Raw genomic sequence first — 144,179 nt, 5'->3', positions numbered from 1 at the left:
CATTAAACATTTCAGTATTCTTAATGGCTTAAAAAGGAAAATTCTGGTATAAGCACATATTGAGCTGATGTGGATCCATATCTTATGATAAAAATATCTAGGAATGCTGGATAAACTGTAATACCCAAATAAATTTAAGTATATAGCCTAGCTTAAAAGGAAAGTAAATTTCCAGGGGTCATGAGGGAAGAAAGAAATCAGAACCAGAACTAGAGTGACTATCTCAGGTTTAGCATGGAAAGTCCCGCATCCAGGGAAACCCCTCAGTCCTAGAAAACCAAGACAGAGGCCATTCTTGCCCAGAGAAATAAGTAAGAGGAAGCTGACATACAATCCATTTGCAGGCATTTCAGGCCTGATACGGACTCTAGGGACTGGATCCAATGCTCTTAAGACTCTCCAATTCCAATTGTTCCAATTGTTTGTTGACCTCCTTGGATTTTCTGTGTAAATGATAGTATTTGTATATGCAAATAACAGAGGTTGCCTTTTAGTCATTACAAGTCATTTGTTTTTCTTAAATGATTTATTTGGCTAGACCCTCTCGTATTGTTAAATAGCAGCTGTGATATCAGGCATCATTGCCTTGTTCTTGACCTCAGAGGGAATGCTTCTAACCTTTCTCCATTAGTATGTTTAGTTTACTTTTATAAGGTTAGGGGAGTTCCCTTCTAGTCCTAGTTTGCTAAGATTTTAAAAAACCTTAAATGAGTGATATTTGTCAATTGCTTTCTTCTGCACCTTTGTAGAAAATCCTATTTTTATCCTTCAGCCTGTTAAGGTAATTATATTCCTCTGCATTCCAGCACTGAAACATCCCTGCACTCCTGGAACAAAGCCTACTTAATACATTGTTGGATTCAGTACACAGACACACACACACACACACACTTTTAGGATTTTTGTATCCATGTCCTTAAGTTAAACTGACCTCTAGTATTCTTTCCTTGCACTGTCTTCTTCTGGCTGTGGTATCTGTATTACATACTAGCTTCATAAAACTAATAGGCAGCTTTTTCTGTTACTCTACTTTCTGGGACAATTTGTATAAGATTGGAGTTATCTGTTCTTGAAATTTCATAATATTCACCTAAAAAATTAGGGTCTGACTTGGGGAGCAATGAAGGGAAAGTAAAGAGTGCAACTAGAAGCTAAAGTCTAATCACTCTGGCATTTGTAGGCCCTGGCCATATCCTACATTTGCTTTCATATACTGACCCTGCCCAAAGGCCTTTGATAGATTTTTAGTTGTTAAGTTGAACATTGAATTCCACCAACTTTCCAATCACCTTTTTGGCAGTGACAGGGGTGAATATGAGGGAGGGATCCATATACGATAACTTGGTTTGCCAACTATGACAACTATTTCCCAAGGCATGCACGGGCGTGCAACCTGTGTAGTCACATAGGGCCCAGCTCTTAGAAAGGCCTTGTGCTTGGTTTAATGTTCTGCTGTCACCATCTTGAAATCCTTAATAATTCTGAACATAAAGTCCTGCATTTTCATTTTGCAGTAGGCCTCACACATTCTATAGACAGTTCTGCTATTCCTGAATAGACTTTCATTTTAGTTTCACCTCCCTCTGCTCTATCTTCATCCCTGAAGTTATAACTCATGTACATTTTCTTGGCAAGCCTCTGAGATCTGGGGCAGGCAGCAGCTAAGTAGGATGGTCCACATATTGCAGCTTGGTCTGAGGCTCTAAATTCAGCCTGGCAAACCAGTAGTAGGTATTATCAGTTTCCCAGTCTCCCCAAGGGAAAGTTGTGCATCATTTAGATCACCAGTAGACGAGAAACATTCAGAAAATGCTGTAATGAATCAAATGTGCCTTTATTACACCAAAGAGAAGCTCTTATTTTATGGAGAGCTTCCATTGTTCATGATGGTGATATTAAAGAGAGAGCTTGTCCTCATTTTCCAAGTGACTGAACTTTACATCTATCCAGATTCTCTACCAATGTCTCATTGGCAAGGGATTAAGGTATAAGGATCTTTGTTTCTGACCTTTTGGTGATTCTTGGTTTAAAGTCTCAATGCCCACAGAATTTGGAAGAATGTCCATCACCTCTAGTTTTAGAGCAGTCACCCTAATCAGTTTAAGTTCAGTTTCTGCATCAGAGGTACTTCTCACTTAGCTAGTTATCTTTTCATTTGGAACAGATATGATAATGGCTTGAGGGAAATGACTCTGTGACTGTTAAGGTTTGCATGTTAATGACACGCTTATGATCTACCCATCTATCTCTTCCAGGGCTTCATCATCTGTATCAGACACAACTTCGTAGTACATTAGGCATTGGTGTTGGAGACAGCACTCTGAGCAAACTTATTTCCTTCCTACACTTGTGAAGGTGACTTTGGCTTTTAATCTTTAATAAATAACAACCCTCAATTGCTTCAACTTTTCATCTCTGGTCCAGCCTGTATCTTTAATTATTCGACTGTCACTCTGTGCTCACATTCCTTCCCATTACATTACCCATTTAGCGGTAATCTCTGTCAGTATATCCTGCAACCCAGCTTGTAATCTTTAAACAGGGAACAGTTGCAGATGTTCCCCTCTATTGCTTTCAGAGTACTGTTTGTTTCAGATTATGCTTATATTCTTCATAGAATGTAGCAGATTCTGCTAACATCTCAATCTTATAAAGTTTTTGTTTCCTTATGGAGTTGTCTTATTACTTATTTCTACCCAGAGAACTTTCTTCGGTTGTTCTTTTTCATTTAGTTTTCCCTGAATGCAGTTCTTAAAATTTAGATAAGCAGTATCAGATTCTTGGAGGAACAGCTTTAAAAGCAACCACTTGTTTTACTGAACTCGTGATCATTTGTTGTACAGTTTGACTTTTTTCCTAATATTTCAGTTCTCCTTGGAAGTGCTTGTTTGTTCATCATAGCAAAAGTGAAGAACACCACAAAACATCTTTGTTTCTAATCCAATCATTCAATAGGTATTTTATTTGTTGAGCACTTACTATGTGCTAGACACTGTCCAAGGCCCTTGGGATGCATCATTGGACAAAACACATAAAAATCTCTGCCCTCAGAGAGCTTCCGGGAGGGAAAGGCAAATAATAAACACTACGCATAATAAATAACTATATAGGATGTTTACAGGTGATAAGTGTTATGGGAAAAAACGAAGCGGGTAAAGTGGACCAAGAAGGCAAGCTGAAACTTCCCTACGTCCTTAGCCTTTATACTCAGTGTTCCATCTATTCTCCTGTCTTGAAAAAATTATTCTCCCCATTCTGTACTGCCAATCAATTACTGTACCATTATTTCTGATTCCCTTCACAGACAAATGTCTTCAACAAGTTGTCTACTCTCTGCTTTCACTTTCTCACTTCCCAGTTATCCTGCAACTTAAAATTATCTAGTTTCTGCTCCTATCTCTTCACTGAAACTGTGATTGCCAAATTCACCAATGACTTCCATGTTACCAAATCCAGTGGAAATGAATCTGAATTTTGATACTGTTGATCACTCATTCCTCCTTAAACATGCCATCCTCTTGAATTTCATTATATTGCTCTCTCCTGCTTATCCTCCTGCTTCTCAGTCTCCGACAGCTCACTACTTCTGACTGTCCCTTAAATGCTTGTGTTCCTCTGGATTCTATTCCAGGCCCTTCTCATTTTTCTTATTCTTTCTAATTGGAATCAATCATTTACTGTGATTTCAAATACCATCTATATATCAATGACTCTAAACTTTTATATCAAGCCAGACCCTTCTCCTGAGCTCTGGACCCATATATCTAACTGCCTACTAGTCATATCCACCTGGATGGCCCACAGGCACTTAAAACAGTCCATCCAAAAATGACTCATCTTCCCCTGCCAAACCTGCCCTTCTTCTCATTGTCCCAGCTCAGTGAATAGCTCCACCATCTTTCCAGTTAGCCTATCATTTAGAAACCTGAAATTCATACTCTCTTTTTAGCACCCTCATTTCTTCCCACATGCACATTACTCACTAAGTCCTATTGATGCTACAAGCTAAGCAGCTCTGTAATCTTTCTACTTTTATCTACAAGTGCCACTATTCTAGCCCAGGATTCCATATTTTCTCATCCACATTAATACAACAGCCTCACAACTGGTTCCCTTGACCCCAGTGATGCTCACTCCCAGTTCTCCACACAACAGTCAGAGTGACCTCTAAGGATATAGATCTAATGATACCATTCATCTGCTTGAAACCCTTCATTGGTTCCCTTCTGTCCACAGGATAAAACCTGACTCTTTAACTTGGGTTGTAAGTTCTTCTGATTTAACATCTAAGTCGAAGTTGCTGCCATCCTGAACTATTTGTAGTGCTCCAAATACTCCATGCACTTGGGCCTTCATACCTGAAACACTCCTTTCACCACACAGTGATTGCATGGCAAACGCCTATTGATCCTTCTTACCTTTCATTTTGTCTCTTCCTAAAGTCTGGGCTAGTGCTCCTGCCATCTTCTCCCATAGAACTTGGTCCTCCTCCTATCACAGCCCTGTGATTACTTCTTCCTAGCTTCCTCCCCAGCTGGATGGATGAAGGAAATGCCAAGTCTACCTTCTTCATGACTATATCCCCAGTATATATCCCATAGCAGGGGCTAAATCAATGTTTGTTGAACAAATGAGCAATGAGCCCAGGTAAACCTGAGCCCCACACATTTCAAAGAGGAAAGTGACTCTTAAAAATGTATTTTTTTAAAAAAAAATCAATTTTATGTCACAAAACACAACTGTTTTCTTTAAAAAATAAACAAGGTAATAACAGTGTTTAGCTCTGAGCAATGGATTATGGCTGATTTTTTTCTTCTTTTATATAATCTTTTAACTAAATTTTCTATAATGAGTGTGTCTTACTTTTGTGGTGAAAAAATGTTATAAATTATAAACTACAAAGAACTCTAACACAAAATATTTTTACCTCTTTTCCTCAAAATAGAGTGTCATATTTAGTGAAATATCACTGGGTTTTTCTGCCACTTTGCTGGAAGGTGAATAACAACATGAAATCTCTGCCTTACTTAACACCAACAGAAGTATATGTTGATAACATAACCCAAGTTGCAAAAATCATATCACCACCTAGGACCTGAAATGCCAGCAGTGCTTTTCATATAGTTTTATAAATTCTGTACTATTTTTAATAAGAAGAATTCGGATTCTGGTTTGATGCACCAAAACTGAACTATAACTTTATTTTATATCTGGAAGTAAACATAAAAATAAGAACTAATCCTTATCCTTCTAAAATGCTCCATCAGGTTTAGATGACTGGTACAGTCTCCTCTGAAAGATTTGTGTTCTTCTCAGTGGGAAAATAATGCTACAGGAGAAAAGTGAAGTAGAGTTAAACAACTTGAAAAAAACTAGCATAAACATCACACTTCGTTATAAAAGGACTGCAACAAAGTTCTCAAACTCTATACATTGAATGCTATGATTAACTTAGTTATTTTCAGTTTGCCAACGTATCGTCTTATGGTGAGGCATACAAGCAAAATAAACTAGAGCAAATACCATTACAATGACAATTTCTAAATAACATAGTTAACTTCCACGTCCCAGAGAATGGGCCACAGAAATCAAGTTTTGTTAGTCTAGTTATAACATCATATGTGTGTGCATACAGGTATGTGTGTGCATACATATGTGCATGCATGTATTACATTAATCTTATACAAAGTAATATATAAGTATGTACAATAATATACATGCAATATTATTATATATCTTACATATTATCTTATATAAATAATGTAACAACTACACACACATATATAATACCTTGCATAAGGATTTTCTTTGTTTCTTCTGAGATAGGTCACTTTTCCTATTCATCTAGTCCAAATTTATATTTTGCAGCTTCATGAATTGAGCCCAGGAAAGTTAAGGGACTTGCCCAAGCTCCCACTGTAAATAACAGCAGAACTGGGACTTAAAGCCAGAGTCTCCTGATGCTGTTTAATGGTCTGTTATTCTACTCTTCTCCTTCTCTATAACTGAAGCTAGAAATTCATACCTTAAATTTGAGTAATGAACTGCAATTTTCAAAGAATTTTCACCTATGTTATATTATTTAAGCTACAGAAAAAAAAAAATCTCAGCTGATGGTATCAGGGAGCTGAAAAGGTTAAGCCTGAGTCTCCTGACTCCCAGTCTAGTACTCTACTCCTTGAAGTATACCTCTTTTCTCATAAACCATTTTATTCTTACTTGGCCCTTCACAATTACTTTGGGAGGAAGAGACCCAGGTCAAGGCTAGGGGATCTGTAAGCCTGTGCAAGTGAGGCCCAGGTAATCCCTGGTGTATGATTCTGGGATCGCCTCTCTGAACCTCTTGTAATACTGCATTGTGTATGTCTGGGGAGCAGGTAGCTGAAACCACAGCTAGGATCCAGGATTTGAGCTAAGACCTGTTAGACTCCCGAGGCTATGCTCCTTCCCCTGGGTGTGTCATACGGTCAACAATCATGGAGGACCATGGCCGCTATTATTTAGTAAGGGTGTCTATCATGGAGCTTTAGAGTCGGAGCAGGCAGACTCCATTTCTTTGTTTACCTGAAGGGCTGAACTATGCATATCAAATTATATGGCACCCAAACAACTTGGTACATCTCTTGTCCACCTTCCTCCCATCCAAATATCCCTAGTGATTATATTTGTTTCAGAAGTTGATACTCCTGTGGTCCAAACATTTATGGGATAAAAACATAAACATCAACTGAATCAAGATGGTGAGAATAAGAGTCAAATATTAAATACTTCAACTTTATATGCTATTGTCATTACCTTTGGTCTCCTCCTTTTCATCATCTAATCCTTCCTCATCCATTTCTGCCCCTAACATTTCAGCATCCCTCTTTAGTTTGCTTCTTTGTTTCTTCAAACCCTTTAAAAGTCTGCTGACTTTCCTTCGTAAAGGATTGGCCCATCTGCTGTAATATTAAAAGTTCAAAGTGAAACCTTATTTCTCAACAGTGATAGAACAATAACAATGGCGGGTTATAAAGAAAAGGCTATTTGCTCACATAACTCTTTATACATTCCCACCTGATTGTTTAATTCACCATATTTAATAATTCTGATAGAAATTACTACATTTGGCTCACTGATATTTATCACTATAACCATAATTATTACTCTGTATAGTGTCATTTTGATCACTGGATTCTGTACAACAAGAATGCCACCCTACTTCCCTGTGCTGACATCAATGTTACCCACCCTTCAAGACACAGCTTACATATTATTGGTCTAGAAAGCCTTCCCTGTCACTCCTAGCCTATAGGAAATCCTCCCTCCTATGAACTTAAGAACTAAATAGTAATAGTTTACACTACACGATCATCTACAATCTTACAATTTTGCACTTACATTCACTATTGCTATCATTTGAAACAAATGGAAGCACACGTTTTGCTTGTATTGTTTGTTTGCTGAGGAGGAGGTAATTAGGTTTCTTCACTGATTTCCACTTGGAGGAGGCAGCAGGGATTGAACCCGGGACCTCTTGGGTGCTCAACGTGTGCTCTACCACTTGAGCTATACCCTTTCCCGCACTATTGCTATAATTTGGTATTCAATCTTGTACTTTCGTGCATTTGTGTGGATAGTGGACAGAGGTAGGCACTTGAGAGCCTCTCACAGGCCAAGAACTTGGCCAGGTACTTTACATGCTTTATCTCATTTAATCCTCACAACAACCCTATATGGTGCAAATGATAAGAATGGGGTTTAAGGAGGTAAGATAACTCACCCAAGGTCATACATAGCCAGTAAATGGAGATGCTACTAGTATTTGAATCCTGGTCTGTCAGACTCTAAATTACAGACTCTTTCTATTAGACAACACTGCAGCATTAGCGAGTAATGACTAATAACAGCAAGCAGGATGACTTCCTACATGCTAAGGCCTGTGTATAAGCACTTCATGTGCATGATATTATTTAATCTTCATGTTAAGTTGATGAGGAAAGTATTATTTCTACCATTTCCATTTTTCAGGCAGAGAAACTGAGGCACTGAGAAGGAAGGTAATTTGCCCAAGGTCACCAGACCAGTCAGTAATGAAGCCAGGATTCAAATCCAGACCTGCCTAAATCTAAAGTGCAATCTCTCACCCACTGTATCAGCCTGTCTCTTTTTTCCCCTCAGAGCTTGGAAATAACTTCAGGCTAGTGCTTTACCTTGTAACTTTATATACCCCACAGAGCCTGTTAACCCAATGAGGGCTCAGGAAATGTTAGTTGACTTTTATGTTTACGGAGCTTTCACTTTCTAAAGACCTAAAAACAATCCAAGGAAAAGAAATAGGAATGCTCAAAGCTCAAAGAGTTAAGGACAGAAACCCAAAAAAGAAAGAAAGAGAAAGATTTGCATATAATATTATGAAGAGGTAATGACAGATACATATTCCTATCCTCAGCTCAATGCCAGGTACACAAGAGGATACCGGGCCCCTGATAGTACTACTTAGCTATACAGAGCAATGGGTTCTGAGCATGTGGAGCCCAGAGATAAATAAACCTGCCTTTGACATGATGACTCTGAAGGTAATACTCACTTTTCTCCCCTAAAACTACATTACTAGGTTGTCACTGAGCTCCTCTAGGTGAGACAGATATGGAACAAATAAACATCTTTTTCTCAATTAATCATAAAAAAGTCTCCGGACATAAATGAAACAGTGAAGGCCAAAATATATTTATATGATTTACCTAAGGCCTCTTTACATTGCAGTGCTGTTAACTGTAGTCTCAAACAATAATAATAACTGAAACAACTACATAGTTCTCAGTCCCTTGGGGCTAGATGTGTTTCAGAACGCAGAACATTTTGGATTTTAGAAAGGTAGTATGACATGATATACTGTATATTACATGACACTCTCATGGGGTTTCGGGCAGCATCCCTTGATCAAATACAGTAATATTTCTATAACAAAATATATGACTAGTCACTCTAAGCATTAAATAATGACTAGAATGTGTCTCAGGTCAGGTCAGAAAAGGTTTTGCTGTCAAATGAGTTAGGAAAAAGGGCTTTAGGTTTGCAGAACTTTATGAATTTCAGAATTTTAGATAAGAAATTGGAGACTTACACTTTTTTTTCTAATGCTGTGACTTCAATATATCTTACTTCACATAATTAAAATGACTATGTTATCTTTATCCATAGATTTTACTTTAAATTTAATGATGTACATTTCACTTTAATTAACAAAGAAAAATGCAACACAGCCTTACTATTTTAAAACCCATTGCACTGGTTTAGGTTGCAGAGGACGTGGTTTTAGGTTCAGCCTTCTAACATTCACTACTGAGATCCAAAGTTACATATCCTACCCAATATCTAATGAGAATATCCAAGGGGGAAGGTAGGGGTGAGATAATCTGTTCAGTGTCCTAGAGGTAGTTTTCTTCTTTTCATATAAAATGTCATATATTGTGGCCAGCATACTCATATTTGAAATATACAGATCCTATGCTCATTCACTCACTGATATATTTGCTCATTTATGAAATAAACATTATTCTAAATAGTGAGACATAAAGATGAGTAAGACATGGGATCTGCCCTCAAGGAGGTTAAAATTCAGAAGGGAAGGCAGGTTATACAGGCTGATAATTATATCACACTGAGATAATTCAAGTAGAGGTAAGCAGAGGTTAGGAGGAGGCAAACAGGAAGAAGCCTGACCCAATCTGGGCAGGAGGTTGGGTTAAGCTTCCCAGAGGAGGTGACATCTAATTTGAGGTCTGCATTCTTAGTGGAGTGAGCCAGATAAAGAAGAGTGGAGATGGGGAGATATATAAGAGCATTTCAATCAGTGGGTAGGTACACTGTGTGCAAAGCTCAGGGTTGTGAGTCAGCATGTTGTCTATAAGCATCAAGTAGAGTGGTGTGGCTGGAAACACTAAGTAGGCCCACTGGGAATTTCTAGTGATACAGATTTATACAGTTGTGAGACTATTTTCCCTCTAGGAATTCCCAGGAACCTAGATCTAGGGGCAGAGAAGTGGTATGGATTCAATTTCAATGAAACAAAGGAGCTGGAATGAATGGATATCAGGCAATAGGGTCCAGGGAAGATAAAGAAATCAGATGATGCTAAAAAGACAGAAGACCAGGGAAAAAGAGAGTTAATGGGTTTGGAGATCTCAGTGAAAACAGGAGTAGTAAAGAAAGGAAAAACCTAGAGGACAAGGCACCTATGGTCAAAGATTAAGGTTTTGAAGTTTAAGATTTCAGAGACTCATAGGTTCAGTTTTCGATGAATGACAAGGTTCAGGACATGGGCATAAAAATGGGTGGCCAATGCAAAGTGCAGGTGAGATTCCTCAGAATTGAGCACTCTGAGGCTATGGGCTTAGATGGCTTATAACATGGACAGTGAGGCTGTCTAGGAAGACGACCAGATGGAGAACACTATACCGAGCAAGTGTCTGGACCAAGTAGGAGCTCAATAAATATTTGTGGAAAGAATGAATGAATAAAGGGTTGAACTGGAGAATGTAGTGCAGTCCCAAATGGGTTGCATACCACATTCACTTGGGGTGCTTTAAAAATAGAAATTTCAGGACCAAATTCCAGATTTATTAAATAAGAATCTCTTGGGTAGAGCCTGACAATCTGTATTATTAAATATTCCCAAGGTTACTTCCATAGAAGCCATCTACAGACCACAGTTTGAAAAACACATGGTCTAGTGGGCTGATTTTTCCATGTTTCCTAAACTCTAATTCATTAATATTAATATAAATATAAATTCTTTAAGATAGTTAAAGAATGCAACATCAGTTTTATAGCTAGGAAAACTTATGTTTAACTCATCACAAGGACAGTCATAAAATCCATAGAAATGGCTAAGTAGATTATTCTAGTCATTATTTACTGAGTTGCTCACCACATGGTCTAGAGATCAGAGGTTCTCAAACCTGAGTATACATGAGAATCACTGTTGGGCCTGTTGAAACACAAATTACTGGACTTTAAACCCAGAGTTTCTGATTCAGTATGTCTGGGGTGGGGCCTGAGAACATGCATTTCTTACATGCTCCAAAGGGATGATGATGATACCTGTGTAGAGACCCCATTTTGTCATCCACAGTTTCAGACTCAAAAAAAAAAAATGAAGCTTAGCCCCCCGTCCTCACAGAAGTTACAATTTAGCCAAAGAAAACCAGGAACAGGAAACAAAGGATAATTACACGTTAGATAATGTGGATAAGAATACAGGTGCAGAAAGAGGTTTCAAAGAATGAGACAACACTGGGATCTGGAACAGTTGCAGAATACTTCATGGAAGAGTTGGGGAAGCTGCAATTTGAAGGTCAGAAGTAATTTAAATAAGTGAAGAGGATGAAGAATAATAATCCCAAGATCTAGGAGCAACATGGGCAAAAGAAGAGAGGCAAGAATAAAACCTGGGGTATGCCAAGAAAAGTAAAGACAATTCCCTGGCTAGAGCAAAAGATACATGGAATGTTGTAAGAAATATTATTGGAGTTATAGAATGAAGACAATATAGATGACTTTGAAAGCCACAGCCTTTTGAGTGGACTTGAAGCAACAAGATGCTGCTATTTTTATTGACATTTATTTTCTTCCTATTTCCTATAGTAGAAAGAGCATGATCTGATTCACCTTTTTGCCCTTCACAGACCTAACAGAAGGCCTGGAATCCAGATATTATTGAAAGCATTAGAAGTTCAGAAATGATACAATGAAATAAAGTAATGCTATTTTAAGAAGATAAATCTGGCAGGATATTACAGGATGGATTAGAAGGAGGGTAGATTAGGAGTCCAAGTATATGTCCAAATTAGCTTGGTAAGCATCCTTACTCATTCCCTCCTTCCTAAGGGCACAGCTATACATTCCTACTGAAGTGCCAGGAAACTTCCCCAGGACCTAACTCCCAGCCATCTTCCAAACCCCGCTTGCAGTGCCATCCCAGTTATTGTCTCTCATGGATGAATTCTTTGGATTGGACATAACCATCCCAAAGCCCTCCTCAGTTCCTAATCCTGCCTTTACTCTCAGATGCTAGCTAGCCTTGTGTTGTGGACTGAATGTGTCCTTAAAATTCATGTTGAAGCCCTAACTCCCTATGTGGTTGATTTTGAGGATGGGATCTCTAAGAATTAATTAAAGTTAAATGAGTTCATAAGGGTGGGGCCTTGATTGGTAAAATTAATATCATTATAAAAACTAAGTTTTTAGTTTTTTTGCTAAAAACCAGAGAGCTTGCTCTTTCTATTCCTCCTCTCATATATATCATGGAAAGGCCATGTGAGCACACAGAGGGGAAGTGGTCATCTGCATGCCAGGAAGAGAGTTCTCACCAGAAACCAAATCAGCTGGCATCCTAATCATGGACTTCCAGCCTGCAGAACTGTGAGAAAATAAATGCCTTTCATTTAAGCCAACAGGGCCATGGTATTTGTTATGACAGCCCTAGCAGACTAATACATCTTGGTTCTCTTTTGCTCCTCTCCTGAAGCCACTTATTTAGGACAGCAGTTGACAACATACAAGGCCTGGACTAAGCTGTGACTATAAAATATAAGAAGAGGTAAATCCCAGACTCATTGCAAAGCAAACAAACAAACAAAAAAGACAAGGAGACCAAAAGAACAGAATTACATATTAAGGATAAAAGGAAAGTTAATAGTCACATATGATTCCAAGGTTTCTAGTCTAGAAGACTGAAAAAATCACCGACAGAAATGACAGGTGTCAAAGAGAGATGATTTGGGGAAAAAAGAAGTTAAGCTTTGCACATGTTGTATTAACTACATTTTGCACTAAAAGAACATCTAATTCATGAGGGCAGTTGGAATATAAAACAGATAGAGGTGAGGATTTCAGAATGTACATTTAAGAGTCATTTATCCAGAGAAACCCAGAACATTATGTTCAGAAAGGGCTGTAGAAATTACCTAACTCAGTTCTCTGATTTTATGAGAAAATCAATACCAAGAGAAGTTAAGCTCACTATAAAACTGGTAGTAAAGGTAGAACTAGAACACAGATCTTTTAAAATATTCTTTCTACTACATACTTGTAATATTCTCTAGTAGATGAGAATAAGGCTTTGGGAAACAACCACAGTTGGGAAAACAAAGAAAAGCAAACTGAGATGGATCAGAATGGTAAGAGGAACAATGAAATCCAAGGAAGGAAAGTTTCAAGAAGGGATCAGTCAACAATGTGACAAAAGGTCAAGTTGGATGGGAATTGAGAAAAGGCCACTGCATTTTGCAATGAGGTTATTAGTTACTTGGAAAGAAACCGTTCTTTTTAATAGTGCCTAATATTCCAGAATTCTCTAAAATGCTGCCCTTGGAGTCCTTGCAACAGGAACACCTCAGACACATAATCCGCATATAATGAGGTTCTCTTATTATTTTAGTAACTAAATTACCTTGAACAGGGTCCAAGAAGAACTAGCTTTATGTGAATTTCAAATCTATAGTGACTCATGTCAGAGCAGAGTTCTAGTTTGCTCACATTCCCATCTGATCATATTTTATCAAAGTTTTTAAAGCCCAGCCATACTTTTAAAATTTACAGACTTTTATTTCTTTTCTCTGAATTTGTATGTATGTAATCCTAGGAACTTCAAACCTTTTAGCAGTTGGCTAATTACTGCATACACCTTTTCAAAATAACATTACTAATTATATTGTATGGTATAATGAAACACACAAACATGAAGATTTGAAAATGTAAATGCCTATTTTTTAAATTCAGTGAGTGATGACTTTTAGGCAATTTTTGACACATTTATTCCAAATTCTTCACCTCCCATTCAAGAAAGTAGGTGGTATTAAGACTATCTACATAATGAAAACCACATTATAATACAGAGAATTATACAGCAGGATTTGTCTAAAATGTAGAAATTTTCAGTAATAGCCATATGGCAAGTAGCAACATTGAAAGTGTATGGGGGATATGCCATTTACATCATCTGTCTATCAGATGATCTACAATCTTAAAAAATACGGCTTTTTTTATTAGTTGAAAGAAAACACAGTCTTGTCATTTTCAGACTGAGTTCTGAATTCTTTCTTAATTCAAAGTTAAAAATTCAATCTGATAGGAAGAAAAGGAAAATGAAAATGCACTTCATCTGGATTTAACAGGCATGGTATTACAGTGTTTGAATTTTCCACCTTACAAAAGCTATGTATATACTCAAGTATCATATCACTATATAGTATACAGATCTTTTACTGGCATATACATACAGATTAAAGTTTATATAAAAACAGATAAATATTAGAAGCTGATTTTTTGCACTTGACCCTACTGTTATTAGCACTCTATTACTGTAACAGGAATAATTCAGCCATCCCCCTCCTCCTCTCTCCCCCTAGAGTCCCCTCCCCTGCTTCCTTTTGTCCCAATCCACCTGATCTTTTCCTTCCTTGTCTCTACATAAGTCTTAAGCCTACCAGTGACACTTGAACCTAATGAGGCTTCCGATCTCTATTAATGAGAATAAAAATAGACCTTACACAACCTTGAGGACATAATGAATTTCAAAATGCATCTTATATGCAAGTTTAATAAGGCTATTAGTAGCAAATTCTTAGAAAGCTTTTCACTAATGCTCCCTACTCCCTTTTGTATATGTGAACGAGTTCAAGCTGGCTTGAGTTCTCTGTGTACCTGGTTTATATCACACCTGAATTCAAGTCAAGTAGAAGTAAATCAGAGATTCAGTTATAGATTATTAAAGTGGCAAAGTTTAGCCCCTTCTGCTTAGGAATGACAAACATTTAAGGGGTCTATAGTAAGGAGACTCCAACTGGATGTAATTAATTCTGAGGAAGGATCCCTGCCCCACCTAACCCAAATCTTGCCCTCCCTTCAAAACTCAGCTCAAATAGCACCTCCACCATGGAGCCCATTCTGCCCTCTCCCATTCAACCTGATCCCCATTGCCTCAGAACTTTTATAAGCTATTGCCACCACTCATTTTAGTCCTATATTCCATCTTATACTGTTACTTAATATGTCATGCTTGGGATTTATTTTAAGGTAGATTTAAGCTCCTTAAAACCGGAGCCTATTTCTTACACATTTCTGTATCCTGCACAATATCTAGTACAAGCAAATAGTGACTAAATATGCTCAACTGTAGAAAGCATGAATTAGGCACTAAAAGAATAAAATGCATTTGTCTCTGGAAAGTGATTATCGTCTTCACCTAAACTGTTTTTGTTTCTTCCCCCTACTCGTATTATTTCTCATTTTTCATCCCTCCAACTTTTGCCAGTTTTTAGCTCCCTAGGTGACCTGTAAATACAAGGCACTGTCCAAACTGCAGGAGTTGAGGAATGTCAAAACATCATTTGTTTTGGCTTAAGACTGAAGGTCAAAAAAGGAGAGCTACAACAGCTTTTTCCTGAAGGAATGTATATTTAATGTATAGGAAAGGATCCAAACAGGAGGAGGAGCTTAAGAGTATCTTTCAATGCCTCAAGTGTTCTTCCAACAAAGAGGCCCAGATCATGTTACTGTAGATCTACATTTGACTTTAGGTCCCCCTGATTTAGACAAACAACTGTGTTTGGCTTCTTTTCTTTTTTCTAAACCAGTACACATTGATTTTACTGCAGCATCTATTTCCCTTTTATGGGATTACTTATTTTACCTACTGTAATATTTTATCTCTCTCTTTATTCTTTGAAATGGAGAACAGAAAGTGAGTGAAGGGGATAGCTCTAAAGAGATACCCTGCCCCCCCCAAAAGGGGGGTTTAAGCTGGGGAGGGTATAGCTCAAGTGGAAGAGTGCATGCTTAGCATGCATGAAGTCCTAGGTTCAATCCCCAGTACCTCTTCTAAAAATAAATAAATAAACAAACCTAATTACCTCCCCTCCCCACAAAAAAGGGGGGTGTAACAGGTTTTGGCCTCCACTTAAACTCTTTGTTTGGTATCAAGGATAGAATCTTCGTTCCAACACAATTATTCCCCTTGCCTCTAAAATCAGCTTACTAGGAAAAGCTGACAGTGCCACATCCACCCTCAACCATCTATTGTTCCTAGAAATTCAGGTAAGCAGCAAGCTGAAGCCAACAGCTGCTCTGAGGTTACAACAAACAGCTCAGGATGACTGAAGGAAAATACCACTCTTACACAAAATAGCAAAGTAAGTAAATATAAATAAACACATAAATAAATCATAGTAAACCAAAATTTATGGTGTCCAATATATATACTATTCACATTGTTCAAGTCTCAAGCATTTTCTATTACGTAGAAAGAAGAAAATACATTCTTATCAAGGGATAATCCTCGGGAATTCATTTTAGAGAAAAACCCAGTGTACCTGAATATTCCCATAAAACTTCTTGGCAGAGGCACAACAGAGGGGCCATAATGAAATTATTACACCAGGCCTATTATACCAGACACTCTAAATTGCATGCCATAATACTAGCCACAAATTTCTAGCAAATTACATTTCATTTTCACACCCTTCAAAAGCTCAGCTGGTAGAGCGGGGAACTACAGAGGTAACATTTCATTTTTATTCATGGGTTATCTTTTATATGAAATCAAGCTCTGGGAGAAAGAAGGAAGAGTCAAAAATTCTACTCGTATTCCCATTCACCTGGGAAAAGAAAGAAAAGAAAGAGGCCTAGGAATAGAGATTACTCCCTCATTATAGGAAACTAAGTGAAAACTCAGAAAACAATTGACAGTTACATGCAGACTGGAAGAATTGAAAGGCTGTGACCCAACAGAGTCTTCAAAATGGTCTGAGAAAGTGATGTAAGCAATGAGAAAGTTTAAATCGCTATAGGACTGCCTACCAGGCTAGCCAACTCTATCCACTGTATTTCTATATTCTTTCAACTATTCATTTATTCAACAAATATATATTGAGTATCCACTATATGTGAAGCACCTTGTTATGAACTGAAAATACAACGATGAACATGACAAAGTCATCAGACTCAAGAAAAAGGTACAAAAAAGAAAAAAAAAGACTTAATGATCCTTATGGAAAAGAAGATAACATGTTAGTATAGTCTAAATCTTCCAGTGAAATCTAAATAATGTCTTGGAAATTAAAATACCACTTTCTTATTAACTCAAATAAAAATATTAAAGATGCTTAATCTTCAACAGGCACCTTTTCTTTACCAGAGAGTTCAAGGAGGTACTTACTCTCAGGGTTGTGCTAGTGCCGACCCTGCACTTGCACCAACCTGAGAGTGAGTACTTAACTCACCCCACCCTAGTTCTGGCCCTGCTCTCTACCTCCACACCCATCCTGTCCCAGTAAGCAGGGAGCTATTAAAATAATAATAATAAAAAAACTTACAAACATCATGCCAACAGCCCACTGGGATTTTATATAAATTGTTAATAAGAAATCCGATACAAACTGGCTTGAAGACAGACCAAGGCTCTAAGACTCAATAGTAGATGACCATCTACTAGCTGGGGTCTAACACTTCTGGGAATCTTTCTGATTTGAAGTCAGTAACAACCTCCACCCCACACACCCTCAGCTCGCTGATTTATTTTTCCTTCCAATTGGGATTTTGTTTGATGAGGGAATGTACAGACTATGCAAGAGGATGTCTTAAATTTATTAAAAATTAAAATAACATGCATTGAAGAAATATTATGGTAACTCTTCCTTTAGATTTTTCCAAGCTACCTTCTTTTATACAAAAAGGACCCAAACATAATCCCTGTGTTTTTGGAGCTATGAATAAATGTGTCTACACAGAAATATCCACGTATACTCAGCAATCAGCAAATAAAAGTTTATGTTTGCCTACCTCCTCCGGCAAAAAGAGCAGCAATAAATGGGCAGACATCCCAGGCTGATTATGCTGATCACAACAAACCCAAACATCCGGAACATCTGCGTAGGCTCTGGTGGTTTAATGATATCCTGTTACTTTTATGACTTAAGCTAGAGAAGCAAATCTGAGCTCTTTCATAAAGTATTTATAAAAAAACTATCGGTTAATAAAGTAAAATAAGGAGGTATTTCTATACGACAGGTAAATCCTTGGTACCCTGTAAGGAGCAGGAATTAATGAAATGTTCTTGAAATACAACTAAAGGTTACTTACACTTGAAGTATGTTCTCCCCAATGGAAGCCTTAACAAAATGATTTTACTGTTTTTGTTAACAGATTATTACAACTGATACTATATATGTTTCTTCCTATGGCCTCAGCATGTTTTTTCCTTGGCCATATGTTATATATCCCAGGATACTCAGGGAGTGAATTAATCTATGAATAGTTAACTTGATAAAGGAATGGCTTCTTAAATGTCTGCTTCCAAATTATAAAACATTATACTAAATGAGAAATAAAGAATTTGCAGGTGAGTAAGTATGTTTTATTCTTATATTCATTCAGAAATGCATTCTAATATGATTGGGGAGTTCTAAGTCACGGTTCAATTTTTTTCTCTACAAGAACCAAATGTCTCTTCACACATAATATAAAGACTAAACTGATGAATGAATTATAAACACCATGTGGCAGTGTTAAAACTGTAATACTATATTCATGATCAGGTTTCAGTTTCCATTATTAATACTAGATGTTCAACAAAGAGCTGTAAATTGAATAGGGACTATATTAACCTAAGACACTGTTTTGCATGCATCCTTTTTGTAGCATTTGTTAGTGTTTAATCATATCAAATACATCCATCAAGGGACCAACTGGTAATATGTCCCCACCATCCAAATGAAGGAGCAAAAACAGATGGTGTAGTGCTCAAAACATTGTAAAAAAAAAAAAATATTAAGAGAAGAACCTAACTCAAAAACAAAAGAACAAAGAGAGGAACTAATAAACAGACCTTAACAAGAAACATTCACATCTACTGTTACATACTGAGATGCTAAAGATAAGTGAGAAGAATTCTACTCAGGAAGAGAAGGTGGGAAGAAACAAGGAAGCGAGGACATGCCTCACTGGTATCTTCTCCCAGGCACTGAGAGTTACATCTCATAAAGCCTGGAATCTATGGGCCAAGACAGTGACTAAAGCAAAAAGAAAAGATGAGACTAACTTCAAACTGCCATAGTCACATCTACGCGCTAAGCAGAAAGGGCTTATGAATAGAGGCCCGACCACCTCAGGACTTTATATAGACGGCACTGCTCTAGGGCTGGGAGCTTCCTTTAAGTGTCAAGCTGAGAGATTCAAATTTAACTTATGCTATTGTGACCTGTTTATTTAATTTTTTAAATAGGAATATAATAAGTATAAGAAGATGAACTTACTATCTTTTAGTGGGGCAAAACAGGTGAAGTTACTGGTCTTGACTGACGAATAACAGCATTTATTTCTCAAACATTCACTCTCATTAAAATCTCGCAGCCGATTGCAAGGCTTCACCACCTGATTCTCCTTTGGAATGCATGCTTTTAGAAACAAAATGCAAGAAAGAGAATTCAGCATGGTTAATAACCACTTTCCCTAATTAAATAATTGCTGCAAGACAGAAAAAAGAAAGAAAAGCAAACACTTTAACTGGTACATTAAAAGAAAAAATTGAATGACATATACAAACAGTAATGAATGCTGAAAAAATAAGAGTTAAAGTAAAAATTAACACAAAGTTATTTAACATCACATTTTCAATCCTAGATGAACTGCAGAAAAATAAAAATTGTTAACAAATCATTGGTAAGGTAGTTTTAAAATGACTATAAACATAAGCTGAGTAATAGTGATACAAATATAACACAGAAGGGGCTAAATAACAAGAACAGGCCAAATGCCCTTAAAACTAAGACCTTGTTAAAGTAATGCCACAGATATCCTTTCTCTCAATTTTACTAAGCTACAGGAAACACATTGAATCCATCAGTGAAAATGAATGCAAGTAAAATTCACACAGTTCACTGCTAGAGAGTAAAGTAAGTGATACTACTGGTATTGACCTACTTTTTGTGAACACTTATCATACTCGCACTGCAATATGTTTTAAGATTCTTCCTTTTGGCCTTAAGTTATGACTCTATAATTTTGAATAGGCAATGATTTATGGCATGAATGCCAAGGTTCATGCAACTGCAATAAATTCATACATATTTGAATCTGTAAGATTCACAAGCTCATATAGCTGATTTTTAAAACATTATGCTTTATATGAGAAACAAATGGCAACAAAAAAGGCAGATAACAGATTTTTATTCAAAAAGAAAACCTCTACAGTATGGCTTAAGGACAGCATAGATTCAGTTCAACCTCCAATACTACCAACAACTACAGACTTAGAAAAGTAATTAAATGATGTTTTATGATCACTTTAAAATACTTCAGCATCAGCAAAGAACAATATAATGGGTATAAGCGTATTTTTACCTCTTGGTATATTTTATTATATTCCTCTTCTTTAAAGATTGGCAATCCCTGAAGCTAAGGTAAAAATAATAACAGCTACCATTCATTAGTCACCTGTTTGGGCCAGGTACCCTGCATTACACACATTATTTCTAATTTTCACAACAAACTCTCAAAATTAGTTTATAACCTCCATTTTTAAAATGAAGAAATAAAGGATCAAAGTAACTTGTGCAAGGTCACAAATTTAATGCATTACCAGTTGGCCTGGATATTCATTTCCCAAACATTTTAGACATGTGAGAGCTTAGCCTACTTTGTTGTTACACTCTAAGCAATCTGTTCTTCAATTCTGCCAGGCCCAGAGCGACTCTCCTCTCCAGGTTGGACTGCATCTGGAATACCATGTTCAGTCCTGGACATCATACACTCAGAAAAGGGTGACAATTGTCAGGGCCTGGTCAGAGATCAGATGAACTTCTTCCTATGTGCTAAGTTCCTCATTACTGGTATTGTTCAAAGACCACTTTCCAGGAATGAAAAATCATACAAAACATTTTAAATCATACGAGAGACCGAACTACATGATCACTAAGGTCCCTTCTAATGCTGGGCTTCTGTTATTTTACACTTAAATTGCATCTGGTAGACTTTATGCCGAATACTAAAATTAACTTTCAGATTCAAATTACTAAGAGACACTTGTAATTATGAAGAATAAAAAGGGTAGAACAATTTTTATCAGATTTAAGTATATAATTTTGTCCAGAGGAAGAAGGATCATGTGACCTCTCAAGCTTCCCTGCCAATCTGTCTCAGGTTACCATTTTCATCTGCAAGAGATGAATCTGTTACTAATAAAAGCCTAATGACATGAGGACAGTCTTTTTTTTTTTTTTTTTTTTAGTGCTTAAGTGGGAAGAGTATTCATTTTAAATTATACAGGGGAAGAAATAAATTGGTTAAAAGTACTTCACATTTTATGAACTTGTAGTTATTCTTTTCAAAGAATACAGTATATACATTTTATAAATATTTAATCACTGTTTTGAAAGATTTGAATCAACCTAGGTGAGATGTTTCTCTTAAAATGGAACAGTTTGATTTTGTTGGGTAAAAACGTCATTTCATAAATTGATTTTTGACTCAACTTACTGCACCAGGTTGGAAAAGTATTTCAGAAATGCAGATATCTTATCTAGACTATCTTTAAAGGTGGCTTCAGTGTTTGTATGATGTAGTTGTTATAGGTAACTATGGGACAGTTTACATCTGCTATCTTCTTAAGCTCTAAAGCTTAAATCATCAGTTGTTGTTTATGACCAACTCCAGCACTCAGTAAACCATTCTTTTAGCTTCACAAAATACTACCTTATCAGATTTCTCTTTCTCCACTCAATTTGACCATGGAGGTATTTTTAAATAGATTATTTATAGAGGTTTTTTTTTTTTTTTTGCTCTTCCCAATGGTAGTAGGTATTATAAATGTTTGTTTTGTACTTGACGAATCCTGTATATAGAAACATGAAGAGATTCATACAAGGTCACAGAAGAATTCAGTGGTAGAGTCTGGAATTAAACAGTGAATATAATTTTGTGCTTATATATGTACATCAAATTTTGTAAGAATAAATTCTGCATGATTTTTAATAAAAGCTTCATCTTTGTAATTCACATATGTCAATTTCTTTGAACCTTCTCCTTGAAAGGACACCACATGCTGTACAAAATGAAATGTGTTTATTTGTGGTTAATAATCTCAGGGGCCATCATGTGCTTGATAAACACATTATATACAGAATCACAAAAAGACAAAGATGATGTGACTTGAAACCTGAGCTTTTTATCATTAAAGCAGATGGGAAAACATCTGGTATATTCCATAACATTAGAGCTACACAGTACTCTGGTTAATGCCACAGAAGGCATTTATTTCACAATACTGGGTCAGTGACTAAATTTCAAGTGATGTCATTAAGGTAAATTCTGAAAGGTTTAGAGATTTATGAAGTAAAAGTATTCTATAAAGAGTAACAAACATTTACAGAATGCCTTAAAACACTGGCTCAGTTCATTCTCACAATTCTTTCTGGTAAATATTTTCATTTTAAACATGAAGACATTGAAGTTCAGAGGTTATCTTGCCTAAAGCAAAAGGCAGAGTCAGTATTAAAACTCAGGTTTGTCTCACCCCAATACCAATAGATCACACTACCTCCTAAATATCTAACTATTGTTTTCAAAACAAGGACATTGGGAGGAATAAAATCAAACAGGAACTTACTTGTTGGAAAGAAAAAACTAAACACAGCTCCCCAGACAGAAGTTTTTTCCAGAGATTGTCCATTAGCAGTTTCATTGCTCCACAGAATAGACTTGCTTGGAGACAATGAATTCAAGAACCCTTAAGAAAAGTGAAATTATTAATCCCAGCATATAAGGCATTTATCACTTTCTATGACCTTTTAAAAGTAATTACCTTTGCTTAAATTAAATATGGAAAGTCTAAAAGCTAACAGACATTATACTTAAAACTCATAACAACTTAGGTACAACTAATAATCAGAATGTGTTTCTGCTGTGAAACTGAAAAACTGGGTCGTAAGTTTAAAGAAATTAAAAATAAATTTTAAAATGCTTAAGCTATAGATTGACATATCTCATTGTTGTGCTGTAAACTAATTTACAATACTGAACTGGCCTATGACGGTCTTGGCATTCAGAGGCTCAATCAATTAACAACTTGGAAACTGTGTATTCCAACTAAATCAGACCCCATCATAAGAACTCTTGGCAAATATGTTGGCTTCTTTATTTACTGATAAAAATCAAGGCCTTAGACACTGTAAACCTTCCTTATTCTTCCTCACTACTTCAAAACAACCTGCTTTTAATTTTATCTGCATGATTCCCTCATGTATAAGAGGAGAAGATATCCATGTTCATTCCCATAACATGGATTTATCCGTATTATTAAACATTTTCCAACACTATCTTTGATAACTTCACAGTATCCCATTATATGGCTCTATTATAAATGAGTTAACAACCCCCCACAGAAAGACATTTAGGTTGTTTACAATTTATTGATATTATAAAGAACACTGACTAGAACTCATAGATACAGAAAACAGATTGGTAGTTATTAGAGGCAGGGGGTGGGGGTAGGGGAGGGAGAAATGGGTGAAAAGGTACAAATTTGCAGTTATCAAATAAATAAGTCCTGGAATATAATGTACTGCGTATTTGAAAACTGCTAAGAGAGTAAATCTTAAAATGTTCTCATCACAAGAAAAAACATTTTGTAACTGTATATGGTGACAGATGTTAATTAGACTTACTGTGATTTCATTATATAAATATCAAATCATCATGTTGTACACCTGAAACTAATATGTTAGATATCAATGACACTTCAATAAAAAAAGAAAAAGAAAAAAATAAAGAATTCTGCAATGATTATCACTGAAGCTATATATTGTAGACATTTATGAAAAATTCCTTAGGATAAATTCTTAAGGAATAGTTCTTGACCTTAGCTACATCACCCTCCAGTAAGGCTGCCCCAAGGTGTACATCTAGCAGCAGTGCAGGCAATTGCCAATAGCCTTAGACCCTCACCTTTTTGTTGTTGTTTGCCAGTTTGATGGCCAAAATAATGGTATCTCTTTTGTTTTAATTCCCATCTTTAGTTATCAGTGAGTTTACCTCTTTCATATATTTGTTGTGTAGTAAAGAACTTAACCCTTAATTTGCTACATATGTTGCAAATATTTTTCAAGGCAGTATTTATATTTTTTATGATGTTTTGGGAAGTTCAAAAGTTTTAAAAGTTTTACATAAGCAAATGTATCAATCTGTTCCTTTACTGTTTCTGCCTTTCAGGTCATGTGTAAAAAGACACTGTGGACTTAGAATGTCACCTGCCATTTCAGTAAACAAAGGATGTTGCGGCCAACCAAGTCATTAGGCCCTGCAGCCGCCACAGAAGGTGCACCCCAAGGAGATTCAGGATGGAGAAAAGAAGGATACTGGCCCTAGAAAGTTAAGATGCATATCAGAGGGATAATTTCAATAAACCCAGACTCTTGCATCTTCCCATATATAGAGAAGCACTAAATTCATTAACTTGAGATGTCTGATTTTTCTTTAATTAACAGTAATCTTTTGATGTTTGACTACCTGGGGAGTTTTTAACTCCTATATATCCTGGCTCCTCCCTTGCCTCTTTGCAACAGTCCCTCAGATCTATGTGAGAGGCTATATATTCCAGGCTTAAGTCCTCAGTAAGTCTGCCAAATAAAACATAATTCTCAAATTTTAGGTTATGTATTTTTTCAGTCGTCAGTATTCTACATTCTAGTATTTCCTTCTAACACTTTTATAGCTTCACTTTTTAAATTTAAATATTTAATCCACTTCAAATGTATTTTGGAGTATGTTTTGAAGTAGGGTAACATTTTTTCCTGTTCTCTTAATACCATCTATTAAATCCATCCTTTTCTACTTATGGCAACACTATCATATTCTAAGTCCTTAGTCATAGACCTGTTTTCTTGACTTTCTATTCTGTTCCACTAATCTATCTGCTCATGCACCAATACCAGTCTTATAATTTATATCATTATATGTTTTAGTAACTTATCTGGCAATCCTTTCATTAGTCCTCATTATCAAACTTTTATTCTCAACTCTGAAAAATGTTTTAGATGAAGCTCAGAATCACTTTGTCAAATTAAAAAATCCTAACAAAATTTTATGGTAATTATGTTTACTTATTTAAGTTCATTCAAAAAACATTTATTGTGTGCCTCATTGGCTAGGCATGAATTCACTTAAATGTAGACTCATTTGGAGGGAACTGATAACAGTACAAAACTATCTCACCCAAGAATAGGTCTGCTTCTCCACTCATTCAAGTCTCCTTTTATCTCCCTGAGTAAGGTTTATAGCTGCATTCATATAGGTCCTCTACCTTTCTTATTACACTTATTCCCATATATTCCCATATTCATATAAACTTTGTTGTCATGTGAATACAATTAATTTCACCACATTTTCTAGCTGCTTAAGGCTGGTACGTAAAAAAGCTACTGATTTTGGTTCATGTATTTTCTAACTTATTACTTTATTTGACTCTTGGTAGCTCTCAATGTTCTTCAGTTTCACTCCAGATCTATACAACCATGATATCACTAAGTATAGATGGTTCTGTCACCTTTCTTTCTATTATTTACAGTTCATCTCTTTTTCTTCTCTCATTGCATTACCTAGAACTTCTGAAACTATGTTGATTAATAGCTATGATAATGGGCATTCTTGAAACAATTCTGACTTTAACAGGAATGCACTAGTGTTTTATCATTTATTAAATTAAGGATGTATTCCTCTAGTCCTAGTTTACTACAAGTTTTCTGTTGTTATTTTGTTTTATTTTCAAGCGATAATGGAAATGGGATTTTATCAAATGCTTTTAATATTTACTGCCATGATCATACTTTCCTCTGCCTCTTAATTGTTAAATATTAATACATTTTCCAACATTAAAATATTCTTATATCCCTGAAATAAAGTCCACAAGTGCTAATGCTTTATGCAGAACTTGTGGATCAACATTCCTAAGTCAAGTGTGTCTGCAGTTTTCTTTTGTTTGCTATCTCTGTAGGTTTTGGCATGAGAGTTATAAAATAATCTGGGAAGCTTCTCATCTTTTTTCTATACTGAAACAGTTTAAACAGCACAGGAAATATTTGCTCCATTAACGGTTTGGGAAAACTCATCCATAAATAGTCTGAGTCTGTACACCGTGGAGGGGTATAGTTCCCTAAAACTTTTTACTTCTTCATGCTCCTGAGTCAATTTTTATTTTAGTTTTTCTAGGAAATCATTTGCTTACAAAATAATTATCAGGATGGAATCATAAGAATATTCACTTATAATTTTTAAATCTCTTTTATGTCAATGGTAATATTCCCTTCTTATTTTAATGAGACCAAATTCCATGCACATATACTTCCAATGCACAATGTGCATTCTCAGCCTGTAGGGTACTTTATTATAAGACTATGAACTTCATTATACATGTTAAATCAAGATAACTTGTATTATTCAAATGGTCAATATCTTTATTTTTTCTGCCAAGGACTAAAATACATGTATCACAGTCTCCCATTATGACCATGGATTTGTCCATTTCTACCTGAATTTGTAAAACCATTTGTTTTATATATTTCAACACTATGCATAAATGTTCATTCATTACAGCTTCATGTTTGCTGTATATTACATATCTTGACAATATTAAAAATAACCCATTTTGTCCTGTTTATTTTCTCCTAACTCCTACTCATTCAACAAATATGTATTTAATGTCTACTATATTCTAGGTTTTGGAGACACATCAGTGAATAAATTAGATAAGCTTCCTGCCCTCATAGAACTTACAATACAGTGGAGAAAATAGCCAAAAAGATGTAAACTAACAAATGAAATAATTACAAATTGTAATGGGTGCTATGAAGAAAGTTGTTGATACCATACCAACACAGTATAAGGTAAGGGTCCTACTTTATATAGGGGGTGACTTTTCCGAGATCATACTTCAGCTTAAAAAAAAAAGATTAGAAGTCAGCCACACAAGTGGCTTAAAAGAGTGCTTCCAGCACAAGGGACAAGAAATGAGATTAATATTACCAGCCATACTTTGCCAGATTAGAGGACTCATTGCCCTATACTATACAGAAAAGGAGCTACAGTTGGAAGCAGCCTTTGACAGGACCTGTGTTCTGTACTGACATTTGTTCACTCAGTGCCCTCCTTCCACAACTGACTGTCCTTGTCAACACGCCATCTGAAGGAAGTGTTGGCTGGCAATAGCACACTGTGGCCTGAGTTTCAACACGAGTTTATCTTCTGCAGGGGTTGTGCTCTCTGGAGTCCCTCTAGGATGGATATTAATCTCCAATTCAGAGTACCCGGGCCTCTGGACCCTCCAGACAGGCTTGGCTTTAGTTGAGGTGAAACACAGGTTGCTGCAACTTTTCTCAGTAGTGTCTCCCCTGGCCTTCTTTCTATCTTTCTGAAATCCCTCCAAATTTCTGGCATATCAGTGATGATAGCACCCTTCTGGGTTCTCTGGGTTTTCAACCATTATAGATCATTTGGTCATTTCAACAAGCACTTGAAAAGGAGAAGGCAATTAAACATTTTCTCAGATAAGCACCATTAGTGGCAGCCTAAACCAAAAGCCTCCAGCATGTTTAACCTGTTCTCTGCCACTGGTTTCTTTCCTATCTGAAAGACAGTTATTTATAAATTAACTTGAGCACTATTTCCTAAGTATGGTGTACCATCAGCATTATATGAGTTGATTTTAGGTGGAACACAGTTGAACATTTATAAATGTATTTAATCTTTGCTATTTACTGCATTTATCATAAAAGTAGAAAAATATATACGACTAGTGTATCAAAACTACCATGACACCAAACAAGGTTGACATCACTCACCATATGGCAAACCTTTATAAAATCCCCCTGGACAGCCCTGTTCTTTCATCCCTAGAAGCAAAGGTCCTTTCCCTTCTCCTTTCCTCTCTCCAAAATCTCCCATCAGCCAGTGCCCAGGTCTTCTGAGTCTTCCTCTCCACCCTACTGAGTATCAGTCTCTTTCCCTTCCCCCATCGTTTTTCACATGCAGAATAATTCCATCCTCTATGCTTCTAATTTGCATCTGTACATTCATTAACGAGCTCAGCAAATAAAAGATTAGGAACCAGCCTCCCTAAATGGCAGCAAGAAATGGTAAAGAACCAATTATGTTTCCCTGTCACAAAGAATTTTTATTTTTTAATTTCCCTCTTACCAAGAAAACCCCCTGAAAATCTAACTACATTTCAAAGGAAAAATACAACAGACTCAAAGCTGCACGCTTCATGGCATGTGACCTGTACGGTCTACAAAACTTGGCTCTTAGAAAGATCTCACACTTGGTTTAATGTTCTGCTATTGCCTTGAAATTCATAATAAACTTTGAACAAGGGACCACACATTTTTATTTTGCAAATTATGTTGCCAGGTCTGCTCTGCAGCGAGGTCTCTCAGATGAGGAGCTAGACTAAAGGATGAAGAGACAGAATGTGAACAGTGATAGCTAATGGTATCAGGTTGAAGAGGATTCTGCTGCAACTTTAGTAAGTTGAGGGTCTACCTATGCTGCAGTCTTTTCTGGGCCTTGGCCCCAAATAGCCCTGAATTTGCATCCTGGCTCTGCCATATACTAGTTGGAGAACTTGTGCAAGTCGTAAACTTATCTTTGCCTCAAGTTATTCATCTGCAAAATGGGGATAGTATTTATTTTTAAGAATTTTTAAGTATTAAATGACATCATATACAAAGCACTTAGCACAACATAAAAAGGGTAAATATTTTGTCACATGTCTTTCACCACTTCTTGTTATTATTTATCATTTTAAATTGAATAGTATGTTGTTTTCAGAATATTTATTTTTATAAATAATTCTCTTAATAGCAAATATGACCAGTTTTCCATTTATAATCATGCTACAGTTTCCTTTTAAAATAAATACATTTATATAAAAAAGTGAGGCAATTTTAAAGAAAAATATGACTAACAGGTAGCATTAAGACAACCAGGAGTTGTGAAGGTGTCATACAAATGACTGAGGCAGGAGAAACACCTTTCTAGGGACATCGCCTCAATTTTTCAACAAGATAACCAAAGCCTAAAGAGGCAAGAGGATTCATCAAAGGTCAAGCAGCAAGTCAGTGACAGAATCATGACAACTTAAGTCTCCTAACTCAGGGGTCCTCCAACTACACCACATGCCCAAATGGTTAAAGCAAGACCAAGTTTGGTTCTTGGCGTGGTACAAGGCAGTCAACCAGACTGTCCATCTAGATGCACTGCCTCATACACTCCCCAGAATAACTGATAAATGAAGTATTCTAATATAATAATATAGAAACTAATCGTACAGTTTTTGTCTATGGAGCTAAAGCATTCTGAAAATATCACCTATTAGTCAATCTTTATTTCTCTCTCTCATTTTTAAATCTCCCCAAAAAGGATATGCAATAAGGACTGACCCAATAGGTTACAAAGAATTGGTGGAAGAGATGGAATCAAATTCCCAGCCCCAATCTGCTAGTCTCTTCATCCTGCAGGCACTAGTCTATATGCCTTATGCATAAAAATAACCTGAAAAGCAACATCCAAATGACAATACAACCTGGAGCTATCCCAGAGTTACTTCAGATCCCTCAACCTCAATTCTCCTTGGTGGCATTAAGTCTAAGAGAACTCAGAAGGGTCTGTCTAGGAAGAAGAAGGGAAATTTTAGCTCCCAGACCATGTGCCCTGCTTTCACCATAATACTCCAGGCCCATGACCAAATTATTTTACCCCTCAGTGTATATTAGTTTGCTAGGGTCACTACAAGAAAGCACCATAAACTGGTGCCTAAAAACAAAAGAAATTTATTGTTTCAACAGTTCTGGAGGCTAGAAGTCCAAAATCAAGATGTCAACAGGGTTGGTTCCTTCTGAGGACTGTGAGAGAAAGCCTCTCTCCTTGGTTTGTAGATGGCTGTCTTCTCCCTGTGTCTATCATATAGTCTTTCCACTATGAATGTCTATCTTTGTGTCCAAATTTCCTCTTTTTATAAGGACACCATTCATATCACATTAGGGCCCACCTCACTTTAACTTGATTACCTCTATAAAGACCTTATCTCCAAATAAGGTCACATTCTGAGGTACTAGGGTACTGGGGGTTAAAAGTCCAACATTTCTTTATTGTGAGGGGACACAATTCAACCCATAACACAATGCATTTATTTACATTAATTAAGTTAAATCATTTTAAATGCAAAATTATATTTAATCCATCCAGTCACATATTACCTCCTGGGAATCTGGGAAATCTGACAACATAAAGAATGAATCATGGATTATTTTAGGAGAAAAGATGTTAAACCTATATTGGAAAAAGTTCTCATGGAAATAAAGAAATCACACTGAATAACAGTATTCTCTTTTTGTAAAAGTTCTACTCAAAATAAAAGTAGAAAATGAACTCAGGGACTAACAAAAATAATGTACAATTTATAGTTTCGCTTTTTAACTTACTTTTTCAGAGAATGAAAAAAGCACTCAGTTTGCAAGGTTCTCAATTGTATTTGTAACTAACATTTATAAATACAATAGAAGTAAGGCAGAAATGCTTTGTATTTTAGATGAATAATACGAAAAAATAATTTGAAGTAATGATTCATAAACAATCATTTAAAAAATATATTAAAATATTTTTCAAAAGGCAGGAATCATATTTAACTTATTTAAAACAGTTGATAAAAGAATGCATAACATATACTTTATTTAATGTCCAATTTCATCCCCAAGCAATTGTGACATAGTGTATAGTGGTCCCTGTTCCTTTTACTTACAATGCCTCTGTCCAATTTTTACCTCCTTCTTTGTGGGAGGACATTGGTTGAGGACATGGAAGGCCTCTGGGGAGGGCAGGGAGAGAGAAGTCATTGAGATTAGAAGTGGGGATGGTGGAAGGTCTTTAGGCTTGAAGCTGGAGCTTGAGGTGGGGAGGAATACTGTGGGAAACCCAAGGCCTTTATGCAGACAAGGAGATAGAATACCATTGGGAGGGGGCGGGAGGGGGCAAGCCAAGGGCGGTTAAGGTAGAGAAGGCCCTTTTGAGAAGGCTCTCTTGGAGCTAAGGAGAGAAGGCTGTGGGGAATGGAAAATATCTGAGTCGAAGGTAAGAAAGATTTGGAGGAGGAGGTGGGAAAGACGTCGAGTGAGGAAAGTGAGGCAGCAAGACCACTGAGCAGGAGGAGGAGACTTCTGAGGAAGGAGAGAGTACCTTTGGGCGGTGAGGGAGGAGGAAACTGTGAGTGGAGAGAAGGGGGGGGGGGCCTCTGTAGGGCTGAAGCAGGCCTCTGAGAGGAGGGTGAGCAAAGGCCCCGAGGAGGGTACATAAGAAGGGAAGGGAAGGGAAGGAGTTTGACTGAGGAAGGGAAGGCCTTTGTGAAGGTAGGTTAGAGAAAGAAGGACAATGTGAGATAAGAGACCGAAGGCATTTTAAAAGGGAGGTGAGGGAGTGAAGACCCTGAGTGAGAGGAGTAAAGGGCTCTGTGAAACAAGGAAGAAAGGCTTTTGAGTGAGAGGAGAGAAGGCCTGTAAGGTAATCAAAGGAAAGTCACTGTGGGGAGGTGAAGAATGAAAGGACCTTGACTGACAGTTAAGAAGAACTTTTGGAGTGTGGTGAGGAAGGGAAGGCAGCTGTGGGAGTGACAGAGGAAAGGGATTTGTGAAGTGAAGTGACAGAGGGAAGGTCTTTGTGAGCATAAGTAAAGGAGGAAAGTTCTTTGAGGCAGGAGGTGGGGGAGTTCAGCACTATGTGAGGAGAGGAAAGTTCCTAATTTGCGTCAGGACTTGAGAGAAGGAGGCCTTTCAGGGAGGAGGTGAAGAAGGGAAACCATTGTGAGGATAGAGGAGGTAGGGAAGGCAAGTATGAAAGAAGGGAAGGCCTTTGTGAGAGGAAGTGAGCAAGGAAAGGTCTTTGTGAAGGGAGGTGATGGAGAAAGGAATTTGAGAGGTGAGGTAAGTAAGATGAGGTTAGAGGTAGCAGAGCTTTAAGCGAGGAGGTGATGGAGGTTAGCACCGTGGGTGGTGAAGTGAGGGAGATGAGTCCTTTGCAACGGGAGGTAATGAAAAGGCCTTAGGAGAAATGGGGGAGGGAAGCCACTCAGGAGGGACAGAAGGGCATTTGTGTGAGTTGGTGAGGGGATTTAGTAGTTTGTGAAAGGAGGCTAGGGGAGGAAGACCTTTCAGAGAAGACCTATAACTCAATAACAAAACCATAAACAATTCAGTTTAAAATAGTCAAATTATTTTGATTTGAATAGACATTTCTGCAAAGAAGATCTACAAATACCCAAAAGCACATAAAAGATACTCAACATCATTAATCATTACGGAAATACTCATGAAAACCACCATAAGATACCACTCCACACGCACTAAGATGGCGATCACCAAAAGGAGGAGGGGCGATAACAAATGTCCGTGAAACGGCGATTCTCATACATTGTCAGTAGGAATATAAAATGGCTCCGCCTCTTGGGAAAAGTTTGGGACTTCCTCAAACAGTTCAACATGGGATTCCCATACCACCCAGCAATTCCACTCCTACGGATATGCCCAAGAAAACTGAAAATACATTGACACAAAAACTCCTATATGAATATTCACATTAACAGTACTTATAATAGTCAACAACCAAGAAACAACCCAAATGCCCATCAACTGATACATGGATAAACAAAATGCAGCGTATTCATACCACAGAACCGGATTCGGCCATAAAAAGGAATGAAGTACCAATGCACAAGCTACAGCATGCCTACATCCCGAAACCATTATGCCAAGTAGAATAAACCACACACACAGGACAAATACTGCACGTTCCCAATTACAGAAAATCTCCAGAAGAAACCCTGAGAGACAGGAAGGAGACCCGCAGGGGCCGGGGGCTGCGAAGTGAGGAGTAACTACACTCTTAATGGGAGTGGGTTTGGATTCGGGGTGACTAGATAGAGGTGGTGGCTGCTCAACGCTGAAACACAGTAACTGCCACTGAATTGTTCACAACATAGTTAATTTTAAGTTCCAAGAATTCCACCTCCATTTTTTTTAAAAAGACGAGGGCGGGGGTAGGGTTTTGTGAGGTAAAGTGGGGAGGGAAGGAGGGGCTTTCTGAGGAGAACGGAGGGGAGGGCGGGAAGGCGCTTCCGAAGGGAGAGGAGGGAGGAGTCTGTCGTCGGACTTCACACTGAGGCAGGGACAAACGGCCCTGGGCAGAAAAGCGGGAAAGGAGGCGAGCACAGAGGCCGCGCAGTCGGGCGCCCTGCCGGCCCTCACCCCTCTCCCCCCGCCCTCCCCGAGGGGACCCGGGCCCGGCGGCCCGGGGCAGACACTCACCGGGACTCAGGTAGCACAGCAGCAACAGCATGCAGAGCAGCAGCAGCCCGACGCGCCTGTAGGCCCACATCTTCACCAAGCAGTGGAGCGTCTCAGCCCCGAGGCCGCGCAGAGGCGCCTGCCAGCCGGCCTGAGGCGCGGCCGCCATGACGGCCTGGTCCTCCGGGCTGCTGCCGCTGGGGTGCGGCGCCGTGGCCGGGTTCTCCGCGCTGCAGCCCGCCTCGGTGTTGGTCAGCCTGTAGCGCGCCCCTCGCTGGCCCCGGGACTTCGACCGGGTCCTCCCCCTCAACGACTTCCTCTCCGCAGGCATGGCTCAGGGTTTCTACCACGCTGAGGCGCTACCTCACCGATGGCCGCCCAGAACCCAGAATCCCCCGGGCCGGTGATGCTGACGTGACACCAGCCTCGTGGCACCAGCCTCGTGGCACGTGACACCCCCCTCGTGGCACGTGACACCCCCCTCGTGGCACGTGACACCCCCCTCGTGGCACGTGCCGCCCTCGTGCTGCGCTTAGGCCCCGCCCCTTTGTAACGCCGCCTGGTGGTGGGTACCCAGGCACCCCCGCTCCAGGCCTGGCCCTTCTAGGGCTTGTCAAACGTTGTGAAATGAATGGGGCCCTGCGCCAATGGCGGGACTGCTCCTCACGATCAAAAATAAGGCCTCGCTGGAATTCACACCCCAGCCTTGGCTGCTAATTCCTCCTCATATTCAGTCCTATGACACCACTGTAGCCACACGTAGTCACTGCAGCGCTGTCCAATGTGGCTATTTAAGTGTAAATTTTAATTAATCAAAATTACACGGGATTAAGTAATCGATTCTTCAGACCCAGTAGCACCATATCAGGGACTGAATAACCACACATGGCTCAGGCGACCATATGGGACAGTGCGAATAGTGAGCTTCTCCATTGCGGCAGAAGGTTGTGATGGGCAGCACCGGATGTAAGGGTGACTATTGTGAATATGGTAGATGTTCAACAGGTTGCTACTCTGTCGTAGGAGCTTTTAAGTGGAACAAAACAGTATTTGCCTTCAGAGACTTTAAGATTGAATTACAAATAAATGAAACAATAGCACAATATGAGAGCAAAGAGTGTGTAAGGAACACAAAAGAGTGACTCAGAACACTTAGATTTTTATTCCCATCATTTGTCACCAATGAATTGGGTGGTCCTAAGTGCCTTCCTTCTGCTGTGCCTCAGTGTTGCATGTGTAAAATGAGAAAGATGGCATTGTCTCAAAGCCCCCTCTTGGCTCTAAAATCTGACCCTTGGACAAAATCCCATTAGCTTGGTTTGGGCACATCTGCAAAAGCACCATTTAGGTGATGCTGGAGCACCTGTTAGTCCACCTCATTTTAGCTTTCAAGGGATGTGAAAACTGCCCCTCCTCAACTGCATTTCCATCATTCTTATTACATTTTACTCTGGCTTTCCAAATGGTTTCCTACTAATTGTATTCTGTTGTTCTATTGTTCTTTCCAATGTTAATAAGCATTCCATAGGAGGAAGAAGGAAGTAAGTTTCCCTGTGTGAATAATTCTTGAAATTTAGCACACTCCACCCTACCCCCACATCCAGGAGCAATTCATAATGTTTTGTAGTTCATTAAAGGATCCGACAGGGAGAAAGACAAATACTGTATGATATCACTTATATGTGCACGCTAAAAAAATGACACAAATGAACTTATTTGCAAAACAGAAACAAACTCACAGACATAGAAAACAAACATGGCTACCAAAGGGGAAGGAGGGTCGGGATAAATTAGGAGTTGGGGGTTAGCAGATACAAATTACTATATATAAAATAAATAAACAATAAGGTCCTTCTGTATAGCATAGGGAACTATATTCAATAGCTTGTAATAATTTATAATGAAAAAGTATCTGAAAAGAATATATATATAACTGAATCGCTATGCTGTATGCCAGAAATTAACACAACACTGTAAATCAACTATACTTAAATTTTTTTAAAAAGGATCTGACAGGAAAATAATCTATTTTTCTTTCCTTTTACCTTTTTAAATTTTTTTTTTTGCCTCAGCTTTTCCAAAACTAATTTGACCAGAAGACACTTGTATTAACAGCTTCTGAAATTTCTGCCTTCAACTCTGAGGAACAGCGAAGTGTCTGAGATTTTACTGTACTTCTGTGTAACAGGCAGCCTGCCACAGTTTCATAAATGCTGGCAGAAGATGCAAGACTATTGGGTCAGAGACTAGACAAATGCTCCCCTGGACATGCAGAAACCCATGAACAGCTGGCTCCTAACAAACAACCTTGTTCACGTCACAGAACTCGTGGAAAATGATTGGAGAACCAGGCACCACGCAGCTGCCCTGAGGGCTCGGGGACTAAGGCAGAGCATGGGGGTTAGGAATTCAGCTCTCTACCATGTCAGGGGTTGTGCTCTTTGGGCCTTAGCTTTCTCTTCTGCAAATTATGACCTGTGGACAGCCCAAATGTGAAGATTCTTTCCAGCTCTGGCTTGCTATGACTCGTACTTGACTGGGGCAGTTGGAGTTGCTGTAACCAGACGGGGCATGGCAGTCCTGCAACAGCGCAACCCACACTGTGCCGCTCGAAACCCAGATTACTAACAATGGCTCAGGGGGACAATTTCCTAAGATTAAGCCTGCCCACTCCCTGGTTTACAAAACACTAATTCGAGTTTGGAACCACAAAAAGCCACGTGAAGTATCCATTTTGTAGATTATCAGATGTAGATTTAAATTCTACACTGGCTTTCCTCTTTCATCCTATATTTTCAAGGAAATTATAATTGATACTAGTCAACCCAGACCTAATTAGGGAGGAAAATCTGTTGCATGGGCATGAAAACAAGAACTGCCTCACGAGATGTTAGATACCACTGCTCAGAATGGAACTTGTGCAAGATTAAGAATTTACACTATTTTCAAACTATCACTACAGACATGAAAAGATGTTCAGCCTCAGGTATTCAGTGGAATACAAATGAATCAACAATGAGATATCATTTTATGCTCATCAGATTGGCAAAAATGAATAAATATTCACAAGAATGTACAGAAATAGGAATTCAATCATTGCTGGTGAAGGTGAAAATGGGTACAAGCACATTAGATGGCGATTTGCCAACACCTGGTAAAGTTAAATATTCACGTATTCTATGACACAGAATTTCCAGTTTTAGATATTTATCCTGTCACCTATGTGTGTGAAAAGGATATAACGTGCTAATATGTAGTGCTTAGTGATGATCCGGATCCGTCACCTTAGCGGATATGGAAATTCTCTCTTTTTTTTTTGGTGCTGATCTGCCTAGTGGCCTGAGGTGGCAGTCTCAGCTTCTAGTTCAGTGGGACCATTGTGTTTCCTGAAAGAAATATTTCTCTCTTGAATAATAAGCTTCTAAAATAGCAGAAATCAGAGAATGAGAAGCAAAGTGAAAACATTAGTACAAGTGTGTCGTTAGGCATCGTTCTCACCATCCCCTCTTAGTTCCTAGCCCCATGTGTTCTGGATCTGGGAGAAACAGCACCTTAGGATGATTACTGGTCCTGATTCAGAGTGCACCATACACCTTGCAAGACTGCCACCCAAACTCACAAGGTATTTTCTCCTAGGTGATGTCATAACTAGGTTTTCAATAGGTGATTTCATTGTTCTATTAAGTCAACTTCTTTTTTACAGCTTTTTTGAGGTATAACTGACAAATAAAATTGTAAGATATGTAAAGTGTACACATGGTGATTTGATATACACATACATTGTGAAAGGATTCCCACCATATTTTAGCACCTGAATATCTGACTTCCTTTCCCTCACAACTCTTGATCATTATCCTTGGAATGAAACTGCCTACATGGCTCCTTCACCTTCCAATTTTAAATCCAAAGGCCAATGAAGAATTTATCCTTCTTAACCTCTTTGCAGCATTTGAAACTGTTTCCCTGAGGAAAGCTATGTGGCCCTACTGGACTGTAAGCTCTGTTAGAGCAGAGATCTTGTTTGTCTTGTTTATAGATGTATTTTTAATGCCTAAACAGTGAGAAGCACATAATATCCACTGAATAAATACATGTAATGGATAACTGCTATGACAAAGAACAATTCTCGTGTCCTTTTAATCCTCATCCCATTGGCTAAATGCAGGCATTCCCTAAGATTTAGCCCACGGCCACCTATTTGTGTGCTATCTAGTTTTTTCCCTAAGTAATATATTTACTTCCATTTCTTCAGAGATCAGCTCTGTGCCAGTGATGCTTTCATCTTTGTATATTTGGCCTCACCAGTGTCCTGAGCTCCAAACTAGAGATCAATCAAAGAAGTTCAATGTTCTTGCTTCTAAAGGAGAACCAGATGGAGTAAGTTAGAAGCTCTGGGTTCTCGGAGCTCCAGTCTAGTGTGGGAAGCAGGCATGTAAAATATAATTATAACAGAATGTGATGAATGCTCTTAAAAACAAAGGTATGAACACTACTATAGGAACACAGAGAAGAGGGAAAATAATTCAGCCTAAAGTTGTCAGTGAGAGCCACTGAAAAGTGACATTTAATTTGGGCTCTGAAGATTGAATAGAAAATGTCCAGGTAAACAAGATGGGAAAGGTATTTTTCTTGAGGAGGATGAACAGAGACTCAGAGAAATAAAAGGATATGATAGATATGGTATGTTCAGGAATCAAGGATAAATATTGTGCTACATCTGAAAGTATGTCCAAACCTGATCTTTAAATATTTTCCTCCCAAACCAATACCTCCTCCTGAGTTTCCTTTCTCTATGGATCCTCCTCCATATCCCTTCAACTTGAGTCATCCTGGATTCTTTATCCCTCATATCCAATTAGATGATGATTGATTTTACCTTCAAAATGCTCCTAAGTTTCATTCTTTTCTTCTATTCTTACTTCAACAGTCCTAGCTCAGTCCCTCGTTACTTCCTCTCTTGACCAGAAAAGGTTTCCTAAGAGATCACCTGACCAATTGGGTCTTGCAATTCTAATCCACCCTACTTACTGTGGTCAAATGATTCTTCCTAGTTAAATATGTCTGCCGGCTCCATGAAGTCTACAGGATAAATAATGATAATAAATCTGCTCCCTCCTCAGCAAGCAGTGTCTGTCTTTGGCGTTTTTAGATCTCCACATCCTGGTCTTCCCACATGTCTGACCACTGGTTTTCATTTACTCTGCTGAATCCCCCTCTCCTATGCCCTCCTCAGGGTCCTCTTATATACCTTCTGCTCTTTCCTTCCTCACTCTATAGTGTTATCTCTGCAAATGATCACGTTCACTCCTGCAGCTGACTTGCTGTTAAATCCTGATTATTTATGAAACTGTATCTTAGATCTGTCTTCTAAACCCACTTAAACATCTCTGCTGGGATAACACACAAGCTCTTGAAACTGTTCACATCCAAATTGAATGATTATCCACCACAAACCTGTACTTTCTCCACTATTCTCTGTCTCAATGAGTAGTATTACCTCTTACCCAGTTGCTCAAGTGGGAAATCTGGGAGTCTCCCTTGATTCCTCCATATTCTTCAATTCCCATTCATTCAATGAACAAAAGCGCTCCATTCTAACTCTGAAACTATGTGTGATGGTTGGTTTCACGTGTCAACTTGGCCAGGCTATAGAGCCTAGTTCTTTAATCAAACATTAGTCGAGGTGTTGTTGTGAAGATATTTTAAAGCTGTGCTTAATATTTATAATCCATTGACTTTAAGTAAAGGACATTCTCTCAGTAACCCTGGGTGGGTCTTATCTAATCATCTAAAAGACCTTAACAGCAAAACTGAAGTTTCCCTGAAGAAGAAATTCTGCCTCAAGATGGCAGCATCAACTCTGGCCTGAGTTTTCAGCTGGCCAGGCTGCCCTATAAATTTTGACTTTGCCAGCACCCCCATCTGCATAAGCCAATACCTTAAAATAAAGGTATATCTATTTTATACATCCTACTGGTTTTGTTTCTCTGGAAAACCCTGACAGATACAGGATGTCTCTATTCCACCCACTGCTCTCTGTTTCCTCCCACTCATTCTTTCTGGACTCCTGAGATAGACTCAACTCATCTTTGACCTATATAGTCTTGCCCACGCCAATCCGTCCACCACACCACTCCATTGTGGACTTGTCAAGACATAAACCTGATCATGTCACTCACCTACTTAATACCTTTCAACAGCTGGTGATTATCCAGACAACCCAAATTCCTTCCCCAGTTCATGAGAGCTCATCTGCTCTGCACTTTGCTTACCACCCAGCCTCAGCTCTGTCATCTCCCTCCCATTCACATATTGTGGCCACACCAAACTTGCCCAGGCTCCTGATGCTCTCCCTTGCCTTTGCAAAAGCTTTCCCCTCCTTTCCCCCTAGCAAATTCCTCATCCTCCTTCAGCCTCATCCTATACACCACTTCTTTAGGAGATCTTTCCATAAGTTTGTTTCCTATGTCTGTGAGTCTCTGTGTTGTAATTAAGTTCATTCATGTATTTTTTTTTAGAGTCCACATATAAGTGATATCATATGGTATTTTCTTTCTTTTCCTGGCTTAAGTAAGTAGTATGCTATACACCAGAAATTGACACAACATTGTAAACTGACTATACGACAATAAAAAAAACTCTGTCTCCTAAATATCATAGCCATCCCACCCTTCTCTATTCTCTCTGCCATTGCATTGGCTTATTAGTCCAACAATCTGGCTTCTCTGCCTCTAGTCCTGCCCCCTTTAATCTATTTTTGGAAGATGAGTTAAAGAAGACCCCACTATGAACCTACTGTAGAGCACAGGAAACTATATTCAATTTCTTGTAATAAGCTATAATGGAAAAGAATCTGAAAAAAAATATGTATATGTACATATATGTATATATATATATATAACTGAGTCACTTTGCTGTACACCTGAAAGTAACATTGTAAATCAATTACACTTCAATAAAAATAAAATTAAAAACAAAACACCACTATGTCATATAGAATAGACACAGTAATAGGTTTACTTGGGGTAGCTTACAAGCCCAAGTGTTAGTAAGATGAGGTACATAGTCTCATGTTCTTTCAGTATCCCACAGTGAGAACTGCCTCCCTTTGGGGACAGAAATTGATTGGATTTTTCAGTGGGGTTTCTGGAGTTGATGACAATGGCAAAGAATACATTGTAAAACTAGGAGAGTCCTAAATAAGAGTGAGTACAATGTTCATCATGAAAACTGTAGAGTTCTCTGAAACCTCTAGTCATGGACTGGAGTCCAAGCCATGAGAACAAGATCCAGGGCTTAGGGGGAGGTGGTTTAGAGCTATGTGGCTAGCTCTTACAGTTGTTGTTGGACAGCTCACTTGCAGTGAGGTATTCAGCCAGAAGCAGCTGGAGCTGTTGGCCACAGTATACACACTGCCTAGTCAGTAAATAACCCAAAGCTACGCAGCTATCCAACACAATCAGAGGCAAGGAATAGAGAATACCTTTTTGGTAGTGAAACTCCCAGCTATCTCATTGGTAATCTCCCAGGTGAGCCTTAGAAACACCTCCTGATGGGGGAAAGTCCATGTAAACTTGTGATAAACTGTGTCCCTAATGCCTCCAAGGAGATCCTGCTGATTGCACCAGAGGCTGGGGATATATAGCCAGTGCCCATTGGACCTCTGATTACCAAAGAGTCATGTGACTACCCTCACGAAGTGGGTAACCCTGTGTCCAAGTGGGAGGCAGTGGAGGCAAGAGAATCTGTCCTAGCACACAGAAAAACTAGTCCTGGAAGTGGGTGAGGAGCACAGAATGTGGCTTGGAGTTGGGTCCAAGATGACCCTCTGCATCCATTTAGCACGGACATCACGGAGTATGAACACACAAGTGGAGAAGATGATGGCAAACAGTGGCTGAGGCCACTGCCTGGTAGAAGCGATACCTGAGGCATTGTTTGGTAGTGGGATGCTAATAAGATCACTCAGAGCCAAATCAAGTTGTAGGGGACATATCTAGCTTTATGATAGTTGGCCCTATGGTCACTGCCCCAGACAATACAGTCTGCCCATATCTGGATTAGGAAAACTGAGAGGTCGTTTGCCCTCTGACGCTCTACTTGCTCCACGGGTTTGGGTGTCTCCATGCCTCACCAGTTGGGGCCGTTAAGCTACCCTCAGGAATGAACCAGATCTTATTTTATATCCCGGAATATAAAAGAGAAAAGCTCCACAGAGACCCAAGGCTAATAATTCCTTTACTCAAGGCAATTTCTTGAGATTGAGGAAGATGGCTTCATGACAAAGACGACTTTGTTCATGAACGTAAGAACCACAGGAGTGTCCTCCAACTTTCAGAGGAGGTGTGTGGCAAACCCAATGTCAGAGCTGTCTGCTCAGTGGGAAAGGACACCAGATGCCATTCCAAATTTGTGTCCATCCACATTTCCGTGATCCATGCAGTAAAAAGCTCCTAGCTACTCATCCTGGCCAGTGCAGATCCAAGAAAGGAGGGAAATTATTAGTACGTAGTGTGGAGAGTTTTGCAGTGTCAGATCTGCTGTGGAGAGCATAACTGCCCGACAGCCCCAGGTGCTGCGTTCTGTGTTTGTGCTGGGGTCGTGTTTCCTGTAGACTACTTTCTGTCAATAATTGAGCACAGAGGAGGTACTGATGCAGCTCCATTCTTCTGAGTGGAAAATCTCCTTTGACAGGTGATTGTGGCTCAAGAACGTCCCATCATCCTGACTGAAATATACTTGGAACCACATTGTAGTCTAAGATCCTTCTTACTTCATCCTTTCTTCCTTTTCCTTAATAGATGTCAGATCTGCATCATGGTCTGAAGTCTCTCTTGACCTTCTCTGGTATGTGACAACGGTAGTCCGTCAGAGCCTGAAATCTATGTGTGCTATCTGATTGGAGGAGATGGCCAGCAACCCTATACCTAGCGAGTGCATCCAAACTACGGGGGGGCAGTGGGGCTATTAAGTGCATCTGCCACTATGAGCCAGTCCTGTCTTGTGCGGTATCACCAAGTTCACCTTGAATTATGTGCCTGTGTAGCTGTCATCGAATGCAGGCTCTGGGGCTGCCAGCAGCTTTTTTGTATGTCAAATGACAACACTTCGTGGTGATTTTGTTACTGTGGTGGCTCTGGATATGGACCCAGCAGGTCTCTATGGATACGACGGCTCACAGGCGCAACTGACCTTCTCATTGCAGATGCTTTGCTTTTCTCAGGATGTGTTCTTTTCCAGGAGACATATACATTAGTGACTTATTAACTGAGCTTGTGTGTGAGTTGTTTGTTTCCATAGGGTATGACTTTAATCGTCTTGTCCTGGGTGCCTTAATGACCTGACTAAAGAATGAAGCCATTAGCAGCAGCCCATGAGTCTTATTGCCAGAAACATCAGATGTGAGACTAGTCACAGTTACTTAAAACTCCATGGGATCAGAATGAGTTGGGGATGGGGAGGGGCAGGTGTTGTTTTACAGCTGCCTGTATTGCTTCTGTGGCTTCTTACTGCCGGGGTCCCCAGTTGAACTTGGCTACCAGTCTGGGGACTTATAGATTCTTAAATGACATCCCTATGTGCAGGATGTGCTGCCTCTAATGCCCAGAGGTCAAACAGGTGATAAGGGCTCTTTTTGTGTGGGGTCTGTAAGATCAGCAGTTTTTCCTTACTAGGTTGTGGAATATCTCTTTGGGCTGCTACTCCAATAGCCCCCAAGATAATGCACTCAAGTGGCCTGGCCCTGATCTTTTCCTCATTCAAGGCCCTGCCACCTGTAGACAGCTGTGGTTGGAGAGCATGCATTATGGTGAAAAGTTTCCTCTCTGGGGGCCACTATCAAAAATGTCATCAGTGTAATGGAATGGGCTTTCCCAACTCATCACTGATACATCGGAGTTATTAAGTATTGCTGGGGACGTTCAACATGCCTGAGGTAGGACAATAAAGGTGAACTTTATGCTCTGCGAAGTGAGAATAAAATAACTTTTTTCTTCTTCCTAGAGAAAACTAGAGAAGAGGACATTAGCAATGTCTAAGGCAATTCTGTCCAAGAGTAGTAGAATGTGGGTCATGCATGTAATTTAAAATTTTCTAGTTGTCACTGTGACAAATAAAGGTAAAAAGAGACAGGTTTAACTGATTTTAGTGACATAGTTCTGTTAACCCAATAGATCCAAAATACTAGCATTTCAGCATTTAAATATAAAAATAGACATTTTTTCATTCTTTTTCTCAAACTAAATCTTAAAAATCCATTGTGTATTCTACCCTTAGAATTGCATGTCTCAATTCAGACCAAACTTTGAGCATGCTACAGCCACACGTGGCTGGCCTGGACAGTTCAGCTGTAGGGCCATACACTGAGTGCCAGTAATGGATGGAGTGAGGTCAGTCATCTGTTGGTTTATCAGTTGCTTCAAGTGACTTCGTGGCCACTATTAAAGCCACAATGATCTGCAATCAGGGACCACAGATACTGGATTTGCTCGCTGGCTAAACAGGGCTGGGAGTAGGAAGACAGTGTGGACTACCACTCCTTCCTGACAAAGGAATAAGCCTTGTAGGTTTTCTTTCTCACCTCCTGGTATCTGAAACTGTTTCAAGCGCACAAGCCTGGCAGGCTTTGGAAACACAAGATGCTCTACAATCACCAGAAGGGATGGCAATGCCCACACCCACCCAACAGATCAGTGTGCTCTGCCGGGTTGAGGGGACCCAGCATGTCTGTACCAATTCTGCAGTCTGACAAAGGGACTGTGAGTTTGGGCCCATCAAAGGGGACAATGGGACCTACAGTAATTTTGCCAAGTCTTTAGGGTGTAAGTAAAACCAGTCCCAAATCCTGCCAGGGAAATTCATTTACTGCAGGTCTGTCAGGTCCAAGACAGACAGCTCCTTGGGCTCCGGTGCCTGGTAGGTCTGCGGAATCCACCCTGCACCCAGGTTCCAGGCCACACAGGCTAGGGTGGAAAGTCAGCGATCCCCATGAAGAGGGCAGAGGACTGGGCCGCGGGCCAAGTTTGTTTTTGAAGGGACTCAAATCAGGGTTGAAGGGCTCTCTAGCAGTCGGACTAGAAAATCAGTCTGCTGGGTGGCACAGAGGTCTGTGGGGATGGGGAGTGTCTTTGAGAGTCTCATTTCAGCAGCTACACTGCAGGACAGGTATCAGGCCTAAGAGGTTACCTTGCGTGTACTGTTCCGATGGCACTTGAGCCCAAAGGCTCTCTCCTCTCAACTTCTTTCTCCTTCAGGCTCACGAGGCTGGATGAACCAGGGGGTGCCAAGGGATCGTCTGGTCCCAATCCACCTTACAGAGAGGACCCTGCAGGGCCTTAGTGGCACATGGCATGGCCCTAGACAAGCACCGCAATAATAATGTTCACCAGTGATTTCAGCTCAGCCAGGTCTCCCACCATTAGTCCTAGGAGGGATGTCATCCAGCCATGGTATGGCTTAGCTGGTCCCTTTAGCACTTTCCCAAGGGCTAGAACTGGAGTAAGTGGAGTTTGACTCATGTGGGGCACCATCTGTGATGCAGTGGGCAAGGCAAACAGCAGACCACCATGCAAAAGGAAAAGGTTTCAATGAGGGAAAATTAGCCGCAAGGGTCAGCAAGAAGAGGCACGTGGATGCCCATCCTCTCCCAGAGAGAGACATGCAGAGGCCAGGGCACTGCTGGCTGTACCCCGGGGCTGCGCCCCAGGGGAAGGTGCTTCTTCCTTGGGAGTCTACCTTTCCGCAGGGCAAGCCTGCAGGTGGCCTTGTACGCAGAGGATCAAACCAGGGCTTAAATGCCAGCTGTCAGGGGTGCTGTCTGGGAACACAGGCTGCTAGCACCTGTGGCCTTGTGGGAAGCTGGATTTGGACTGTGGGGGCAGAGCTGCCCCCAGGAAGTTGGATTTGGGCCCAGTCCCTCCGGCCAGCTGGTTACCAGGCAACCTGACACAGACTCCTGGAGTCATGTGCAATCCTGTCTGTCTCTCCACACTTCTTTAAGGGTAAATCTGATTGTTTAAAGCCCATCAGTCTCCCTCAAGTCCAACCTCTAACAGGACACCGTAGGCTTTCCCTGACAGTATTTCCCATTTCACTTCTCTCACTCTCCATCTCAAATTCTATGTCCTCACCACACCGAAGCTTCAGGAAGTGCCCCGAATTGGCTTTTTCATGCCTTCATCATCAGCCCCGGCCTCTTTTTTTCCTGCCTAACTCCTCCAACTTGTCATCTTAGGTGAGATTTCACTTCACCTGAGAAGCCCTTGGCTGATGGTACCCCACCCCGATTCGGGCTGCTGCCCCTGTGTGCTCCTCCGCATCCTGTGCGTCTCAGCATTCACATACCACATGCTGGGATTGCCCACTGACTCACTCAACTTTCCCACTCGACATCAGCTTCTTGGAGGTGTGAAATACTATCTTTGTATCGCCAAGAATCTTGAAGTGTCTGCTATACAGTGAATGTTCAATAAATATTTAATGAGAACCAAATGAAATCAGGTGGGTAGCTCGTCAACAGTGACTCTCCGTAGCTTTCTCCATATAAAAGATGAATACCTTACACAACTTTGGAGTCAGGATACCGTAGCAACCATTTATTTAACCCAAGAAACTAAAACCTGGAGACCTGAAGTAACTTTTCCGGTTACCTCAGAGCTATTCTCTGCCCTGGTCAAGTGTGAAGTTTACTTCCTGATCCCTCCCTTTTCAAAACGTAACTCCTCAGATTCCTTTTTAATATGCAGTATCTATGCTGCACTTGCAACTCTTTTTCGGGGGGAATTAGGTTTATTTACTTATTGATTTACTGATTCAGTGACCAACTGAGGTACTGCGGACTGAACCCAGGACCTTGTGCATGCACTCTACCACCGACCTATGCCCTTCCCTCCAGCACTTGAAACTCTTAATGACAGATATTCTTTGGGCACTATCACTCTATCCTTTGATGCAATACCTTACTGGTTTTGATCGCCAGGGAAATCTGACAAAGACGCCTTAGTATTTACCAAAAATAACACAGTTCTTTTTTTTTCTTCTCTGAGCATAAACCATCTAACTTCTGTATGATACTGAATAATGATAATATTCCCCAATTCTCACAATTCAAACCATTATCTGTTGACACTTAATCTTCCTTCCAATTTCCAACCTACCCCTGTAATCAAGTGTACGATATACAGAAATTGGTGGGAAGACCTTTAGGCACTTAGTTTTGAAGCTTGGCCTTTTAATCATTTAGCAAGTGCCACTTGCAAAGATTTGAAGCTTGGCCTTTAATCATTTAGTGAGTGGAACTTGCTAAGACCTTTAATGCCTCTCTCATTAACATAAAACTCATTAGCATAAAAATAGATTTTCCTATTTCTTCATGGAAAGTTCTGAGAAAAATGGAAAGAAAATTTCTAGATAGCCCCAAATAAAAATTTTAAAGTCCTAAATACACACATAGAACAAATGATGCTCAAGATTGAAATACTGCTACCCGTTAAACCTTCTGAGCAATCTAGACTAGCATCTGGTAATAGCTATTTCAGAATAACTGGTCATCAGAGGCATTAGAGGGTTATGAGGGAAAGATGCTATTTATGGCCGTGAACCAAACTGGCTCAATAGTGATCAAATCAGTATATTGACTCTAAAAGGCACGATATTCCTAACCGCCAGGAGCCCTAAGATCATGATCAGAAGAGAGAAATGCTGCTGAGTGAGCCAAGTTGAGTCTCAAGCCCTCTGCTGCCAACAGGTTGTTCATGTGTAGCAAGCACTGAAACGTGAAACCAGGAAAGCCCTACAGTTACCTGAAGATGGTTTCTATTTCCCACCTCTAATGGACTGTGCCAGAGTCCAAAACTAGGCAGAACGGGTAACAGAAATCCAGGAAAGTACCAGCATGAGAAACTAGAAAAGCAGAAAACAAAGATGGACTTTTCTGAAGGAAAAAAAAAACAAAAACAAAAAACCAACCATTTATGCAGAGACTGTCCCACATCACTGGATCATTCGGGATTCTAACACTGGGTAGAACTTTGACACTATCACCTCTCCATTTCTATCTTCTTTTCTAGGCTGTGCCAGTTCCCTGAAGGGACCACAACAGCCAATTCAGACTCATTCTGCCTACAAACCTATCATTTCTTTTATTACCGAGATACTGACATCAAAACATTTTTTAAATACATAGACAAATTCAATATTTTCTAACTGGCAGGGCATGTTTGTGTGTGCACAGACAGAAGGATGTGTTTAATATGGTTTAGCAGCAACCTATGTAATTAATGTGTTCAAATCCTCTGAGAAAATGTAGAATTATTTGCAAATATTTACATTTTTGCCTTTTAAGGGTACATAAAAGATTATGTGCAAGGAATACTATATGTTTTGCATGATAAATACCTCCCCCCTCCCCCATGGCTTCAATTTTTGTTATATTTAGAAATTTAAGACCAGGAGCAAACATCTGTCAGACTAATTTTTTGCTTTTTCATAAGTGCAACTTTTTAATAAAAATTTACATCTAGATAAACAATCTTCAGATTTTTGAAACTTTAATAAGATTTTAAAAACATCATGACTTTGAACTGAAAAACATACACGTTTAGCACACAAATATTGTAATATGAATCAACTCCAACTCCATTTGAAAACATGTGACTCAAATTACAGTTTTAGAGGTTAGTAATTCACATTTAAGCAAGTTAGCGCCTTGCTGAATTCAGCCTTTGTAAAAAAAGAGACTTAGTGCATATTGTAATGGCACAATGTGCTTTTGTACCATTTTGTTGATTTTTTTTCACCTTATTAAACAAGATCAAGTTCTTGAAACTTGGTAGATAACGGCTAACTTCCTATGACATGTGAAATTTCCAATGGTAACAGTTACATTTTGTAACAGAACACTTTCTATAGATTTCTTTTCCTACCTTAAAATTTTAAAAGCAATCATTTGTAAGGATTGCATCAACGTCAATTTAGCAGAGGAAGATCAAACTTTATTGAAACTGCTTGCATACAAAATATATTGCACTATAACCAAACAAATGTCAACATAAAATCCAATCTGTTGTCGCTAATATGTACAGAGAATATTGCCCAAGAGCAGTTACATTACAAGGTCATTCTACCTTGGTTAATTATCTACAGTATTTTAAACCAAACAGCTTACAGATGATGTGTGCAAGGTACCAATTTCTGTTTTCAAATACTATACATTCCCAGAATAAATAACTAGAAATCAACATTAATGTTTGGCAATATTTTTAAAAGACTTGTTAATATTCTTGAAATCATGTGCAGTTTGTTGCCATTTTTATATGCTTATTTGTATGCAAGGAAAAGTAACCGTAAAATGAAAATTCAAAGAAACAAACTCACAAAGTACATCAGAGGCAGAACTTCGGTTTGTACGGCTCTGTACAGATTCAGTGGTACCCCTACTTGGAGTCATTTTTTTTTTTTAAGAAAAATATAACATCTTAGAGTGAAGGTCCTTCACATATTTTTCCTCAGGAAATTTCATTCATTAAAAAAAAAAAGACTCAAAACCAAAACCCAACACATCAAAGAACAAAAGAGAAAAAAAACTAAAGAAAAAAAGGTATTATTTGTTAACCAATCCTAGTCTGCTTTCCAATTCTGCTTATACATTAGACCTAGTATTTCAAAGTTCACAAAACATTTAACCTGCTTCCAATGTTTCTTAGACAAAGTACCTGTACTTCACAGGATTATTATGCACATGTGGAAATGACCTTCCCATCTCCTCCAAATAAGCTTGAAATTAAAACATGAAAAACTTCACAAAACTCGGGGAGGACAAAATAAAAACAGCTCTAAGTTAAAACTGGTCATCAGGCCAAAGAGCAGGCACATCCTACTAACTTCCGACCAGGAAGATTTGTTCCTAGCTGAAAACATTTTAGCCTCTCTCAAATGAAAAGACAGTTATTTCTTCTCCTGTCTATACAAAAAAATTACACATCCCTCTCAATAACACTATTTGTCAAACTTCAGTGCAACAAAACAAAAACAAAAACAAGTCCTATTCTTTATACTGCCTAACCTGATGTTTATGGAAGGAAAAAAAATATGGAAAGCATGCATTCTTCTATAAAGTACTAATGTTTGACAGGGTTTGCTACATTTTTTTTTTAACATTTAGTGTTCCCAACTTATCTTCCCTGAACTCTGCATCCAAATATAATATTCCTACCTGCCAAGATATAAAAAAGGCACAGATCATACAACTTTTTTTTTGCTAATGAAAATGACAAACGTCACATCACACACATCTCAGGGTCCACTAAAATACTGGAAAAGTGGACCAAAACATAAACTGACACAGGACATGAAATGACATAATATTTCGTGGACTTCTATATGAGATTGAAAACAGAAGTCTAATATGATTACCATAAATGCTATTTATTCAGAAAAACTGAAATGTACCAGTGAGTTATCACCTAATGCAGGAAAATAGTCCAAATTAACAAAAAATACCACTGCTAGGTATTTAAAAAATAAACCAAACTAAAATCCTTTCCTGAAGTGCTAAATATACATAATTGCTTAAAAGTAATGTTTCAAAATTTTAAGACCTCTTTTTGTGCAAATTTGAAAATTGTTGCTTATGGCCAATACCAAAAAAATAAAATTCTTAACAGAATTTGTGTTCATTTCATGCCCTGTGCCACCTTGCCTACTATTTGTCTTTGGCCTAACAAAGTTTTCTAATATGGAATAAGAATTACGGAAATGGTATAGGAAATATAACTCCAGAATTACGCAGTTTAGGGTACTCCATTCACAAGTGGTTGCTGACCATCCACGCTGTCTGGCTTTTCCTTCTTCTGGTTACGATCTTTACCCGTGCGCAGCCGATTACCTTCACTGGAGGTATTCTGTAATGTTTTAGTGTGGACACTCCTTTCATTATTGCAGTCAACTCTGATCTAAAACAAGTTATAGTTGTTATATACACAGACTGTATCCTATTATAATCTGTAATTGGCCTGACAAGAAATTTAAGCCCGAAGTGTAAATTCCACATGTTAAAAGGGGAAATGGGGTGAGAATAGAAGAAGTGCAAGAAATTAAGGTCAGGTAGGATCTTTATTTGGCTTATGGTTTTAAAACACTCTTCTTCTTTAACTGGAACACATTGGTCATCTCACTGCGTCCAAAGTTAGATAAAAACTCACAATCCTACCGTGTCTTCTTCTATGCAGAACAAAACAGTGAGAAACAAACAGTTAAAATGAATTACTATTACTGATTACAAGATACACATGTCTATAATACTAGAGCTCAAAAAAAATGGGTTATTCTTCAAAGACTGTGAAACCCAGGAGGAGAGACACAAATTAGTATCTTACTATTCTGATGTTACCAGGGTAGAAACTCAACTCACTGACTTATTAACTAGCCTTTAGTTGACACCTTTATATCCATCATGGGTATGATTATGTTCTCTATACTGAGGGCACCCACTGTCTTACAGTAAAAAATATGAGTGTTGGTTTCCAATAGCTTGTATTTCAGTAAGGTGAGTCACATGATCAGACAACTTGAACACTGAAGAGGAAGAACAGTATAGGGAAATGTGAAGACACTAAAGTGGGGAAGGACTGGAATCCCAGGAAGAGTGTAAAGATGAAGACAGTTTAAAAATAGTATTCTGAGATTTATGATGATTTAAGTGCCAACACTGAACACTTAAAACACTGCTAATGGAATTCTAGATGCTACGCAAAAGGAAGATAATATTGACCAATAAGCCTAAAACAACTAAAAATATTGATCTATTTCAAGTATAAATGCTATATATAATCCCAACATGGTTCATTGTAATTTCAAAATGTATTTAAGTGTTGGTCCTGAGTGTGTGTTTTAAATGTTTGGTTTTTAAGAGGGGAATTACAAAACTGGTACATAAATGCCTTACATCTCTGTAAAGCATATGTATGTACATCATTTCATCCATCTATTTATCTAGGTCTAAGGTCTTTTCTATGCTGGTCCTAAGAACCCACCAATAGTTAACACCAACTTACAACCACTATGAATTCTAAGGAACATTCCATTATGAAGTTCCTGCTCTTAAGTATTTCTCGTTAACCTTGTGTATTGGTCCCAAATCAATCCATAGTCATGAAGGAACCCTAACTACTTGGATTAAGAATTCAGAGTTAAAGCAGCAGCAGAAGAGAATATGGGTTCTGGGAATCAGATACCAGGGATCGAATATCACTCCACCATATGCTAATTATGTGACTGTGGGTAAAAGACTCAATCTTTCTAAACTTCAGTACACTCACCTACAAAACAGAATAATAAAACTTCTTACCTCAGCGGGTTGCTGAAAGATCAAATGAGATAAAACATACACAAAGCGCTCTGCAGAGGTGTCTGGACATGCTCAGAGGTCATTTGAAAATTACTTTACAGTGGGTTCAGCACAGGTGATGACCATTTGAGATGGGGTTCTCAGAACAGCAGCTGGCTGTTAGTAAGGAGCTGACTGATGCAGCTGGGCCAGCTGAGTATCAGCAGCTCTGTCTATCAGGATGATTATTCATGAGCTAGACACCTTCTTTTCCTTACTTTCCACACCAAGAGGACACCCTATTCCTGCAACTCAGGGGAGGAGGGACCCACAGGACTTTACTCAAGTCTCTCTTGGTACATTCCTGGATGTTTCTTTTCTTGGACAACTGGGGTGGGGGTGAGGGGACTACCAATGTGGTTTTGAAGTCACTCTGTGGCTATCAAAGTCTTTACAAGTACTTAATATATTTTCTATAGGAATCTTTTTTGTATACTTGTCACAAAGGACTAAGATTGCCGACAATTAGAATGTTGAAAAGAAAATATTTCACATATACCAAATTCACAACCTCTGAACACGTTTTAAAAAGGTAAAAGAAACTCATAAATCTCAAACTACTATAACTCACACAATTTAGATGAAAAGAGACACACAGGTTTACCTGAAGGGATCCGTCTGCTGCTCTTCCTTTAGCCTCTCTTGGGTTACGTGGACGATTATCTGTTCGGGAGTGATCGTCGTTTCCTATATGGACATTTTAAAAAGGTTCAATAGTCACTGATTCTAACCTGCTTATTGGAAATTCCTTATTCCCACATCCTCAAATTTATTTATACCAACCACAGAATCTAAAATATAATCAATAACCCAGTGATTCCAATTGCATACTGGCTAATAATCTACCATGCTACCAAGAAACAGAAAATGTTTCTAAGGCATCACAATTCTGCATCAACTGTGTTACAGGTCAACTTGAACTAATGATCAGTTGTTATGTGTAGAATATCTGAATAAACTAACTAGTTATCAGTGTTTATTCATATATTCTACATGAACCAGACGGAAGGCTGTCTAATGTTGCTAACTACACGAATGAAAGGCTGAGCTTTTCCTATGGTGACCAGTACAAAGCAGGGTAAATAGGGCCTTGGTAATATGTCACTGAATCACCAACATTTTTCATCGAACTTCAGATAGTTGTTACAAAGTCATCTTTATTTCTTAACAAATGAAAACCTCTGTACCTTTGAAGCCGCCTCCGCGTCCTCTTCCTCCCTGTCCTCTTCCTCCACCTCCACGCCGTCGGCCGTCTCCTCTGCGCAGGAAGTTCTCCCTCTCTTCCTCTGTTGGAGCTAATGACCAATCACTGAGTTCGTCTCTGTGGTCAGATTCTGTTTCAGAAGCATTTGATGCTTCAGAATTAGTTCCTATCGAGAGTTAAAAGTTATATACCGTTGTCCGACTTAAAAAAAAAAAGTTAGGTTAACAGAAGCTTCCAGAGACGTTTCAGGGGTAATCCATTACTCTTCCCAATTTCTAAGCCCACCAAAGACTATTATCACCTTCCATTTTGTAAAACAAATTATCTTAAATTCAGAATGAAGGGTTTCACAATATTTGAGGTAATTTTTGTCTTAAACATTTTTGGTTCTCATTAAAAAAAATTAAAGGTATTTTATTAGCCGTCTAAGTTCAAACCTGAGTATGCCACACCATTAAACAGCTGTGCTCCTTTAAACATCTGCGCTCTCTGGAGGAAAAGTTGTCTACATCAGTTAAACGCAATACCTTGATAAACAAAACCTCTGTAAAGAGATTTCCTTTTAACGAGGTTTGGCCCAGGGACAGAGGGGAATGCACATGCTCTGGTCACCTCTGAGAGGCTGGCAGAGAAGGCCGCCATGGCAACTATCTCAGGGAAGGGTCTCCTGTGGGATCAGGGACTGGACCTTGCTGAGTGGGGATATGCTGCCTGATGCTTGGTCCACAACCTTCCCTCCCACTCCCACTGGAATAATTGATCTTTATAAAGGAATTATCGTAACAAACTTGTTATGCTTGAGGGGGTAGGTTACTGACACAGGGGAGGGGAGTGGGAGAAAAGAGCTCCATGGTGAGGTGGGACTTCAACAGCATAAAGATCAGACTGTTGGGAGAGGGGTTAGGGGTTAGGTTCAAGGTTGGCCTTAGGAGTAGGTGTCTCTCCCCCACTCCAGAATATCAACTCTACTACCTCTCTCTCTTCCTCTGTTGGAGCTAATGACCAATTATAGCTTCACCATTATAGCTTCATTCCTGTGGATCTTGAAGACTTTTCCATCTTAAAGAGTTCCTTTTTGAAATGCAAATATTTGTGAGATGGATTATACCTTACACCATCATTAGCAAGTTACATAGTAGATACACAGTTGAGCAAGAAAGACAGTAGGCACTGGCAGGTGGGACAGCGTTCAGTGAAAGGTACTGGGAGAGAAGAAAGAAGCACTGATAGAAGAGCTGGGAAGGCAAAGAGAAACTTCGCCTACTTCTTGACTGTGCCTAGGGCTGATTTTGGCCATGCCACTCAAAATCACCTTATGAGCCACAGGATGCAGACCCCTGATTTACACAGTCCATCCAGCAAGTATGACCAGCACATGCCTGACAAAAAATGAGCCACAGTACACAAATGAAAAAAGTTTTGGCTATACAGTAATAAAATCAGGAAAGGCCTTAGGAAAGTCATCAACATACAAGGGCTTAAGCAGATTTATCCCCAGTCATAATGTGGACAGAACTCACACCTGCCCTGTGAACTCTATGTGTTATAATCAGGTTTTTACTCTATATGTCTCTTGCAACACAATTTGTCCCACTGTGAATTGGAAACCAGGTAGTGAGAAATTGTTATAATGGGGTTCTAATGAATATTAGAGATTAGCAGCTATTAAGTCTAGGAACAGATAAAGTTACTGAGTAAAATGCTTAGTTTGTACCTGAAGTATATCCAGGACCGCGTCTGCCGTGCCCCCTATTTCTGTAAGGTCTACTACCTCGACCCATTCCTTGACCATCATCAGTCACAAAGCCTTTTTCCTTATCTGTACGATTTGGTGGTGGTCTAGAACTAGCTCCAATCTGTCGCAACTGCTCATCAATTTGTAATCTCTCCAAACGCAACTGGTCTACTTCCTATTTAAAATATACAAGATAACAGTAAAAATAATTTGACATTTTGCTTAATAATACCTTTCTCCTTTTCATCAGATAAAAAGTATACTGGAAATATTTCAATTTCAGTTCTAAATTTACAGTAAACACTGTTACACAGAATTATCAGGAAATTGAATGGTCTCCTTAAAAAGAAAATTACTATAGATAACAGATTACTGATGTCCAGAATTAGAGATATAACAAAAATACTCAGCATTAAAATTATACTGCTAGAATTTAAAGTTATCTAATTTGGCACTATTATCCAATAGAATCTGCTAAGGCACAAATATACTAGTTTTGGGACTTCTTGATAATAGGATATTGAAAAAAACAACTCTAAAACGTACAAATACAAATAAATGACATTTAAGGTTTAACCAGCTAACCTTAAAAACCACACATTGTAAATAATCTTAATTGAAATAGATTTTCCAGTTAATATCTGAATTAACAACATTGAGTTTGGGACATCTTCTGTTTTCAAAGAACATATACTATGGTAGGTCTTTGGATATGACTATATAATTAAGAAACAATTATTTTCAATGAACTAAAGATGCTTATATTCCTTCTATTGTGGGAGAGGACTATTTAATAGTTGACCAAAAAAGTTGGAGGTCTTATATCATGCCTTGAAAACCTCTTAAAAACAACAACTCTACTACAACAAGTATGATAAACAGTATAAATTCAGTTGATTAAAATATACACCTGGGGTACACTGACAGACCCTTACACACAATGCTTCCAATATGCTGTGTTCTGTCAAATTCAGATGAACTCTCAATTCTAACCCTTGTCCTTCCAATTTACCCCAAAACATCTATTTACTAGCTACAGGGAACTGCAGCCACAACTAGAGTAGCACTGAGTGTCTCAGTCAAGCAGAGGCCATCTCAGGGACTGTCTACATGAACAGTCACTGGGGAAGTCCCTGAAAAGCTAAGTTCCTAAAGCCTAGGTTATGGCAGCTTCTGGAAAAGGGCAGATAAGTAAGGATCTAGGAGTTTCATCTGTGCTCTGAACCGGAATTTGTTTTACAAAGGATTTGAGCAAAGGAGAGACTGCAGCTGAGTGAGTGGCTTACTCCAAAAGTACAATTATAGCTCATGGAATGGGGGTTATATCTTGCAAAACAGAATGGTAGTCCAGGTTATCCCACTGGGGCAAAGCAGTCACCTTTTGGTGAGAGATGCCAGGCCCAATCAAGGGAAGATCTGGTGATGGAAAGAATGGCAACAGGACAGCTGCTGATAACCAAAAAAGATATTCAATTGTAAAGAATAAATCAAAAGATCTAATATTAGTCAAAAGAACAAGGGATTGATAAAATGCAACCCTAACTCTTCAGGTCTTCAAAATTATTTAAGCTAAGAATATGAAGGAAAACACATACAACAGATTACACGTAAAACACACTTTAAAATAAAAACAAATAAGCAAATCAATGGGGTATCCTATCCATGCAGACCTTGCTGGATGAAACCTCCACACTTTTAATTGTTAACTAATCATCATAAGAATAAGAAGTGCCTGGCTATTGTATTTTCCTTCCTTCTCTGCATATAACTAGAAATTGTTTAAATTTCTTTCTTTCAAGAAATCATCAAAAATTCTTATTAAAATAGCATAGGAAAACAGAAAGTTGGATTATTTATAAAATGCTATTTAGTACCAGTTGCAATGTATTTTTGATATATGTAGTTATAAAGAAGAAATTATAAAAGTGACATGGATAAAATTCTATTTTATTGAATCACAGAACATTTTGGCCAAAAGAAATTTTAAAAAGCACCTAGTCTAGGGAAGTGATTTGCCTAAAGTCATTGAACTGGCTCACGGCAGAAGAGAGACTACAAGCAAACTGCTGCATCGCCAATCTAGTGCTCTTCCTGCTATACCTCGCAGCCTCCTGGTTCCTGCTTCCCAGTTTGCAATCTTAGAGGAGGTATAGTGATACAAATACTAACTAAAATGATCATTCACAAGAAGACACAAATTGTTTATATTTTGTATAAGAGTATAGAGAAAAATTCGAAGGGTAAACATTTAAACAGAGGACTTCATGAAACTCTGGGATTTCCCTGATAAATGACATAAAAGGGACAACAAAGGCAAGTGTTACAGACACAAGATTTGGCCTGGGAAAAACTCACATGGGCTAGAAAGGATCAACTGGATGTAAAGGTGCTGTAAAGGATTGCCTACAGTGAGTATAAGGGTTTATTTAGCAGGAGAATAATGGGGAATAGGGAAATTTATTGAGAAGTGGGATATTGGTCCTTAAATTTATAATGATGGAAAATTGACTTCTGTTTTCAGAAGGAATATAATAAGCTAAACAAAGTGAGTATTTTTTTCTATTATCTTTTACAGGTCATTCATCATAATGTACAGATTAGAATGTCTTAACTGCTTTAAGATTTACTATGGAGTTTTTAGATTTTAGTGCAAAAGGATTAAAAGTTAAAGCTCTTCCTGTTCTTACCTTTAAATAGTTCAGATGGTAATCCAAAAGAACAGTGGCATTAGCGATGCTGTCCTTTGTTCCCACAAAAACAAATGGTACCATACCCTGAAAGAGAAATGGCAATAATCCTATAAAATTAATGATGAGTTACTCTGAAAAAATGCAAACGATGACTAAATCCCTATCACAGGGTCTGATAAATAGTAGGTACACAAATGTTTGTTGAAAATACAAACCAATACATAAAACAAAAGTAGTTGGTATATTTTACACATCTACTGTGTATAAACACAGATCAATATAGCAACCCCTTAAATGTGTCATGTTATTATGATTTAAACACTACTATTAAATGTTGGCAAACTCAAATTATGTAACTCAAAATTATGCAAGCTTTAACAAGAGATGCATAAACAAAATGAATACTTTTAAATACTTTCATTTATTACAGGTTTCATCTAGATAAAATTATTTAAAAAATAGTTCAAAATTCAATACTAGGGTAGAAAAATAAAAACTAAATCAACTTTGCTAACCAAGTCAAGAATACAAACAAAACAAAAAAAATAGGATAAATTAAAATGCACTTAGTAATTATTCTGTGAGAAAAAAAGCTAGACACATCCATGAGCATAAAATTTAGCATTTTAACATTTCAATAATGTAGTCTGAATACTATTAAAGGGCTGAGTCATAAGGAAAGTTTGATCTCTCAATGGTACTGCTTTAATATAAGGATACATTTTGAAAAAGGAGTATACTAAAAACATATACTTCTAGCCCATCAGTACAAATGAGAAAAAAACTACTTCTTGTCTTAAGTTATAGGGAAGCCTACGTCAGTTACGCAAACTAATAGGTGGCAACTATGACATCCAAAGTTGAGAATAATTCAATATTCTGCTACTGATGAAATTCACATGGTTACTGATATTCACAAGTGACTAAAGAAAAGCACACAGAAGCTTTGACGTAGATATGTTAGAATTTTCCAGGTGAAGTTTCTAGGTGTGAGAAGCCAAGAAACTGTCTCTTTAGCAAGTTATCACTCTTTTAAAAGAGCATTTGTCTGATAGGTGTGGCTACTGCTAGGCTGCTTTTGTTTGCTTGCACTCAGTACACAGCATCTTAAACGTATGTGGGGTTGGAATGGGTTTTTTCTTTTTCCTTCCACATGAACATGGCTGTTGATGGGGCACAAAGCTGAACAATTAGGAAATACTGCTTGCAGACTGACATTCACCTGGTAGGCAAGGCACTGCTTCCTAGTAGCAATGACCACCTAAAGAATCAGGTGCCACGGGCTTCATATGGAATTTTTTTTGCACTGAATAATTATGAACTGTGGAAATAATCAGGCCTATGAATCAGATCTCTTTTCCTCAAAAACATTTTTAACTGCTGAGCTTTTTCCCCAACTGACTTTGTTACTAAGCAATTAATCATATTATTTTTCAAAACGTCCTATGATGAAATGCCATGCTTTCCCTCTGGATCACATACGACCAAAATAAACTTTAAAACCCTATGTCACAGATTTAATTTGATCAACTTTAGAGCAAATAATTTCAAAAAATTTTCTCTTTCAACATATCTAAACTGTTGGTAAACCCAAGTGTCAGTCTAATTTAAGCACATCACTAGTGGACCAGAATAGTTTAAGACAAAGAAAGGCAAGAGTAGAATGGGGTCTTTAATAGGGACACCAGAAAAAAGTGATTCCCTGTTCTGGGATGAGAACTGAGCTGCCCAGCAGAGAGGAAATCCACTTGCAGTTATATTTCTCTTTATAAAATGGCATTTTTGCTTTTAATCTTTTGTTTTCCCTATAAATAGTTCTCATGGGCCAGGTAAGGCACCTGCCCTTAAGTGACTCACAATGTGGCTGAGATACCCAGTAAATATCTACGTAGTAAGTGCTATGACAGGGGTGAGCACACGGGAGCATGAAAGAGGGAAAGGCTCTTGAGTCAGTCAGGGGGAGGGGACCTCTGGCAAGTACACAAGGAAAGCTGCACAAGGAGTAAGGTCAAAGCAAGGTGGCAAGTTAGAGGAAAAAAGTGCTCCAAGAAGAGAAAACATGCATACATCTAGAAGAGAGAGGACAGTACTGCTGGGAGAATGCTAAGTAGTTCAGGTATGGCTGAAGCCTCTCTAGAGTGCAAGCTCGGAGAGGAGTGGGAAGAGATGCTACTGGACAGGTGACTGCCTTATAAGCAACAGGAAGGAATTTGAGCTTTCTCCCCATGGCAAAGGATCCACAAACCCACCAACACTCCTCCACCATCCGTTAATCCTGATGATCATTTGTAGTCTTTCTTAACAAGGGGAATAAACATTAAAATATAAAATTAAAATGTATTTTTCAAGGAATGTTTTCCTACCTGCCAAGCCTTGAGTTCAGGTTTCTGGGATTCCCCTGCTACAACTGATGAAACCACTAACACCTAAAGTAGTATAAGGAATGCAAGTGATGTCATTAACTACAACAAATGATACACAGAAGCCTGAACGCAGGACTTTCACTGCAGGACTTCTAAATCCGTTTCTAAACAGGTTAGTTCAAATACTGAAAATCAGTTTTTAAAATATGGCTTTACGTAGAAACTTATGCATCTAACAGAAGGTACATTTTTGAGCTACTATAACCTGCAAAATTTCAAGAGATATAGCATAAAAAAAAAGTCCACCCTCAAAAGAAAAATGTGACTATTAAATGCAATCCCTTATTTTATGTTTACAGCATAAGATTTGTCACTGTGAATAAACTGAAATGTAGGTAGCACTTTGGTTTGTAATATTTCATAAGCTGGCAATCAGATTTGAAACAAATACAGCTTGAGTAGCCTATAAGCCTAAGCAGAGAAAATATCTGAAACACCAATTGTGACATTTGGGTCGAAAAAAGTACTTGTAGTGTAATTCAAAGTGACAATTATTCCTTACCCTCTGGACTTTTGTGCTGTTAGGTTGAGAAAAATGAGTGCTGTTTTCCTTTGTATCTATATGTTTTTTTTCTTCTGAGGGAGTAGGTCCAACCCTTGAGTTACTGGAAGGTAGGGAATTTGGTGGCATAATTTCCTTGGTGAAAAACACAAAACACAAAAGAGAAAAAAGGATCAATTTTTAGGAATTTATTTAGCTGCATTATTATATCAATTATCACATCATAAGACTGTAAATTATTATAAACAGTTTTGGTAAACAAAAATTACAGAATGCAAAAATTATGCAGTAAAAATCCACGAAGATTTAACTTCAGTAAAAGAACCTTTCACAAAAGAGAAACTAGATAAAACGTGAAAATTATGGCAATTTGGGGGGGATTTTATTTTAAATAGTACCATTGCACAGAAGAGCTTGCCCTCACCTCCCCCAACCCCACACAAATGCTTAAAAAAATGCAAAGCACATGTATACATGTACACAAACTAAAAAAGCCAAAGAATGAAAGCCAGAAAACCTAACCACTGTCCCAATTTTACCTACCAGCACCATTAACTAATAACTGACAAGTGCTTTAGAGTTTTTACATTTATGACTACCCATGTTAAAGATCAAGAAATAAGACTTAAAGAGGGTAAAGTGACTAACTGGAAATCACAGTATTACAGAATAGACAGAGACTATTATCTTCAATTGTAACATTAACCGGCATGCCTGATAGAATTTTTACATTCACATTATGTGCATACAACAGGCCTCTAAATTACTATGTCAAATAAAATTGTAAGATTTTTACTTTTATTAGACAAACCAGAAACATATGCACTAGAACATACCTCTTCTTGTGGAACATTTTTCTCATTTTCGGCCTCAATTCTCACTCTCACAACTCCTGACTTGTCCACAATCTCCTGAATCAGTTTTCCATTTTTTCCAATTACTTTGCCTAAGCCAAGAAATATATATCTCATGTTTGGTTTTAAAAACACATACCTTAAACCAGTAAGCACACCCCCAGCATAAACTATCATACTATATATGCATATATATACAAAATTTCATATAATTTCAATTATCTATATCTTTTTATCTGTCTGTCTGTCTACCTTAAAACCAAAACAGAGGTTCCTTTCCAAAAGACAATCAAATTGGCTTTCTGTTGTTATGAGGTCATCATTGATCAAACTCCTTTAGTCAGGTATTAGAGTTGATTAATATACGGGTAATTTTGAATTTTTAGGCAGTTCAAAGATAGGCTCTTATTTTGCATAACAGGGCACACTTTAAACGTGCTGGTATAGTTGTGTGTATCACTGCAAAGTTTGATAAAAGGAATTAAGGAAAAGGATAGATAATAGAAAACACATTCATTCTTTTATTTATTTGACAATTTCAATTCTATCTGTACTTGATTTAAATCTGCTTCTCTGCCCATGGCAAGTATTTTCAAAATTTTATATGGCACATTTATTAAAGATACTCTAAGTTGAAAAGCGGTTTGAGCAGCTATACGTACATATAAAAGTGTACCGTCTTCAGGCAAAATGTGTTATAGGCTATTACTCTTATGTATTACTCACAAATTATTTCAGTATATTAGAAGGTGAAGGGATCAGAGTAAAAGATTAAGAAATTGCACTTTAAGATAACTTAAAACCACAGTGAAAAAGCTTAAAACTAATTCAAGATTAAATTTTACTCAAAAACATCTGTTAGAACTCCAAAGATTTCAAATACCAGCAACAAATGGGCACTTGTCTCTCCTTCATTTTATACAATTCAATGATTTACTTAACTGGGAAATGACTGCTTTCACAGCCATTATCATGCATTAGTATAAGGCAAGACATTACAAATATTAAGGAAAAACTGCTTTTAGAAATGTACATGTGAATTACATCTGATTCCAAGGGCTTTCAAGGGTAATGAAAGCCCCCTGCACCGGCCACATCCATCATGTGCTTGCCCCATCATCTCATATAAGGCAGGGATGGGGGAAAACAAACTGGAATAGAAATTTTGCTTTGAGCCAATCTTAGATAAGAACTCAGGGAAAACAGGATCTTGGGGTTTGTCTAATCAGCACAGTCTTGGCATTCTTGCCATGTGTGGCAGCCTCACTCACCCCCATAACCTCTTTTAACCAGTCAGTGGTCAGGGAACACAAGTGACAACACTAAATCAAGACTCTTGATCTTGTTCTTTCTGTCAATTATTTCTGCTCGTCTTCTCTTCAATGAAAAGGGGTGGAGGGAGGAGAGAAGTTACATGGAGTCTTCCCACAGTTTTTTTTAATCTATAACACTTATATTTTCATGAATTAATGTTGATTTTAATAAAGGTCTTTGAAGTGAGTTAGCAGAAGGAAAAATGAGATTTTGGTACATGTTTCTATCAATATCTTAACTATCCTTTATACTGTGTGTTAACTATAGCTGAGTAAACCAATTCACTGTAAAAGTGGGTGAAGAACAAGTAGATTTTTAGAAAGATAAATCAACATACATACAAAAAGAATTTGTGGAAAAATAAATTATAAATCATATTGTGGGACTTGAAAACTCATGCAATACTGCTTAGACATCTCACTAAAGACCTGCCTTATCAAATCTTTTTTTGTACAAAACGTTTTCTGAAAACTCCCAAAACTTCCAGTATCGGAGAAGACAATCTCTAAACCAAAACTGTCATACTTTACTAGTTAGAAACAAAACAAAAATCAGGTTTTCTGGTGAAATATCACTTCTGGGATCCTCTTCTCTTCAGGTAAGACTATAGGTGGAATCTAATTCTAATAGAAAATAATCCAATTCTACATTACATAGTTTTTCCAAACCCCAACTGACAGCTTACTCTAATTCTGCTCTACTGAACTGAATGGAATTGTTTTGAATAAGGGGAAGGAAAGAATTAACATTTAGAGTCCTCTACTCTGTCCAGACCTTAGATAATATGTATCTATGTATTTATGTATACCTATACCTATCTATCTTTATCTTCCTATTTAATTATCATAACCTTGTGTGGTAGACACTATTATCTCATTTGTTTTCAAAGTGAGGAAGGTAGACTCAGAGAGGCTAAGTCAGTTGCCCAAGGTCAAATAGCTACCAAAAAGTGAAGTAGGACTGAAATCTAGATCTAACACCTACACCCAAAAACATTCCCCTACCATCATGCCATCTCCAAAATGAATTTTAATGTCTATTAGGTAATTTTTGAAAAAAAAAAAAACTGTCCAATGGCTATATTTTATGACATTTAAAGTAACTTTGCTAACTATAAAATGTATGCAATTGCTTGACAAACTATAAATAAGAGGAAAATATCATTCACAACCCCACTTACCCTGAGGTAAACCAGGATAGTGCTATACGTATATTTTCCATACATACAACTGCTGTGCAAGTTACCTCCATAACATTACATAGTCATGTTCTTAGTCATCTGTAGCATATAGTTGAGAGACTAATTCTGCATTATTTCACTAGTATTTATACTTTATCTTCAATCAAACTAATTTTCTTTGGGAGAAAAATTTTATTCCAAGTGTTTTTTAATGGCATAGGAAGATGTTTATAATTCTATGGTGCCAAAAAAAACCACAGGCTAAGTAGAACTGAATGTGAAGAAAATGGTAGCTCACAGAGAAAAAAATGTGACAATGAGTGTGTATATCTCCATGTATGACTGAAAAATTGTGCTGAACACTGGAATTTGACACAACATTGTAAAATGATTATAAATCAATAAAAATGTTAAATTACAAAAAAAAAAAGAAAATGCACATAAAGTCCTTATTTTCTCGTTCTTTAAACCTTCCAAAGGGCATACATTACTTTGTATATAATTGGTCATGATATCAAGTTTAAATTTCATTTTAAATGTACAGGCAGTATGTTCCAATTTTATTTACAAATTAAAACGTGTAGTATTCTTGACAAAACTGCACTTTGTTTTGATATATTCTACTAAGGACAACAGTAGCATTTAAGAGTATTGGTACAGAGTTCCTAGGTATTTCTTGGTACTCAAGATGGTGACGGTCATGAAACAACAGTACTCAAGTCAAGATGAAGAATTATGGTTGATGCTGCAGAAAGCCCTCCCTAGAGACATTCAGAATTACTTCTAGCTTTGGAACTTGCTCAATTTAAGTAACCTATATTCAGATCTTCCACTTAGATCAAATATCAATACTCCAAATTATAAAAAGCCCCCAAATGTCATTCATTTTGGAAAAACATACTTAATTTTAAGATATAAAAAGTATAGAGTGAAGAGGCTGTGCAGAATTTGTCTTTCCAAGCACTAATGGGTTTGAGCTAGCAAAGCAGTATCTTTTGCACACCTTCTGAAAATGTAATCTTTGAGTATATTTACCAAGTATTTTCTGTACACTACAGCAACAGAGTATTTCAAAGATTAAGCTTCAGTTAAATGACTTCTCAAATGAGTGAAAATGGAATTCTATGTGTATAAATAAGTTGTTTACCTAACTTTTGTTTTTGTAGTGCGTGTCAACAGCAATTTTTGACTCACCTACTAAGTTTCTTGGAACTTGTATGACATCTTCAGCAAATTCAAGAAAGCTTCGCGCCTTTTTCACTGCATCCTGATCCTAGTAAGAATAGGGAAAATATTTAAATCAACAAAAGATGAGCCATCTGAAATACTGTTTTTTATTTGAGAAAAAAACTATTTAGTAAAATATTTACCTCCCCATAAATATGAAATGTGCAGGTATCTTCATCTAGATCGATAGCAGTGACCCCAGGTACCTTTCTAGCTTGTTGAATATTAGCACCATGAGTACCAATAGCTAGACCCATCAGATCTTCTCGTACAATAAATTGTTCATGAAACCTTGAAGCAAGTTGCCTTGAACTCTGAAGAGAAATGCACATCTGATTAATATGCTTATCAACTCTTAAGACAACTATATTTAGGTCAGCCATGTAAATTATCTTGACCCTGTATATCAGGGTCCTGCAAATTAGTTTCAGTTGGAAATTAACAGGTTTAAGAAAGTATTTCACACAGTGTATTTTTTAGGTTACTGAAGGTCTATGTCATTTGATATATTTTTGTTAACAGGAAAGGGTTTATTGACAACTTTCCCAAGGTAACTTGAAAACCTATTTGCAAGGCTGCCTTAGTTAACCAATGACATCAATGTAATAATTAAGAAGCAAATCAAATGTTCCCAGATAAAAACCAGCTCACTGGGTCTGACAGACTCAATTTTAATTAAATAAAAAAAATTTAAATACCATCTTTACAGAAAACTATATTCATTTCATTTTTATTAAAGGATATGGGTGTGTGTGTGTCTGTGTATTTTTTTCTGGAAACAGTGCCATTTATATAACTTATCACTAGATACTCTGGTCTAGACATCCCTCTGATGAAGTGATGACATTAAAAAGACACCCCTCACCCACCGAGTAAAGGAATCATAAAAATTATTGGTACAGTAACTAAGCTGAATGATTACAGAATGTCAAAGATTTACAACTTATCTTACATATGTGTCTGCAACCTAAAATTAGACCAGAGTCTGTAAGACCATGTGATCTGGATCCACAAGAATGATGAATTCTTTCCAATATTCAGTGATGACTGAACTAGGTTATCCAAACTTGTGGATAATCACTCTCTTTAAACAGTATTACCAAAATTTAATGTTTAGTTCTAGCATGCCATTAATGAAAACCAAACATATTAGTGGCTCATGTCAAAAAATGGAAATTTCTTATCTGAATATGTGGACCTCTTTAATATTAGTAGTGAGGAAAGATAGGCATGCATGCTAGTTTCTTATTATTCAACATACCCAATAATTTGAATGAATGAGTATAACTACTGTAAACAATTTAAAAAGTATAATAGCCTCTTTGTAGATTAGAGTAACAAAATGTATCAAATATTCTTAGGATTTTTCAAGAGGTCATGTTTTTTGAGTTCTGGTTCATTCACCTGATTAAGCGTGATAACTGATAATTCACTAATAAGTGATAAGCCAAAGGTATGATAACAGATCATTTGAGAAGAATTAGATGTTTAAGAAGAGGTATATGAGTATATTTGCACAATATTCACAATGAGATTAAGGAGGCTGTTCTGGCCTAAAGGTTATGAGAGAATTGCTAAAGAAACCACAAACTTGTGAACACAGGGTCATCAAGAAAGAATGAGGGTAAAAACCAATTAAACAGACCTCCATGGCCATAAGGAAAACAAAGTAGCAAAAGGAGATATTGTTAAAGGAGATATGAATGTCTCCTCTCCTACTAAGAGTTCAGCAGTCACACATTAAGTTGGAAGTTGGTAAGTTTCCCAGGGTTTTCCAAGAATATAGCCTTGACTCCCTTCTCTCTTAAAATGCAGTTTGGAACTCCTTTTTTTCTTTACTATTTCAACTGCATGGTGTTTTCCCTCTAATGAAATGAATAATGATGAGGAACTCTGGAATCTGACAGTGATATACTTGAGTTGGCACTTTAAATTAAAATCCATTTAGTTCCTATGGTAATGGATGGAAGTACTAGATACTTATCAATGAAAATAAATGTATGATGATGGAAATTATTGGAGGATTAATAAAAGTAGATAAAATGCACCTTAAGAGACGAAATAGTAAGTTAGGGAAATAGCCTCTGGCAGGAATCTGAAGACAGGAGTTTTAAAGAGTGACAACCAATTAGAATGGAGAAGTTCTATACCCTTTTAAACAGAGATAAACATACATAATGAAAGGAATATGATTAGATATTTAAATAGTCTCTAGTACTTTAATGATAACATGTTATATGGAAGAAGCATTGCCTCATTTCATTAGCAGCTTTGACGAACTTCTAGTAAAAAGTGAGTTGGCCAGTAGTTCCTTAACATACATAAACTGCTGCTTAATTCTAAAACCTCAGATGTGAAAGATTCTAGTATGATTATGCTTTGTAAAATTTTAATTTTTGAAAATAAACACTATGAGGAATTGCTAAGAAACAATATACAAAGGACAAGCTGCCTATATTCAAGTTTCGTAACTGCACAGTTAGTTCTAAATAGCTTGACAAGCAGCACTAGGGAAAGCCACACACCTCTAGCTGCTTACTAGCCTCTTCATTTCTCAGTATCAGAGACAGCTTAGTGCGCAGACTCCGGAAGTGCATGTCAATCAGCATGTGAGCGCGCTTCGAGGTGACTTCACTGATAGACTAAAGGATATAAATCAACACCATTATTATTAAAGTAAATGCCTTAAATGAAATACACCAAAATAGACCACTCAAAGACACTCACCAAAATGACAAGCTGATAATTTTCTGGATCATAAGTTACAGAAAAGGCACCAACTGCCTTTTTAAAATCCTTATGTGCCGATTCTTTGGCACACCTAGAAATAAAAAGAGTATCCATTGTGAAGTTAAGATGAATGATTACTAACTACTGGTGTATAAATACATATATATATATATGCAGAGAGATTTGCATGTTGTAGAACTGTAGATTCATATTAAACTAGATTTATGCAAATATGCTATAACCATTTAAAAGTTTAGTTCCTTTGTTGTATATCTCTGAAATCCTCAGCCCAATCAAGCATTTGAGATTATAGAGAAAGGAAAAAAAACAGTCATGTTCTTAAGGGATTACTGGTTGTCTTAGATTACCAAAGGTGACATCTTTAGGGGAGCCACACTCCTCTGCAGGCTTCCTGATTTCAGTTACATATGGTAGGTCAGTAATTTTCTTGAGTCAACTGTTGAAAACTTTTAGGAATAGGTACAGGGTACCCAATTTTGTTTTGTTGTTTCTTTTCTAAAGAAAAACTGCTAACCAATTTAAGGGAGAGAAGGAAATGTATATGAATCAGAAGGCACAACATTTACATACACAATCTCTACCATCAAAAAGCAGGATTTCTATGTACTTTCAACTACAAGTTAACATTTATCTATAGTGTGACATGTCCAAATCAAACTTAATACATGCCCTTGATGAAATCTTTTAAGAGGAATTTCTTCTCTAAAAACTCTTTAAGCATTACTCCAGATCAAGGATTATACGAAAGATGACCTCTTGAAGCTTTTTTTGCTCTACTTGTTACTTATTTGTCTGAAAATATTAGTTAAAAGGGAAAAAAACCTGAAGAAACCTCCACTATCTAGAAACTGATTTTGTGACTTATGACAGAATATCTGTATTAATCAACTTTGAAATCTTAAAATTCTATAAACAATGTCAACTTTAGTGAACAAATGTATATTAGCTGTGTATTTAAACAAGTGCAATGTTGGCTTAATTATATAACTGGATAAAGCTAAATATGTTTTTTCAATACTTTCGCAAACCATTTTTGCCAAAGTTCACTGAATTTAAAATTGATTTCTATTATTTTAAAATTTATATTCTTTTAAATTCACTGCATAGCACCTCTAAGTTCTCAGCCTTTCTCGTATACCAACTTACATCTGTCGTAAGTCTTCTGGCACATCCAGTTTGATTTTATGGAAAGTATCTTTTGTGGCAGGTTTGTTGGGATTAACCGATCGTAAACGTTCAATTGTGACAATTTCATTGTACGTAGCATCACATGCTGCATACTCTATCACGTAAAACTGAGAGAAATAAATCAAAGTCATTCCTGGTAACACTGTTTAAAGTAAGAACAAAAAGCTATACCTATTCAGTTATTTTTAAATTCTCTAGAGGGAAAAAAAAACTGAAACACATGAAATGTACTGAACATGTAAATATTTTAATAAAATGACTCAAGTTAATATTACTTTCAAATAGAAATCCAGACAGAAATGTAGTATACCTGGCTTTAGAAAAGGGAAAAAGCATAACAAAAAAAATTTAAATGGGCATTTTCCTACCTCACCCTTTATCATCCTCACTTTAGCTAACCACCAACAGCAAGGCTCTTTTTCATTTGCTCTGGAATAAACCTACACAAAAATTACAACATAGAATATTTTATGATTAACATCATTCAGAAATCTATAAATTATCAGACATCAAGGAAAATTTCTTAAAATGATCTTTAGTGTCTTTCAAACCCATATGCTCTATACCTTAAACCAGATTGTACCCACATCACTAGTGGGTACAGAAACTACCCGATCACCTATGAGCGCCCTGTAAAAAAGTGCTTTCCTATTTCTTTGTATTACCCCAGTAGTAATCAGTACTCTGAATAGGAGTGCTCAAGAAAAGCTGACCATTTGTAAACCTGGGCATACTTTCCTTGGGTACTTTGTGAGCTATGAAAATGTATCTAAAAAATGTAAAGACAAACTTGTTTTTGTTTTACTCTAAAAAACAAATGACTGACTGGATGCATGGTCACTAAGTGGGTAAGACCACTGACTAGTTAGCTCATTAAAGTTACCACTCTGGCATTCATGTCTCCTGCAAACTAAATGGACAGATCCTTGGTCCATCTCTGGTCGTCTGACCCCTCTCCACTAAAATGGGTAACTCCACGCTGGCCATCCTCTGGATACCATCTTCCTGCTCTCATACACTGTGCACCAGTTCTTCTAAACTGATCTCTCTGATGATCACTTCACTTCAAAGTTCACTTATGATGTGCAGCATGGAACCTTTGTGAAGACACTAGTAAATCAAGGTTAATAGGGAAAGACACAACACAGTAATACATGGGGAGAGAGACAAATACTCAGAAGTAGAAAGAAGACACAGGAAGGACAAGGGGGACAGGGAGGAGAAGACAGGAGAGAAGACAAGCAACTCAAGGTTCCAACTCTCGTCTCCCTTTTACTACTGTAGTTCACAGTTATGCAACACAGTGACTAAACACAACTTAACTCAACCTACCTTTCCCTCTTGCCCCCATCACTTCCTCTCAACTCTGCTCTGGCCAGAGAAAAACCTCAGTTATTTGTTAACTGTTATGTAATACAATGAGGTCATTCTAGCAACAGCGTTTCATTGGTTTCCATTTGTCATGTGACTAAGTTGTAAAAAAAAAAAAGTCCCCTTTAGCCATCACTATTATGAGCATTCCTGGTATAGACAGACCAAAAGACCTAAGTTAATGATTATACAATACAGTGACTAAATACAACTTAATTTAACCTACATTCCTCTCCTGCGACAGTCAATTCCCTTCAGCTCTGCTCTAGCCAGAGTGATAATCTCAGTTACGTATTACTGTTAGTGGGTCATCATAGCATCAGCATCTCATTGGTTACCACCTGTCATGTGACTCAGTTGGGGAAAAAAAAACAACCTGTCCCCTTTATCCAACCAAATATTATGAGGACTTCTGAAATAGACCAGAAGTTCTGGTTCTTGACTTAAGGGAGCTTGTAGTCTCCTGGGGATGTGAACAGCAAAAGGTCCTCAAGTAGAGACAGTGTTTGTGTTCCCTACTGGGATCCCTCACAAAACCAAGCCTAGTTCCTTTCACCTAGTAAGTACTGACTACATTTTTGGTAAATAAATAGTACTCCAGTCTACTTCCACTTTAAAACTGTACAGAAAAGAATACAGGCCTGGACATCCAAAGACCTTCCCTGAGCCCTCTCTAAAACAGCACTCTTGCCCCTACATCACCGTCCATCCTCTTTTTTTCTTCCTAGGACTTATTCACATCTGCCATATTAGCTATCCTCACTAGACTGTGACCTCATCAAAGGCTGGGACTCTTCTGCTTCATTACACCATCTGTATGTAACACAGAAAATAAGAATTCAAGGACCCAGTTCACTTTATTTGACCTCTACCAACGTCTACTTAGCTGCTTCCTTCATACCACAAATACTCATGAAACTGCAACTGTTAACAAGGCATTGTGGAGAAAGAAGCAGCTTAAAATGGAGTAGTGAAAGGGGAGGAAGGAGAGAATACTATACAGACCGACTACAACATAAAGCAGACTTCAAGGGCCTTAAGTCTCACAACACTTTTCAGTGGCTAGAGAAATCACAAACACAATGTTGTGGTTAACATGTTACATCTCCATAGCACCTTTTGGTCAAAGACATCAATGGCACATAAATAGGTGGTTCACAGCATCTCCTGCAAAAAGATGTTTTACCTCTATGTGTATATACTAAAACTTGTAGATGAGTTTTTAAAAATATGCCAGGAGGATTTACTGCTGCTTAAAGAAACTGTACGATGCTGCTCTACTATAAGGGATAATGTTTTTCCCTTTGCAAGATTAACTTTCCTAACTCATTTTGCTTAAAATGGAGACACAGTTATAAACTAATAATATATTATTCAAATAAAAGACTGAAAGATTGAGGGGAGGGGGAAAAAAGAAATACTAGTGGGCAAAGGAAATCAGTGGTGACTTTCAAAGCTGCGCCCTTAGGCAGCCACATTTAAGCGTCAATAACGTGTTATTTCAAATAATTATTAAGATGGCTCAGTCAAAAAGCATATTTGTATCACAGTTGTAATTCTTAAGGTAGATTAAAAAGTGTTAAACAAAGGGTACAAAAGGTACAGGCAAGCTAAATGCTCCTACCTCTTCAGTGCTTAATAACTTGATGGCAGGGGAAACTTACCTCAACTTCATCACTTTCATTTATATCTTTATTATAACCCACAGGTGGTGGAAATCTCACATCATGGAATGGAATCTGCCTCTCTGGCTGCCAGCTGCAAATAAGCAAACGAAATTATTTTACATGCTTTTTGGCTTAATGGAAACAATGACCATGCTGCCATCAACTTTTAGTTAAGTGTGACCCTCTGTTTTTCTACTTTAAAGAAGCAAATGCTTTAAAACTGTCAGTGTTTTGCTGAGTGGGACATAATGGCAACATAGAGACACTTCAACAGAGTCTGCATGCAGCACAGCAGCCTTGTAGTTCTGTTTGGAGTATTTCTCTAAACACAATATAACAACATTACCATTTTCCAAACAAGTCTTTCTTCCAGTAATTTCAACCTCTAAGAGTTCTAAACTTAAGGCCACAACAGCAATTTCTTTTAATGCTTAAATTAAATACGTTAGTATCAGTAAGTGTTAGTAGTATCACCATACATCTACTTGCAAAAGAATTTTAACCACATTCCAATAACCACAGAAACTGGTCCTAAATGCCCTCTAGTTCCCAAGCAAAATGGGGCAGTCAGCACATTAGCAATTCACAACTCACTTTTCCCCCTTTAAATTTTAGATCCAGCGAGGTGCTCAATTCTTGCCATGGATAGCTGGCTGCTGATCTGTATGATGTACCAGCATGCACTGGCCTGGTGGGGTCTCCTAAACCACAGAAACCCGATGGAGACAGCCTATAGGAGTTCAGTAAGTTGCCTCTGGTTTTTAACTTAAAATTATATGGAACAATTTTGAAAAACACCAAATTATTCTTTTATATCCACAATGATATAAAATATTAAAAGATAAACTTTGTAAAAATACTGGAGGATTCAACTGCTAAAGCAGTCATTTCTGGGTTTACTGCTAAAGGGCCTTCTTAGTAAAATCCTATTGAGAAAAGCGTATTTTATTCTTTAGAGAAGAGCTATTATATAAGATAGTAGAGTAGGTAACTGAATCAGAATTTGTGGAAATCTATTAGGGCATATATTAGACTGAACCTTTTCTTTGAATTATTATACACCCTTGAAAACTGTAAACTGTCTTTACTTCAGAACAACTTTTTAAAAATATATTTACTGACATTAGTGGCTTAACATGTTACAGATGTACTGCTAAATTTGACTTGTAAAGCATATAATAATACATAATATAATTTTCTTGGTTTCAAAAAAGGAAGAATTATTTTAAGTCTTTAGTATACAGAGATAAAAATTCAAATTCTTTATTCAAAAACGTAAAATACAGAAGGTAAAAACAAAGCATCTAAAATAATGTGGTATTATAGGAGTTCCTTTACGACTGAAAGGAAAGAAAGTGTCTGAAGTTTTACAGATTATCAGTTTTTTGTTTTTTAACAGAAAAACAAAAAACACAAGGAAGTACAAAGAAGCTGATTTAGTACGGACCTATCAAATCCTGGTGATATGCTCAAACCCAGTGTTGAATCTCATGCATACTTCACAAACACAAGGAAAAAGCTGATCTATTTCAAATTCCCAGGATGACAAATAGCTTGAAGAGAACCTTGTATGCAGCTATAGTACAGGAGAGAATTAGAAGGTCCAAAGACAGAATAATTTTAAGTTAATAGTAGAAATCTGATTGAAAACAAAAGAGAACTGATCTATCAGTGTATAAACTAGACACATTCTTAAATGAATAGAGGAAATGAGTGTTTGCTTAATACTTTAGATTAAGGACTATAGGAGAAACTACTAGAGTGGCAAATAAAGATAGCTCTCTGTTTTTGGAAAACAGTGTTTACCTAGTGATGGAAGTAAGCAGATAAGAGTATAATTACAAGAAAAAAATTACTCTCCGAGTTATCAAAAATCCCTCTGCTAGAGGTGTGATGCTATTGTCTAGCATATAATACATGGATAAACATGCAAAGAGGCAGATTTTGGAACTTTTGGCTTTCTGTATTCAGAGAAAGGTATTCATTCTATTATCCAAACTTGTATTTTGGGCCGAGACTATTTGTCTAGAGCTGAGAACAGGGTAGGGTACTCTAAATCCTTTTATCTCTGTCCTCCTAAATATGTTTCAGGCATCTGAGACTACTACAGTTAACCCTTGAACAATTCGGGGGTTAGGGATGCTGACCCTCTACACAGTCAAAAATCCATGTATAACTTATACTCGGCTCTCCATACCTGAGGTTGGTGTCGTGGATTCAACCAACCTTGGATTGTGTAGTACTGTAGTATTTACTTTGAAAAAAATTCACATGTAAGTGATCACATGCAGTACAAACTCATGTTGTTCAAGGGTCAACTGTACTTTGTCCTGCTGGTAGCTAAAAGATTCTGCTAACAGTCTAATTATAGCATGACTGAGTTAAATACTGTATTTTAACAGATTTATTGAGATATAATTCACATAACCATATAACCTATCCACTTAAGAGTATGTACAAATCAATTTTTTTTTAAACAGTACATTTTAGTTGACATTAAACAACAAACTCCCCGAACTGTCTCAGTTGTGACATACAGACACTTTCAGATTGCTTTTTGGTGGTCACCCATGCTGAACAAGATTTTTCAATCTTCAAAACACCCATACAAGTCAATGGTTTTAAGCACATTCACAGATAGGCACAACCATTACCAGTCAATTTCAGAACATTTTCATCAACTGAAAAAGAAACCTCATACTCTTTAGCTATGGCTCTCCATCCTCTACCAACCCTAAGCAACCACTAATCTATTTCATCCCTCTATAGATTTGCAATCTGTTTTTGATACACTATTAATTTCTCTTGGCAAATAAAAGCCAAAACATTATCATTGTTGACCACCTTCAGAGTTCAGTAAAATCCTAAGATCACAACCACATCTACACTTTGTCTAAGAAGTTTATACATACTTTAGAATCTTGACTGGCCTGTCTGAAAACAGCTGTTTATTAGCATTCAAAAAATTCAGTCAAGAGAATTGTCTTCCCCAATGAAACGTTAACATCTATACTACTGATGTCTTCGTATATATAGCTAATGTTCCTAGGCCTCAAAGTACCTTTATTTACTCAACTAGCAGAAGAATGCAGAGAAGATCAGTTACTGCTATTAAAGACCATAAACATATGAAACAGATAAAAAATGTTAATGGGCAAACAATTATTTCCAATAAAATGTACTAGACAACTAAAACCATCAATTTTAGATTTAATATTACAAAACTCACATCTACTTTCCCAATACCCATGAACCCATTCATTTTTATCTTTTAATATTTACAAATATTCCTATCTAAACTCTCAGTTACTAATACAGAAGAATCTGGTATCTTTCTTCACATTCAAGGGGGCTGAGATGTAAGGATCAAGATTATACAAAAGAGATCTCTGAGGTCATTAGCAGGAACAGCCATCCCACTGGTTTAATACTGCGCTGTTCAGGAACTTCCTGGTCAATAACATGAAGATCCATTCCTGAAAAACACTCAAACTAGACTTGAAATTTTTTTAATGAGGAGTAAAAATAAAAATTAGCATAAAAATATTAAAGAACCTAACTATTCAAATTTTATCAAGACACTTACTTGTTTTCAAATGCCACTGTTATTGAATCTTCATGAACATCCTTTACAAATGCCTGTAAGAAAAATATCACAGTTAAATTAACTTCTAACCTTAAATGTCATTTTTGTTTTTAGTTACATTTTACAGAGATACCGAACATTTTATGTTTAAGAACAGAATGGAGCTTCAAACGAAAGTCTGGCAGTTTGTGAAGATCACTCATTCATGAATCATATCTATATTTAGATACCTACTATGTGCTAGGCCCTAGAAATACTGATTAGTTAAAAATAAAACAAGAAAAAACTGCTCAGAGATCAGCATCTAATAAGAAAAGGAGAGACAAGTAAATTGAAAATTACAATGCAAGTGGTGAGCGCAAAGCTGGAGGTACACTTCAGGCTAGAATTAACAGAAACAAAAAACTTGTTCCAGAGCTATATGCCACCTAGTATAAATCTGTTGTAACCTACGTTTTTCTTCATAATAAAATTTTAGAATACAATCATAAATAACTAAATATAATCTCAAATCTATGTATACACAAGTACACTAAATTCTCTCCAACAATATGCTGCTAATACCACTAAAAAGTCCAATTACCAGAGTTTAATTAAATTCTCAATCTCATAGGCACTTGGAGAGCAAAACAGTAATATGAAGTACAGAGGTTTAAATCTTTTAAATCTGATGACGCAATTGCTAGTAATCTGCAGAACGACACAACAAAAGTAATAGCTAACTAATTATCAAGAATTCTTTAATCAGCATGCTGTCTGTAATTCTATAAAATTAAGTTTTTAATAGGTGCAGAAAAGGAGGTTTTGTTTTTGACAATTAGAGAAGTAGGATAAAGCATAAAGAAACTCAAGGGGCTTTATATCTTAATTCATTTTAAAATGGCTTGAGAGATTTAAGCTTCTTACTCAAATTTGTTCTGTACATGTTTCTGTCTTTCCATGGTTTCTCCCTGTCTGCAGGATTACGGTCAAACTATTCTGGCCGTAAAAGGCCCTTCGTGACCCGTCCTGCTGCCGACTTCTCCCAGCTTCATCTTTCACATCCTTGGAGGTTGGGATTCAGCAGTGCTAAACTACTTGGGCCTCTCTCTGTACATGCTGCTATTCCTCCTTTCCTCTTGTCCTTCCCTTCTTTTCACCTAGCTATCTCTTAACGGTCTTTTAGGTTTCAGTTCAGATGTCACCTCCTATGGGGAAACCCAGAACACCAGGTTCAATTTGGTCCTCTGCATTCTTATAGCATCCTATGCACATCCCTGCTATAAACTTACCCCACTACATTATTATCGCCCATTTTCTTAGACAGTAAGCTTCCTGAGGGTGGGCAACATAGGTCCTATTTTATTTACTGTTGGACTTCAGAATATCTACTGAGAACTCAATGAATAGCTGTTATCATGGACCATTGCCTAAGGGGTTCCTATCCTAGCCTGGGAGGAAAGGTATGTGTACTTTGAGGGGGGGGTGGTATGTTGATCAGGGAAGACAAACTGAAAAGGGTGAGGTTGCTATCCAGCTTAGGGAGTGAAGGACAGGGAGGAAAGGCATGCCTAATGGGCAGCAGAAACAAAAGCTTAAGACCTGGAGAAACAGCTTGGGGTGTGGTAGAAAGAAATTCTTTGTGGACATGGAAGCCAAGACAATTCAGTGGAGAAAAAAAAAGTGTTTTCAACAAATGGTGCTGGGAAAACTGGATATCCACATGCAAAAGAATAAATTTTGGCCTTACCTTATACCATATATAAAAATCAACTAAAAATGCATCACAGACCTAAATGTAAGAGCTAGAACTATAAAACTCTTACAAAGAAACTATAGCAGTAAATCCTCATGACTTTGGATAGTAGGAAGATAATCAGTTCAGATTAAGACCATTCTTTAGGTTCTGTATCTTCAGTAACTGGCACAATTTCTGGTATATAGTAGGTACCCAATAAATGTGTTAAATAAACAAATGATTCAATGCAAATGTCTTGGTAAGCAACAACATATTTAAAGGCCAGAGTTAAAGCATTTTTTAAAAAACTGCAACTTTTCAAAATACCAAATTAAAACAGATCAGTAAAAGTATTAATTAGTTGTTCTTTAAGAAAAACAATGGCAAACAAGGCAGGGCCCTGTAAAGCATTTACAGTTGACCCCTGAACAACACAGGTTTGAACTGTGAGGATCCACTTCTAAGCAGATTTTTTTTTCAATAAACATAGTACCTATGTTTTCAATTTACAGACCTTTAAATTCACTAAGTTCTAATTGATCAATTAGAGATCACAATACATGGAATCAAAGGAACGAGGAGTCTGAGTTCTGAGTCTATCCAAACAGTTTCATCTTCCTGCCTTTGGGTGAGCCTGTATCAATTTCTTTGTTTCTGAGGCAGATTGTGTGAAGGGGGAGTTGGCATCCCTAAGCCTCGGTGTGTTCAAGGGTCGACTGTACATGGAAGCTAAACAGAGATACATAACTTCTGCAATTATGTTTAAAAGAATAAAAGCAAAGCTATGCTGAAAAAAAGTTTCCTTGTAAGATCAAGGTGGACTATAATTGAATCCAGGTGTTCTGCTATACCCAAGCTGGCTAAATTATTATTTCTAAGTCAAGCATGTGTATGTATTGTTGTTGGTTTAAATGAGGGGGAGAGGATCCACATTTTCTTCCTATCATTTTGATCTTTCTCAGTTCTCCTCAGCTATATTTAAATCACACATATTCTCCACAGAATATTTCGAGAACTCTAGTTTAATACTGACCATGATATTTTAGAATACACTATATTTCATAAGGGCGCACACCCCTAGTGCTCTAAGGGGTTGTTGCCTCACTATTGCTTCAGCAACAGAAAGTCTTGATGTTTCAATTAAAGTTGGAAGAATCGGTCATTTAGTTTTGTAAGTCCCACAAATCATGGAGGATGGAAGAACAGACCCCCACCCCTTTTCTCCCCTGTTTTTACATGGTGGCTAATACGAAATCAACAATCTGCTTTTTGAGGGTGGGACTCCTATTCGGAGCTAATCCCTTATTTACCAAAAAATGTCATTGCTTCTGTCTTCATCCTTGTCTACAGTTTTATGTTTCCACAAGTAATTAATATTAGTTCCTTACTGTTTACCACATGCTGAAAATATTAAATCCTTTAGTCTACTAAGAGAACCTTGCCTCAGGTGGGTGAAGAACTGTTCTCACTAAATCTGGTATCCTTCCAATACTACTGTCCTTGTCTAAAATGTGCTGCTGTTCACCAGAGAGGCTGCTGGCCATATCTGAATATTTATATTTCATTAATTACAATTAAATAAGATTTAAACATCAGTCTCTCAGTCACACTTGCCACATTTCAAGTGCTCAGTAGTCACACGTGACTTAGTCCCTACCATAGCGGACAGCACAGGCAGAGACCACGTCTGTCATCACAGAAAGTTCCAATGGACAGTGTTGATTTCAAACATTCACAAATGTTGGGGACTGTTTTCAAATTTACCTTGAAAGCACTCTAAAATGTAGTCTTATTACTTCACTGCTCTATTTTAATTTTTTTCTATTTGCCAAAAACTTATTGCACAGTTTAATCATACTCATTTACCACACTTGCCTATTTCCTCAAATTAAGCACTCCTTCAAAGGAGGAAGATCTGCAACTGTTGTGACTATTAAAAAAAAAAAAAAAAAGCTTTCAAATGCTCTGAAAGCAGTTCCGGATGCAGAGTGTCAGAAATGGTTTGAGTAATCATCACAGCCTCACCAGGGCCATTGCCTTCAAGTTAATGAGGCTTATCTGTATATGAATGTTTGCATGACTATTCCAAAACCAGTCATTTTTAGTCACTGTTTGCATATTAAGTGAATACAGCAGGCATATAATATCATCTTGTTGCTGCTGTAATAAGTGGAATAAAAGAAACTCACAGGTTGCCTCTGGCCTGCACTCTCACCAAAGACAAAGTCCTCCTGTGACTTCTAAGGCCTTTTGCTAAACCCTCACTTCCAACAAAGGTCCTATCTTGCTGCTTCTCATCATACTTTCTCCAATAACCCTTCTTTTTGGCCCTGACCCTCCCTTATGCTACCATTCATACCCTTTCTTCCCCTGGCCATGCCCAGAACACTATCACCTCACCCACCACCAACTTGGGAAACTACATTTTGTTGTGATCTCTACTTGTCTACATGAAGCAAAGTCGATGAGAAGATAGGTCAGGGGTTTCCTGAGAGGTTACCAAAGAAGGCAACTGAATGGGTTTGAACGAATACATGGAGGGAGCTGCGTGGGACTGGATGAGAGCTAGGTTCAAAATTTTGGTTCTATGACATAACTGGTCTCTGGGCCTCAGATTCCTTGTCTGCAAGTAAAGAATGGATACAAGGGAACTGGACTTGCCATCTAAAGTGGCTGTGAATAATGAAATCACACATGTCTAGTGCCTAGCACAATATTGTGGCACAAAGATGGCAGTAAACAAATGAGAGGTAAAGCAGAGAGGGGTATATTTTTTGAAAGATGCAGAATCATAAGCACTCTTGCACTTGAAAAGTTGTATCTCAACAAAAGCATACTTAAAAAAGATTTAAAAATTAGGATAGAAAAAGAGGAAGCTGTTTCCTCAAAGATATTAAATACTAAAAGGTTATGTAGACTGTGAGAAGGAAAAAAAAGTGATGAAAATCTTTGGGGTTTGAAAAAGGTGCTAAAGGTACAGTTAAAGACAAAGTCTCCTTATCGGGAGGAATAAACAGGAAATCAAAAAATCATTATGGGATCTCCCAACTCATTGGCAACTGGGCCACAGGGGCAATCACAAAATACTGAAGTGTGTAATGACTAGAGATGTCCAATTCAAACATTACATTACCAGGAATGATGAAACTAAAAGAAAGTCCATCTCTATCTGGGTGAACTCTTACTCCCCCACTATGTCTCACCCCTTGACGCAGCAAACTCTCTCACAAATGAGAGGTGACTGTGCAGAGAAATTTCTGTGTAAGGCCCTGACCACCAATGAACAACTACTGCATTATTACTGAAGACAGTACATGTAGTACAATGATAATTCTAATTAGAGAAAACTTAGAGCATTGCAAAATATCCCTCTTAGAGAAAATCTGTAGGAGATAGATGATAAGGACATATGAAATGTGATAAAATATGATTCAAACCCAAGGCTTCAAATAAAAAGCAAGTTATTGCTTTGCCACCCTTTGTATATGGGCACTAAGAATGTATGGGAATGAACGGAAAGGGAAAAGTAAAATAAACCTTATCAACAACCGTTCCAACCACAGTGCATGTCCAGGAATATTTGACTTCACCTGGGCATTTACCACAAGTTTTGAGAAAAATGCATTCTTTCTGGTTCACAATGACCCAAAGACAACACACAAGTACAGAGAGAATAGTGTTGAATGAGTTATTAATCTTCCTTGTGTATGTATTCTAACTTTTGAATACTTCAGTTCTTATGTGTTCCCAGTGTAATAAAAGCAAATTTCACAGCAGTAACAAAGATACCTAACTTTATCTTTCATTGATAAGCATTCATCTGAAGAAGTACAGGGTAATATGCCAGGATGCAAAAGTTAATAAAAAGGAAGCCGATACATAAGCTGAATATTTCATGACATCTCTGTATCAGCAGTTAAAAAAAAAAAAAGGTAGTATCGCCTTGCAACTGTACTTACAGAATGTTAAGGTAATTTATAGTAACAAATACAATCAAAGATTACAATGAAATTTAAAAAATCGGCAGGAAATCATACCCAATTCATTTCTTCAAGATAAATTTCATCATTTCAAGTAATCAGACTTGATCTGATCTCAAATCTGAGATCTGACCCTTACTAGCTCTGACACTTAGTAAGTCACTTATCTCATCTCTGTGTACATCTATGTCCTCATCTATAAAATGGGAATAACAATAGTACCTCAGGGTTGTGGGAGATGATTAAATAAATTAACAGAGGTAAAGTACCTGAACAGTCCCTGGCACCTAGAAAGCTCTCAGCACCTATCAACAGTTATCATAACCATAGTCATCTCAGGCGGTACATTCTCATAGTGGGCAGGAATCAGAAACCCAATTATTATACCACTGAATTTTGCATTCAATTAATAATTTGGAGGTTTTCAAAGTGCATGAGTACAAAGCTGAAAAATGCTCAGTTCAAAAGGAGAATAATGATGCTTCCACAAAGATACTAAACACTAGAAAGGTTATTTAGCCTGGGAAGAAAAAAATGTGGTTGACCCGAATAATTTACTTCCTCGAAGTAAAGAATAACACCTGTATGCAAAGTTAGATCTAGAGACTTCAGAGAAAATGTGAATAGTGCTTTATGCAAGTTTATTTGTGGGTAAAACTGATTTCTTACAGGCTATGTAGCTGACATGTTGGGCCACTAACGTCTTCATTAAAAAAAACTTCCTTGATTGTACATTTCCCTACAATAGGACCTTATTTCAACATTATTTGCTTAGGAAATGCTTTGTAAAAATGTTGTGAGGTATAATTCAAGTGTCATCATGTCTTAAATAACATAAGGCTCTGTAAGTTGTACATGTGACTAACTTTTTCTAAGTCAAAGAAATCCCTAAGCACACAAGTAGTGGCTCTGACAGTTACTAAACCTAACTTCTTTCAAGTTTTTCAGAATAAACACCAGAGGGAAAAATAGAAATAAGCTGTTACAATCTTAGGGTTTAGGTTTCACCATTCTGTTAATTCTGAATCCTAAGTTTGAGTTAATGTTTTAGAGAAAACAATCCAATTGTTCCCAGTTTACACTCTACCCAGTCTATACTGCAAATCTGGACCATGTGCTCAGAAGATGGAGAATTGTACCTTGCAACATGGGGTTCTGTTAGGCAAATCAAAGTCTGAATTCAATTATACTGAAGCCATCTGAGTTGCTTAGTTCTTTAAGGCTTTACAATCTGATGAACCCAGGTTCCTAATTTTCTCATAAATGTAACATTTCTCCATAACAGTTCATTTTTATTGGTCTTTATTTCCCCTCCTTTCTGCCCTTCCCACTGGACAGGCAACTCAGTTTACTTTTACTTCTACTTTACTTTTATGACTCGTATCAATATTGTGAGCTGTATAAAAATTTAAACCTTTTCATTATAGAAACCATTTTTTCCACCAATACAGACCATTTGAGGCTTTCTTAAAATAAACCTTAATTAAAAAAACATAATAGCAATTTCTGTGCACACGGCTGTTCATGTTTCACATTTCCCCTCAAGGAACTAAGGGACAACACATTCCTTTTATTCACCTTCGAAGTAAACAACTTTGTTAAAAAACAAAAATAGGGGGGATTAAGAAGAGAGATAGAGGGCATTTCTTATATTCCAATAAGTTTGCAAGCCAAATCATGGGAGCAAATCATAGATTGCTGGAATGGAACAATGAATCCTTCAAGACCAGGATGTGCTACTTGCCCTCTATAGCAAACAAACTCCACTAAAAAAGTAAGAGTGGCATCCTGTCTAAGCTAGTATCACAAATTAGCACACTGCTCAACCATTAGCCCCTGCTCATATTTGTTACAGTTAGTGCCACAAATCTAGCAAGCAAAACTACCAATCTAGGAAACAATGACTCTACACAAACCAGAAGAAATTAGAGAACAATTTTACACAAACTAACCAACAGAAATTATGGATCACTGAAATAAATGCATCCAGAATTTTGACTGCAGAGTCACTTGGAACAGTTTTTTATTGGTGAGGCTGTTAAGAACATAAATGCTGGGTTATTTTTTCTTCTTTTTACAGCTAAAGGTTTTATCATTTTGCTAAAAGTATGGAACAATTTACACACTTTACTCACTAATGATATACACTAATCTCCAAATAGCTCCATAAAATTGGTAAACACATAACATAGTTAAGCCAATGTTTATTTTCCTATAGCTCGTTTGAAATGTTTATGTTATTCTAAATAAATTTAAGAATTGCGTTTGGACAATAGCAATATTTAATTTCCAAGCTTCCTTCTATGTGCATCTTCTGATGCCAAAATACTATAGTAAGGTGAGATATTACTTACAAAAGTTAGAGACATTCAAGAGGAAACGAAAACTTATAAACTGACCAACACACGCACTGCCAACACATGAAAATATTTTTAAACCTTTTGAAAAATGTAAGATATTAGTTGTTCTGCAATGGTGTAACTTACAAAAGAAAAACTTGCAGTAAAACCACGCATGCCTATTTAAAACCTCAACAATACAATCCACTGCAACATTACACATTCAGAGAAGATAGTCAAGTACTTGGAGCACAGAACAATCATTTCCACTCACTTGAAAAAAATCCCTAGTAATTATATACTCTCAGTTAATTTCCTGAAGTTTCATGGCATATATTCAGGCCTTTGGAGAGTTAATTTTTTTTCTTAAGTGGCAGAGTTGCCAGTGTTTTTAGACGCTGAAGCATCTGTATTTCTGAATTTCCCACATTTATAACAAGGGAAGGGGACCACGAATATTCAAGATTACCAACTTCTTTAAAGCACTACTCGGGTATGTCAGAGTCTTCCCGAAACTTTTGGATCTAAAATCTCTTCTGAAACCCAGAGAGAGAGGCCACTAAAAATTTGTTGCCATTGTGACCTGGTACCGACTACAGCTTCTTACTACTCTTTCTTCACACTCCTCGCCCAGAACAGTGGAGCTCTCCGAAGTCCCAATGCTGGACCGGAAAAGAGAAGCCAAAGGAGATCTCAAACCCTTTTCGCAAGGCAGGAGGTGGCTTGACGGAAGCGCCCCCCGCTCCTCGGCAACTACCCACACGTCAGGCCCGGATCCCACTGAGAGAAGATATTTAAGAAAAGAGAAAATAAGCCGTCACCGTCACTTCGTGCGGATACCGGCCCTTCCCGCCTGGATCCCCTACCTGCCGCCGGCCCTCGCCCATCCCCAGCTCTCCCTGCCGGGGCTCGGCCCCCGAAAGGGCACCCCCTTTTCCTTGCCCGCTTCTAATTTCGACAGGCGCCGGGGCCTCACGTAGGAGAGGCAGCGAGGCTCGAGGGGCTTCCTACAGGCCCTAAGTCCGGTCCTTCCCTCCCTCTCAAACCACATCCCGCCGAGCGCGCCCTGGCCCCCGGGCGCAGCGCTCAGGAAGAGGGCCCCGGGCCTGTCTCCGGCCGAGGCTCAAAAGAAAAGGGAGGGAAAGAAGGGCGAAGATGGGGCCTGCCCTGGAGCCAAGTACCTTGTAGAAAGCGCCATTGGAGCCCCGCACTTCCACCACCAGCTCCTCCATCTTCTCGTCAGCCCTGCTCGCACCGGGAGCCCGCCCCTGAGAGGTGGGCTGCGGGCGCTCGAGGCCCAACCGCCGCCGCCGCCGCCGCCGCCGCCGCCGCCGCCGCCGCCGCGCTGCCGCACGCCCTCCGGCAGCGGCGCCGCCGTCACAGCCGCCTCCTGCGCTCGCCGTCGGCTCACCGCCCGCTCCGAGGCGGCCCCTCACCGGAAGTGAAACCGAAACGGAGCCGAGCGCCTGACTGAGGCCGAACGCTCCGGCCGCTCCGCGTGTAAACAGTGAAACCGCGTCACGTGACCGGCGCCGCCCCTCCCCCCGCGGGTTCGGCCCCCTCGGCCCCGCCCTCTTTCCCCTCGCGGGCCCAGGAGCGCGCGCCTGCGCGCTGCTGGAGCCCGGCCGGTGGGGTTGGGGGGGGCCGGGCCCGACGTAAGGCGAGCGGGCTCTGCGTGCGTGGGCTCGGCGGCGGGCGGGAAGCGAGAAGGACGGCGACAGGTCGCACCGCTGGCTGAGGTCGCGCTGCTTCGCGTCGCCTGGCGAGGTCCAGAGCGCCTGTTCCTTTAGACGGGGAAGCCGAGGAGTGGGAAGGGGCCTCCGTAGCCATCAAGTGTATTCACTTACCCGAGTCCGGGCTGGCTTGGGTTGGAGGTTGTTTTTGTTTTTTAAAGTGGGGCAGAGCCTGACTGAGCTGGAGGTTCAGTGGGGGACAAGAATAAAGGTGAAGAATTAGTTTGAAGATAGATTGAAGAAGACTTTGAACTAGTGACAGTGGCAACCACCGTGACCCAGACTTGTGTGACCCTTAGAGGCAGAAGGTGAGAATAACGCCGCCCCCTCCCCAGGAGACTTTGGGCTGTCCTGTGGACACATCCTGTGTCCTCTGAGAGCCAGTGCATTGTGTCAGGATCTCTGGAAATGTTAGTCTTCCCTCAGACCCAGCACTGACCACATACTTCCCTCGCTTCAGTTTCATACTTTTACTTGGCATACGTAAAAAAAGAAAAAAATCTGTTAAACACTTGCTAATTGCTTTACAGTTTACCTTCCTGGTAGTTCACGCATGGTGTATGCCCACCCTGTACCAGAGGGTGGGGTGGGCATGTGGACAGCAGTCAGGCGACATATCTACAGGGCCGTGCACTTGTTTCCTTGCAGCTCTTCCCCTTTACCCTCCACAGTGTGGAAAAACCCAACTCTCATTCCTTCTTCTGCACCGTGCTTGTATCCACATTGACCTAGTTTTCCTTTGGAAGGCCTCTATTCAACTGAGTTTATTGAGCCCCTACCATATGCCAGGCACTGTGCTAGCTGCTAGTGAAACATTGGTAAAAGAGAAAAAGAAAGAAAAGACTGCCAGCATTGAACTTGGAACCCAGAGGCATAGATGGACATAAATCAAATTATCAGAAAAGTAAACCTGGAGTTGCAACTGTGATAAAGGCTATGAAGAATAGATCCACCTAGGATAGTGGGACAGGATCCAGTCTGGGGTGGAGAGGGGTGGTCAGAGCTGGAAAATGACTCCAGCTGGAATGTGACCAGTGAGAATTAACTGGCAGCACTGAGTTGGTGGCGGTGGTTTGAACTGCCCCAGGCAGGTGCCCCAGAATGCAAGGCATCCTTGGGCCTCCAGTTCCCTTCCCACCCCACTCCTAGCCAGAGCTCCAGCATGAAAGCCTCAGATCAAGGGCCACATTCCTTGAGGCCACGGTAAACAGGAATGACCTATTGAACTACGGTCTCTGGAGTAGTCACAAGATGCAAAGATTCCAATAGGGCCGAAAGAGAATCTCATCATAGGTATGGAAGCGGGGCCGAGCGTGAGCTTTAACCCCGATGTAGTGAATGGGGACAGATTGATTAGAATGATTATACTTTCCATGTGTAGGGTGTTGTTCAGTTTACTTGGGGCTTTCAAATATTATCAGCCGTTCACAACCACTACACACCGCACTAAACTTAGTGCTGTTTCCTGAACCTGTGATGCACTTTAATGCCTTCACGTCTCTACACATGCTTCTTGGCCCCCACAAATAATCTTATTATGGTTATCAGCTGGATTCCTATTAGCGTGTTACTTGTATCTCAGGTGCAGAGAGTTAGCTTTGCTCCTCAATTCTCGACACATTGTCATCATCAGTCCCTGCAAAGGCCCCTGTCTTATTTATGTTATTTTATATTGTTTGTATTATTTTCCCTTGTCTTCCTCAAGACCCACTCTCATTCTTCTTTCAGACACAAATTGCAATGTATTTGATAAAGATCGTGGATACTTTAAGACATGCAGTGTTGTGTGCACCCCTTTTACATTTATGGTGATGGTACCGGACTGTAAATCTCTGTTACCGCTGTTTTCACTCAGCACTGCGTTCTTGAGCTATATGCACGTTGCTGTGTGTGCACCATGATTTCCCTAGTGATGGGTGTCTAGGTTATTGCCAGCTCCCTGATGTCACATTGTGGTGAAAACTCCTGTGAATGTCTTTACAAACCTTTGCAAAAAATTTTTTTGTGTTCTTAAAGAACATACCTCCTGCTTCCTCACCACACTGCTTGGCATGTAGCAGGGACTCAGTAATGTTGAATACCTCTACTGTGATGCTTAACATACTGGAATCACTTATATTTCTGTTTCCCTCATTGGATTGTGAATTCCTCCTAGCAGGACAGCTTGGCTGAATTCAGACCCGGGCTCAGCCCTGCTGGTGAGTTTGTTCCTCCCATATTGTTCTCTCTCTGGGTCACTGGCAACCCCTTCTTCCAGGAAGTTGCTCAGGCCTAAAACTGAGTCATTTTGACCTTCTCTCACACATCGAATCCATCAGCAAATCCTCTCAGAGTCCACGATCTACTTCTCACCACTTGCACTGCTAAAACCATGGTCCAAATCCCTGTCCTCTCTTACCTGGATTAATGTAACCATTTCACTGGTCTCCCTACAACCACTCTTATCCCCTGTCTTTTCTCAACACAGAGACAGACCCTATTCGGGGGTCAATCAAGTCACTCTGCTATTCAAAACCCTCTAATTGTTCCCTAAATGCCTCAGGGTAAAGGCCAAAGTCCTTATTTATTCTGGCCTCAGTGCCCTTCACCCACTGGCCTCTGTTATCTCCTCCATCTCACCTTCTACCTCCCTCCATTCCAGCCATACTGGCTCTTTTGCTGTTTCTTGAAAACATCAGGCAGGTTCTGTCTCCTGTCACTAGAATGTAAGCTCGGTGAAAACAGGTTTTTGTTTCTTTTATTTACTGCTTGTCCCCAGAGCCTACCACAGTGTTTGGAACATAGCAGGTGCCTACTAAATATTTATCGAAAGAATGAATGAATATGTGTTGAGGACCCAGCTTGGGTCAAATCTGCTCCATGCTTATATTTATCTGATACTGGAATGATGCTTCAGCACTTCTAGACTTGTCTGGGCCCCTAGCTTCCATTAAATGATTGCCTGTTGTCTTTGCATTGATTTATTCTGTGTTATTTCCTGCTCCTTCGAAATTTGAGCCCTTTTAAGTCTTTTTGATGCCTCAATCCCAAGAGAAATGCCCTTTGTCCTTTCCAACCCTAGAAATCCTATGTACCTCTTGGACCCAGCTAAGGCCTTACTTCTTTTGTGACACACTCTACAATTGAACTAGAACACTCAACTCCTTTGAACTAGACTTTAGGAAAAATATTTAAATAATAACCTATGTTTTAGAACAATTTTAGATTTACCGGAATGTTGAGCAGATAGTAGAGAGTTCCCATATCAATTCCCTGACACCTCTCTCCCAGTTTCCTCTGTTATTCACATCTTGCATTACTATGGTACATTTGTTATCATTGATGAGCCAAAATTGATACCTTTTATTAACTAAAGTCCATACATTAGTTTACATTAAGTTTCACTCTTTGTGTTATATAGTGTATGGGCTTTGACAAATTCATAATGTCATGTGCCCTCCCCATTATAGTATCATATAGGACAGTTCCACCACCCTAAAAAAATCCCCTGTGCTCCACCTATTTGTTCATGAACTTAACCTCTTAACCCTGGGCAGCCATTTATCTTTTCACTGTCTCCATAGAGTTGCCTTTCCCAGAATGTCATAGAGTTGGAATCATACAGTATGTAGCTTTTTCTTGGACTTAGCATTTAAGGTTCCTCTATGTCTTTTCACGGTTTGATAGCTCATTTCTTGCTAGGGGTGAATAATATTCTGTTGTCTGGATGTATCACTTCTTATTTATCCGTTCACCTACTGAAGGACATCTTGGTTGCTTCCAAGTTTTGGCGACTATGAATAAAGCTGCTATAAGCACCCATGTGCAGGTTTGTTTTGGACATAAGTGTTCAACTCATTTGTGTAAACACCTTGGAGTGCGACTGCTGAATCTTATGGTAAGAATATGTTTAGTTTTATAAGAAACTACAAACCATCTTCCACAGTGTCTACCATTTTGCATTCCCACCGGCAGTGAATAAGAGTTCCTGTTGCTCCACATCCTCGCCAGCCCAACTTAATCCTTGGTGTTATCAGTGTTCTGGATTTTGGCCATTCTAATAGGTGTATAGTGGTATCTCACTGTTGTTTTAATTTGCAATTCCCTAATGACTGATGATGTTGAGTATCTTTTTATATGCTTTATTGCCATCTGTATATCTTCTTGGGTAAGGTCTCTATTCAGATATTTTGCCCATTTTAAAATTGGGTTGTTTTCTTATTAGTGAGTATTAATAATTCTTTGTATATTTTGTATACCAGCCCTTTATCAGAGTTTTTTCACAAGTATTTTCTCCCAGTCTGTTGCTGTCTTTTCATTCACCTAACAGTCTTTCACAGAGTAGAGGTTTTTAATTTTAAAAAAAGTCCAACTTAATTAGTTTTTTTCTTTCACAGGTCATGCTTTTAGAATTGTATCCAAAAAAGTCATTACCAAACTTAAGTTCACCTAGATTTTCTCCTGTGTCATAGAAGTTTATAGTTTTGCGTTTTACATTTAGGTCTATGATCCATTTTTTTTTAAATTGAAGTATAGTCAGTTACAATGTGTCAGTTTCTGGTGTACAGCATAATGTCCCAGTTATATATATATATTTGTTTTCATGTTCTTTTTCATTAAGGGTTATTACAAGATATTGAATGTTGTTCCCTGTGCTATAGAGAAGAAATTTGTCTTTTTTTAATCCATTTTTATATATAGTGGTTAACATTTGCAAATCTCAATCTCCCAAATTTATCCCTTCCCAGTCTTTTTCCCCTGATAACTGTAAGACTGTTTACTATGTCTGGGAATCTGTTTTTGTTTTGTAGATGAGTTCATTAGTGTCCTCTTTCTTTCTTTCTTCCACATATGAGTGATATCATACAGTATTTTTCTCTTTCTGACTTAATTCACTTAGAATGACAATCTCCAGGTCCATCCATGTTGCTGCAATGGCATTATTTTATTCTTTTTTATTGCTGAGTAGTATTCTGTTGAATAAATATACCACAACTTCTTTACCCAGTCATCTGTCAATGGACATTTAGGTTGCTTCTATGTCTTGACTATTGTATATAGTACTGCTATGAACATTGGGGTGCATGTATCTTTCTGAATTAGAGTTCCCTCCGGATATATGCCCAGGAGTGGGATTGCTGGATATGATACATTTTGAGTTAGTTTTTGTGGAAAGTGTAAAGTCTGTGTCTAGGCTTATTTTAATTTATTTTTTGCATATAGATGTCTAATCATTCTAGCACTATTTTTTTGAAAAAACTATTTTTTTGAAAAAACTATTTTTTCTTCATTGATTGCCTTTGCTCCTTTGGAAAAGCTCATTTGGCTATAGTTGCATGGATCTAATTCTGGTCTCTGTTCTGTTCATTGATCTATACCACACTGTCTTGATTAGTGTTGCTTTAAAATATGTCTTAAAGTCAGTCCTCCAACTTTGTTCTTCAATATTGTATTTGCTATAGGCTAAGCCTTTTGCCTTTCCATATAAACTTTAGAATCAGTTTGTCAATATCCAGAAAGTGACTTGCTGGATTTTGATTGAGATTGCATTTGAATTTATAGATCTAGTTGAAAGAAGTGACATCTTAACAATATTGAATCTTCCTATCCATGAGCATGGAATTATCTCTCCATTTGATTTCTTTCATCAAGGTTTTGTAGTGTTCCTTATGTAGATACTGTACATATTTTGTAAGATTTATGCCTAAGTATCTCATTTTGTGGTGCTGATGTAACTGGTATTGTATTTTTAATTTCAAATTCCAATTGTTCATTCCTGTTATATAAATCTCCCTCTAACCACTGCTTTTGCTGTATCCCATAAATTTTGGTAAGTTCTATTTTTTCATTTAGTATAAAATATTTTAAAATTTCTCTGGAAACTTCTCCTTTGACCCATGTGTTATTTAGAAGTGTTGTTTAATCTCCAAATATTTGAGGATTCTCCAATTATCTTTCTGTTATCAATTTCTAGTTTAATTCCATTGTGGTCTGTATGATTTGTATAATTTCAAATTTGTTATATGTTTTATGGACCATTCTTGGTGGATGTTCTATGTGAACTTGAGAAGAATCCTGCTCTTGTTGGATGAAATAGTCTATAGATTCCAATTAGATCAAGTTGATTATGGAGCTGTTCAGTTCAGCTGTATCCTTACTGATTTTCTGCCTTCTAAATCTATTGGTTACTGACAGAGGGGTGTTTAAGTCTCCAAATATAACAATGGATCTATTTCTACTTGTAGATCTATCAGCTTTTGCCTCATATATTTTGACACTCTTGTTGGCTGCATATGCATTTAACATTTCTTCTTAGAGAATTGACTTGTGTATCATTATGTAATTTCTCTCTTTATCCCTGATAATGTTACTTGTTCTGAAGTCTACTTTACCTAAAATTAACATAGCTAATCCAGCTTTCTTTTGATTCGTGTTAGCATGATAGATCTCTCTTCACTCCTTTACTTTTAGTCTAGGTATGTCTTTAAAGTAGATTTCTTTTAGACAACATATAGTTGTATTTTCTTTTTAAATCCACTTTGTCTCTGTCTTTTAATTCAGGTATTTAGACCATTTACATTTAAAGTGATTGCTGTTATAGTTGGATTAATATACCATTTTGTAACTGTTTACTATTCATTGCGCTTGTTTTTAGTTTCTTTTTTTGTTCTTCCTCTCCTTGGCTTCTCTGGTTTTAATTGAAGAATTTATATGATTCTATGTTTTCTCCTCTGCTAGGATATTAATTACACCTCTTTAAAAAACTTCTAGTGGCTTCCCTAGAATTTGCAATATGTATTTACAGCTAATTTAAGTTTACTTTCAAATAACAGTATACTGCTTTATGGATAGTGCAGGTAACTTATTAAAGAATATTCCCAGTTCCCTTCTCTTGTCCCTCATCCTATTTAATTTCATTTATCCCTGTACTATAATCATCAATGCGTTGTTGCTGTTATTGATTTGAAAAGACAGTTATGTCTATTAGATCAATTAAGATTAAGAAAAATAAGTGTTTAGTTTATCTTCATTTATTCCTTCCCAAAAGCTCTTCCTTTCTTTATGCAGATTTGAGTTTCCGACCTGTGCCATTTTCTTTCTCTCTGAAGAAATTTAATATTTCTTTTTTTAAAAATATTTTTCTCAATCTTTGGCTGTAAAGGTCTTTATTTCTTCTTCACTTTTGAGGGATAATGTCACTGGATACAGAATTCTAGGTTTTTTTTTTCCCTTTCAACACTTTAAATATCTTATTTCATTCTTCCTTACATGGTTTCTGATGAGAAGACAGATAATTCTTATCCTTATACTTCTATAGGAAATTCCCCCTTCCCCTAGTTTCTTCCAAGTTTTCTCTTTGTCTTTAATATTCTTCAGTTTCAACATGAAGGTGTGGGTTTTGGGGTATTTGTCATGCTGGAAGTCTTCTGAGATTTCTAGAGATGTGGTTTGGTGTCTGTTATTAATTTTGGAAAATTCTCAGCCTTTATTACTTCAAATATTTCTTCTGCTCCTTTCTCTCCTCTTCTGGTGTTCTCATTATGCATGTGTTACACTCTTTGTAATTGTTCTACAATGTTTGGATATTCTCTTTTGTTTTTATCTTTGTTCATTATTTTTTTCCTTTTTGCATTTCTGGTTGGGAAGTTTCCATTGATATACCTTCAAGCTCACTGATTCTTTCCTCAGCCATGTCCAGTCTGCTGATGAACCTATCTAAGGCATTCTTCGTTTCTGTTACAGTGTGGTTTTATTAATTTCTGTCATTTATAGACTAGAGATTTCATCTCTTTGCTTACACTACTGATTTGTCCTTTTTATGTGTATACATATTTTATTATTTCTGTTATCAAGCAATATCAAACTTATAGAAAAAATTTAAGTGCAACACAGAGGTTTTTTTCCTGATCTGTTGAGGAAGTGAGTTCCTGATCTGATGCCCATTACTTCCAGATACATCCGTTGTGTATTTCCTGCAAATAGGGACACTCTCCTGCATAATGACAATATCAACATCAAAATCAGGAAGTTAACATCAATAAAACATCAATAAAATACTACTAGTTAATCCTGATACTCTATTTGAGTTTGGCCAAGGATACTCTATCCTTGTAAAGCCATTTATAGCAAATGGATCCAGTCTAGAATAATATTTTTACATTTATGAGTGACCCCTGTACATTGGGGTTAGGCATGCTAACTCTACACACAGTCGAAAATCCAAGTATAACTTATAGTCGACTCTCTATATCGCCATTCTTATGTATTCATGGTTCCTCTGAATCTAGGGTTCTTCCAGATCCATGGATTCAACCATAGGTTGGATAGTACTGTAGTATTTATTATTGAAAAAAACTATGTATAAGTAGACCTATGCAGTTGAAACCTGTGTTGTTCTGTAATTGCCATGTATCTACAACAGTTCTTTGGTTTTACCTTGATTTTCATGCCCTGGACACATTTCAAGATTAAAGAATAGTTTGTAAAATGGCCCTCAGTTTGAGTTGTGCTCTTAGAGTGGAAGAATCGACACTATCAAAATGGCCACACTGCCCAAAGCAATCCACAGATCCAACACAACCCCCATCAAAATACTCACGACATTCCTCACAGAGCTAGAACAAACAATTTCAAAATTTAAAAGGAACCACAAAAGACCCCGAACAGCCAAAGCAATCTTTTGTAGGTCTCTTTTTTCCCCCCTCTTTCTTCTTTTTGTTCTCTTTTTTTATGGTTTGATGATTGGAGAACGTCCTTTAACATCTGTTGTAAAGCTGGTTTGGTGGTCCTGAAATCTTTTAGCTTTTGTTTATCTGTGAAGCTTTTGATTTCTCCATCAAGTCTGAACAAGAGCCTTGCTGGATAGAGTATTCTTGGTTGTAAGTTTCCCCCTTTCCTCACTTTAAATATATTGTGCCACTCCCTTCTGGCCTGTAGAGTTTCTACTGAAAAATCAGCTGATAACCTTATGGGAGTTCCCTTGTATGTTATTTGTTACTTTTCTCCTGCTAATTTTAATATTTTCTCTTTATCCTTAATTGTTGTCAATTTGATGACTATGTGCCTTGGTGTGTTCCTCTTTGGGTTGATACTGTGTGGTACTCTGTGCTTCCAGGACTTGGGTGACTGTTTCCTTTCCCAAGTTGGGAAAGGGGGAAGTTTTTGGTGATTATCTCTCCAAAAATTTTCTTAAGTCTTTTCTCTCTCTCTTCTCTTTCTGGGACCCCTATAATGTGAATATTAGAGCACTTCATGTTGTCTCAGAGTTCTCTTAAACTATCCTCATTCCTTTTTATTCTTTTTTCTGTTTTCTGTTCTGAAGTAGTGATTTCCACTAATCTGTCTTTTAGCTCACTGATCCGTTCTTCTGCCTCATTTCGTCTATTCTTGGTTCCTTCTAGTGTATTGTTCATTTCAGTGATTTTATTCTTCAACTCTGTTTGGGTATTATTTATATTTTCCAACTCTGCTAAAAACTTCTCTCTGTGCATCTTACACTCCTCTTGAGTTCCCTGAACATCTTGGCCATCATTACTTTAAACTCTTTCTCAGGTAAATTACTTACCTCCTCATCACTTATTTCTTCTTCTGGGATTTTATCTTGTGCCTTGACCTGTGAGATATTCCTTTGCTGCCTCATATTTTCTATCTTTCTATGTGTTTGTGTATTCCTTCCACAGGCTTTGGGATTGTTGTTTTCTTATTTCTAGTATCTGCCCCTGGTGGATGATGCTGGACTAGAGGCTTATGCAGGTTTCCTGACAGGAGAAGCCAGTGCCTGCCCACTGCTGGGTGAAGCTTGGTCCTGGACCTCTGGTGGGCAGGGCTGTGTCTAGAGGCCTTTGTGGCTTAGGAAGTCTGCTGATGGGTGGGGCTGTGCTCCCACCGTGTATGTTGTTTGGCCTGAGGCTTCCTTACAGGCTGTTGGGTGGGGCTAGGGCTTGGTGCTAATGATCCAATCAAGATGTCAGCATCCAGGAAAGCTCATGTAGATGAACACTCCTGGAATGTCCACCACCAGCTTTTATGTCCCCTGAGTGAGCCGCAGCCGTCCCCTATGTCCCCAGGAGACCCTCCAAATCCAGCAGGCAGGTCTGGCCCAGGTTCCTATGAAATCACTGCCTCTGCCCTTGGACCTCATGCATGTGAATTTCCGTGTACGCTTCTCAAGCGAATGGAGTCTCCGTTTCCCCAGTCCCGTGAGGCTCCCAGAGCCAAGTCCCACTGGCCTTCAAAACCAGATGTCCTGGGGTCTCCTTCTCTTCCCAATGCCAGGACCCGAGCTGGGGAGCCTGATGTGAGGGTTAGAGCTCTCACTCCTGTGGGAGGGCCTCTGAGACTTAAATTTTCAGCTTGTGGGTCACCCACCCGGGGGGTATGGGGCCCAATTATATTATGAACATGCCCCTCCTACCATCCTTCTGTGGTTCCCTCTTTATGTTTCCAGTTGTAGAAGGTCTTTTTTGCTAGGTTCCAGTCTTTTTTCAGTGGTTGTTTAGCATTCAGTTGTGGTTTCGTTGTAGTCGCGAGGAGAGGCAAACTCGCTGTCCTACCACTCTGCTATCTTGACTAGAAATCTTCAGTCTGTTGTCCAAGAACTCCTTCTTGTATAGTCTGTCTCTCAGCTCTTTTAGTTCTAATCCACTATTATACTGGATCCCTGTTGATGTGGTGGCAAGGTGTTGGGGGGGGGGAGCATTCTATCATCTTATGATTAACTCCCAGATTTTTAGTGGCCCTAAGTTCCTGGGCTGTGATCTTCAGAAGCATTTTTTAGCTTTTTTCCCTTCCTTTAGGTGAGAGGTTAGAGGGGACTAGCACTGGCTAATAGCTCCTCTCCCAGGTTAGGAAGCGCTCTGTTAAGGTGATTTCCCTTGAGGGGCAGGCCTTTGTTACAGAGAACACTGGGTGCATTTCAGAATGGCTGTATTCCCCCTTCTCCTGCAGGAAACAGGAGGGAATTTTTTTTCTGACTTTCACCCTGACAACCTGGAGTAGGGGTGGTTCCTGGAGGCACAAACCATGAAACTGTAGGCCTTCCCCTAAGATTGGTACCCCAAGAGTTTTCAATGCTGATGCTAGTCTACACTGAGCCTCAAGCAATTCATCAAAACCACCATTTAAGTATTCCTACCAATAATTAGCTCCAGTGGCTTCTGCCTCAGGTAATCTGATCTCTGCTGTGATTATCTATGTTCACCTGTCTCTCCACTTTTGGGGCTGGCTTGCCCTGTGACTTCAGTTCTCTGGGTCTAAGAAAAGTCGTTGCTTTTTGGTTTACTCAATGTTTTTCTTGTTGTAAGGCTGGGAGTGACAACTTCCAAGCTTTCTATACTTCAGAGTTCAATATTAACATTTGGGTTGAAATTTCTCCTATATCTTGGGGTTCAGTGTCAGGACTCATTTCATAGCCCAAACGTGTCACCAATAAACCTGCACAAGTGAAGTATTAATGTTCAAGGTCAGTTTAGTATCTGCTTCACTATGAGATAATCACATTATTTTCTCTTTATCTGTTAAGAACAAATAAGCATGCATTCTGTGGCAGACAGTGGGTTGGCTAACTCCACTTTCATTCTCAGCTTCATTCCCCGTTGCCTGCCTCTACTCTGGAGGCTGGAAAACCTAAATATGCATGTTTCCAGCCACCCTACAGCTAGAGTGACCACATGACATATTTCTTTGCAAATAAGATGGAAGCATAAGTTTATTTGGAAGTTTCTGGGAACGCTTATGCTTTTTTGAGAAAAAGGGACAAGTTTGGCTGATGTTGCCTCTTCCTCTGTAATGCCTGCCTTGATTATGGATGTGATGCCTAAAACTATGGAAACCATGAGGGGGTAACCAGGAGACTTACAGTGGCATCAGTGAACCTTTACCAGCAGCCACCTACCACCAGACGTCTTGTATGAGAAAAATAAACGTCTATTTGAATAAGTCTTCCTAAGGTGGCTTTTCTATAACCTGCAGCCATATGCACTTCTGATTGATGGAGCACGTAACCTATATGCAATCTGAGGTACAAAACCAAGAAATCAATCCAATCGATAAACACTAGGAAAGGCAGGAATAAGTTTAGCTACAGCGGAAGAGTTATGCTGATACCTACCCTGTTCAAAGAATGAAAGGAAAAATTAGTCTTAATGTTGAAATACTGAGGACTGGAGCTTTGCTGATTGCCATTTGTTATATACATATGTTTCATGAGATGGGGAGGGAATGTTGAGTCTGTGTAAGTTCAAAGTGTCAGTGACCAGTAGCATGAGAAAAAGACAATATTCATGGAGGTGGGGGTTTGATGGAACCAATTAAAGGATGTATTTCTAAAGTTTTCTGAATTAGAAATAAGAAACTCTTTCTCAGCCAGTCTTCTTGGGAAAGTTATTTGATCTCTCTGTGCTTCAGTTTTCTTTTTCATCTGTAAAATGGGGATAAGAATGGTATGCATTTCATATGGCATTTTGAGCATCAAATGAGTTAATCTATGTAATCTATGTAAAGAGCCTAACCAGTGTCTGCAAATGATAAGTGTTGTATTAATGATGTTCGGACAGGATTGTGGATCTAGCTCTCTGCTTGGTTGCCATCCCCAGCCACAAAGTCACATAGAATGTTTCCTCACTCTGGGGAGCAGCACACGTGACCGGCTTATTCTCCTCACATCAAGGAGTATTCCAAGAAGGGCTCTTCGTACCAGGGCAGAGCAATGTTTCTAAGCTACAACAGACTTAGGCTTGATCATTCATCTGGGCTTGATGAGCTGCCGAAGTTAAGTGAACTTTCACCTGAAGGGCAGTAACTGAAGTCCTTTGGAAGTGTGACTTTGTTTAGTAAGAATCGTGTTCAGAGTTCTTCCAGGAATTGACTAAGTTTGGAGGTTCGTATGTCCTTTTTGAAATGTGGAGTATTGTCTGTCTCCATTATCCTGGCATTTTTTAATCTTCTTGATTTCTCAGAGATGATTCAAAGTGGTTACTGACTGTCACTGTCTACTGTAGTACTGGGTCAGTGAATGTTGCAAGTGTGGCTCTGTTTATCAGTATGATTACATTTGATTACATATCACTTGAAACTGACAAATATTGACTTAAGTAAAGGGTTTTATTTTTATATTATTTTGTTTATTATTCACATGTAATAAAAACTCTGGAGACAGACAGTGTGGAGCTGATATGTGAGCTCCTTCTACTTTCTGCTTACTGTCCTTTATGTCCCCATGCTTACAAGTTGACCACTCCTCCTCTTGGCCATGAGTTGACATTTTATGAAGGAAAAAGAGGGAAGAATAGAGTGCACAAGGCGTCTGCTAGCTGTTCATTTTTCCTTTTTTTTTTAAGTCAGAAAATTCATAGCTTTCTCAAAAGCCCCATTCAGTAGTTGTCTGCTTACATCTCATTGGCCAGCAAGATGTTACATTGGCCAGCAAGATGGTACAGAGCTGCAAGGAAGCCTGAAGATTGCCACTTTTCAGCCAGAAACATTGCTGCCCTAAACAAAACTGGATTTCTTTTGGAAGAGGAAGTTGTGAATGGTGTTGGGTGTGCAGCTGACTTGAGTGCCACACTCTGTGTCCACGGTGTTGACCGTGGAACAGTAATAGCTGGGGAAACCCTGGCTCATAGCTGCAAACTAGTAGACAGAGCAGAGGATGTAAGTCAAGGGTAAAGATTTTTGCTTCTCGCCTCTAGGAATAGATTGCCTGTTTTAAAGGAGTGAAAGAAAGCTCAACTTCAGAAATATAATTTATGATGGTTATATTCTAAAGCAACATTCTAGAGCTTTCTTCCTCTTTCTTTTTTGACAAAACTTCCTTTTTAGAATTAATGGCAAGAAATATTTTCCATAACCTTTAGTACCTAGGGATAGCAAGGTTTAGACTCCCCCTATAGAACTGACATAAAAATAAAAATATTTCAACCATTTAAAAATTAAAGGAATAAGGAAAGACTGGGGGATATTAACAGACAAAAGGAGACTGAAAAGACATGATGGCAGAATGCAATGTGATATCCTGGTTTGGATCCTGGGAGGGAAAAAGGAAGATAGTGGGAAAACCAGTGAATAAAGTCTGTAGTTTAGTTAATACTAATGTACAGAAGCTGGTTTCTTAGTTGTGACTGATGTAACAAGGCAATATGATATGTTGACCCTAGGGGAAACTGGGTGAGAGTTCTATAAGAACTCCATGTTAACTTGGTAACTTTTCTGTGAATTGAAAATTATTCCAACATTAAAAATTCATTGAAAAATTAAGGGAATGTTGGAGGAAAAATTGTTATATGACAAATGAAGTGTTTACATTTAATTACATTTAATTAGCAGCAACCATGATTAGAATGAGTGGAGTCCAAATGTACCAGTCTGAGCCTAAGGTATTTTCACAGCTGGAATTTAGGCAAATCCAGAAAACTGATGGGAAGAAGGCCTACGTAGAGCCTGCTTTTCATGAGAGATGAGAAGCCTATTAGGAAAAACTGAGATTTGCAGTAGAAAGATCAAGCAAATGTGGTCCAAGGACTGAGGCCACCATGGGACAGGACTGATTCTAAGTATAGAACGATATTAGTCATTCAGATTGTTTCCTGGCTCTAGAACCCCTGGCATCAGGCCAGAATTCTAGATGTAAGAGAAGCAGTAAAAGAGCTCATAAAGCTGGACCACTGAGGATCGAATCTGTCAGTTGCATTGGGCCCAAGATTTTTTTCAGGCAATGAATGGACATGACACTGGCTGTTTTAGCAGCAATGGGAGTGTGCATCTTCGGTTTGCTCAGCACAGGACCTTTAGCAATGGGCCTGAGCATCAGTAGTCTCATGGGAAGGCGGAGGGAATAGCAGCATAGTTTTAGTGATAGGAGATATTAGTACAGGAGAAGAAGGAAATATAAAATGCCCCAGGAGCCAAGAAGGCTGGTTCTAAGAAAACACATGAAGCACAGCCAGGGGACTCAGCAGAAGTCGTTTTGAGAGACTGAGAGACCAACATTTTCTCAGAATTGTACAGGAGCGTGGTCAGAGGAGCGGCAATATGCAACGGCCATTGTGACTCTCTTTGGACACCTAGGTTGGTGTGACCTGAAAATCACAGTTTATATGAGAATGCGTTTTGCAAGGCCTCACTCTAGAACTGATCGCTATTTGCTGGGTTCTTTTAGTACATGAAATCTGACTTATGGATGCTGACCAAAATACAATATGATAAAAAAGGAAATGAAAATCGGTTTGGCTTGAAAGATGTGGCTTTGAAAATGCTACTTTCTCCAAGTAAATGGTAATCTTGTGTTATAAGAAAGAAAATAACAAGCTACATTTTAAACGGACTATTATTATTTGTGGAAACTGACCAATTAATTAGTCAGGAGAAATTAATTCTTCAGTACCAGGGTTTGGGGCTGGTGTAAATTTGATCACTGGCAGTTAGGTCTTGTGATAAGAAGACTATGTGAAGAACACCAAAAATGTTACAAATTTTATAGTTTAAAAAAATCAGACACTTCTTTACCATAGTGAATATCTGAAAAATGATTGCATAAACCTAAAGGAAAATAAGGCAGAGTTTTAAAGTTGAAAGTTAATTTATAGCTTAAAATAAGAAATTCCCTAATGAGAGTTACAAAGTCTTGGGAGTGGAGAGGGAGACTTTGGACATTTAGGTCCAAATTTCAATCTCTCTACTTCTCTTGAGGTAAACAGATGCTGAGATCTCCAGCTTGTGGCTTCAAGTAAGGCCTTGGGCTCTGTGGAATCTCCAGTGGAGAGAACTGGTGTGGGACTTTCTCCTCAGCGGGTTGCAGAAACTCCTGGAGATCAGCATCCAGGAGCCCTGGGCTGAGGGGAGGACACTGTGCATCCTGGGCAAAGCTTTGCAGTCGGAGCAGAAGGAAGGCGTCTTCAGTGGCAGCTCTCAGGGGACTGGGAATCTATCTGCTTCCATATTCTTTTTTTTTCCCCTTAGTGGAGGTACTGGGGATTGAACCCAGCACCTCAAGCACATGCTCTACCACTGAGCTCTACCCCTTACCCCCATCTGCTTCCATGTTCTTGACCTGTAGGGCTAAGTCTTTTTCACTTGTCTCCAACCAGAGAACTGCTTCAACTTAAGGCTCTCTAAAGTCCTGAACTGAGCCCCAAACAGGAGACAACACCAATAAAATAACTACCGGCCCAGGGGCCTAGCAAGCAGAGAGGACGAACAGATCATATTTGTCAGAATATATCCAGGTAAACGACCTGCGGGAGGAAAATGGGACAAGTTTAATAGAAAATAACAAGAGTATTGGAGGAGATCCGAGAGCAGCCCAAAGGAGAAGTCTGAAGCTATACAAGTTGACTTCCCAACTAAACAATACAGTAGATGAATTAAAGGAGAGAACAGTCACTGTTGGGATCAAATCTGTGGCCTGGAACATTGACTCAAAACACAAAAAATAGGGATGGAAATCATGAGAGAAAAGAAAGATACATTTGGAGAACAGACACAGGAGATTAATGTGCAAATTGATAGGCATTCTAGGCGGAGGAAAATGGACCAGGAGGAGGAGAGTCCACAGTAAAGAAATGAGAGAGTGACTTAAGTCTATAGACTGAAGGAGGTTACCAAGCTCCCGACTGGGTGACGGGGAGAGTCACCAAGGGGAGATGGGCTTTCCAGACACTAGAAAGCTGGGGGATGAAGCATTGCCCAGGGACCCCAGGACACTGACTCTGCTCTAGGCCCTGACTGGTGCCAAGTTCCAGTTGGGAACTGTGAGAGCTCATTGTTTGTAAACTTTGCCTTAAAGGAAAGCACCAGATTATTCAAATTGTCCAGAAGGTGATGTGAGTTTGAGAATAAAAGGGCAGGGGTGTAGCAACTATACAGCTACTTTCCCTGATCTGGGGGGACCCTACCTTGCATGGAAAGTGCTACCAGCAGCTGCACCCCCAAATGGAACTTAGAAGCAAGGGAAAAGCCATGGCAAATTATGCTGCATCTGCTCCCATGCTGTGATAGCCCTTAGGACTGTTTACCAAGTATTTCTAGTTTTCTGTTGTGCTGGGAACATAGTAGTAAATTATGTTTCTGCCCTCCTTTTTTGTTTTAGCCTATTTTATTTCTTATTTCTATTTTTTTTAAACAGCAAAAGGGAGTTGGAACTCTGAAGGGAGGGAAAGCCTGATTTTCAGGCAGAAGCCTGAATAGGCATCTCGATTAGATGCCCCAAGTTCCGATACTGCAGATGGTAATATAGGAAATTAGGGCCACCTTGAGGACCACCTTGAGACCCCAACAAATGAACAGTTGCTAACTTTTCATGCAGGGATTTGATAGCAACCAGGGCTTTAAGAAGTGGGAAGTGGTGCCACCAGAGATGAAAAAGCGTTAACTTTCATGGAGCTGACTCTCCTTGCAGAAATGGTGTGAAATACAGAGATTACAAAACCAGGGAATTTCAGTCAATATCTGAAGTTTTAAGTGTAGGAAGGGATAATCGTAATACCAATAATGTTTTAAAATCTTTGGTTTTATTAACTTCCCTGCAAAAGTGGCTAAGGAAGAAATGGGCTTCAAGTTAGAAGTTTTTTTTTTTTTTTTTTTTTTTTTTTTTGTTAGAAGGAATTCTTTTAAAATGTGTCCTAAACCTTTCCCCTTTAAAGGCAGTTGGAATCTTTGAGCTCTGTGATTTATGTAAGTGAATTCTTTTGTTTTTAAATGATGGTCAGAGGCCAAGAATTCAGAAATGACTTTCTTCATGGAATGTGACCGTCCGCCCCCCCAAATGTATTGTAAAAAAGACATAAAACTTCCATTGGTTAATGGTACAAAAGACAATTTCTGTCTGACATTTTTCTTAAAGATAAATGAGTGTATGCATGTGTTTTGGGCAGGTAGATCAGACAATGTTTGGACTTTTAATAGAACTGAGCAGTTGGTCTCTAACTTTCAGCATTTCCTTGATGATCTGTGCTCTCCTAGTGTACTGTGCTGAAATGGTCTTGAGACAATTTTCCTAAAGGATTAAAATAAGTATAACTTTAAAAAAATTAAGCACTCTATTTATTTTACTTCAGATATGATTTTATTTAAGGGAGAAGATAATCCTGTTGGAGTAGGATGCAACTCAGATTTGGAGGAAGGGGGTGGTGGTTGTCAATAAACCCAGACAGTTGTTATTGAATAGTTCCTCTCCAAGGCTACAGTCTTGGGAAAAGAATAGTTTGTTTGCTTTTCTTTTTCTTTCTTCCTCTTAGAATGTTTTAAAATCTTGGCTTGATGCTGAGGTATCTGAGCTGGCGAGTAGAGAATTTGGACTATCCCTTTAACAAAAATTAGGGAAGTGCAGATTGTAAAAGATGGGAGGGTTGTTAAATGGACAGTATTGGACAGAACAATCTGTTGTGTTCATGGTGCAATAGTAGTTCTTGGGCACACGGGAGAGGTGGGTGGGAGGAAGAAATCCAGCAAGACATCTGAGAACCACCACCTCCCTACCCTGCTAGGTCACAGTGGACTCCTCTTGCACGCACAGCCAGAGCCAGCCAAGGTGAAAGATGTCATGAGTCAGAAAGGCAAAGGAAGTCAGATAAGCCCTGGTGAAGAAACACTGCTCCTCAGCTCCAGAGCTCAGAGAATAGTCTGAACATGGGCCTGGGGAAGATGTAGAATTAGGGGGAAAAAACTGTTCAGAACACTGAACTCTGGGAAGACAAGCTTGATGGAGCCCTGCCCCCAAGTCAGATTGCTGCTGATAGCACGTGCTGTTTGGACACGCAAAATGAGAACTGCTAGTATTACTGGCGCCTGGAAAAGGGTTAATCTAAAGCAGTAAAATTCCTGAAGAATACATCACTGGCCCTGGTCCCACCCAAGTTTGAGTAGGAATTTCAACCCCTAGATGGCTTGTTACAGTTCTGGTAAAACTGTATCCCACACTTGAGTCTCTTATGGGTTGTATTCATTAGATTACTTGGAAGGAATGAACTTTGTGCTTTATCACTGTGTTAATTATGAGGTAACCACAGAGTGCAAAACTGGGTTATATTGTTTCTTTGGGTTGTTTTTATTATTGGATGTACTTTACATAAAGTACAGTTTACTGTTTTTACTGTATGGTTCTTTTTATGAGTTTTGACAGTTACAGTTGTATAACCACAATCTCTCCCTCTCACACCCAGCCCCTGGCAACCACTCTGATACATTTTCTTTCCCTACAATTTTACGCTTTCCAGGTTGTCCTATTATTGGAATCATATAATATGTATGTAGCCTTTTGAATCTGAAGTTTTGCAATTAACAAAACGCATTTGAAGTTCATCCCCATTGTTGCATATATTAGTACTAGTTCCTTACTTTGTATTGATGAGTAGTATTACATTATGTGCATGTGTACATGTACCACAGTTTGTTTATCCATTCACTGTTTGGAGACCATTTAGGTTGTTTCCTGTTTTGGGAGATTATGAATAAACATGGTATAAACATTTACATGGAGATATTTTGTGTGAATACAATTTTTTTATTTCTCTCAAGTAAATACCCAGGAGTGGGATTGCTGTGTCATATGGTAAGTGTGCACTTTATAATAAATTGCCAACCTCTTTTTGAAAATGGCTGTACTATTTTGCATTTCCATCAGCAATGTATGTTTCTCAGCATTTTTTGCCTGTACTTGGTATTATTATTTTAAAAATAGCCATTCTAATAGGTGTGTAGTGATATCACATTTGGGTTTTAATTTGTATTTGCCTGATAAGTAGTCTTTGAACATTGAGTTCATGTGTTTATTATCCACTTGTGTATCCTTTTTCTTTCTTTCTTTCTCTTTCTTTCTTTCTTTCTTTCTTTCTTTCTTCCTTCCTTCCTTTCTTTCTTTCTTTCTTTCTTTCTTTCTTTCTTTCTTTCTTTCTTTCTTTCTTTCTTTCTCTCTTTCTCTCTTTCTCTCTTTCTCTCTTTCTCTCTTTCTTTCTTTCTCTCTTTCTTTCTCTCTTTCTTTCTCTCTTTCTTTCTCTCTTTCTTTCTCTCTTTCTCTCTTTCTTTCTTTCTTTCTTGGTAAGCTGCTTCAAAATCTTTCCCACACTTAAAAATACGTTGTTTATTTCTCTTATTATTCTGGATACATATCCTTTGCTAGATATGTGTTTTGGAAATATTTTCTCCCAGTCTGTAGCTTATCTTTTTGCTATTTTAATATGTCTTTTGAAGAGCAGTAGTTTTTCATTTTGATGAAGTCCTATTTATTTATTCTTTATAGATTGTGCTTTGTTTCCTACCTAAAAAAAATCTTTGCTTAAACCAAGGTGGCAAAGCTTTTTCCCTGTGTTATTTTCTAGAATTTTTATAGTTTTAGCTTTTAGATTTACATCTATTATCCACTTCAATTTAACTTTTGTATAAGGTTGGAGGTATGGGTTGAGCTTCATTTTTTTTTTTCAAGTGGGTATTGAATTGTTCCAGCACAAAATGTAGGGGTTAGGTTGAAAGGTTGGAGGTGAGAGGAAATAAAGACCTTTGAAAGGATAGGCAGAAGAGGGTAGACTAGAGTGAAAGTATTCTAAATGTTTCATCTTACTCGAATGGAGAAAAATGGGGGAGGAAATGGAGCATTTTGATGGAGGCAACATTTGATATCTTATTTTAAATAGATAGTAAAGAAATATGTGTATTAGAGGAAAGGAAAAAGAACAAACAGCAATGCAAAATAAATAGTAAATATAAATCGAGACGCAGATCGCAAAATCAAGCACATCAGACTTTACATTGCATTTGAATGGACTGATTTATCCCATTAAAATATAGAGACTGTCAATTAGATTAAAATACACTTAAAGTGATAAAGATTGAAATTAAGGATATGAGCAAAAAATATTAGACAAATAAAAATAAAAGGAATGCAGGAGGAATTTAAAATTGAAAGTGCCAAAGGGGACAAAGAAAGACATTATGTAATTGTAAGGGGTGAGGCTGTAATAAACATAAACATAAAACTACATGCAGTAAACAACATAACAGCTAAATACATAAAGTAGGGGTGATCACTGGTCTATAAACAGAAATCATTAGGTGGGGATTCTAGGAAAGATCTTCAAAGAAGGCTGACTTCACTGTAAGATCTTTTTTGCCCTTTCCCTCCCCTCCTTCTTCTGCCTGGAATATTGGATGTGATGGCTGAAACAGTAACAGCCATCTTTTGGCCATGAAGCAACTTTGAGGATGGACAGTGGCACTCAAAATTGCAAAGCAGAAAGATAAAAAGGAACCTAGAGCATTGGCAACATCATAGAGCTTCCATATCAGTCTTGGGCTATCTGTTGTCAAATTTGCTCTGTGTGTGTGTGTGTGTGTGTGTGTGTCTGAGAGAGAGAGAGAGGGAGAGAGAGGGAAAGTAAACCACTATCTTGTTTAAGCTACTGTTATATTGATTCTTTTTCTAGCAGTTGAAAATAATTCCTGTCTGGTACATAGAGGAATTGAATAACATAATAAATAAATTTAAGTTAATATCTATGTGTGTATTGGTAAGTATACTATTTTGAGGGGGTAATGTGGGGGTGGGGGAGTAAGGGAACATTTACACTGTCAATCACAAGTTGGTCCAAAAAGAAAATTGAAGCAGAGTTTTAAAAGTAGCTCCTTTATAGATTATACTCACTAATCTAGCTTAAATAAAATTTGAAATAAATAATATAAATATGACTCGTCTACTTAGGTATCAAAAATCCCCTACAATTCTAAATAATTTTTGGATTAAAAAAATTGAAAACTATTTAGAAAGCAATGAGTAATTCATACCAAAATATATGTTCTCAGAGAAAAATTCAGGGCCTTAAATGTCTTCATTTAAAAAAAAAAGAAAAATAAAGAAAATAAGTACTTATCTAAAAATATTAGAAAACAATGAAAGAAACCAGGAAAACTAGGAAAAAGCAATTAAGAGGAATAAAAGCTAACATCAATAAATTGGGAAACAAAAATTATAGTAGGTAGAATAAAAATCTAAAAGCTTGTTCTTTGAAAATATCTATAAATTAGATAAACTCTTTGCTAGTCTAAGGAGTAAAAGTGGAAGAATTTTGGTAAAATTCATAAGCAGAAAGGAGACATAAACTTGTGTGTAACATATGCTAAAAGAATTATAAGTCAATATTACATACATGTGTTTGGCAGCAGATCTGAAAACAGAGGGATCATTGATTTCTTTTTAGTATATAATGACCAAAAGTAGAAGTGGAAAACTGGAGAAGATTAGTTTCATAGAAGAGATTGGAAAAGTGATTTAGGATGTACCGTGACAAAATCCACCAGAGAATGTTTGATAAACTATCGTAAACATCCTATTAAAGCATATCTGAGCTCAAAAGAAAGTAAGGTCAATTCCCAGAGAATAAACCCAAGTGGACCTCAAAACCAGAGCGGTAAGCTGGAATTGAAGTTGAACTTATGACTGTCCTATGCTTGCCAATCTTAGTAACAAAGTGTTTAGAACAGGGCTCTGAGTGGTGCACCCACCTATATTCCTTACCTCTCCCATCCTCAAGCTTTCCCCCAGAGGTAGCTATTATTCTGAATTTTGTGTTTGTGTTTACACAAACATCTGCTTATTTTTGAGCTTTATAAAAATGAAATACTGATGTAGTCTTGTGACTTGCTTTTTTTGACTCAAGATTGTGTGTATAAGGTTTATTCATGTTACATGTTGTTATACTGAATTTATTTTCTCTGCTACATATTATTTCATTGTTTACATGTACCACTGTTTTGTCTTTATTCACCTGTTTTATTTTTTCCATTTTTATTTTCTGCTGTTATGAACTGTGTAGGTATAATCATGGTGCAAATATGCAAGAACATATATGCATATATATCTAGGCTATATTCCTAGGAGTGGAATTGCTGCTTTACAGAATATGTGAATGTTAAACCTTATAACATAATGCAAATTGTTTTCCAAAGTGTTATACCTGTCTGTACTCCCACCAGAAGTTCCCAGTGATCTGCATCCTGACAAATATTTGGTGTTGTCAGACTTCTTAATTTTTGGCAACCTAGTGGATATTAAATTACGGCTAACTGTGGTATAATTTGTATTTCTCTGATTATTAGTGAGGGTGAACATCTTTTTACATGGTTATGTGCCATTCATATCTTTCTTTTCTATGAAATGTCAGTTCAAGTCTTTTGCCAGTTTTCTATTTTGGTTGTTTGTCTTTTCTTATTCATTTGTAAGAATCCTTTAGGTATTCTAGATATTAATATTTTGTTAGGAATATTTGTTGTAAATATCCTTTCCCAGTTTATCACTTTTTACTTTCTTTATGATGGACAAAAGTTAATAATTTTCATGGAGTCAAATTTATCAATATTTTCTTTGTCTTATTTAAGAAATACTTCCTTACTTTGAGTTTATAAAGATATCCTCCTATATTGTATTACATTTTTTAAAGTTTTGGTTTTCATATTAAAGTTTTACTCCACCAGCAACTGATTACTGAGTATGGCATATGATAGGATATCCAGTTGTTGCAGCACCATTTGTTGAATAATCTATCTTATCTCTGTAATACCACTCCTGGTATGTATCATTTCTGTATATTCATGGGTCTATTTCTCCACACCCGATTCTGTTTCATTTTCAGTTCTTTATCCCCATACCAATATCACATTAATGTTCCTTTATAATAACTTTTGACATCTGATATAACAAAGGCAAACCTCGGGTATTCTTGAGCATATAAATTTTAGAATGCATCTGTTGAGTTTCTTTAAAAAATCTGTTGGGATTTTAGTTGGAATTACATTGAACTATGGATCACTTGACCATGGGCAAGGCATCTTTATTCATTTTTAAGATTTTTTTTACTGTCTCAAGAATTTCAAGACAATGACAGCAGAGTTTTAAACCAAGTGCTTAGCACTTCTCCGTGTGAAGCTCTATGTGACTGCACAGGTCGCGTGCCAGCAAGGCTGGCCCTGTCCACATTCCACCTTCTATATTGTCAATATTGCTTGTATTTACATTCTGTCCAAGAGATACTATCAAAAGTTGATAGAACTAGAAATAGAGCTTTAAATACAATATTTAAAGTTACCAAGGTAACCAGAGAGAGAACTAAAAATAACAAAGATCAACAATCAGGAAGATGAGAGAGGGCCAGAAGGATGTTGTAAATTAAGTGCTTCTTTCATATCAGGGCTATGAGGGCGTCAAGAGATACAAATCAAGAAATAGACGTCTTAGCATATCATTCATACTTCCAGAGAGTTAAAATGAGAAACTAAAAATGGATTGCTTTTGAGAAGTGTGTTTAGGGTTGGGAAAGGGTAAGATGGGAAAGGGTCTGCAGCCTCTTGTCTTAGGATTTTCTGTTGGTTTGTTACCATTTACATTCATTACTTTTATAAAATAAAAATAAAGACAGGGAAAGATGCTTTCTGTTATGTGTTGCGATAGGCTAATATTCATGAGTTACCATAATTCACTCTTAGCTGATTTTGGACAGAGTAAATATGATTGCTTTTTGAATATGAAAATACAAAGTTTATAATAACTAATCAGATCAGATGTTTTCTTATTCTCATGAATTGGATATTTATAACAATGAATTTTCTTTGTATTTTATATTCTTAATAATGGTTTAATCTGAATAGATGTCTACCGAATAGAAAGAGACTTCATTTTATTAGGTGACAGGTATTTCCAGCTTTTACCTTGTGTGGCTTTCTGTCAGACAGGATGAACCAGTATTTTTTTTTCAGATTGATTAGCTACTTCCAGGGGGCATTTTAAAACTAGTTGTGAGTTGTAGGCACTAGAGAGAGGTGGTTAAGATTGTGGGACTGTAATGCTGGAGGAGGTTCAGGTGCTGGTTCCTCTACTTACTAGCTGTCAGGGCTCTGGAAAGTTACTTAACTCTCTACCTCTGTTTTTTCCTTTCTAAACTGCAAACAATAATAATACTCACCACACAAGATTTTTTGACAATTTTGATAAAAGATGTAAAGTACTTAAGCAGTGTCTGTGACAAAACAACTATCTAGTTCCTGTAAGAGTCATAGAAAAAGTGTACTTTAAAATATCTTTCTTTTTATCTAAGAAGTGGTTATAGAAGCCAATAATTTTGTGTATTTTAACTTTTTTGGAAGTCAATTACAACGAATCAATTTCAAGTGATTGGAATATTGTTTAGTTTTCTACTCCGTTGAAAATCCTAGTTGACTCTGTATCCTCTATGGTGAATAACGTAGATAAACGAAACCTAAACTCTGGATCAAGTGTTTTGATGGCTCTAAATCCATTTAAACTGACCTGAGGTATGTCTAGTAATATATAGTGTATTTGATTCTTCATTCTGGAAACAGTATGACATTAAACTACAAAGGTGAAGCTAACTGATTGTGAAAACTTTCTTTCCTTCTGAGGTACTATAGTGTGGAAATACATACTCCTGAATTACTATTTGTTTATACCAAGCTTAGAACACATCAGTTTGGGAACCTGGCATGATAGAATTGTAATTAAGCAAAAGTCTTCTGCCATGTATTTTTGCACCTGAAAATTAGAAATTATGCTTATAATTAATGAATACTTCAATTCCTACCCATTCTTTCCTTTTTCTTTGCTTTGCTTTTCTCTTCCTCCCTCCCTCTTTCCTCCCCACCCCTTCTGGAAAGGAAAATGCATATATTCAACTTACAAAAGAAAAACACCAAAGTAGAACCTCACACTAATCTGAGTCCCAAATAAGCTCATTGTTTACCAGCAGTGTTTAAAAACATTTTTCTCTTTAAATTCTGAAAATATACCCTGAAGAGAATATATATATACAGACTATGAATGGGAAATTATAACAATTATAAAATAATGTTTGGAAAATTTAAGAGATTCCAAAGATTTGTGAAACTTAGCAGATCAGAATTATAAACTTCTGTCATGTCTTTGGCTGTACCATATATCTTAGAGCTCACATTTAAGATATATGTTATTTCTGAAAATAACACTGCTTCTTAAAAATTAACTTTTTACATACACATCACTAATGATGAGTTATAGATACAAAATTACTTGATAGATTAATAGGATCTCTCTCTATTTGCTTAAAAGATCACATTGAAATGTGAGTAAATCCTGGGGGCAAAAGCTTTTATAGTTGTTATGTGAATTTTTTGAGTGTCCTAGGAATACTTGCTACTGTTGGAATCTACCCTTGGGAAACTGACAAAGTTAGAATATTCCAGTGATTACTGTCTCATATGGTTATTCTCTGAAATACCAATGCAATGAATTATTGAATTAGTCAATACTCTTTTGGTTTTAAGTGACAGAAACTTATCTCAAATGAGCTTAAGCAAAAAGGGGATTGGTTGGCTTCCATAACCTTGGATGGCCAAGGGTAGAGCTAGTTCCTGGCATTCAAACACTATCATTTCAATTCTGTCTTTCTCTTTCCATCTCTTGGCTCTACTTCCCTTAGTGTTGGCTTCATTCTCAAGTGGGCCTCTCACACTTGGCTGCAAAGACAGCCCCTGGCAGCTCCAGGCTTACATTGTCCCTGGTGCTTACAATCTCAGAAGAGGCCCTTTCATAACCAATGTCTATATCAGTCCCTGAAAAAGAGCTGAGCTTGGCTTTATTTGTTAAATATATCCATCCCTGAACCAGCCCATTATACTGATTGACCTGGGGCAAGTGTACTCTCCTGAGGTAGAAAAGATGCAGGGCAATCAGAAAACTAACAGAAGTTTGTAGGATCTTCTCTTTGACCTCAATATTCTGAAATTTCTCAGTGAGATAACTTAGCGTGGTTCTATTTTCATCCATTAGATTGGGCATGTAATGACCCCTTTCAGATTGAAAACTCACATCCTTCAGTTCTGGAAATTTTTCTTTATTTTGACATTTCTTTTATGTTTTTCTTCTATGGCATATTGTATTTTCCAAAGATGACCTTGCCAATATATCTCTAATCCCATATACTCTTCTTATAATGTGACCTTGACATTCCTTCAAGGAGTGGTAGAATCTATATTCTCCCCTTTTGAGCATGGGTGGGCCTCTGTAACTACCTCAACCAACACAATATAGGAGAAGTAACATTTTTCATCTTCCAAGACTAGATCATAAAACGAAATATGATTTGTGCCTGGATCTCTCTCTCTATTTCTCTTAACACTTATTATTGGAATCCAGCCACCACACTGTGAGAAAGCCCAGACTACATGGGTATACCCGTTGACAGCCCTAGCTAGACTTTAAGTTGACAGTCAGCACCAACCACTAAACATGTGAATAAGCCCTCAGGTGATTCCAGTCTCCAGCCTTGGAGCCTTCCAGCTGAGGCCCAGACATTGTGGAGCACAGATATACCGTCCTCACTGTGCCGTATCTGAATGTCTGTCCCACGAAACTGCAGGAGACAGTAAGTGATTGTTGTTCTTTAAGGTACTAAGTGAGGAACTTGTTATGCAGCAATAGATAACTAACACATGTCCCTGTTTTCTCTCTATTCTCTGTATTGCACTGCCATTATTCACAGGCTATTATCTCTTAGACTGGTCTTCTAATTTTCTTACCTTTTTTCCCCTATTATTTTGTTTCTTCATTTGTTTGTTCTACTTTCTGGGAGATATCAATTTTTATATTCCAATCCTTCTATTGAATTAAAATTTTTACCATAATATGATTTAATTTGTAGGAGCTCTTTTTTTAAAAAAAAATTTTCCTTGTTTGTAGCATCCTGTTTATATTTAACATATATACACTATCTTTTAATATATCTGAGGATATTATTATATAATTTGTATAGCAGCTTACTGAGACATAACTCACATACTGTACAATTTACCCTTCCAAAGTATAAATTCAGTGCTTTTTTAGTATATTCACAGAGTTGTGTGACCATTATTATTATCTAATTCCAGAATATTTTCATGACTCCCTGCTAAAACCCTCTACCCATTAGCAGTTTCTCCCTGTTCCCTCCCCCTCCCATCCACTGTTAACCACTCACTAATCTTTCTGTCTATGAATTTGCCCATTCTGGACCTTTCATATAAATGTATTGCTATATTATGTGGTCTTTTGTGTCTGGCTCCTTTCACTTAGCACAATATTTTCAAAGTTCATCCATGTTATAGCATGAATTAGTACTCTGGAAGCATTTTTTTCCCTTCATGAATAGTCCCTGCTTTTTCTGAATCTTTTTTGTTTCCTATTTGTTTGCTTTGGATACTATCTTTCATGTTGGAAATGTTCCACAGATGTCTGATAATCCTTGGATGTATACTAAAATGCTTAAGAGTAGGGAACCAAAAGTCGTTTGGAAGCAGTCATTTGGAGGATGTTGGTGGACCTTGTCAGCATGGAGTTTCCCTGCAGGGTGATATAGCTGGGCCATTTTGGGGGAGGATCCTGGTAGAGTACTGCACTAGTTTGCTAGGGCTGCTGTAACAAGGTACCACAGATTGAGTGGCTTAAACAACAGAAATTTCTTATCCCCCAATTCTGAAGACTAGAAGATTAAAATCAGTGTCAGCATGGTTGGTTTTCTCTAAGGCTTCTCTCCTTGGCTTGTAGATTGCCATTTTCTCACTGTGTCTTCACATTGTCTTCCCTTTGTACATGTCTGTGTCCAAATTTACTCTTCTTATAAGAATATCAGTCGTATTGGGTTAGGGCCCACCCTAATGACCTCATTTTAACTTATTTATCTGTTTTAAGACCCTGTCTCCAAATACAGTCACATTCTGAGGGACTAGGGATAAGATGTGAACGTACAAGGTTTGAGGGACGTAATTCAGCCCATAACAAGCACCTTTAGGTTTCCTTTCTTGTGATGATCAGATTTCTTCCAAGCTTCTGCCTGGAAGGTATAAACCTGGCCACCACAGCTCTGAGAACTGAGTAGGGGAAGAGAGCTAGAGAATTCAGCATTAACTCAATCTGTCTGCTTTCAGTTACAGTCCCCTCAGCCCACCACTGTGTCTAATACCCTCTTGTCTCGAGACCTTCTGTTCTACCCTCTCCAGAAAATAAACCTTCAGCTTCAGCTGGCTTAGGGAAGGGATCTGGAGTTTCAACTGCATCCTAAGTAAACTCTCAAGTGGCCTTTTATTTCATCCTTCCAGGAGTACCTACTTCCACTAGTTAAGTCATCATCGTGGATGGGGGCTCTGCATTGTAAATTGAGTTATTTCTCAGCTTTCCTTACTGTTAGTTAAGGATTTGGCTTTCTTGGTTCTACTAAGTCACCACTCACAATGCTTTCTAGCTTTCAAAATTGTATTGCTGTTTTCTCTTCTCCCATTATGTTTTTCCTTGTCAGTTTGTACCTTTTAAAAATCTTTTTATTGTTGTTTTAGTGGAGTTTCAGGAAGAAGTAAAAGCAAATGTGGGTGTTTAATCCATCATCTTTACTCGGAAGTCCCACACATTTATATTTTTAAATGAGCTCATGCTATACAGACTGTTCTGTAATCTGCTCTTATTATCAAACAAATCTTAGTGAATATTTAAGTTGTTTCCACATCAATAAATAGAAATCTACATCAGTAGTTCTTAAGCTTGGCTGCACATTGGAATCACTGGGTGGTGAGGGTGGAGGGAGCTTTAACAAGTACTGATGTCTGGGTCTCACCTCCAGAAGTCCCGATTGAATGGATATGAGGTATTGTGGCACTAGAAATTATAAAATCTCCCCAGACAGTTCACATATACAGCAGAATTTAAGAGCCCCTGACTTACACCATTGTTCATTATGCCAATATGGCATTTCATTGAAGCGATAGACAGTAATGCATTTAAACAAACCCCTTTGTGGACACCTGGGGTGTTTCAAATTATTTGATACTATAAACAATGCTGTTATGAACATCTTTGGATATAAAACCTTCTCTATATTTCTGATTATTTTAGTGACTGCATTCCTATATGAATATTTATAAGATTTTGGGGTACAATTTACCATATTTCTGCTAAAGTGGTTTGGCCAATTCAGACTTCCACCAGTAGCATGTGGGAATCTTTGCTTCTCCACACTCAGAAACACTATGTACGATCATTAACAAAATTTTAAAAATTAAACAATGTAGTCAGTTTTTTAAATTGAAAAATAGTATTGCATTCCTATTTTATTTTTTTCTGATTTTTATTGAGGTAAGATATATACAACATACAATTTACCATTTTAATAATTCTTAAGTGTATAGTTCAGTGGCCTTAAGTACATTCACATTATTGTGCAACTGTCATCAACATCCAACTCCAGAACTTTTTCATCTTACCCATCTGAAGCTGTCCATTAAACACTAATTTCCCATTTCCCCCTCCTCTTTTTATTAGCCCCTGGCAACCACCATTTTACTTTCTGTCTCTATGAATTTGAGTATTCCAGGTAGCTAACGTAAATGGAATCATAAGGTAAGAGTCCTTTTGTGGCTGGTGTATTTTATTTAGCATAATGTCTTCAAGGTTGCTATTTTATTTTTTAATATATCATTTGGGAGGTGAAAGAATGTTTTTGCTTATTGTCTATCTGTATCTCACTTTTTGTCTATGAATTGCTTAATTACATGAGGAACATCCGTGAGGAATGTTTTTTGCTCAAATTATCTGAAACCCTCATTAAAAGTGGCTTAAACTAATAAGGGTTCATTTTTTTCTTCACACAAACAGGAGTCTGGAAGTAACCAGCCACTGGTGGTATTGGTTCAGGCGCTCAACGATACCACATTTGCAAGATGACTGTCCCAGCTTCAGCCATCCCATCCTTGTCCAAGGCAGGAAAAATTAGGTAAGGAATATGGGTTACCTCTGTACTTTGATTAAGAAAACATGATTTTTCCTAGAAATGCCCCCCTCCTCCAGCAGATACTTGCTTGCAAGACTGTGTCACATTACTACCCCTAGGTGCCTGGGATGCAGGCAAGAGAGGTGGGTAGGGAATGCTTGCTGAGTTAGATGGTCAGCAGTGCATGGTCCTTTGCCTATTTAGCTATTAGAATGTTTGTGTTTTTCTTACTGATTTGTAACATTTCTTTGTAAAGTAGCAATATTAACCCTTTTTTGGTGTGTCACGTTTGTTTGGCAAATATATTTTTCTAGCTTCTTGTTTGCAGTTTAATTTTGTTTCAACATACAGAAGATTGATATTTTTTAATTGTTAGATCCATATATCTTTTATTTCATGGTTTCTTCTTGGTTCTTGTGCTTAACAAAAGCCTGGTCCATTCTGAGAAAAAGTGAATATTCTTTCATATTTTCTTATTGATCTTCCATGGTTTCACTTTAATTTTAAAAAGCTGGAATGGTACTTTGTTTGACTTCTTATCTGAGACCGGGGAAGGAGTGATTCGAGGATGTAGGTGCAAAGGAACAGAGGAAACAAATTTAATCTATTACCCCTGAACGCAGGAAAAACAACCCAGTCCTGCCAACTATGCAAGAAAGTATCCCATGTTAAAATGTTTAGTGGTGGGCTGTGGTGGGAGCTGGATGAGGTAGATTTTTGGTGGCCTGTTTAAAAGTAAGAAATGTTTTATGGCCAACAAACTGCAAATAAAAACACCAGTTCAATTTCAGAAATGAGGTGAGTATGAATATACAAATGGAAAGACAACACAGAGATGATTTTACAAGCAGTTGTGCCATGAAAAATCCAGTAAGCCTGATATAGAGTCCAAAGTTTGTTGTGAAAGAGGCACCAGAAGAGTATAGCTGGAACTGCCTTTGGCACAATGGTCAGAAGTAGTTTTTATGGAGGGTAGAGAAAAAAAACCAGTCTGCTTTCTAAAGCTGTTTCCTATATTCTGCATTCACCTAGGACTGGACACTCTCTATGTCCCAGAAGAAATTACTTTAAAGTGACAGCCAAGTGACAGCCAGCCCTGTATAATAATGAGAAAATATACAAATATACAAGACATTTTAGGCTTAGAAAAAAATATCCTCCCATATGTTTGCATCTAATCCCATCTGTCTTTGATATAGAAAGATGACAAACTGAAATTGACAATGAACTTCCCAAATTATTTTGCTTTGCTCCAAATAGAAGCTACAGAATGGCCTAAAGAATAATCTGTAAATTCCTGTCCCCTGGCATGAAACACAGTGACATCATGGTGTTTTCCAGTTATCTTAAATTTGTAAGACTAAATCTGAGAAAAAATATCGTATGATAATGCAGTATTTCTCCACGTTTGTCTTTCTGTGTTGGATAGGTTACTGGGTGGTCAGACTCATGGCTGCTTTGACAGAGATGAATAAATTTGATGAGTATTAGCCTTGGAAGGGAACTTTGAGTTCAATCACTTGTTTACTGACCTCTGGTCATCATTTGTTGTACATCATGCCTGTTCTTAAGATGTCAGTTCACTTCACAGGTGCTTGTTCATCAAGATGAAAGTAGAAAACTCTACAAGAACATCCGTTTAACTAATTATTGCTCTCCAGCTGGTCTTCCATGGCACTCAGTATTTTCTCAAGAGTTGAGTTCTGCTTCTTCCCATATTTTAAGCAAGTATTTTTCTGTTGACTGGACTGGCTACCTTAAATTAAGGTCATTTTGGGAAATTGCATGAATTAAGAGCTTTGTTCATAATTTTCAACCTTTAGATTCACAATTACACACATTTTCACTTTGCTTTTTTTAGCACAATAGTCCTTGAAAAGATGGGTTAATTTGACATCATACTATGTACCCATCTTATTACATTTGGTTCTCCCACAGGATGCTATTAGTGACTAATGTTACAGGCTTTGCATAATTCTGTTTCTTTCTGCTTTTGTCCTAATAGTTCCTTTGATCACAGCTAGATCCAAACAACAACTGGCTTAAGGTGACTTATCCCTTTTAAAAAAAAAACAAACATGTTATTTGCATCCGTATAAAAGAGAGGCTAAGGCACTTTAATAATGAGCACATAATACAGAAAATTGGGACTTATGATTCACAAGAGTATTAGCAAAAGGTCTCTTTTTGTGTGGTGTCTACCAAACACCTTAGCAACTTCTTCAGGTGCTGCCTTGTTAAATCTTGCAGTGCACATGTGGATCTTACCTTCACAAAGCGCTTCAATTGTGGGGCTTTGGGCTTTGTTGGATCTAGTTGCACTTCCTCCAACACAGCACATATGCACTGTAAGTGCACATTTCCCACGCAGTGTCTTTATGAACCTTATATCCACAAGCACTTGACCTATCTGTCTTTTTTTGGCTGGGAACTTTGGAATAGATGTAGCTTCTATTTCCTGATGCTTTCAGCAAGTTCCACACAGCTGATAGATGGAATCTGTATCATTGGCTTTTAAAATAAGGTGTCTGGCCTGGAATGATGCTACAGTGTTAACAACTGTGCCTTCACAATGGAGAAGCAGACTTCCATTTTCTGGAGAACTGGTCACTGTGTGTGGTGTTCTTCTCACAACATTAAAGAGGTCATCTATTGTGGAGGTGGCAACAGCATGGTTGATCTCCTGTGATATGGTAAGGGGGTCAAATACTTGATTTGAAGGGAGCTGAGTCTCCTTAGAGCCTTCATTTGTATTCATGACCTCCTTTGCAAAGTTGAAGTTGAACTGTTGCTGTGTTATTGATTCATTCTGTGTGAGCCTGGGAGCGATAACAGTGAGCTTCCTGATGGTGGATGGGCACTTGAAGATAATGGGCACTTCAAGCCTTGTTTGGTAGCTTTTCTTCTATGTCTTTATTATCTTCAGCCTTGGTTGGTGGTGGTGTTGAGCTCCAGGAAAAAGAAGGTAAGAGGGGAGGGAGGAGGAAGCTTGAGAGACAGATTAGTGCTCTGGTCCAAATTTCACTAGGTTTGTTCCTCAAAGCTCTCATGAAAGCAGACAGCAGATAAATGCTGAAGTATACCACGTGATCACAATTATGTGAAAAAAAAAACATGCATTGCAAAACAAGGAGAAAAAATAAACCTGAATGTTAACAGTTGTTATCTCGTGGGTGGGAGTAGAGTTGACTGGCTTTTTTTTTTTCATGTCTTCTGCATTTTCCCATATTTTCTATGCTGATTATGCATTATTTTATAATTGAGCAATAATTTTATAGATTAAAAATGTAAAGAAAAATCTCTGCATGCTGAAATAGATTTGCCTCTGTGCCTTAGTATAAATATAATATACCACGAAATATAATTACTAAATATTTTATGCTATTGCTGGGAGTAAATAACATGAAATCTTGGCTATACTCAGGATCTTTGGAAGAGCACATACTTAAAAAGCAAAAGTACACCACTGACTATTACTCTAAAACCAAAGATATTTCATAAGCAATTTAAAAACTTCATTAGCAAAGAAACTCAGTGTTAAGATCCTTCAGGTATATTGGATGAGGCAAGAATCATATCTTCATGTATATATCAGCTTTATGGAGGTATAATCTACACATCCTATATTTCACCCATTTAATGTGTACAATTCAGGTGTTTTTAGTGTATTCACAGCATTGCAAAACCATTACCACAGTCAATTTTAGAACATTTTCATCACCCCTAAAGGACACCTGGTACCACTTAGCCATCACTCCTCATTTCCCCCTAGCCACTTCCCCCAGCCCCTGGTAACCACTAATGTACTTTCTATTTCTACAAATTTGCCTGTCGACATATCTTATAAAGGGAGTCATGCAAAATGTGGTCTTTTGTGACTGGCTACTTTTACTTACCTGATATTTGTGAGGTTCATCCATGTTGTAGCAGGTATCAGTACTTCCTTTTTATGGCTGAATAATACTACATTGTATGGATATACTGCATATTGTTTATTTATCAGTTGCTAGACTTTTGGATTGTTTTCATTTTGGGGCTATTGTGAATAATGCTGCTGTGAACATTGGTGTACAAGTTTGTGTGTCTATATTTGTTATCATTCCTCTCAGGTTTACACCTGGGAGTGGAATTTCTGCTGGTGATTCTATGTTTAACTTTTTATAGACCTGCTACAAAGCAGCTACACCATTGAACATTCCCACTAGCATTGTATGAGGGTTTGAAATTTCTCTGCACCCTCAACACTTCTTATTATCCATCTTTTTGATAATAGCCATCCTAGTTTTGATTTGTATTCCTGTGATGGCTATTAATGTTGAGCAACTTTTCCTGTGCCCCTTGGCCATTTCTGTATTTTCTTTCGAGAAATGTCTGTTCAAATCCTTTGACCATTTTCAATCAGGTATTCTTTTTATTGTTGAGTTGTTGAATCATGGAAAGGTTTTGGAGCCTGAGAATTCTGGATTTGAACCTGAGCCCAGGCGCTGTGTGAAGGTACTAGATAAGCTAGAACCATTCTTACTGTTTACCATAGAGCACTGTAAGAGATGGGGTGTTCTCTGTGCAAGAATGGGGTGTTCTCTGTGACTGCATTTTTCACATAACCGAAATTCATCCCTATGTTTGCCAAAAGTTGAAAAATTTCTAAACTGCCTGATGTACTTTCTGTGCTTTATTCAACAGAAAGCACTGAACCTGATTTAACCCTTTCTTGATGATTCCTTGGAACATCCTGGATTGTGTTATATTTGTAGCCCTGTCTGGGCTACTGAGGTGTGGAGGGTTGTTTGCTGAGGCTCTTGTGGCTCTTCTAGTGACTTCTTTCCTCTGTTTGGGGTTCGTTTTTCAGTGAACCTATTTCTCACTGTGTTCTCCCTCCACCCCCTCATTGTTTCTAATTTGACTGTAATTTTAGAAAGACTGGAAGGTTACCAGGGGAAACCAAATAAAGAAATATCACACATAATTCAAAAATAATAGTTTCTAGTTCAAAAGCTTTGTGTACTGCATAATAAAGGGTATGCCCTTTGTTATAGCTGTTTCATTAAAGCTTCAGGTACATTTTCATTTACTTTCAAGGTCCAGTTTAAGCTTCAGTTGGTTAAAGTTGCTGGAAATGATACTCGTAGGCAAGTGGAACATTGTACTCATTTCATACTTAATAAGGGCTTCTGCTTCATTGTCAATATTCCTTCAGGTAAATATATGAAATTAAAAATTCAAAACCACTTAGGATCAAATTTTAAGTAACAGTTAATGAAAAAAGCCTAAACTGACTCCAAACTTTTCATTAAATGGGAGAGATTTTTTAAAATCAGAATTCTTATAGTCTACTTTTAATTATCCAAATGTAAAACATCTGTATTGGGTCTACCATATTTGAAGGAAATATTACCTTCGAAATACCTATTTAGGCACTTGGGTCAGCTGCCAATAGTCTTTGTTGAAAATTAACACTTAATCCAGAAAACCTTATTTATTTATCCTGTTTTGCATGTAACCTGCACCTTACTGGAAAAGATTTAAAAACAGTACCCCAGCTCCAAGGGAGGGTTGGGACCCTGACTGGCCTGAAAGAGTTAACTGTACTGGTTGGGGCCCACTAACTAGAGGGATCTGCTGTGGGGAGGCTTGTGCTTGGGGCGATGGTTGGCCTGCAGGTGTCTGGCTGTGTCAGATATTACACTGCAGCGCTTATCTGTTCGAAATACTTTTTGAGGATTATAGGATTATGTTTTTAGTCATGAGAAACCAGCTTGAAAATTTTCTGACAGTTTTAGTAGATGTGAGGCTTAATAAACAAGCCAATGGAATGCGAGGGAACTCAGCCTGGAATCTTGCTACAACTGCCGAACCAGGTGTCACATCCCTTGGGGGAAACCATGACCTAGAGGGTTAATTGCTGGCATCAGCTTGCCTGGAGTGAGTTCAGCGGCAGGCAGGAGGTGGCTGAAGTGGCCCCTGCAGCTGGAATCATGACCCACCAAAGAGCCAGCTGGGGTGGGGCTGCTTTGAAGGAGCAGTATTTATGGGGAGGGCATTCTCACAGGGAAGGTCATTTAAGGAACTATTTTTAAAAGAAGTCTATGTCCCACCATTGCAGGCACACGTTGCTCAAGGTCCTGGTTCTGTCTACCCTGCTTGATCCCATTGGACATTAGATTTAATTCTTTCACATCCTGCCACGTCAGGAAACATTAAAATGGTAGGAGAGGTCTCAGTTCTGGTGGGGTTTTTTGTTTGTTTGTTTTGTTTTGTCTTCTTTTTCCCTCTTGGCAGCACATGTCATCCCTATTTTGGATATCTCATTAGTACTTGCTAGTGGACATCTGGGCCTCCCAGATTCCCTCTGCATTTCCCAGGGTCTATGATTCTGATGCAAAAATTATACGCTTTATTTGCCAGTTCTCTGCTGCTGCTGTTCCCACTGCTCTTGTGGCAACTGCTGTTTGTTTGCACCATTGTCTCTTGGCCTCTGCACATCTGTGCCTTGAGCTGTCTTTTGGGTTCAGGTTTCCTTGTGTTCCCATCTTTTGTCTGTTATCATATCTCAGTGCTGCTCTGCGCTCTCAAAAGTTGGGCCATAGGTCTCATGATTCTGAGAAACTCCACCATGAGTTGCACAACCATAGGGTCATAGCCTCACTGTGGGCACTGCTTTCTGGTCTGAGTGACAGCCCTGACTCCAGTGCTGCCCTGCCCAGGTGCCACTGACTGAGCAGTCGAGCCTCCTGGCCCATCTTGCTCTCACACCGGACATCCCAGCTTTGCAAACTGCTGACTTCCATGAAGCTCTGTTTCCCACCACAATTCGGCTCTATTTGTTGGACTCCGCTTTTCATCTCGTCTGTGGCTTTAGCCAGGAAGGAATAGCAGCTTCTGGGCAGCATGCCCCGAGAAAGACTATTCCCTCAGGAGCAGCACTTTTTCTGCTTCTCATTTTCATATGTTCCTGCTTTAAATCGTCCTTCTCTACCCCACCATGGCATGCAGGTTCCATTAAAGTCTCCTTTTTAGTATACAAATGATAACAGAAACTAGTGCATACATACCATGAAAGGAAACTTTTCTAAGAGATATCAAGCTAATCACGACTGCTGCATTGGAGAAACAAAAACAAAACCTCCAAATTAATAAAGAGCAAAGAGGAATTTCCAAGGGTTTCTGATAACTCTGATCTAGGAATTATGCTGAAATGCACTCATGGAAAATATCAGCCAGAAACTGATGTGCAGCTGTGAAATAAAATGCCGTGCTTCTAACATGTGATGATCAAGTATCCAATAAATCTAACTTCAGATTCCTCCTCTAATGTGAACTTTCTGTAGTGGAAAGCTTCCAGTACGTAGATTTTACTTTTTACTTCTCCAAACTGAGTTTTCAGTCCAAATAAATGTTAAAATTAATAAACACACAGTGGCAGGTTAAAATTGGTAAGTGTTAAATACAGAGGAGCCTCACTTTACAAAACATGTGTGTTCCTGAAAAGCTTTGTATAGATACAATATTGGAAAATCCAGTCACATCTTAAGGGCACTGAGAGAGCAGGCTATTTAAAGGAACTCTGCATTCAGTGAACTTTTTTTTTTTTTTTTTTTTTTTGCAACATGAATGATCTCCTCCTTATGTATCTGTTTTGTGAGTTGTGGCTTTCTTAAGGCATCAGGCCCCTACATTTTTCTTTTACCTCAGTCATTTTAAAGGAGAACATGGAAAGAATGGAGATTCCAGGTTTGATTCTTTGCTGATTGATCCACAAGCAAACATACATAAGAATGCTTTAACAGCCCCATGCACAGCCTGAAGGAACAGCCATTTAATTGAATCCATCAACAGCAGAGATTGACATGCAGCTTTCTTACGGTTTAGACTACTTAGTTAACTTTCTTAAGAGCCTCAGGTCACTTTTGACTGCTTCCAAATACCTGTTCCCTTAAGTATCCGACCTTGAATTTTTCCTGCAGAAAATTCTTTACTGAAAGCTTTTAAGTGGCCACAACAGTCTTTTTCTTGAGTAAAAAGAATCTGCATAGGAATGCAACATACTGTTGGAAATACACACATGGGCACATGTACTTGTGCACACATGTGCACACACATCTGTAGCCAAAATTTCAGCACTTTCTCTGGGTGGAGAAGTGTCATGGCAGGGTCTCTAAGAAATGAGGGCTAGGAGAATTTAATTTTTCATTCGTGAATTTATTCAATAAATATTTGTTAAACCTTTACTAAAAGCCAGGCACTATGGTTAAGTAACGCTTCCCACCATTTGTAGGGAGGACGACAAAATATAGGTAATAGAAATCTAAATTGGAAGAAGAAGGGGAAAATGTGGGGCAGGTTAGCTTTCTGCTTCTTCCCACCATGTTAAGTCAGTGGCCAGGGCTGGTTTATTGCTAAAACTGCCTGTAGAATGTTAAGATGGAAAAGAACTTTTGAAATCCCCATCCAAAAGCTTCCGTTGTATAGAGGAGAAAACTGGAGCACAGAACAGAGAAATGACGGTCAGTGTCACACGGAGAGAAAATAATAGAGCCAAAGCAAACGTTTGTGAAAACAGTATCCATCTCATAGGGCTATTAAGAGGATTAAATGAGTTAATATTTACAAAGTGCTTAGGATAGTGCTCGGTACTTAACATGATACTGATACTAATATCTGTTAAATAATAGTAATAATAGCAACAACAACAATATATCTGGCTGCATCTCAAGCAGATCTAATCTTGCCTACCCTCATTTTGGTGGACTCAAACTTGTCTTATGGTAGGGGATAGGGCAAAGTAGAGTTAGAATCTGAAAGCTTCAAAGGCCACAGGTAAGAGCGCCACATCCACACATTCTAGATTATGCAGCTCATTCTTGATTTCACCTTCTTTCCAGTTGTAAGCACATTTGCCCTTTTCAAAACACATGTAATGTTTATTTTAATTGGCTCTCTTTGAGTGATGCTCTGTACAAGGCCGCTTCACTGTCTTTATTTTATTTGACCTCGGGACAGCATTTGATTGTTTTGATTATCCCTTTTTGCTTAAGGAATGGTTTCTGTGACTCCACATTCTTTACCTTTTCCTCCTATCTCTCTCCTTCCATCACTCTGGTCAGTCTCTCTCTTTCTCCCCCCCCCCCCTTCTTTCTCTTCCTCTCCCCTCACCCACGGAAAATTTCAAATGTACATAAGAACAGAATAGTATAGTTACTCCCTCTGAGGTATGCCACCAACTCACGATACAGTTAGGTTCACTTGCTTTGTTTTGCTTTTGATTTTTATGGTTTTTTTTTTATTTTAATTTTGTCTTATATTTATGTAAAAAAATTTTCTGTAGTTCCAAAATCAAATCTACAAAACAAGGCATATTTATAAAAGTGTAACTCCTATCCTTGTCCCCTTGCTCCTCTTTTCTCTCTATAGGTCACCATTTAACTTTGAGTTTTTGGTTCATCCTTCCATTTAAAAAATATGTTATGGTAGGGAGGGTATAGCTCAGTGGTAGAATGTGTGCTTAGCATGCATGAGGTCCTGGGTTCAATCCCCAGTACCTCCATTAAATAAACAAACAAACAAACAAACAAACATAATTACCTCCCCAAATAAAAATAAAAATAAATTAAAAATACAGTATTCTCAAAAATACATTAAGTATTATGCAGGTTTTACCCTCGTCTTTACACCTGTGTTTACATTTTTTCCCTGCCCTCCTCACACACATATACTGCAATCAAGTCATATTGAATTATTTGAAGTTGCTCTCTTTGTGTATGTGTGTGTGTATATATACGTCTGTGTGTGTGTATACCTCTCCTGCCTAATTTCTTGCCTTTAACCCCATCTTTATACCTATGTTTATATCTTCCTTCTTGTACCTCCCTGCCATACTATATTTCAACCATATTGAATTATTTGACAGGCTTCAATATACCAAGTTACTATTGCCTCTGAGCCTTCTTAAATGCAGTTCTTTTATGCAAAATTCTGGCTGGAAAGACTTCAAGAGAGAATGAGAGGAAAGGCTATAAGGAAACAGACACTGTCAGACATTGCTAGTGAGATGCATATGGTACAACCTCTGTAAAGGGCTATCCTACCAAATTTCAGTAGTACTCCATTTGTCAGTTATACCCCCATATGTCAAAAGTTAGAAATGTATGTATGTGTGTGTCTATATCTAGCTCTAGCTTTACCTCTCTATGGCATCGTTTGTAATAGTAAAAGAGCCCAAGTGTTCTGCAATTGTAGACTATCTAAATAAACTATGGAACATCTGCAAGACAGGATAGGATGCAGCTGAAAAAAGTAATTAGGACAATCTCTGTGCAGTGATGTTGGAAGATCTCTAGGATATGTTGCTAAGTGTTTAAAACCATGTATACAGAGCAGTACATGCTACCTCTGGTGTAAGAAAAAGTGGGGAGGACAAGATTATGCACTCACAAAATGCTTTCTTTTTGTAAAGAAACACCGCAAGGATAAGAGAGAAAATAATGCACGTAACTGCCTCCGGGGAGCTGGGAAAGCTGTAGGAAAAGAGTGGATGGGGTACGGAGAAATAATGAAACAAACTGTGACAGAAGGAAGAGGAATTAGAATTGAAAGGAGAGGGCTTGCAGAGAGTATTGGTAACTCTTTTGAGGAATTTTGCTGCAAAGCAGATGTAAAATTGTATTCACAAAAGGAAGCTTCAAATTCTCATTATTTGCATAAATTCAATATTTAATTTCTTCCATAATGCCTGGTATTTCATTTTTCTTAATATATTTTTCATAATTAGATAATATAAAGAAAGTGGAGTGTTTTTTTAAACAGCTCCCTCTTAGATGCTCCTGACGCCCTCCACTTTACCCCACTGCTCTAGGCATATGTCTCTTTCTATGTGTGCTCTGGGATGAAAAATGTGGGAAGTAGTGCCTTACAGAATGGTGCTCAAGTGGAGCTATTCATGTTTGGGTCATGTAACTCACTGCAGGTTCTTTGGAAGGTCATGGTCTAGGTACAGGAGGTTATTTTCATAACGATCCCTGGACCTCCTAGAAAGAACTGCAGAGGGGACTGCAGAAGCCAAATTTAGGTCCCAGAGATACTGTGACTCTCAAGGCAAATGGGGGAGATAAGGGCAGCACAACCTTAGGAAAATGTACCCCCAGGAAGACACAGAACTTGCCATTATGATTTGGGGGTTGTGGATAGACTCAAAGGTAGGTCTTGAGATTTGATAAATGGTTCATATATAAATAGGTACAGTTCAGCATTTTTCCATGAGAATATATAATGTTTCAGCTAAATTGGTGGTTTTTCCTAATCCAGGAGGCAAGTTGTGGCCTACTGAGATTTGGTCCCATTCTCTGTAAAGGAAGGATTTGAGGCAGGGAATGAGAAGCAGATCTCTGGTTGGGGATCTAGGAGAAATGAAGCAAACATCCTAATTTATGTTTTAAATATTAAAGCATAAATCACTAAACTCTGATGAGTGAAAGAAATGAACACCACCAAACAGTATATAGGCCTCAGTCCTCTTGTTTATAAGATGAATAGATGGTACAATATATTATTAAGAGTAAATTTCCTGTTCAGAAGGGCATTGGTAGATAGAGGTGTCCAATAGTCCTTGGGCTTACCTCAACCTCTGACATGGTGAGGGCAAGGATTTTTGTTTGCTTTGTTCACTGATTTAGTCCATGCATTAGAACAACTCTGGGCACAGAGTAGGTACTCCATAGATGTTTGTTAAAGGAAGGAAGAAATAAAGATTTTAGGCTTGAAAGGCTCCTTGCAATTCCTAATCAACATCAAATGCTTGCTAGTCACCATTGATGAGAAACTAAATTCAAAATGTAAAATCATTGTTTGCAATTCAAAATGTACAGTAGTTGAAACTACATAAACAATTCCAAGACATAGAAAACAACCTTATGGTTACCAGCGGGGAAGAGGGTGGGGAGGGATAAATTGGGAGTTTGGGATTTGCAGATACTAACTACCGTATATAAAATAGATAAACAACAAGTTTCTTCTGTATAACACAGGGAACTATCTTCAATATCTTGTACTAACCTATAATGAAAAAATATGAAAATGAATATATGTATGTACATGTATGTCTGAAACATTACACTGTACACCAGAAATTGACAAAATATTGTAAACTGACTCTATTTCAGTAAAAAAAAAAAAAAAGAAAATCCCTTGAGGCCAATGATGGTGCATTATTAGTTCTGTAATCCTCAGTACCTAGCAAAGCTTCTGGATCATTTTAGGCAAAAAAAAAAAAAAAAAAAACAACGGCTTTTTAAATTTAATTGACAATTGTAATACTGAATTTTTGTTAATAAGTGTATTTTTGTATCCAATTGCATATTGTCATATCAAGTTATTCAAAGTAATATAGAATATCTGCATTCTTAGAGCGATCAACATGTGGCTAGATTGAACACCACTAAAAGGCCATGTCAGCCACAAATGGACAGAAATGTTCAATGTTTGTGGACATACATAGACTGGGGCCAGTGCCTGGAGGTGGGCCAGCCAGAAGCCCCTGTCTGGATGCTGCTATGCTCCCAGCCCCTGCCACTGTGAGTGCAGGAATTGGGGTGATAGTAATCCATGTCATTGCATACTGTGTTGCATTCTTGCATACCAGTTGGGACATGGAGCCATAAGACATTCTGCTTGGGCTGTGGTGAAGATTAAGCCTGATTGTGACCCTTACTACAAGTGTTATTTCCCTGATATAGATTATCTCTACAAAACAGTGTCTGCTGGAACTCATTAACATGTCAACATTCTAGAGCAGCACTGTCCAACAGAAAGACAACATGAGCCACATATATAATTTTAAATTATCTAGTCACATCAACAAAGTGCAAAGAAACAGCTGAAATTAATTTTGATGTTATATTTTATTTAAGGCAATATATTTTGAATGCATTAACATGTACTTAATATGAAATTATTCATGAAACATCAGACATTCTTTTTATTTTAAGTGCTTGAAATCTGGTGTACATTTTACACTTACAGCATACCTCAATTTGGATGCTAAAATTTCAGTGGTTAAAGTAAACTGTGGGCCTACCAAAATAATGAGAATTTAATAGAAAAATATTTTACACTGCTTCAGTTTTTAAATTTAAATTAATTAAAATTAAATACAGTGAAATAAGAAAAAAATCAGTTTTTCAGTTGTATTAGCTACATTTCAAATGTTCAATAACCACATGTGGCCAGTGTCTACCATAGTGGAGGGCACAAAGCTAGAACATTTCCATCATGTTGGACATTGCAGCTCTAGTGGTATGGTACCTATAACTAGAAAGCAGGTTTAAATGTCATCTGGAAGACAGATACATTGTGAAATAGTTTTCTGCTATTAACATAATCACTTGAAAAGTGAATTAAAAATACTCTTCTCAAAAATATATTTCTCAGACTAAAGTTTCCAGGCCTTTAAATGCTGACTTTTATCTTTTACAATTCACTTCTGGAAAATCTCCAAAATTATAAGATATCTAAAAGATCCAAACTGTAGTAGTTGAATTGTACCACAAGAGGACCTGCAAAGACAAGTTGAGGTCTCATTTCCGCCATGCTTATGCTATTAAACTGAACTATAATTAGGAAAACATCTCACTGTCAATATTAATATTTTCACATCTGCCTTCATTAAGATCTAAAAAGGTGATCCATTTTGATCTAATTTAAAAATAGCACATGATATGGGCACTATAAGTGGTAGCTTGAGGCCACCAAAAGTACCATTTTGGCAGGAATGAGGGGACAGTATATGATGATTAAGAACATGAAATGTGAAGATGTACATGCCAGGGTCAAGTCCTGGTTGGAGGCCACACCAGCTTAATGACCTCAGGCAAATTTCTTTATCCTAAAATAAAGCTAATTACATACCTACATCCTAGACTTTTTGAGGATTAAATTAGATAACACTTATAAAGTGTTTATCACAGCATACATAGTAAGTACCCCAAAATGTCTTCCAAGACTGAGATTGGAATCAAGTTCTTTGACTCATTCCAAGTACCTGTTTCTGTCCTGGGACCAACTTCCCTGGCTACTAACTTAACAGTTCACGCTATGATCTCTATCAGAGCCACACCTTTTTGAAGTCTGGTGCTTGATGCCATTTTCCTTGCTGTGATCTTAACCTTAACCTTGGCTTTTCCCCCTTAGCTCGCTTCAGATAACATCTTTCCCAGTTGGTTCTGGCATCTTTTTGCTGTATCTTACCTCATTCAGCAATGCTCTCATTCCTCATCTATGAGCAAGAATTTTCTGTGAAAGACCAAAAGAGCTCTGACTACAGAATGCCCATTAAGTCACTTTAACTCATTTACAAAGATATTTGTTTAGTTGAATAATAGTATGTGCCTTCAAAATTGGTCATGTGTGCATTTTGGATTTACAATATTCTGTTAAATATTTAATTTAATGTAAATATGTACATCTTTATAATGTCAAAGCAGTTATTACCAAATAGCTAATAAACTTTATAAAATCACATGCTCCTTATTATCTCCTCTGTAGTAATATTTCATATTTGTAATTGTAGTTTTAGGGAATACAGCTATTACTGTCTTCTGGGAGTTTAAGTGGCTTCTCCCATTGTTGCAAAGCTATTATGTGGGGCCCAAGGCTGGAATCCAAGTTCTATGACTTCAATTCTTGTATTTATTCCCTTAAACCAGAATGCTTCTATCACCCACCCACCCCGTCCCTCATGACAAAAAATGACATGGGTAAGCTGAATACCTCCCAACGTCTTTAAGTTTTGAGCCTCTAGGCCCAAAGGTCAGGGAATAGGTCCTGTTTCCTGGGAAGCAGTGGTGGAAATCAAATTTTCCCTGGTTTTGGTCTTTATATAAATGGAATCATCCTATCTACATATACTCTTCTGAGATTCACTTATTTCTTGTAATATCACATTTTGAGATTCATTCATATTGATGCATGTGGCTGTAGTTTATTTGTTTTTACAATTGCAGTGTATTCTATGATGTGGAAATTCCACAATATTTTCATCTATTTAACTGTTGGTGAACATTACAAAAAATGCCGCTGAAAGCACTTTTGTACATGTCTTTTGGAACCTATGTGCAAGAATTTCCCTCAAGTGTATTAACATTGACAGTCAGTTGGTCCACACTAGCATTGGGTGCAGGCTGACATCCATTCTGATTGGTTAATGTCCATGACTCATTGGTTGTTAAATAGTTTGTTACCTCCAAATATATCTAGGAGTAGAATTGTTGGCTCATAGAGTTTGTGCATGTTTAACTAGGTAATACCAAATTGTTTTCAAGAGTGATTATAGCAATTTTAACTCCTACTAGGAGTGTATGAGAATTCTACTGGTTCCACCTACTCATCATCTTAGTATCAGCAAACATTTTAATTTTGGCCATTGTGATAGGGGACAAATGGTATGTCGTTGCAATTTTAATCTGCATTAACCTGGTTACTGATGTAGGTGAGTATCTTCTATTGGCCATTTTCTTTTCTACTTCTGTGAAATATCTGTGCATGTCTTCTGCCACTTTTTCTATTTTTTTCTTTAGATTTTACAAGTTTCTTATATTTCTATATACGAGTCCTTTGTCAGTTATATGTGTTCGGAATATCTTCTCCCACTTGTGAACTGTTTTATCAGTTTATAGTATCCTTTTTTCTTTTGGCCAGACATTTTAAACTTTAAAATTGTCAAATTTATTAGCTTTACTTTTATAGTTTGAGCTTTATCGTTTAATAAATCTTTCCTTATCTCAGTTCTTGAAACATCTGTTTTACACAATCATTCATCCATTACTTTCTTCTTTCCTTCATTCAACAATATTTATTGAGTTCATCCTATGTACATGGTACTATGCTATATTTAAATACAGATATTATAATGATATCTATATAATATCTATGTAATATTGACAACCATGCAATGATATAGATAACATTTATATGATACAAATATCATCTTGTACATATGTAGTAATTTTCATTTTTTGTATCTTTCAATTCTACCAAAGTAATTTTGAGAGAATTGAATGAGGTGCATTAAGAACAGATCCATTTTACAGAAAAGAAAACTTTAGGTTAAAGTCGTTAAGTAATTTGAATAAAGTCAGTTAGTGAATGATATTCAACAATAGAACTCATTTTTAACTAATCTGCAAATCTAAATGTATTCCTGTACTAGAAAATGTCATAATTCTATGGATAAAAAGACTAAGGCATGACATGGTTGATTGACATGGCTGACACAGGGATTCCATGGATAGCTTCTATGCTCAGTGACATCAGTTTTGCTGTTTTGTCCTTATCTGTTAGGTCTATCCACTTTTCTTTCTTTTTTTTTTTTTATTAAAGTGTAGTTGATTTATGATTCTAGTTTCAGGTGTACAGCAAAGTGATTCAGTTATACATATATATACATACACATATATTTTTATATTCTTTTTCATTATAGGCTATTACAAGCTATTTTTTAAACATTTTTTATTGAGTTATAGTCATTTTACAATGTTGTGTCAAATTCCAGTGTAGAGCACAATTTTTCAGTTATACATGAACATGTATATATTCATTGTCACATTGTTTTTTGCTGTGAGCTACCACAAGATCTTGTATATATTTCCCTGTGCTATACAGTATAATCTTGTTTATCTATTCTACATTTTGAAGTCCCAGTCTGTCCCTTCCGACTCCCCACCCCCTTGGCAACCACAAGTTTGTATTCTATGTCTATGAGACTGTTTCTGTTTTGTATTTATGTTCACTTTTTTTTTTAGATTCCACATATGAGCAATCTCATATGATATTTTTCCTTCTCTTTCTGAATTACTTCACTTAGAATGACATTCTCCAGGAACATCCATGTTGCTGCAAATGGTGTTATGTTGTCATTTCTATGGCTGAATAGTATTCCATTGTATAAATATACCACTTCTTTATCCAGTCATCTGTTGATAGACATTTAGGCTGTTTCCATGTCTTGGCTATTGTAAATAGTGCTGCTATGAACATTGGGGTGCAGGTGTCATTTTGAAGTAGGGTTCCTTCTGGATATATGCCCAGGAGCGGGATTCCTGGGTCATACGGTAAGTCTATTCCTAGTCTTTTGAGGAATCTCCATACTGTTTTCCACAGTGGCTGCACCAAGCTACATTCCCACCAGCAGTGTAGGAGGGTTCCCTTTTCTCCACAGCCTCTCCAGCATTTGTCATTTGTGGACTTTTGAATGATGGCCATTCTGGCTGGTGTGAGGTGATACCTCATTGTAGTTTTGATTTGCATTTCTCTGATAATTAGTGATATTGAGCATTTTTTCATGTGCCTAATGATTATTTGTATTTCTTCCTTGGAGAATTGCTTGTTTAGGTCTTCTGTCCATTTTTGGATTGGGTTGTTTGTTTGTTTCTTATTAAGTCGTATGAGCTGCTTATATATTCTGGAGATCATATCCACTTTTTGAACTAAGAAATCCTAGTTTTAAAATTTACTGCCCTGATTCTTCCCTTCATTTAATAACTAATTACAGGGTACTATATTCATAGCACTAATTGTTTATTATTTTGGGTTTTACCAAAATATGATCCTGGTCCTTAAGAAATTTGGGGGATTAATTTATTTTGGGAGGTAAAACACACACATGAAAAGCTAATATAATTTGAAAGTTAGTTATAGTGTTGTGCCAGTAAGGCAGCTCTTGAAAAGGAAAAAAAAAAAAAGTCAAAAGTCCTGATTTATAGCTTTTGGTGATTCCATGGGCTATCTCTTCCTACCAGGACCGATTACAAGCTACCAATGGTTTAACAACGGAGATTGCAAAATTTCTGAATATTTAACAGTCAGCTCACAGAAGCAATGAGAGCTGGCTCTAGCGCACCACTGGTTATATAACAACATGGCATGATAATATGGGGTCATAAGGTGGTATATAACCATTAAATGAGTTGTATAGAGAGTGAGACTACTATATTCTGAGAATGAAAGCACAATAAAAGGTTAGGTCAACTGAGCACAAATATCAACCTCTTCATCTGTTTTAAATTCAGTAAAATGATTGAAATACCTTTATAAAAGCAAATCCACACTATCCTTCTTTCTATTTCTTTAGTGCACCAGGCATATTTCTCCCTTGGGGCTCTGTTCTCTCTGTACATATTGCCTCCTTTAGCTGTCTACATGGCTCCCTCCATCACTTCCTTCACTTCCTTCAGTCTATGCTTAAATGTCACTGCCAGGTCTTCCCTGAACACCCTCTTTAATACTGCTACACACCCCCATCCCATGATCCAAACAGGTATTCTTTCCCCGATTCCTTGCCAAACTTGTTCCCATAGCACTTATCACCATCTGAGAAACTGGACATTTAAATGTTGTATTTGTTGTCTGTCTCCCTCCACTAGAAGGTAAAGCTTCATGAGAGCTAGGAATTTTGTCTCTTGTGTTCACTGTTATATCCCTGGTACCTATAACAGTGACTGGTACACTGTAGAAGTTCCATAAATATTTGTTGCATGACTAACAGTGGTGATAAACAAGAGAGTATGCCAGCAGTGGACCAGAAATTATGAGGGATTCCTGGAAGGTAGAAACAGATCGAATCAGATAGACAAGAACAGAGTAAATCACATCCCAAAACACATATAGCAGAAAACTACTGAAGTCAAAACAAACCCAAAACAACTCCAAATCCAGAGTCAGTAAATGTGGCATAAGGGATGGGGGCAGAAAGGCTCCTGGGCGGGGCAACTGCCAGTGAAATGAAAGAACTATATTACAAGCATAGGGCTAGTTGCCCATCTTCCCAAACCCCTTCCCACAAGAGCCTTCCACTCTTACTGAGCGAAGGTTGCCACACGTTTAACTGCAGGAGGGAAAACAATAAGGAAACTGCACTTTTAAAAGTTGAACTAGCCACCAAGGAACTGCTGTTAGTATGGGTATAGGAGTCTGAGAGAGAAGTAGAACAGAACTTGAGTTAGCTTTGGACTTCATGACAGACCCAAGAAGGTGGGAGGGGAAGGAAAGAGTTCTACTCAGGAGAGAAAGAAATCCTTCAATCTGTTGGCAATTGCAACAAGAATGGTGTCTACTTTAATTTGACATACCTTTAAGCAAAAGTATCCAAAGGCTTGCTTTATGCCTTATTCACTTACATAGAGCTGAACTCACAGAAGTTACCTCTCATTCACCAGAGCAGCTTGTTGGGAAAACATACCTATACAACTGCAGAGACAAACCTTGTCAACTACCTAGATTTAAAACCTAGTCCTTCATTCATAAAAATGAACCAACAGCCAAGTGTAATTTTAAAATATCCAGAATTAAGATCCCAGATCATTACAATATGGGCAATGGACAGGAACGGGGGAAAGGAATATTGAGTGCTAAGGATCTTTTCTTTTTCAGGGGAAGGGTATGGATTAGTGTACTGATTACTTTTATATGATGAAAGAAAATGTAATTTTAAATGTTTATCAACATTTTAAGGGTAACCACTAAAAGAATAGAAATAAGATATATAACAAATTGCTACAGGGAAAATAACATGGAAACCTCAATCAAGTCAACAAAGGGCAGTAAAGTTAGAAAGGAGGCGAGAGAGAGATGGAAGGAAGGAAAGGAGGGAAAAAAAGGAAGAACATGATAAAATATAAAATAGAATATCAAAATCATATAAAATATGTATAGGTTATATTCCCCTATTCAGAGAGAAGATAGACATTTCAATTGGGTTAGAAACACCCCCTTCTGACAAAATCGACTTATACCATGAAGAGATACATCTAGAAAAAGGCCAAAAGACTAAAATGACATAGAGAAGTTGAATATAAAGATACATGGAATAAATACCAGGCAAATGCTTTAAAAAAAAAAAGTACCCTAGTAAACCTTTCTGTATCTACCAGTATCATTCTGAAATATGTAGAGCGAATATTCTAAGATATATAGTAAATTTTAACATGTCTTTTCTCAAACTGAGAGATCAAGTAGACAAAACTTAATTAAGAATTAAGATTGACCAGAGATAAGAAATATATATACATATACATATGTTTTTAATAAATATATGTTATATATATATATGTATCAAAGAAAGACTTCACATTTTTCAAGCAAGTATAAAGCATTTATAAAGATTGATGATGAAGTTGGCTACAAAGGGAAAAGCAATCAGTTCTCCAAAGCAGAATATAAGCAAGTCTTCTTCTCTTACCACAGTATAGCAACATGAAGAATTTAGTAAAAAGGAGATCAAAATCCAAAATAGATGTTATGAGGCTAAAACCAAGGTGTCAGTAGAGTTCCATTCCTTCTGGAAACTTTAGGGGAGAATCCTTACCTTGCCTCTTCCAGCTTGTAGAGGTTGTCTGAATCACTCCTAACTCTGCTTTCATCATCATTTTCTCTGACTCTTCTGCCTCCCTCTTTTAAGGACCCTTGTGATTACAGTGGACCTTCATCATCTTCCTATCTAACTTAATCACATCTGCAAAGTCCCTTTTGCCAAATAAGGTAACAGGTTCTGTGGGTTAAGATATGGACACCTTTGGGGGTGGGGCATTATTCTGTCTTCCACAATCTGGACATGAAAATATAACCTTGGGTATAAAAAAGTCAAAACTGAAACTGAAATTTATTTACAAATGAAAAACAGTGTTATATATTTGCTATATACCCAAACCTATGGGATGCTGAAAAGTTGTACTCAGAGGAAGATGTGGTCTTGAACATATCTATTAGAAAACAAGAAGTATTAGAAGGAAGGAATCAAGTGCTCAATTCAATGAAGTAGAAAATTAATAGAAAAATAAGCCCAAAGAAATCAGAAAGAATTGATACAGATAATACAATAGAAAACATTGAAACAAGTCAACAATTCACTAAATAAAATCAGTGAAACTGAAATCTGATTTTGGAAAGAACAAAAAAAAAATTTTGACAAGTGTAATTATGAGGAAAAGAGCAAACAAACAACAATGATAAGAATGAGGATATTTAAAAGTTTGTAAGAGGAATTCTATGTATAATTTTATACCATACACTTAAACTCTAGAAAATGGATGGTTATCAACATTAACACAAAAAGCAGTAGAAAATTTGAATAAAAAATAGCAATATAAGAATCTGAAAAGATATTCAAAAATTTTACCCTTACAATGAACTTGATTGAGATGATTTTACAGTTTTCTATTAAACCTTCAATAGACATAATTACAATGCTATGCAAATTGTGCCAGTCATATAACAAAAATGAAGAGTTTTCAAATTCATTCTTTGCAACCACTTCCTGCACTCCCCACACAAGCACACTTCCTGTTTCTCTTCTCTGTCCTCCTTATACATTATTTAAACCAATATTCAGCGTTCATATTATTATGACACTGGGGATATTAATGTCCATGGGTTTTTCTTTTTTTTTTTTCTTCTCCCTGTATCTTTTCTATTTCCTTCAGATTTTTCCTCTCTGTTTGCTTGTTCTGGTCTCTCTTTCATGATAGTTTCCTCAGATATCTGTGATCTTTAGATATCCATTCATATTTACAAGGGAGGCCCCAAGATTACTAGAGATGGCTGAGCATGTGGGTGGGGCTATTTGGGTGCCATTGGTGTGCCTGCACTGTTTCACTGGGGAACCACTCATTGTATCTTTAGACTCAACATGACCTAGCTGTGTGCACCAGGCTGGTTTCCAGGTATCAGGAGGTTGCTCTTTCACATTTTCGTTCTCATTAGTATCCCTAGTTTAATTTCAGTCTTCTGATTCATCTTCCACACTTCACCCAGAGAATCCCATCTACACACAAGTCTGACTGTGTCACATCTGAACTCCTTCATGAAGGAGGTTGGAGGCAAGAAACAATAAAGGAAATTTGATTAGAGCAAAAATGTGGGTGGGCCCTGAAGAGAGGGGCCCTGCACCCCATTTCCTATGTCCAGATACAGCTCCAGGGAGGCAGCAAGGGAATGACTGTGAGAGGTGTCCACACAGATGGATCTACACCCAGTCTCACTGTGTTTCTTGCCCTTCTAGTACTGAAACTGCAGAAAGACTCCTGTGCAATATAGAAGCTGCAGAAAGGTTCATGATTTTAAGGTAACAAAAGACCCTCGCAAGGAATGTGTGCTTGCCCCAGGGCCAGATTACATGCCCCTCTTTGGCTTTGGCATTTTAGAAGGTCCTTGGAATGTAGACACAACCCTGGGGAAATAGGAGGACCTCGAATTGACTGAGATTATGTTTTTGCCATCCAGTGAAATGGAGCTCAAAATAGAAATTAATTTGCATTGTAGAAAAACAAAGAAAGTGATATTTCTTGCACATTTGACACTTTAGACTGAGATTTGTAACTGGTATATAATCATGAATAAGGTCAGTTGTCAATTAATACTAACAGTCCATTTGTGCAGGTGAGAGAGAATTGAGCACATCTTTCTTATGAGGGAAAAAAACCTGAGAGACAGGTGTATACATGTAATATAAATCTTTTAGGAAAAGGCAGAATAATACTTTTCTTGACATGCTTTAAACGATCATATGCAAATTTAATTGCTTTTGAACTATAGTCTGGAATCACTCACTTGAGTTAATTGGGAACAGACTTGCTTGAATTAATGAAGCATGAGAATTTTAGACAATTTTCCAATACCTGCAGTAACTTGGGGCTGGTTGTAAAGACCATCAATTACAAAGAATGTGACCTTGAATAGATTATTTCCTCAGTCCTGCAGTTGATAATGATCCCTATATTACATGTTGTTTTGAGGATTAAATGAAGGAATGTTTATAGAAGTACCCAGCAAGAACCAATCATTCAATAAACTATAGTTCCCTTTTTGCCGTTTCCTAAATGTGAAGTTGATGGAAATGCATTGGTTTCTCTGAGTGCCCAAACTAATCCCCAGAGCACAATAATGACATAAGTTCTATGAGTAAGGACTTCGTACTACAAGTGGGAAATTGGAAACTAAGGTCATGTCTTTTGAGTTCTGAGCCCATCTGAACTTGCTGGTATTTTTCTGATATTTCTGATATTTTTCATTCTACATCTAAGCCTATTAAACCAATTTGGAAGGAATTGATGTATATTTTAACTAAAAAATGCATAATTAAAAAACAAACCTAAATGATATACAGAGAAAAACAACCAAATACTTCCACTCTGTAAACGTTTCACCTAAGAGGTTAAATGTCAGGGTTTTGGTTTCTTTTGCCTTGACCTAATCGCATTTGTTGAGTGTAATATTTAACAACTCACTTTAAAAAAATCTTACTGTAGAGAGAACAGGCCCACAGGGGAGTATTTGACAGTCTGTGATGAGTGTGGTTTGTATCCACTAGCTCCAAACAACCTACAAATAAAACGAGTTTTGCAAAAGAAAAAAAAAAACCCTTTTGATGGTAAAGTCTATGAAGCTTATGGTTTTGAAAAGAGAATTAGGCTTTGAAAAGTGAGGGGCTGTTAGAAAGGTTGAAGCTCAAATTTCTCAATTTATGGGTGATAGAGTCAGGACAGTGCAGTGGTAATAGCTACTATTATTGACTGTCTACTATGTGCCTGGTGCTACAGTGTCTCCTTTACATGTGTGAGGAGTGTATTTGGTCATGTAAAGAAAATAGCTTGGTTACATCTCGGAATGTGGTCCCTAGGTATAGGAAAGAGATCATTCCAAAGCTTGTGCAGGTTGTTTGTGGAGCCATTGCTAGGAGGCTAATAGCTCTGTAATTGAATCCCTTTCCCCTTGTCCTGGGTCTCATACTGTCTTTTCCTGTTGAGGTCTATGCAGATAAAGTTTAATTTAGGGAAACTTTCTTACTCAGATTGAATCTAAATTGTATATTATATATAATGTATGAATATATGTATAGATGTGTACACTATATATATTTATATATATATAAAGTATGTGTGCATAATTTTGTACATGTAGGAGTATACCTGATAAATAAGATCCCAGAATCACCTGAAATTTGGTAGGATAGCCCTTTACAGAGGTGGTACCATATGTATGCCACTAGCAATGTCTGACAGTGTCTGTTTCCTGATAGCCTTTCCTCTCATTCTCCCTTGAAGTCTTTCCAGTCAGGATTTTGCATAAAAGAACATCATTTAAGAAGGCTCAGAGGCAGTAGAAAGCACAGCATATTGAAGCCTGTCAAATAATTCAGTATGGCTGAAGCATAGTATGTGGGGGGGCAAAGATATAAACATAGGTATAAAGATGGGGTTAAAGGCAAGGAATTAAGCAGCAGAGGTAAGCAGAAGTATATGTATGTGTGTGTGTGTATATATATATATATACACACATGAACATACACATATATATGTATGCATCCACATATAGAGCAACTTCAAATTATTCAGTATAACTTGAGTGTAGTATGTGGGGCAATTTTTTGGGAGGGAGGGGAGTGGTGTATATTTGGTTTTTGATTGCCCTTTGGGTGGGCAGAATGTCTCATTCTACTCTTTCCATCAGCAGGAAGATGTTGGAGGGGCGACCAGGTTTAGAGGACAAAAAGCCACTCAGACTGTTGTGCTGATAATCCAGGAGGATGGACCTGTGGAACTGAGCATAAAGGCTGGGGGCTGGGAATATCCAAAATGGGAACCATGTGAAGAGTTTAACTTTGGGGAGTGCTTTTCTTCTGGGCCATGGAAACAGTCATATGAAGAGTACAGTTTTAAATCACTTCGCTTCTCTGTTGAAATCTCTTTACTCTCAACTCCTCAGTAAAGATTCACCTTACCACCATGTTCACTGGTAGTGGTGTAAGGAGTAAAGGGACAGAGTTGCACAAGGAAGTGTGAATCGCCCCATAGTGGCCCCACTGCTGATGCCCAGGTTCCAGGAGCTCCATGCTATATAGTGGGCGGCTGTGCTCAAGTGTTTCTGGAGGCGACCAGCATCCAAGAAAGAGGTGGCTTATGGCCGAGCTGAGAATAGTAAGGAGGAGCAGCTGCGAGGTGGGAGATTCAGGAGCAGATGTGAGATCATCCCTTTCTCAGTATATCTTAGAAGGTGATCCTTGCAAAAGAAAAGACTGACTTGGGATTCACACAAATAATCTTTTATTTTCCCAGGAAACTTGTGTGATAGGTGTTATTCTCCTCGCTGTATTATATTAGAAAATAATAATAATTTTCTTATGCTGTAAATAACGATGATAAAAATAGTTATCATGTATTGTGTACCTATTACTGGCCAGGCCCTCTACAATTTCCTTTACATGCTTCATTATTATGGAAATATTACTGCAAGAAAAGAATTGTTTTCTCAGTTTTACAGATGAAAAACTAGAGACTCAGAGAGTAAATGATATACTGAAGGTCATGGAGGTAACAATGGGCCTAGAATCAAGGACTGTGGAGTGCGGAGGCATGCTTATCCCCTTCATTCATCATAGAGGCAAGAGATGACAGAAGTAATTAGGGATGAACTTCCCCAACTCCCCTCTTATCTTTTTGAGACTTACTTGTATCCTTACTTTCTTCTGATTTCTGTTCATCCTTCTCTCTAGGACATCCAGGTATCATTTGAATTCCGTATCTTCCTGCCCCCTTGTGTCCTTTCTCCAGCAATATCTCTCTTCTATTCTTACAACTATGAGCATTAAAAAAAACTCCTTTACTCAATCCTTTCTATCTTCCAAAGTTGTCTTCTTCAAAGAGAAGTTTTTATTCAGTGTATCTATACTCTATTCATTTGTCAGTTCACTGCAATGATGCTCTAAGATCGTCATAGACCTCCTGATTGTCAGACCCAATGGCCTATTTTCAGTCTCCATTCCTCTGAACCTTTCTGCAGCTTTTGACACTATACTATTGACTGTCTCATAGTTCTTGAAATTCTTTCATCCTTCAGCATCCGTGACACCAGTCTCCTGTTCTCCTGCTGCTTTTCTTAACATTCCTCCTTAGTCTTGTTCAGTGGCTCTTCCTTCTTCTGTGCCCACTTCTTACACATGGATTTTCCTTAGGGTTTCATCTTCTGTGCTAAGAATTTCTTCTCTCTGAAGATGAATTTATGCCATCCTATGGCTCTATTTTCCAAACTTGAATCAGAGTTTCTTTCTGAGGTTCAGAACAGTATTGGCTATTGGAATTGTTCTAAACCCTAGTTTAAATAAAAAGAACCTTCATCTATAAAACCTTATGACTCTCCCAGCTCAATACACTCTCTCACTCTTTTGAACCTCCATAGGATTTTGCCTTCACCTCTTAGCTGACGCTCATCACATCAGACTTTGTCTGGCAGCTGTTTGTGTGCTTGTCTTATTCCTTCTAGTAGATTGTAAGCTCCTTGAAGGATGGAACTTTGCCTCTCTTATCACTGTGTTTTCTTTAGAATTGAACACAGTGCTGTGTCCAGGATAGGGAATCAATAGCTATGGAACTTAATCTATGTTTGCAATTAGATGAGCTCTGATTCCATCTTCTAGAATTTCTCCAAGTTGAGGCCCTTATGAGCCAGGCACCATTATTGGACAGTGTCAGAACTGACCTCCTCACCAAGCTGCTGCAGTTTAAAGGTCACAGCTGGATCTCTGCAGGGGATGCCATGAAGCATTCATTCTTCCTCAGCTTGGAGAGAGCAGACCCGCACACTCCCTGACACTACTTCCATACTTGCACTGAAGGAGAGCCAGTTCCAGGATGGAGGCCAGCCTGATTTGGGTAGGTCAGCTTTCTGCACGGTAGATGCTGAGTTCTAAGCCACAGACAGTGGCTGGAGGGATTGTACACTCCTCACCGGGAAGCTGCCCACAGTATTGCCCTTGCTTGTTGTTTACCTACTTGTCTGACCCATACTAACCTGCTCACATGCCCCCTGATGCCCACGCAAACACCTGACCATCAGCCTGGTGGTCTAACCATTGGCCTGTCTGCTCAGTGCTAACAAAACTCTCATCACTCCTGAGAAGAAAAAAATATAAGTCAGTGGTCACTTGTACTCCAATACAAAAGCCTTATAATTTTTGCTTTCCTTGTTACTACTCTTTACTCATAATGAACACAATATAAATATTTAATTTTAGTATTTTATTTGCTTAATGACTACTCTTAATATGTGTCTTGGCCTAGATGGGTTATATTATGCTATAAACTTACGGAGGATAAGAGTGAGTCTGCTTAGCTCAGTCTGATGAATTCTTATCTTGCCATCATTTGAAATGTGCACTTAATAAGCAAAAATGCTTTTGATGATGATTTAACACCATCTACTGGTCTTTGATCTGAATACGTCAATCTTTAAAATCTATGGTGGTTCATAAGTAGTGCAACGACAGCCTGTGTTCCTGTGATCACAGCCAAATTGGTATGACTTTGAGACAATAACTGATAGACATCTTTTATCACATTGAAAACTTAGAATATGGTGGTAGGGTATGCACTGAGTCAAAGATAAATGACTGCAGTGTAACAAGGCAAAATATATGTGTCTTCACAATGGCAGTGACAACATGCTCCCTCAAAGGAGGCAGGAGTTGTATCTGGCAGGGGGTTTAGGAAAAGACTTCAGGAAGGAGTTCAGATGTAATACAGTCAGACTTGTGTGTAGATGGGATTCTCTTGGCTGAAGTGTGGGAGATGAATCAGAAGACTGGAATTAAACTAGGGATACTAATGAGAAAAAAAACGTAAAAGAGCAACATCCTGATATCTGGAAACTTGCCTGGCGCACACAGCTAGGTCATGCTCTTCTCCTGTTGGACATAAACAATCTCACAGAACACCAGCATCAGGCAAAGTTACTCTGAGACCATGAGAAAGTGAAACAAAACAAGGCCACCTCATAACTTTGTCTAATTTTGTCTAAGCACAGATAAAAACAAGGTTGCTATGCCACCCACAGAATACCAAATATGCTCCTCTTTCTGCTAACATGGGTGACTGATACTTCTTTACCAATTACATCTTTATTTCTGCTCTAATCTGTCCTCCATATACATAAGATTTACTGAGGTAGTCAATCATAAAATTGCCCCTATTTTCTGACAGCATCCAAACCAGAGTGAAGCCCTACTTCCTTCCTAGACCAACTAAACTATTAAATCCTATAATAAGTTCTTTTAACACCTTCTTACTGTGATAACCCATGGTTCCCCGTGGTGTGTGTTCTCTCTCACTGCAATGACTAATGAACAGAACTTGTTCAACTGCGGTTATGCTCGTGGTGGTCTTTGGCCAGAGGACATTGACACTAGCAAGAGGGCACTTACAGC

The 144,179-nt window shown here is 38.0% G+C and overlaps 2 protein-coding genes across 18 annotated transcripts; both read right to left on the bottom strand.

Moving 5' to 3' along the window:
• Positions 1–5,179: 5,179 nt before the first annotated feature.
• FMR1NB (FMR1 neighbor) lies at positions 5,180–33,730 on the bottom strand. Its single transcript, XM_074359698.1, has 6 exons — positions 33,381–33,730; positions 22,646–22,765; positions 19,296–19,436; positions 17,824–17,920; positions 6,796–6,941; positions 5,180–5,329 (listed from the first exon to the last, which is right to left on the bottom strand). The coding sequence occupies exons 1-6, from the start codon at positions 33,688–33,690 to the stop codon at positions 5,313–5,315; spliced, it is 831 nt and encodes a 276-aa protein (XP_074215799.1). The 5' UTR covers positions 33,691–33,730; the 3' UTR covers positions 5,180–5,312.
• A 14,158-nt stretch (positions 33,731–47,888) lies between these two features.
• On the bottom strand, positions 47,889–84,923 carry FMR1 (fragile X messenger ribonucleoprotein 1). 17 transcript variants are annotated; one of them, XM_010958009.3, is made up of 17 exons: positions 84,651–84,923; positions 75,434–75,486; positions 71,845–71,938; positions 69,178–69,249; positions 68,768–68,916; positions 67,598–67,691; positions 67,396–67,512; positions 65,014–65,184; positions 64,838–64,916; positions 61,132–61,241; positions 60,296–60,430; positions 59,734–59,796; positions 57,368–57,454; positions 54,660–54,855; positions 52,929–53,111; positions 52,346–52,428; positions 47,889–50,308 (listed from the first exon to the last, which is right to left on the bottom strand). In XM_010958009.3, the coding sequence occupies exons 1-17, from the start codon at positions 84,699–84,701 to the stop codon at positions 50,147–50,149; spliced, it is 1,899 nt and encodes a 632-aa protein (XP_010956311.1). In that variant the 5' UTR covers positions 84,702–84,923; the 3' UTR covers positions 47,889–50,146. The 17 variants fall into 17 exon arrangements, with proteins under 17 accessions (XP_010956311.1, XP_045374769.1, XP_045374768.1 ...); XM_045518813.2 differs by having other exon boundaries at positions 47,889–50,257; positions 84,651–84,841; XM_045518812.2 differs by having other exon boundaries at positions 52,929–53,075; positions 84,651–84,841.
• Positions 84,924–144,179: the final 59,256 nt, after the last annotated feature.

This window comes from Camelus bactrianus, chromosome X (genome assembly GCF_048773025.1).
Source record: "Camelus bactrianus isolate YW-2024 breed Bactrian camel chromosome X, ASM4877302v1, whole genome shotgun sequence".
Lineage (NCBI taxonomy): Eukaryota > Metazoa > Chordata > Mammalia > Artiodactyla > Camelidae > Camelus > Camelus bactrianus.
The sequence above is the reverse complement of the archived record's forward strand: the minus strand, read 5'-3'. Positions and strand labels throughout refer to the sequence as shown.

Excerpts from the sequence above, each read along its gene's own strand:
- FMR1NB (XM_074359698.1), bottom strand. The coding sequence starts at position 33,690 with ATGCCTGCGGAGAGGAAGTCGTTGAGGGGGAGGACCCGGTCGAAGTCC. Across the intron at positions 17,921-19,295 it reads TTTTGCCCCACTAAAAGATA|AGCCTACGCAGATGTTCCGG; the intron begins GTAAGTTCATCT and ends TTAAACCACCAG. Across the intron at positions 6,942-17,823 it reads TGCTCTTTTTGCCGGAGGAG|CAGATGGGCCAATCCTTTAC; the intron begins GTAGGCAAACAT and ends TTAATATTACAG.
- FMR1 (XM_010958009.3), bottom strand. The coding sequence starts at position 84,701 with ATGGAGGAGCTGGTGGTGGAAGTGCGGGGCTCCAATGGCGCTTTCTAC. Across the intron at positions 65,185-67,395 it reads AGGCTAGTAAGCAGCTAGAG|AGTTCAAGGCAACTTGCTTC; the intron begins GTGTGTGGCTTT and ends ATTTCTCTTCAG. Across the intron at positions 59,797-60,295 it reads ACAGCACAAAAGTCCAGAGG|GTGTTAGTGGTTTCATCAGT; the intron begins GTAAGGAATAAT and ends ATACTACTTTAG.